Source organism: Leucopleurus acutus (genome assembly GCF_964270905.1).
Source record: "Leucopleurus acutus genome assembly, chromosome: 8".
Classification (NCBI taxonomy): domain Eukaryota; kingdom Metazoa; phylum Chordata; class Mammalia; order Artiodactyla; family Delphinidae; genus Leucopleurus; species Leucopleurus acutus.
The window spans coordinates 19247047-19391225 of NC_139151.1; the positions used below are offsets into that span (position 1 = coordinate 19247047).

Genomic DNA, 144179 nt, shown 5'->3' on the forward strand with positions numbered 1-144179 from the left:
CTGGCAGCCCTAGAGCCTGGGGGAGGAGAGTTTATAGCAGAAGAAGGCAAAGGACAGTGTTTACTTTTTTGTTTGTTTGTTTGGTTGGGTTTTTGTTTTTTTTTTTTTTTTTTTTTTGCGGTACGCGGGCCTCTCACTGCTGTGGCCTCTCCCGTTGCGGAGCACATGCTCCGGACGCACAGGCTCAACGGCCATGGCTCACGGGCCCAGCTGTTCCGCGGCATGTGAGATCTTCCCGGACCCGGGCACGAACCCATGTCCCCCTGCATCGGCAGGTGGACTCTCAACCACTGCGCCACCAGGGAAGCCCCAGTGTTTACTTTTTAAAGAAATAGTTTTGTTTCTAATACACTCTTGTTCTTTGTTATGGCAAGAATCCAATTACTAGCTCTTGGGTGGGGTATTTTATGGGTTCTTCAGAGAGCTCTGTAGAAAACTTCCAGATCATTCCCTGATATGGCTTTTGGACTTCCTGGCTGGCCTCTTCCAGTCCCTGTCAGCTCCTGCTCTAGTCATTCACACCGTCCAGCAGTGCTCTAGGACAGTGTCACAGACTGCCTGCCCCAGCAGCCATCTGGGCTACAGAAAGCTTGCCATCCTTGCCCCAGTAAAAGGCAGAAGGGCGGGTGCTGCCACTCTGCCCCACTCGAGCCAGCCCCCTGCTGCAGGCTGCTCCGGTGGTGGTCAGGCACCCTCCTCTGTGCCTCCATAGCCCAGGAGTGTCTGCAGCTCAGCACAGGTGTGATGGGTGTGTTTCAGATACCCATCTTCCCTGCTGGGAACAGCTCCATCTGTGAGTGGTTCTTCTGAGGTCCATCTCCACCCCACTCCTCACAGGGAAGGGTAGAGACACCACAGTCCTCCCAACTGTTACGAACTCCCGGGAAGCCTCCCTAATGAGTCTGGGTGTTTCTCTCATGTAGGTGTTGGGTGTGAAGGCTGACCACCAGTTTGGTTACTTCTTAGCAGCAGTGGGGTGAGCCCCTGTCTTTAGAATCCAGGGCATGTATCACCCATGGGATTTGGCTTTGAGGCACTATTCAAAATTCTGGGCAACAACAAAACAGTCTGTACACATACTATAAATGTGGCAAGGTAGCAAGAACAACTGGCTTAAAAAAATAAATCCGTCAGTTAGTAGAGTAGAATGTGATCCCAGCTTCTTTCAGTTCCATATCAGAGGCCAGTGACTGCAAACATTTCCCTAACTCTGAGTTTCATGTTACCCTAACCCTCCCTGGCTGCTAAGACACGTCTCCTGTCCAGAAGCCCATAAAACTATTTCTTACTTTCCTCCCATCCCAAAACGTGTCTAACCCTTGGGACTTTTCCCTTAGAGCTAGTCTCAGAGGCTCAGAAGGGTAACAGACGAATGTTTTGATAGGGACCTTCTGGAATGCCTTCTCTGCTAATGATGAAATGTTCAGACCCAAAGGAAGGCCGGTGGAGAAGACAGCACCGAACATATCAAATTCTAACTGCATCATGTTTGGCGAGTCCCCGGGTTATTTTCTTACAGTGCTTTGCACATAATAAAAGCTTTTGCCTTGAAACATCGATTGATTGATGTCCCTTTCTGTTCCTAATACATATGACAACACACCTCTCCATGTGTAACCACAATAAAGAAATGTTTTTGATGTTAATTTGCCACAAATGCATGAGAAAAGGCTGAACTGAAGCTAAGATTTAATTAGTTCTGTTTTTATTTCTCATTATTTTCCCTACAACGCAGGTAGATAAAAACAGTGGCAGTTTTTGGTGAAAAGCATCTTATTCCTCAGACTCTTTCTATAAAAGTAGCTTCTGGCCAGAATGCAGATCACCTTCCCTTCAGGGGATGACATGCTATTGACTGCTTGGGAATCAATCAACAGTCCCTGCCCCACTCCTATCGTTTTAAAAAATGCCTTTGGGGACTTCCTTGGCGGTCCTGTGGGTAAGACTCCGAGCTCCCAATGCAGGGGGCCCGGGTTCGATCCCTGGTCCAGGAACTAGATCCCACACGCATGCTGAAACTAAGTAGTCCACATGCTACAACTAAAAGATCCTGCGTGCTGCAAGTAAGACCTGCCGCAGCCAAAATAATAAGTAAATATTAAAAAAATGCAGACCTTGGGGGGCTTCCCTGGTGGCGCAGTGGTTGAGAGTCCGCCTGCCGATGCAGGGGACACGGGTTCGTGCCCCGGTCCGGGAAGATCCCACATGCCGCGGAGCGGCTGGGCCCGTGAGCCGTGGCCGGTGAGCCTGTGCGTCCGGAGCCTGTGCTCCACAATGGGAGAGGCCACAGCCGTGAGAGGCCCGCGTAATGCAAAAAAAAAAAAAAAAAAATGCAGACCTTTAAAAAATTTTTTTCAATGCCTTTGTGTCCTTTATAAAGGAGAGTTAGGAAAACAGCCTATTTTTTTCTTAATAAATCTTTAGTTTGTGTCCAGTTTCCTTGCAGAGGAAGCCATAATCACATGCTGATGAAAAATGCCATCAGCACCTGCACACGTGGGATTAGGATGAGGGCTGCAGGTCACCAGCAGGACCAGGTGAGCCACCTGGCAACAAAGATCCTGTTTAGACCTCAACAAACGCACGGAGCACAAGATTTTTCTTTTAGGTCTTTGGTTTTTTCTTCTGCTTGGGTGCTCGTTTTTCCTTTGGTCTGGTAGATTGTCTCAGTCACCCATCCCCATGAAGCAACAGGATGGGGTGGGTGACAAAAGCCTGCCATGGCATCCAAGCCTTGGATTCAAGTCTCATCCAGCTAATTACTCACCGTGGGCATGTTGCCTAAATTCTTCATTTGCTCATTAGCAAAACAAATAATATCTGTTCTCCCAATCTCAAAAAAAAAAAAAACCCTCAATATAACAGTAAATAAAACACAAGATATGTGAAAGTGCGTTGTCTTCTCTTAAACCCTACACAACTGTGTGGTAGGGATATGGCCCAGGGACAAGGTGTTAGGAAAGGTGGAGCAGGCTACTGTTTCGGTCAGCTGACCTCCTGTTCCTGGCCTCATGCTTGGCTTCCCTTGGTTCTGAGAACAGAGACAACATGCTCCTTCCTACTTCACCAGCCTTGTCTTTTACTTTTTTCTCTCTCTATCTAGAATTGCTATCCATCCTTTAGCTTGTAGGCAGTTATCATTTCCTTAGGGTACCCGCTCATTTAACTAGGTTAAATTGTTCCTACTGCATGATCTTATAGAACCATGTACCTTTCAGGATTTGTAAAGTTTGTCACAACTACAATTTGCATTGATGTGATTTCCCATTAATATTTGTCTCCCCTAATTGCCTATATGAGGGGCAGGGATACATTTTGTCCTACCGTTTTATTCCTGGTTGCTAGCACAATGCCTAGCACATGGTAGGTGCTCAATAAATATTTGTTCAAAGAGTGAATAAACGGCCAGATGGATGAATAACAAAATGAGTCCTTCTTGTAGATCCTATGGGATCCAAGGATCACTCTTGGATATTTGAGCTTCACCCCTGAATGAAACTTGGCCTAAAGATCCTTGAAACATAATCAAGAAGGGGTAGTTGATAAAATGGGCATTGGAACCAGAGAAGGCCGGAATACAAATTTGATGCAAACTGCTCTTCTATACTCAAAAATTTATTTACCTAAGAGTCATTTGGATTTGTGTATGTCAAGTGGACATATACAAAAGGACATACTGGGAAAGGAACTTTCTGGAGAAACTGACTCCTAGAGGATGCTATTCTGGGTGAGAAGGTAACTGAGTCAGGTGCTGAAGACGACGTTGCACCTGAGCAGACTCGTTTCCTCAGGAAAAAAAAAGAAGGGAACTGGTCTGGGCTGTGCCGGCAAACTTGTTTATTCTTGTGTTGGTGCGTGCGTATTCTGTGGTGGCTACCTCAAAATGCCAGGGCTGTGCCAATGTTATTTAATTGAGAAGGAGAGGCATCTGAGCACAAGCAGTACAGCCTCAAGGCAAAGCACAGTACCAGCGTGTGGAGGGAGGGAGCTCCTCAGTCCTGTGAGCAAAAGGTGCCTCTGAACTTGGAAAAGGGACATATCTGAGGACACTGGGAACCATCACCCTTAGTTGTTCTCCTGTGGGAATTGTCGACGGGTCAGTGGTGACTCTCAACTGATTAAGGCAGTGGGAGGCAGATGGTAGCCAGAGGGTCGGGGGGACACGCAGGGTAGTTTCAGCTGATGAGCAGGTTTATGAGCAAGCGGGAGGCTCCTCCTTGAGGACTTGCAGAAATGCCTGAGGAAGACCTGGCCCAGGCGGTCAGGAAGCAAAGGACCTTGGGTCATTGTTGTGAAAGGGACTTTACTGGTTGCCACAGCCTAGGTAGTTCTGCTGACATTTAGGTTAAGATTTAAGGGATTTATAATGTGATTTTGCATATGGTAAAAGACATTTCCGAGTAGCTGATAATTCTCTCCACGTGTACGCCCACATTGGGCAGTCCTTGGGTACAGCCACAAGGACTGATATATTGTGAAGCTCCCTTTCAAATCATGCACCCGAGACTGAAAATGAACCCAAGGAGGGTCCCTGTCCTGAGGTGATATAATATCACCAATAATTCATTTTCATTTGCAAAGGCATATCTTTAGCTTTTCTGTCTTCATATCCAGTAGACTAGGTTTTCTAGGTTGAACGCTATTTTGTAATATGTTTTCCCTAGTAATAAAATAATCAAGTATATAATTAATGTTATGAGTTTAAAAGTATTTTATGTAAATAAAATCTAAATCAGATAAACATGTCTTTAGAAACTGTGCTTTGATTTTTCATTCTGAAATTAGGATCACCATATCACCAAGATAGTCAAATTCTTGAACAAATGAGACAGTGACCACCACCTCTAAAATGAGGCAAGCAAATATAGAGTGATGGAGGATAAGGAAGAGAGAGGATTCTCCTGACAGTCCTCTGTTCCATAGATTTCTTGGCAAAGCTTGTCCTAGATGAACAGGATCCTAGGTCTTGGCATTAGGTGGAATGAGCGATCGGACTCCTCCGCTGGAGCACAGGATGGTGGGGCTGCTGTAGGGACAGCCATCTGGACAGAGGGCACATCTTCTTTTCCCAGGCAGGCCGAGGAGATAAGGAGTAACCCACCAAGGGCCAGGAAAACACCAGCAGCCCAGCCCAGTTAGAGGGCATCTCCAAACTCCCACCAAGGCACAATCTCAGGGACGCTGTCATCCCAGAAGTCTTGGATTGTGGCGCAGGCCACCCAGGAGACTGGAAAGAGGGGAGTGGCCAAAGCTGATGCCTCCAAAGTCCCTGCCAGGAGGCAAAGCCACCTCTGGAATACCCATCTGATCCTTGAAACTGGAAGCATTGGGCCCCAAAACCAGAGAGCAGAAGTCCCAGTAGTCCCAGCCCACGGGAGGCTACCATGAGGATGCGGGATGCCTGGAGCTCCAGGGGCAGAGACGAGAAGGACTCAAAGGCCTTACACACAGTGGCAACTTCCTCCTGATCTATGCAGACCTCCCAAAGTTCTATGATCCAGGTCTCCATTTCGTTCAGCTCCAGACTGAGAGTTTTCCATTGGGGCAGGACGGTGGTGACACATGAACAGACCCAGCCAAGCAGAGAGAGGAGCAGTCCCCCAAGCTGGGCTTTCCCACGGAAACTCCAGGCCATGGTTGCTCCCACCACAAAGGAAAGGCAGAAAGGAAAGGAGGACAGGCGGCTTGGTGACTGGTCAGCAGGCAGGACTTCTGGGGAGCTGAGTGGAGTCCACTCAGCAACTGAGGCAGGTGCCAGGAACTTGGCAAACTTTGGGTTTAGAGGGTGTACCCAAGATTGGATGTGGGTGTGGATTCTGGGGGAGGGTCCCATGAGAGGCAAAAAAGCCAGACAGTAAGCCATCAATACATATTTGATGAGTGAATTCATACACTTAAATCACTCCCCAGTTCCGAGAAGATGAGAATGATGTTCTGGGAATATACATTGATGTAATCTTTCTGGAGGGTAACATGACTTCATGTTTTACACTTTTAAATATCTGCATACTTTGACCCAGCACCCTACGTCCAAGAACTTACCTTAATTTACTGTGAATATATACCAATATTTATGAAAATATCCACTGAACTAGTGTTAATAATTGTATATTATTATGTACAATTTAGGCAGCTGTTTTAAATTGATGTAGAAGAAATTTTAATGACATGAAAAATGCTTTTGAGGCTTCCCTGGTGGCGCAGTGGTTGAGAGTCCGCCTGCCGATGCAGGGGACACGGGTTCGTGGCCCGGTCCGGGAGGATCCCACATGCCGCGGAGCGGCTGGGCCCGTGAGCCATGGCCGCTGAGCCTGCGCGTCCGGAGCCTGTGCTCCGCAACGGGAGAGGCCACGGCAGTGAAAGGCCCACGTATGGCAAAAAAAAAAAAAAAAAAATGCTTTTGATACGTTGTTAAGTGAGAAAAGCAGTGACCAAACAGTATATAGAGTATATAGAATGCAGTTTCACTTTCACAAAAAAGCGCATGTATCTGTATCTATGTGTGTGTATGTATCATATACCACAAAATGTTAACCATGGTTATTTTACTGGAAGGGTTATGGATAGTTCGTATTTTCTTTTGTTTTTGTCTTGTGCTTGTCTATGTATTTTATACATTTTTACAAATTTATCATTTAGTATTTTTGTAAACAGAAGAAAAAAATTCCCGAATCCAAGGAACCTATCCAGACCCAGAATATACCAGGAGGGAAAGCCCTTCCTCCCCAGTCCCCTGCTGCTGCTGGGACAACAGCTATAAATAGATGGTAGTCACACCAGCTTCCATTCCTATTTGTTGCTGCTGCCAAGAGGCAGGTTCCGACAGGAAAGGCAATAATTTGCATTTACTGAGTGAGGCTAAATACCAGACTTTTGGCTAGATTCTTTTTTTTTTTAACATCTTTATTGGGGTATAATTGCTTTACAATGGTGTGTTAGTTTCTGCTTTATAACAAAGTGAATCAGTTATACATATACATACGTTCCCATATCTCTTCCCTCTTGCGTCTCTCTCCCTCCCACCCTCCCTATCCCACCCCTCTAGGTGGTCACAAAGCACTGAGCTGATCTCCCTGTGCTATGCGGCTGCTTCCCACTAGCTATCTATTTTACATTTGGTAGTGTATATATGTCCATGCCACTCTCTCACTTTGTCACAGCTTATCCTTCCCCCTCCCCATATCCTCAAGTCCATTCTCTAGTAGGTCTATGTCTTTATTTCCATCTTACCCCTAGGTTCTTCATGACCTTTTTTTTTTTCCTTAGATTCCATATATATGTGTTAGCATACCGTATTTGTTTTTCTCTTTCTGACTTACTTCACTCTGTATGACAGACTCTAGGTCTGTCCACCTCACTACAAATAACTCAATTTCGTTTCTTTTTATGGCTGAGTAATATTCCATTGTATATACGTGCCACATCTTCTTTATCCATTCATCTGTTGATGGACACTTAGGTTGCTTCCATGTCCTGGCTATTGTAAATAGAGCTGCAGTGAACATTGTGGTAATGACTCTTTTTGAATTATGGTTTTCTCAGGGTATATGCCCAGTAGTGGGATTGCTGGGTCGTATGGTAATTCTATTTTTAGTTTTTTAAGGAACCTCCATACTGTTCTCCATTTATAAGCAGCTCATGCAGCTCAATAGCAAAAAAACAAACAACCCAATCCAAAAATGGGCAGAAGACCTAAACAGACATTTCTCCAAAGAAGATATACAGATTGCCAACAAACACATGAAAGGATGCTCAACATCATTAATCATTAGGGAAGTGCAAATCAAAACTACAATGAGATATCATCTCACACCGGTCAGAATGGCCATCATCAAAAAATATAGAAACAATACATGCTGGAGAGGGTGTGGAGAAAAGGGAACACTCTTGCACTGTTGGTGGGAATGTAAATTGGCTAGATTCTTTATCCTTATTTAATTTTCACACCACCGCTGTGAGATACATGTTAGGTAACTTGCCAAGGTGCACCAGCTGGCAAGCAACAGATCCAACTCCTGAGCCAGGAGGCTCGGACTGTCACATTTCCTATTCTTGTCTCCAGCACCAGAACAGAGATGCCTCCTGCGCTGCGCCTGCCCACTGGTGACACAGCATGCAGGCATGGGCTCCTCTTTATGGCAAAATATGGAAGAAAATTGGGATTTATTACATTGAAGACATAGATGTTGACCGATGTATTCTCCTGTACATATTTTAACCTACTGATTGCCCTGTGGTACACTACGATGTGAAAAAGGGACATGGGATAGTCAGCAAGGAGGAAGCGTCTGAAAGAGCAGTATCTTGACTTTACCCGAATGACGTCTCAACAACTAAGCGGCCTGAATAGCTTATCAGTCTTGTAGGGGTGGAAGGAGGTGAGCAGAAACTTCTGGAATGCCTTTTTTCTTTCATGTTTTATTATAGAAAATTTCAAACACATACGAAAGTAGAGCAAATGGTATAAAGAAATCTGATGTACTATCACCCAGCTTCAGAAATTATCCACTCATACCAATCTGTTTTCACCCATACCTGCATCCACCACTCCCCCTCCCTCCCTTAATCCTATCTTGAAGCAAATGGGATGCTCTTTTAAATTGTAGGCTCCTTCTGCTGCTTTTATAACAAGCACATGTTCTAATCAAAACGATGGCAAAATATTATGCATCTCTGGAAAGTGTCTGCTTGTACTATATCCATCCAGATTTGTGTCTGTTACTTAGCTTCCTAAATCCAGGCATGCCACATGTGTGTGAGACATGATTGGTCAGGAGGAATCCTTTCAGACATTGTTCCTTATTTCTTCGGCTTCTCTTCAGAGCCCTTTCTTGGTGATTTATGAAAATCTGTGAGTCAGGAGAGATACAAACCACGATAAGCGTGAAATATGAAGGAGGTCAGATTAGTGAGGGAAAACAGAACTCATTCATTTGTTAATTTCTTTTTTAAAATTTTAATTTATTTTTTATTGAAGTATACTTGATTTACAATGTTGTGTTAGTTTCTGGTGTACAGCAAAGTGATTCAGGTTTATATCCTGTGCTATACAGTAGGTCCTTGTTGTTTATCTGTTTTATACACAGTTTGTATCTGCTAAACCCAAACTCCTAATTTTTCCCTCCATAGCTTTCCCCTTTGGTAACCATAAGTTTGTTTTCTATCTCTGTGAGTTTGTTTCTCTCTTGTAAATAAGTTCATTTGTAACATCTTTTTAGATTCCACATATAATTGATATCATATGATATTTGTCTTTCTCTGTCTGACTTACTTCACTCAGTATGATAATCTCTAGGTCCATCCATGTTGCTGCAAAAGGCATTATTTCATTCCTTTTTATGGCTTTTTATCCCACTGTGTGTGTGTGTGTGTGTGTGTGTATATATATATATATATATATATATATATATATATCTCACATCTTCTTTATCCGTTCATCTGTCAGTGGGCATTTAGGTTGCTTCTATGTCTTGACTATTGTAAATAGTGCTGCTGCGAACATTGGCGTGCATATATCTTTTCGTATATTAGTGTTTTCTCCAGATATATGCCTAGGAGTGGGATTGCTGGGTCATATGGTAACTCTAGTTTTAGTTTTTTAAGGAACCTCCATACTGTTCTCCATAGTGGCTGCACCAATTTACATTCCCACCAGTGTAAAGGAGGGTTCCCTTTTCTCCACATCCTCTCCAACATTTGTTATTTGTAGACTTTTTGTTGATGGTCATTCTGACCAGTGTGAGGTGACACCTCATTGTAGTTTTGATTTGCATTTCTCTAATAATTAGCGTTGCTGAACATCTTTTGATGTGCTTTTTGGCCATCTGTATGTCTTCTTTGGAGAAATGTCTTTTTAGGTCTTCTGCCCATTTTTTGATTGGGTTTTTTTTGTTTTTGTTGTTGAGTTGTATGAGCTCTTTGTGTACTTTGGAAATTAAGCCCTTGTTGGTTGCATTGTTTGCAAATACTTCTCTGAGTCTGTAGGTTGTCTTTTCATTTTGTTTACGGTTTACTTTGCTGTGCAAAAACTTGTAAGTTTGATTAGGTCCCATTTGTTTCTTTTTGCTTTTATTTCTGCTGCCTTGGGAGACTGACCTAAGAAAATATTGCTATGATTTATGCCAGAGAATGTTTTGCCTATGTTCTCTTCTGTGAGTTTTATAGCATCATGTCTCATATTTAAGTCTTTAAGCCATTTTGAGTTTATTTTTTGTATGGTATGAGGGAGTGTTCTCACTGCATTGATTTACATGTGGCTGTCCAGCTTTCCCAATACCACTTGCTGAAGAGACTTTTTTTCTCCATTGTATATTCCTGCCTTCTTTGTAAAAGATTAGTTGACCGTATAGGTGAGTGGGATTATTTCTAGGCTCTCTATTCTGTTCCATTGATCCATATGTCTCTTTCTGTGCCAGTACCATGCTGTTTTGATTACTGTAGCTTTGTAGTATTGTCTGAAGTCTGGGAGGGTTGGGCCTCCAGCTTTGTTCTTTTTCCTCAAGATTGCTTTGGCAATTCTGGGCCTTTTGTGGTTCCATATAAACTTTAGCATTATTTGTTCTAGTTCTGTGAAAAATTTTGTGGGTAATTGGATAGTGATCTCATTAAATCTGTAGATTGCTTTGGATAGTATGGCCATTTTAACAATATTAATTCTTCTAATCCAAGAGCTGTTAATTTCTTTTTATTTACTCAAGTGTTCATTCATGCCTGCATGCGTTGTCTGTCTGTGTGTAGCAATCCTACTCCATTCCCTATGCTCTTTTTTCTCCTTCCTAAGTCTGGCTCTCCCCTGTCTCTTCCTGGAAACTTGAGGGATAGTCCTTAGCTTATCCAGTGCTCAGGGAGAGGTGGAGCTTCTGCAGTTGTGTTTGTGGGTATTCATGGCTTAATTTCCTGGAGGAAGATTCCAGAACCTCAACCTGACACCTCCTTCCATTCTTAGTTCAGATTACTTATTACTGTGGAACCTCCCTGATTCAATCAGTGACTGGGTGCTCCTCCCCCAATATTTCCTCTGCCCTTTGTACCTCCTTAGAGGTGGATTAAGCTTCTAGGCCTGTTACTTGCATAGACTCCTTCCAAGGCCTGCACTTAATTTTGTATTTGTTATTTTATATTCTTTTCCTTAAAGAGTCCTCCGCCTCCTGGCAAGTGTATAAAATTTAGGCCCTACCACATCTGGATCAATCCCTCATCTACCTCAAAGATAGTAATGATCATATTTTCCTGAGATTATTTATTCACATATTTTGGATTCCCAGCCTAGCACAGTGTCTGTCATATAATAGTTGCTCAATAAATATGTGATACAAATTTTCAGGAATTTCATTTGCATGTCCTTCTTTCTCACTGGGCATTTATTATTAGTAGCATTTAGAATTCAAAGAGAGGCTGACAGGTCTACCAAACAGAAGTTTGGTTGGTTTTCTAGGGAGAGGCGATTCCCAAGATGTTATGGCTTCCCGTCTCAACCCCCTTTGCTCACGTCACAGGAAGCTGCCCCTGCATCACTAGGATAAGCAGATTGTTCCACAGGCACTTAAAATTGACAGGGACCTTAGTGTCAGCATCTACTTGGGGGTCCACCGTCACAAGGTACCTTTAAAAAATTTTTAAAAAGCATTTTAATCAAGGCAGTACATGTTTATTGTAGAAAAATAGAAAAAAACAGGGAAAAGAAGAGAATAAATACCATAAATTCACCACTAAGAGAGTTAAATTGGTGTACTTCCTTTACCTTTACCTCTATATATGTATCTATATTTATTTTTTAATACTGTACATAGTATATTGTGAAAATCTTTGAGTATGTAACGCATTTATATGCATATATGTATACATACATACATATATCTTATAGTATGTATGTAACACATTTAAATAATGAAACAATTTTTTTTAAGTTTTGATAAAATTGATTTGTAATCGCTGATAGAAAGTGCTAAGTATCATGTTCCAGTCCATACAGTACTAATGTTATTTATACCTAGGTAATATAAATAATATAAACTTATAATATATTTAATAGATGGTATATATGTATATATATATACTATATATAAAAGGAGTGCAATTATGAGCATACTTTTATTTATAATGAGGTGATTCCACTTCCTTGCACAACTGCAGAGGGCACCATTCACATAAACTCTGATGGCCACTGAGGCCCATGAGAATGAATATTTAACGAAAAAAGATCAAGATGGGCTCGTTAGGTCTTCAGGCTAGATAAATTTCACAGGTAAGCGTTTTGAAGCTGAGAAAAATTCAGTTGTGACTGGTTATTAAACAAAAACATTTTTCTTCTAGTGAAAACCCGGCGGGAAAAGGCAAGCTATTTGAAAATGAGCAAGGAGAAAACGCGTCTCCGCACAGTTTGCCAACTACGGGACACCGTGAAAAGGCCACGCTAGGATAGCCGCGGTGCCTACTGGGAGTTGTAGTACGGGCCTCGCTTTTCGTGCGGAGGTCTGGGCCCCGCGAGACTCCGTTTCCCGGCAGGCCGCGCGCCAAGGCCTCCGGCGGGACTGGACCTGCCGCGCTGGCTACAGGAGAGTGACTCTGCCCGGGTTGTTTCTTGTGGTAGCGATGGCCTCGTTCGTGACGGAAGTCCTGGCACACTCGGGGAGGCTGGAAAAGGAGGATCTGTGCACTCGGATCAGCCGCCTGACGCAGCGGGTGGAGGAGATTAAGGTGAAGCCGGGGCAGCTGGCGGCTGGCTATAAAGGGACGGCGGGAGGAGTAGAGCCGTGGCAGCCAGAGTGGATGCCAGCGGTCAGGCGTGGAAGCCGAGTGGGAGGAATGAGGAGTGGGAGGGCTGGGAGGTATGTGGGCCGAGGAGGGCGCTTAGAGGGAAGCCCAAACCGGGGTTGGGGACTGCGGAGGAAAGGAGGCGGGACAGTGGAGAGGAAGAGGCGGTGACTGGGGCAGCTTTGGGAGTGGGGTTAGGCTGGGGAGGGATTGGGGGGTCGAGGGCGAAGGCCGAGGAGACAAGCAGAGCGGGGGAAGTGGGACTGGAGGCACGAGGTTTCTAGGGAGGGAGAATAGGAGCGGGATAGAAATGAGGGCAATCCCGCCCACCCCTCATCGGTGTGTGATTTCCTCCTCTGTCCGATTTGTGGATGAATATAATGGCTTTGGGAGGATTGTGCCGTTCTCCTCCATCCCTGAAATTTTTGTTATTAAAACCTATCGATATTTTATTAAACTCTCTTCTCCACCTCCAGGCCCTTGAGACTACGATGTTATAAAACACGTGAATAGCACTTCTTTGTACCCTGCTGTCTTGAGATTGCTACAAAAACAAAAGGCACAAACCACACGCAGTTCCACTTTGTACTGCTATCTTTACCCTACATTTGTATTTACCCACATCTTTGTTGCTTTCATTTAAAAAGATGTGCACGTATATATGGAATCTAAAAAAAAAATGGGTCTCACAAACTTAGGGGCAGGACAGGAATAGACACAGATGTAGAGAATGGACTTGAGGACGAGGGGAGGGGGAAGGGTTCGCTGGGACAAAGTGAGAGAGTGGCATGGACATATATACACTACCAAACGTAAAATCGATAGCTAGTGGGAAGCAGCCGAATAGCACTGGGAGATCAGCTCAGTGCTTTGTGACCACCTAGAGGGGTGGGATAGGGAGGGTGGGAGGGAGGGAGATGCAAGAGGGAAGAGATATGGGAACATATGTATATATATAACTGAGTCACTTTGTTATTGTAAAGCAATTATACTACAATAAAGATGTTAAAAAAAAATAAAAAGATATGTACCGTGTAGGTCTGGATTTAAGGGAGCCATTTTGGCACTGTACCATAAAGGTACAAAAATGTTTTTATTTTACCAAAATGATTTCCTAAATGTTAAGTATTCATGTCACTGGCATCTCTTCTTTAATATGGCTTTAGGATTTTTCATCACTTTTTTATTTTTATTTTTTTGGTACGCGGGCCTCTCACTGTTGTGGCCTCTCCCGTTGCGGAGCACAGGCTCGGAACGCGCAGGCCCAGCGGCCATGGCTCACGGGCCCAGCCGCTCCGCGGCATGTGGGATCTTCCCGGACCGGGACACGAACCCGTGTCCCCTGCATCGGCAGGCGGACTCTCAACCACTGCGCCACCAGGGAAGCCCCATCACTTTTTATATGATGGAAAGAGGGCAGGCTATTAAGCTACTTTAACATGGCACTCAAGGCTCCTCCCTGTTCTGGACCTAACTTTCCTTTCACTAGTTTATTTTCCCTGACTTGAATCTTCAGACAGTTGAGAATTACTTTTTATACTCCAAACAGGCCCACTTTTTTCCTAGTTCCCAGATTTTACTTATGTTGCCGTTTCTCCATCTTTAACCTATTAGTATTTCTACTCATTTTTCAAGTTCCATCTCAAATATAGTTCCCTGCATGAAAAATATCCCCATTTTCCCTCAGGCAGAGGTGCTCTGTTTCCCAGTGGTGCTCCTGGAGGACATTAACTCTGTTGCTATATTACATTTCTCTATTCTGTATTCTGAATACTTAAGTACATACTGTCTTTCCTACCTAAAAGGAATTTATTTGTGTGCAAGCATAATTTATTCCTGTCTTTCAAAGCATTGACTAATTCAGTGCAAAGTATTCAATAATTTGTTTGCATTAAAGGAGATAATGGAACTCAAATCAGTTTAGGGTTTTAAGGGACTTCCCTGGCGGTCCAGTGGTTGAGACTTCGCCTTCCAATGCAGAGGGTGCGGGTTCAATCCCTGGTTGGGGAGCCAAGATCCCACATGCCTCGCAGCCAAAAAACCAAAATATAAAACAGAAGCAGTATTGTAACAAATTCAATAAAGACTTTAAAAATGGTCCATATCAAAAAAAAATCTTAAAAGAAAATTTAGGGTTTTAAGATTAGGCCTTACAATTTTATAAGCAAGAGAATAGAAATTGATAAATCCATTGAGGTATACAGATTATGGGTTTAATTTATCCATTTACTTTTTTTTCTATTAGGTGTGATTAAAATTAGTGGCTATAGTCTGAGCTGATAATAGTTCAAAATGAGAATTTTTGTCTCTTCGTTTCTCTTTCTCAGTGTTTGTACAACTCTTGGGCACTGTTGGCATTTGGTGATCATTGCCTTCTTGTACCCTAGTCGTGTTATGGGACTCTTAACGGTGGGAGAAATGTGTTTTTTGAGGAAACCCGTTGGCTTGGAGGGAAAGTGAATGGGTGTGGGTAACTGGCAAGAAGGCCCTAACTTGGAAGATACCTAATAGAAGATGAGCTATATATTTTAACAGAGTTCCCTACTCATCTCATTGTAATTTTTCCATCCTATATAATAGGGCGAGGTATGCAGTATGATCAGCAAGAAGTACAGTGAATTCCTGCCTAGCATGCAAAGTGCACAGGACCTGGTTACCCAAGTGGATAAGCTATCTGATGACATTGACCTGCTGAAATCCAGGATAGAGAGTGAGGTAAGAATAGTTTGTTATATAGGGTAGGTTTGTAGGGAGGCAGTTCAACTTCCTGATTTCTAAGACAATTCAGTTTTATACAACTTTTAAAGACCTCGCTTTCCTTTTTGGTAAATGGAAGTTGAATTAGATGATTTTAGGGTAACGTCCGGTTTTAAAGTACAAATATTTTCCAAAACTATACTTTAAACAATTTCTTTTTTATGGTAAAAAAACATTTTAAGCTATAATAATAATGTCTTGCATTTTAATAGCACTTTATAAATTAAAAAATAATCTCAGGATTTTATTGTCTTCATAATAAAACAAAAACAGATGAAGCATAGAAGTGTATAATTTGGCCTTTTCCCTTATCTCCTACTTTAAAATGCTTATCTCTCTTAATGGCCAGCATTCTCTTATATCTGCAGCTGGCCTCAGCATATTAAAGCTTCAGCACAATCTTTTCTTCCGGCCTTCTTCTGGAAAATTGGCTCAGATCGCCAGTCACAACCACTCTACTTCCTGTCATAAAGCCACTTTCCCTGGACATGCAGAAAATCCCTGCCCATCTTGTACTGTGTCACTTTGTGGGGCTAGTGCTTGCTATACTTCTTACGGAAAGTCTGGCAGGTTTTAAGAATGTTCATCACGTTTGCCAGAGCACTGTCATCGCAAAGAAGTAAGCCTGTCTGGAAACAGGAATTTCCATTTTATAATTTAAAAAATATTTTTCACATATATTATCTCACCAGGATTTTTCCCTTGCTGTTTCCTTTTAGGAAAAAAAAGCGGTTGAAAAAAATCAAGCTGATATTAGAGATTTAAATAAAGTAGGTGTCTTGTACCTCAATTTCTAAATTATCAGTCAGTGTGCATTGATATCCAAAATCAGGATGTTGAGGTATTCTCAAGGTCCTAAAGGAAAGACACCAAGTCTCTTCTCTATGTGATAGTTACCAAAGAAGGAAAGAGAACAGATGTATTTTTAAAAATTCTCTATAAAAACTTGAATCACAAGTGGGGAAACCACTAGCTACCTAGAAAATCTATTTAACAGTGAGTTTACCAGTCATTCTGGTTAGAGGTTTGAATAAAAATAAATCCATTACTCTACAACTCTGGCGCAGTTCAAATAATATTTTCAAAGTGTATTGTCAGACAAATGAGTCAACAGTGCAGTCTTAGACTGTGCTGTTAGAAATGAAGTGTCTGGAACCAGAGAGTAATGGGCTCTTTGTACGTTTTGCTGGCCAGATTATGGCTGGTGAAATTTATTCAGTTCTGGTTGTTACATTTTGAAAGTGACTGGTCTCGATGAGAGGGTCCAGGCCTGAACACTGTACCATCTGAAGAACAATGACGAAACTCAGGGTGTTTAGCTTCAATGAAAAACACTTCCAATATTTGCAGCCCAGATTTTCATATGGGAGAAAGATTCAAATTTATGGCTAGAGAAGGGGAATTAGATTCAATAGGTGGACATTATAAAGGTGTTTATTGAGTTTATATATATATTTGTTTATATATATTTGATATATTTATTGAGTATCTGCAAGGTGCCAGATACTGTGGTAGTTGGTGAACTAGACAGTGTTTTATTTCAAAATGTGAATCTTATGCCTGTTATAGATGAATAAAATAGTGTGATATACACTAAAATTGGAATAATCCAGTTAAAGAGAGCAGATATAGCTAAGGATGGCTTTCTGTAGGAAGTAGTGTCCAAACCAGAATCTGAAGTGGCAGGTAATTAAGCAAAAGATGAAGGAGGAATGTTTAGGCAGGCATAGGGGACAGCATGGTAGAGGCATGGAGGTAGTGGAGAGGTGTCACTTTTGGAGAGCTGCAAGTATTCCATATGACAGATATTTAGAGAGTGTGGCGGGAGGAGACATGAGATGAGATTAAAAAGGTAAGCAAGGACTGTGTGTATCAGTTTAAGTAGTAAGGACGTTATCTTCATTGCCCTGTGGAAGCCATGGAAGAGTTTAAGCAGGAGAGTGATGTCAGATTTGAGTTTTAGGAATCCCATTCTGCTTGCAGTCTGAAGAAAGGACTTGAGGGAAAAGAGACTGGGAAATGAGAAGGCACTTAAAGCATTAGGAGGCAGTTAAAGTAATCGGGCAAGAAAGGATGCAACGTGCTCCATCGTCAATGGCAGTGGGGGTGGAGAAAAGTGGACGAATCCTAGGGACTTTGAAAAGATATAGAATCTCTGGGAGTTGTTGTTATGGGGGGTGAAAGACTACGGAGTCAAAGATAACTGGGGAACTAGGTCATTGATGTGTCATTCACTGAAACAGAATCTAGAGGAGGAGTAGGTTTTTGTTGAGTTTAAATATGGGGTGCCTGTGGGGTATACAAATGGAGCTGCACAGTTGGATTGTATGAAGATGGAGGCTAGACTGTTGTAAAGAAAGATGGGGGCCGGGCGGGAACTTGAAATGCAGTGGCTTAAACAAGATACATATTTTTCAATCGTAGTGTCTAGGCTAGCAGGCTGATTCTACAACCCAGGGCCTGGCTACTGTAGTGTAGTCTGTGTCAAGAACTGTGAAGGACAGTTTATTACTCACAGCGGTAGCCAGAGGATGAACGTTTTTGCACAGTGCTGCAAGCCCCAGTTTCTACAGGGCGGTGTGCAGTGGACTGTATGGATGGAAGAGAATTTCTGTGCTTAGGGAACCTGAACCTTTTCTAACGGGTAGTGAGCATGCTGGCTTTTTGCTATGGAGGAAAACGCCATCTCTATTTTTCAAGCTGTTTACTACACAAACATTTTTGAAAAGATAGTCCAGAACAAAAGACAGTCAATTGCTTCACTTGCAAGATAGTGCAGAAATGTGAGAGACTTCTAAAGAATTGTCTTCCAACGGTCTGTAGGCAGCGGAATTGGCAACACCTGGTGGCTTGTTAGACATGGAGGATCTCAGGCCCCATCCCAGACCTACTGAATCAGAATCTGCACTTTAATAAGATTCACCAAGCAATATGTATGTATGTATGTTATAGTTTGAGAAACACTGCTCTAGGATTTTGTTGTTTGCATGGTTGATGTTGGTCTCTCCCCATGTCCAGTTATAGCTGCAGGTTAAGGTCAAATAGAGGGAATAGAGGAGACACATCTCTTTTCTTAAGACTTGGAAATGGTACACATCACTTCTGCTTATATTGCATTGGTGGGATCTTAGACACGTGGTCACACCTGACTGTGCAGGGCACTAGTACATATAGTCTAGCTGCGTAGCCTTGCGCTGTCACTGTGGGAGAGTGGGAGAATGGATTTTAGAGGATAGTTTGCATGTCACGCCATCCATATACATATTTGGATGTTAGGAAAATGGTGTGGACATGAGGTAGCTGCACTTAGAAGTTGAAGCTATGGGAATGGATGAGATCGCCCAGAGAGAGCGTGGAGAGGAGGGCTTTTCAGTACAGGCACAGCTGGTATTTGGGGCCGGATGTTCTTTGCTGTGGGGGCCTATCTGGTACCCTGGAAGGTGTTCAGTACTAACCCTGGCCTCTACTCACTAGGTGCTAGTAGAGCGCCCTCGATCGTGGCACGCCAGATGTCTCTAGACATTGCCAAACGACTCTGGATCAGGGTGGGGTCAAATAAAACGTTTATTTTTTGAGAACTGTTGGTTCAGAGTAATGAGAGGGCCAGGGAGAAAGGAATATCAGTGTGTGTGAAGTGATCAGAGGGGAAATTTCTCTCCCAAAAGAAGATGAAAAGGAATGGCCAAAGAAGCAGGAGGAAAATGAGTAGATATTGGTGTCATAGAACTAAGGGAAGGTAAGTAGCAGTGTACTGATGCAAGGTAATACTGGTGACATAGGCTTTGGATTTAGCAGCAAGGATTTGCTTGGTATTTTGGCACCAACTGCTTTGGAACAGCTTTGGTGGAATGGCGGCGGTAGAAGCCAGATCACGTGAGTTATAGAGTGAATGAGAGGTGAGAAAGTAAAGACAGCGAGTATGGATCACTCTTGCAAGAAGCTTGTTTGTGAGAGGGAGGAGAGAAATCAAGTAGCAACCACCTTAGGGTGGTTGCTAAGGTGGAGGATACTTTTTCATAGAGTTGGGGGAGATTTTAAATCATACTTAAATCTGATGGGAGGAGCCATGCTCTAATAGGTATTCACATAATTGGAATGGAGCATGACTTAGGGAGAAGTAAAAGATAGAGAAGGGAGGAAATAATCGATAGTGCAAAGTCCCTGAAAAGGTGCGACAGAATGGGAGGCGGAGTCTCACTCAATGTAGAGAAATCTTTCTATTAGTTAGAACTATTCAGCTGAAGAATGAATTATCACTTGGCAATGGAGATACCAGTAATCCAGGTGGATGAGTTCTTTGATGAAAGATAACTGCTTAAACTAAGAATACGTGGTGACACAAGGATATTATGTTGATGGGAATGGGTATTCCTGCATAGGATAAGGGTTTGGGCTAAGTGGATCACTTAAAGTCTTTTCCTACTACATTCTGTGATTTTTATTCCAGTCTTAACCAGCATTTAACTTTCATCATGAATTATATTCACCTAATAAAGCTTATTGATTACAGTAAAAGTTTCATTTCTTAAGTATAGTATAGCTTAAAAGTACTTGTCTTTGGTGTGTGACTTAGGTCCGCCGGGATCTTCACGTATCAACTGCTGAATTTACAGACTTGAAGCAACAGTTGGAAAGAGACTCGGTAGTCCTAAGTTTACTTAGACAGCTACATGAGGTCAGTATACTCAAATCAAACTTTAGTGTTTTGGTGGTGAGAAAGTTATTTTTTTTTTCCAATTGTCTAATCATTCAATGGGTATCCCCTATGTGGTATTTTTTCATAGTTTAAAAATAAACAAGCAGACAGACTTGAAATAGTAGGATGTATAAAATAAAATACCTGATAACTATACTTATCTTTTCAGTTTTCTACTGCTATTGAGGAATATAATTGTGCATTGGCAGAGAAGAAGTATGTTACTGCTGCTCAGCATCTAGAAGAGGTATTAAACACTTTCTCTAAAGCATGAGCAATTAGTACTATTCTTTTTTAAAAAAATTAATTAATTTATTTATTGGCTGTATTGGGTCTTTGTTGCTGCGTGCGGGCTTTCTCTAGTTGTGGCGAGTGGGGGCTACTTTTCATTGCAGTGGCTTCCCTCGCTGAGGAGCACGGGCTCTAGGTGCGCGGGTTTCAGTAGTTGTGGCACGCGGGCTCTAGAGCACAGGCTCAGTAGTTGTAGCGCACGGGCTTAGTTGCTCCACTGCATGTGGCATCTTCCCGGACCAGGGCTCGAACCCATGTACCCTGCATTGGCAGGCGGATTCTTAACCACTGTACCACCAGAGAAGTCCAGTACTATTCTTGTTTTAAGTAAATTTTGCGTTGCATGTATTCCTTATCATTATACAAATATATTCTAATTGCCTAGAGTCCAGATGAAATGTTAACAATGATTCCATTTCACTACCAGGCACAGATATGCTTGAAGTTATTAAAATCCAGAAAATGCTTTGATTTAAAAATACTGAAATCTCTCAGCATGGAGCTTACAATACAGAAACAGAACATACTTTATCACCTTGGAGAAGAGTGGCAGAAGCTGATTGTATGGAAGTTCCCACCATCAAAAGGTGCTGCTGACCTCAGGTGGACTGCTTTGCTTAATCTGCCTGAACCAGTTTGGCCTCTGAATATATTCCAAATATTTTATGTTGCGAGAGAGGAAGGTTTCATTTATTAATCTCCCAATTCTGTATTGAGTTCTCATGTTAAGCAGAATGCTTGTTAGGACCAAAATGCTTGTTACTTCCCGTGCATTTCTCTTTCTGTCCCTTTCACTGGGAAGGAGCAGAGAAGAGAGAAGATGATTGGGAGGAGTCCAGGTGGCGCAGCTGTGGTAGAGGAGGTGGTAGCACATTAAGACCACACAGTTTCCACTGCATCGTAGGATGTGCCCATTCCCAAAGCTCTAATCCCAACAGTTTATCTTTTCTAGAAAGCTTAAAGAAGCTGTTCAACCATTCTTTCTCTCTTGCTAAGGAAAGGGATAGGAGTTTGGCCCAGTTTTTTTCAGTCGTTGGAGAAAAATGGTGACAAAATCATGAGATGGGGGATGCTTTGCCAGATGAAGAAATAGGATAACTCTGGCCCTGGCTTTTATTTATACTACTTGGCTCTCAGCCCCTCTGCCCACCTCTGGGTGTGAGCCCTCTTTGATATCTTGTTTACACAAAGTAAAACCTCTGAGGGTATATGGGAAGGACATGCCATTAAACCTGGTATATTTTCCAGCATTTAATCTTGAAATTTAGTCTGTTTCAGGGGAAACCTCACAGTCTCCCCTTGCTCCCTTTCCCATATCCACTATGGCCTTCAAATACATTGTATATGTATGTGTGTACACACACGCATGCGCACGCACACACACATACACACACTCACACACACATACCCCACCCTGTGTGTATTAGGTATTTTCAAGGAAGTCATCTAGAAAATTTTAGATTCTATTTCCAAGCAGACTGTAAAATTAAGAGGAGGTGGCAGGTGTGTTAATTCTTTATTGTAACACACCCTGTTAAACTTGTTTGGCAGGCTGTTCTCTTTACTTCATAAGAGGGAACATAGAATAGGAGGCCTTAATTGAAACTGGGATCTCACTTTTTATTCTTTGCCTTCATTCTGTCATTCAGCACATTCTTTTTTTAAATTGAAGTATGGTTGATTTACAATGTTGTGTTAATTTCTGCTGTACAGCAAAGTGATTCAGTTATAAATATAAATACGTACTTTTTTATATTCTGTTACATTATGGTTTATCACAGGATATTGAATATAGTTCCCTATGCTATACAGTAGGACCTTGTTGTTTATCCATTCTCAACACATATTTAGTACGCAGTTATTGTATGCACATCATCTTACTTTGGCACTCAGTTTGATTCTTTGAACATACCAAAGGAAGTAATTTCCTGTTTTAAAGTGATGCCAAGGACATGCATGTAGTAGTTCATATTTGATTGCATTAGAAGTGTATTGTAGTAAAACCACATATTTAGGACTCTTAGTAGACGGTGGGCTCTCAGGGATAGAAATGGGAACATCTTGTATTGCTGAGACAGCTGATATTTTTTCCCTTTTTCTTAGATACCAGCAACTTGGAATCTTGCCTACAAACAGAACTTCATTTATGCGCTGAACCATCTCAGAAAGAAGAGAAGACCCCCGTGCCACCCATCAGTTGTGTCCTCTTGGCATTTTCTCTTCTTGGGGAGCTACATACCAAGCTTAAGTCATTTGGTAAGGCATAATACTTTGTTTCATTTACATGAAATTTCAGAAGGTCCATTGTTAAAAGAATGACAGAAAAATTATCAGTATTCTCTGAATAATATTGATGATGGATCATAGGGTTTGGCCTCATGATTTATCAAGTGGAATTGTATAAATATTACACTTTTCATTAAGGGCTTAGATCCTTTCCTTTTTTCTTTTCTTTTTTTTAAAGTAGCTGCTGGTATTTATTTTATTTGATTTTTTGAATAATTTAAATAAAAATCTGTAGACAATCTGGGAAACTTCAGTGGGAAAACCTGCAGTGCGTAATGGGTGTTGTGTAATGTCACGGTATATGTATTTTTGTTGTCAGGCTCGAAGATCTTTTTTTTTTTGACGTGATTTATTTTTTATGAGTGTTCATAAAACTTTCAGGTCAGATGCTGCTGAAGTATATCCTTAGGCCTCTGGCATCTTGCCCATCCCTTTTTGCTGTGATAGAAAGCCAACCTAACATCATTATCATTCGTTTTGAATCTGTGATGACTGACTTGGAACATCCATCACCATCTGAAGTTTTTGCCAAGATCAGACTGGTACTGGAAGTGGTCCAGAAACAACTTCTAGGTATGTATCCCCAAGGCAGCGCTTTTATATTTTAGAGAAGTTGATATTTATTTTAACGTGGATAAAAATGTCAGCAACCTGAGTGAATGGCGGATCAGACGTGAGTAAATTATGTCATGGGAACAAAGTAGTTAACCTTTTTATTTCTTACTCTATTTTGCATTCCTTTTCTGCCCTGTGTTGACAAATAGGGTCTTTAGTGGTGCCCTAGAGTCTGTGTTTGTAATATTTAGTTGAATTTTGGGATGCATTTCCCTCATGGGACTTCTAGGAATATCACATTTGGGACTCTTGCTTTAGTTATAGGAGAAGCAGAAATGAACTAAGTGCTGTTTTATATCTTTTGATGGGAAAATCCCCTTCAACCTAGTTGATATAAACAAAATAGGTTTAACATAGGCAATGAATTTCATTCCATCTCAGCCTACTGGTTAGATATTTATATATTCACCCTTGAAATAGTTTCTATGTTGCTTGAATCATTTTTTGGCTGTCACACTACTAAAAGTAAAATTTCTTCTGGTGTTTTGTTATACTACTGTTGGTTTTAGTCTATTTGACTTACCTTCTTTTTGCTTTTCTCAGTTGTCTTATTGAATAGTCAAATTAAGCATTCTTGCTGTGGAGAAAATGAAAAAGAGATGCTGCTATTGTTTGTATGCCTTCCTGGCAGTCAACATAATTTATTTATATATAAATTTATTTTTTTTTAAATCGAAGTACAGTTGATTTACAATGTTTTGCCAATCTCTGCTGTACAGCAAAGTGACTCAGTTATACACATACAGGCATTCTTTATATATAAATAATTTATATGTAGAGCAAGGAATTCTTTCTAGTTTTGACAACAGAGAATAAAAAATTCTAAGACTTGCATAAATTACAAAAATCCAAGGTAGTTTTCTTCTTATTCCTTTACTTAGGGAGATAATACACCCTTATTTTTATTAGATATAAAAAAAGAGTTGTAAGCAAAGTATCCAAGGATTGGAAGGAACTAGAAAGGTGATGCAATACAGATATCTCTGATGCTCGACTCTCCTCTGTAACACTCCCATCAATTAGTCATATAACAAACTTGAGCACCTTTAGTGAGAGGGAACTCACTTCCTCTTGAGGCATTCCATCCCACCTCTGGACAACTCTGAGTACTATGAAGTTTTTGTTTGTTGGTTTTTAAAAAAAAATTGTATCTTCTTTCTTAAATGCTATTGCCCAAATGACCATTTTGGAACTTAAATTTTTAGGGTAGTTGTTTAAAAACTATGTTCAAAATATATGCCCTGTAATATCTGCTTTACTGATGCTGTTTCTAGTATGTGGAGCTATATAGAAATCTAATTCTTATTACACATGATGGACTTTCAGATTCTTTATAGTAGCTGTTATTATGTTGCCTACATCTTATCACCAATATAAAACATCTTTAGTTTTATTTTTTTAATGAAATAGTTTTTTCAGTTCCTCTTATCTTCACTGATCTTCTGTGAATATATTCCATTTCTTCCATAGTCCTTTTATTAAGGTAGGGTGTTCAAAACAGAACAAAGTATTCTAAGTATAGTCCGAACCAATTCAGAATAGTATGGGATTGTTCACACCCTCATTCTCAGTTTCATGCTTCTGTTAGTATAGCTATATAGTATAGCTATTTTTACACAGTTAACTTATTGAGCTTGATGTCAGTGGAAATCCTATGTCATACTCAGTGCAAACTGCTGCTTTCCCATCTTGTACTTGATTTTTTGGCATTAACATTAATCTTTGTTAAATTTTAGTTGATAACATTTTACAATATCCTTTCTACTTCATATCGAATGCATAATTGATAATCATGTTTTCTTACAGTTTAATCTGAGTCAGTGATGGTACTATTACCTAGGATAGGGCTAGATCAGAGGGTGCTCTGGGGAATTCCAGTAGAAACCTCTTTCCAGTTTGACGTTGGTCCATTTAAGTATTCAACCTAGTGTTTTATTTGTAAGTTTTCTTAGTACCTAGGATATTCAGAGCAGAAGACAACTCACTGTTGCTAGGTGCTCTTCTAATCTCTTTACTATCTTTCAGTCAGTATTCCCTTCCTTCATCTTCTTGCCCTAAATAAAACCTGAGGATCATATTTTGTGGCCTTAGTTCTTTTTGGAATCCTCTACTTTCTTTGGATTTTAGTTATTCTGAAACTTCATAAAGATTTTTACCTTTCATCTTATGTTTGTCTTTGGTTTTATGCTCTTTTCATCTTTTAAATATGTATTTTTTTCTCCCAAGTTTTCTGTATTACTAAGCATCATTGTACCAATAGCAAAGGAGCTTTTAAAAGAGGAGAAAAAAAATTCTTTTGGAAATACTTTGGCAAAATATATAAAAAGCCTTAAAATGTTTATATCCTTTAAACCAAGGTTTCAACTTCTAGGAGTCTTCCTTGAAGAAATAATCTTAAATATATAAAACCATTTATGTATAAGGATGTTCATCATAATGTTACTTATAATATTGAAATACTGGAAAGTCATGAAATCTTGAAGAATAGGGAAATGATGAAGTAAAGTATACAGCTGTATAATAGACCACTTTGCATAATTATGTTATACTTTATTGATTTTTTTTAAAGTAATTAATTTTGAAGCTAATTGCTTCTAAAAAGCCAGCAACAAGCATCTATTAAAGGATTAAAAACTTTATTTCCATTAAAATCAGTTTTAAGTCAGGAATGCACATTATTATTAATATTCGTTAACATTGTTTTAGGGGTTATGGCTGATGCAAAGAAGAGAAAATAAGTATGAATATTAAAATAAGGAGAAGAATTTATCTTTACTTGTAAATGATGTAATTGTATACCTAAAAAAACAAAAGGCTACTAAAACTTTAATAATTAGTAAGACATTTACTAAGTTGTCTAGGTACAGTATAAATCTATAGAAATCAGTTTCTCTCCAAGCTAGTAACAATCAGTTATAAATTAAAATATAAAGATATCTTATTTATAATGGCAATAAAATCTGTGAAATTCTTAAAAGATAAATTTAATAAGAATGGGAAGAATACATGTAAGGGAAAGCATAAAACTTATTGAGGGCGTAAAGTAAGGGGAGGCTATCGTGGATTAGAAGACAGTCTCAAAAAATTGTCAGCTCATTCCAAAATAATGTATAAATTTAAAACATTCCCAATCAGATTCTTGTTATATATTTTTCCAACTTGACAAATTAATTACTCTAGAGCTTACATCAAAAAATATATTTATGAGACTTGCTAATAAAGATTTGCAAAACACTAGTTGGAGAATTTTATAATTAAAACTATGTTCTTGACATAAGAAGATCAGTGGAATGAAAAAGCGTCCAGAAGTAGAGCCAAGAATAAATGAGAATTTACCATTTGATCAAAGTCACATTTCAGTTTAGTGAGACAGATAGTTTATTAAATAACGGTGCTAGCAAAATGGCTATATGGAATAAGACAAAGTTAGATTCCTGCTTCGTACTTCATACAGAGATACATTCCAGATAAATTAAATCCCTATATGCAAAAGGTAAAACAATAAAAATGTTAGAAGAAAATTTACAAGAAGACTTAAATATTCTCAGGAAGCTCAGAATGCATAAAGGAAATGATTGATAAATTTGACTACATATAAATGTTAAATTCTGTATGGTAAACAATGCCATAAACAAAGTCAAAAGATAATATTATACTGGGAGAAAATATTTGCAGTACATTGGCAGACAAGGAGCTAATACAAAGAAAAAGAGAACATAATAACAGAAAAAGGGTAAAAAATATGAATAGGCAGTTTATGGAAGAAAAGGTACAAGTTGTTAATAAACATAAAAATATGTATTGCTTAATCTCCCTAATAGTGGAATGGAAATCACACCATCAAAGTAGAACTTTTCACCCCTAGGGTTGACAGAATTCAAAGATTTGTGCAAGATACTTTTGGTAAGAAAATGCAAAGGTAGTCTCCTTCATTGCTTTAGTGAGTTTTTTAGAAAGTAATCTGCAGCTCTATAGTTATGCTAAAATATACATTGCTTTGACCCAGGTGTCCCACTTTTTAATTCCTTACTATGTGATATCAACAGTGTATATGTTTGCATGTATGAGTACTGTATATACTTGCATACTGGAATGTGCATCATTTGAAGAATGGTGCAGCTATTGAAAAGAAATGAAGTGGAGCTAGATATAGTGACCTCAGAGATGGCCACAATCTATTTTTAAGGGATAAAAAAGTTACATGTAAAATCTGTAGCATAAACCCATTTTATAAAAAAGGAAGTAGCCCCTTATATGAATGTTATATTAGTTTGCTAGGGCTTCCATAACAAAATTCCACAGGCTCTGTGGCTTAAATAATAGAAATTTATTCTCTCACAGTTTTGGAGGCTGGAAGTCCAAGATCAAGGTGTTAGTAGATTTGGTTTCTCCTGAGCCCTGTCTCCTTGCCTTGCAGACAGCCTTCTTACTGTCCTCACATGGCATGCTTATCCCTGGTGTCTCTCCTTTTCTTAAAAGGACACTAGTCATAGTGGATTAGGGCTCCACCGTTATGATCTATTTAAAGGCGAGCCCTGTCTCCGAGTACAGTCACACTGGGGACTAGGGCTTCAACATATGAATTGTGGGGGACACAGGTTAGTCTATATCATGTGTCTGTGTGTGTGCATGCATGTGTGCGTATGTGTATTATTAATGTAAGGGAGGAAGAATACAAACCAAACTCTTAACTCTGGTTACTTGGACACGGAGAGAGAGAGAGAAGCTTGTGGGTATGGAGAGGGAAAATTAGGCTTTCTCTTTGTAAACTACCGTGGTGTTGGCTTTGTCACAACAAGCATATTTTGCTTTTGCCATGAATGATTTTCTAGAAAGTATACACTACTAAAATTTACCAAGAAATAGAGACTCTGAACATACAAGTAGTTGTAGAAGAAATTTGAAAGGTTGTTAAAGATTTTCCACTAAAAAGGCCACCATCAGGCACGTATGGCTTGTGGCTACATTCTAGGTACTCTTCAAATTACAGATAATCCCTTTGATAATCAAGCTCTTTTGGTCAATAAGATGGATAAGTGCCCTAATTAATTTTTTAAAAACCAGCATAAATTTGCTACCAAAATGTATGGAATGATTTTACCAAGTCATTTTATCGCTAGCTAAATTTACAAGCTCAGATCCCCTTAAAATCACATTTTGGGTTGGACATTTAATTGTGATTTCAGGTGACTAATTTTGTCAATTCTTCTTTGAGAGGAAACTTGACAAATTCCTAATGTATTTGTTGAAATTTCTCTTAATATTGTCTGCTTTATCATCTTAAAAATGTTTTTGCACAGCAAGAAAAGTTTTGTTTTGCTCTGTTTTAGCAAGCTGCAGCTGCCATTTATTGTAAAATTTGTGGCATATTTTCTTCCAGTCTGTATTTTCCTTTACTGTTCTACCAGTTCTTCTAGCTTCTGCACCTTCACCTGATTCTGCATCAATAGTGTACCTTAGTTTTAAATTTAAAAGTTTGTTTATAATCATTTTCTTAAGCTAGAAAAATGTATCATAGTGAAAATAATAAGCATTTCAATTTTACTACCGTTTTCAGTTTATTATAGGTATCACTGTAACCTGTGCTGTATGTGAAAAATATTCAAATAAATGCATTACAATGTTACACTGGTGCATAGGAAAACAAAGTCATTCCAGTGGAATGAATCTGTTTACACTGACTACATCGAAGGTGTGTTTATAAGAAATACTAGAAGTGATACACATGCCTGATGTGAGCACTACAGTACACATGATAGCTTATATGATGTGATGGTTAAAGTGAGGCATAGTCTTTTCAAAGCAACAAAACTGTGTTTAACAGAAAAGTATTTTATGCTACTTCCTCTTTTTTTTTTTAGTTTAAAATTTTAATTCGAAAAACGTACAGAGGTCCCATGTACTCTTCACCCAGTTTTCCCCAATGTGAGCATCTTGTGTAACCGTAGTATAGTATCAGAACCAGGAAATGGACTTTGTTATGATTCACAGAGCTTATTCAGATTTCTCCAGTTTTACTTGCACTCATTTGTATGTGTGAATAGTTCTGTGCAATTTTATTGCATGTGTAGATTCATGTAACCACCACCACAATCAAGATATAGAACTGTTCTATCACCACAAGGCTCCCTTGTGCTACCCATTATAACCACACACCCTTGCTTCCGTTTTTAAACTTAATTTGAAATTGCTTAAAATTAAAAAAAAATTGAGTTCGTCAGTCACACCAGCCCCATTTCAAGTGCTCAGTAGCAAAATGTGGCTGGTTGCTATCATATCGGACAGTGCAGGCCTAGACTTCAGATATTGTAAGATATCTCAAGGCTCCGAGGTAATATGGTCACTTTCTTTTAAGGTTCTTATATATTGTTTAGTTAATTAATGGTATGTTCTAAATATAATTCCCTCAAAATGTGTTAGAAAAAGCCACCCTAAAATATACCATGGAAGAGACACTGAAGTATTGTGTTTGGTAGGCTAGATATTATGCTATAATGTAAGGTGTTTATTGATATTTTACTTAGGATAAACACTCAGATCCTTTGCAGAGATGAAAGAAATATATTTATTATTGGAGAACTTGGACTTTATTCTAAACTAGTTTCAACGTGGTATGCAGAACTTCTGAGTGCTTCATATAATCAGATCTGTAGATTAGCAGTAGATGATTATAATGTAGGTGGCTTAATACCTTATTGTTATAGAGAACAGGCAGTCATACAGTGCAGATGATTCATTTGAGCAGTGAAAATAAAATAATAATTGTGTCATGCTTTTCCCATGTAGTCTGTTGAGATAGCTATAGAATTATTCGTGCTGTTTTCTTCCCTGTCGTCTTAAAATTAAAGAATTCTAGAAAGCTAGGGAATTTGAGAATATGTCCAGACTGTGAAGAGTTTCTTGTTTAAAACTTTTTCTTTTGAATTCAGATTTGCCTCTTGTTGCTGACGTAGAAAATGAAAAAACATGCAAGATCGTATTGGCTGAGATGCTTGGTGACATGATCTGGGAGGACTTGTCCGAGTGCCTCATTAAAAATTGTTTGGTTTATTCTATCCCAACAAATAGCAGCAAGTTACAGCAGTATGAGGAGGTAAGAGCAGAGGTGTCACAGAGGGTTTGAAGAGACCGTAGGTTCCTGTTGGCGTCACTTGTTTACCTTGGAGATCTTTTGTTCTTTAGTGACATCTTTAAGAAAATTATTCATAAAGTGTGGAGGCACATTCCCTCTGACTTCATGTCTCTTCAGGCTTCCTACCTTTTGATTGGGTGGGGAAGTATGTTTCGTTATTAAGTATGTTTTCTTTAGTAAGATACTTTTGAAGAACAATTGTTTTTCTATTGGTGTCAGCTATAGTAGCTACTATGTGACGCTTTACTTTTTGAGTTCTTTTTAGTGTTTCCTCAAACACTACGGTAAGCACAGTAGTCCCCCTTTATCTCTGGGGCTACGTTCCAGTTCCCCCAGCGAAGGCCTGAACCTGTGGATAGTACTGAACCACATATGTCCTATGTTTTTTCCTATACTAATGGGCAGGTAGTGTATATAGCATGGATATGCTGGACAAAAGGATGATTCCTATCCTGGGCAAGACAGAGCAGGACAGTGCAATATTTCATCATGCTACTCAGAACAGCACACAGTTTAAAACTTAGGAATTGTTTGTTTCTGGAATTTTCCATTTAATATTTTCAGACCATGGTTGACTGTGGGTAACTGAAGCCGAGGATAAGGGGGGACCTACTGTCTATTTATTTAAAAATGTTTGCACCTTTACTAAGCAGAGTCAAAAACTTCTAATGAAGATGCTCTTCATAATGAATTTAAGGCTAGAAAAAATGAATAATATTTTTATACCTAGTAATTGATGGTCTTTTCTAAAACTTAAATGACCAGCTGGTCCTTGTTCTTTCCTATACATTGGATTTTAAATTTTAATATTGGAAAGGAACATATGTATTTGATTCTTTTACTTTTTTTTCTCTTGCGTTTCTTTCTCAGATCATACAGTCCACTGAAGAATTTGAAAATGCCTTAAAGGAGATGAGGTTTCTAAAAGGAAATACTACAGATTTGCTGAAATATGCCCGTAACATCAATTCTCATTTTGCTAACAAGAAGTGTCAGGATGTGATTGTGGCAGCTAGAAACCTAATGACCTCTGAAATCCACAACACTGTGAAGGTATTGGGGGTTACAGGGTGTTACCTTGTATTAGGAAGCAGCTCATTTTTGAGATGATTATGATAGAGTGGAAGAGCACTGACAGTTGCTGAGCTCATTGAGGCGAGTTATTAATCTTCTTAAACATTAGTTTTCTCATCTTTAAAGGGGTCCTAATTCCTACGTCTTTTATAGGGTATTGTGGGGTCCAGATGAGATAATGCACATAAAAGCATTGTATAAATTTAAAAAATCTACATGAATGTAATAGATTACTGTTGTTGAAATCAGAGAGTATATCAACCTATAGAGTTTTCTCAACTTTATCACTTGAATTTTTAGTACACAGTTTCGTGACAGGTATTGTTATATCCAGAGATTATATCCTGTTGTGAAATGTTGACTTTATTGCTTACGCTAATAGAGGTGCTAGTTTTGAAGTTAATAAAAACAAACAAAAAGATGTGATCTTTGTATGGTATAAACAATTACTTGTAAAATCCGTGGACAAATTAATTTGCATTGAGGGTAATTTACTCCTTTGACCTTAAATAATTGTGTGTATTTTTTTTAACATCTTACATATATAAAATAATATTTGACAAATGTAAGGTGTTACTTAGATTAAAAGAAGACATACACTAAAGTAATCCCTTAATAGAAAATTCCTCAGCCATTTATCTGTTATCGCTGAGAGGACTGCGCTCTTCCTCCCTCTGTCCTTTCTGTCATCCCCCATTTTCCTGGGGCTAGGTACCCTGTTATAGTGTCCACTTCAGTAAAATATTAAATTAGCCATTTGAGGTGCACAGATCTTAGCACATTTTGATGTAATCTTGGGTGGTTAAGGGAGCCGAAATGCACTCAGTACCGGGAACTGGGCTGCAGGTGTTTTTCACATGAATATCACTTATGTCACTCTTGTGCACAGAATCCAGTGGCTTCCCGTCTCATTCAGAGAAAGACCCAGTAGCCTTGCAGTGGCCTGCACGGCCTCCTGTGAACTGTCCCCTTGTTGCCTCTCTGACTCCATCTCCTGTTGCATTTCTCTTCAGTCACTCTGCTCATTTGCCAGGCCGACTCGGCTGCAGGACTTTTGAACCTCTTTTTCCCTCTGCTTGGGATATTACCACAGATGTGCTCCCTTTCCTGACCACTCTTTTAAGATTGTGACTTCCCGCTATTTCCTGTACTCTTTCCTTGCTTTATTTTTCTTCATACCACTTATTATCATTAAATAGTCTATATGAATTATTTATTGTTTTTCCCCTCTAGAAAATAAGCTCTGTGAGGGCAGGGTTGGTTTTTCTTTTTCCTGTTTGTTTTGTTCTTTACTGTTTGGTTTACTGTTGTATCTGTAGCATCAAGAAAATACCTGGTGCATACTACTATGTACTTAGTAAATATTTGGTAAATGAATTAATATATATCCCATTAACTCTGTTATAACTCCTTGTTATAAATAGGATTGTTACTGGATCACTTTGTGACTCTGGGCTAAATCTTTTAACCTTGTTGGACCTCATTTTCCTCTTCTGTAATATGACAGAATTGAACTAGATAATCTCTGAACTCCCTATTCAACTAGTTCTGACATTTTATAAGACTGTATTTTCCCCCCAAGTACCCAAATCCTAATGATGTAGCTTCCTCTAGATCAGAGTTTCTCAGCAGTGCCACTGTTGACATTTGCGGCCAGATAATTCTTTGCTCTGGGGACCTGTCCTGTAGGATGTTTAGTAGCATCCCTAATCTCTACCCACTAGATGCCAGTAGCACCTCTCCCAGTTGTGATGTTCGTATTCTCATTTAAATGTCATTAACAGCCCTATGAAGTAGACATTATTATACCATTTTACAGATGGCAAGTCTCATGACTTAAACATTTTTATTAGAATTGGAGCTTCTTCTGTCAGAAATTTTCCATAGAGGTCCAGTATGTGCAGAGCAGAGCTGCTCTTCTTGCAGTAGGAACCTGCTGCTTCCAGCTGCTTAATCTCTCCTTTTATTGGTCCCTGAGGCATCTTCGAGAAGCAAGGTTTGAAAACCATTATTGTAGTGCAGTTTCTTCATATTGCAATGAGAAAATTGAGGTCAAGAGAGGTTAAATGACTTTGTTAAAAGTTAGGGTAGAAAATATCACTGATGTTTCCAAACTAGAAGCCTAGTGTTCTTTCCTTTAGTCTTGACCAAGTCTGGGAATTTTCATTCTGTATGTTAGGGAAGCTTTTTTGGTTTTTGTTTGGAATTTTGTTTTTAAGAGCAGTATAAGCTAGCCTGAATGTGTTGTTTCTTTGAGTAAGCCAACACGTGTTTCTGGTGGGAAATAATTTGTTTAATGACAGTGGAACACAAGTCATACTGGTGTGTGTTAATCTAACAGTCTCATCTGAGAAAGAGGATTTTTGAAGGTCCTTTCATTTACCTAAAATCTTGGGCCAGTTTCACAGCTTTGCTGTTTCCACCAAGAGTGAGAGTGCACAGAAGAACTAGCAGAATGGCACAGTAAAGGGATTGCTTATTTCTTATGACGTGCTTTCACCCAAGATTGAGTAGTCATTAAAGTACTGCCATGTTTACTCAAATCTTTTAATTATTCTGTAGATCCACAGCTTAATCATCATGGAAGCAACTGGTATCTTATTCCTCACTGTATGCTTGCATTTGGATTATTCTGAGGACAGTGTGTTTTCTTTGTTTTTGTATTTGACCCTTAGATTACTCCTGCTTCTAAGATAAGTGTGCCAGATTTACCTAGTCCTGCTGAGGGTGACAAGCTACAAGTACAGAAAGTGTCCACAACTCAGTACAATGAAGTGATGAATTTAGAGCCTGAAAATACGTTGGACCAACATTCCTTTTCTTTGCCCACATGCCGCATCAGTGAATCTGTGAAGAAATTAATGGAACTCGCCTATCAGACTTTACTGGAGGCAACAACTAGCAGTGATCAATGGTACGAGTTCTGAGTCCTCTGGAAATGGCAATGACTTGGTTAAATGTATATCTAAACTAGACATTTATTAAGAAAATTAACTGGAATTCTTTGGGTTTTCTTATCTTATTAGTTAATATTTTTTTCCCTAGAGAAAAGTATAGTACACACGTATGTATTGACAATTAACTTTTATTTACAATAATATACAATCTTACGACAAGGTATGAACAATAAAAGCATTGTATGGATGGACAAATGGGTTTGACATTAAAAATTGTTAATCACTTTTTAACAAAAAGCCCTTTAATTTTTGTTTACTTTTAACTTTATTTGACTTCAGTGATATTACATGAGAAAGTGCTTGTGAAGAACTTAGAATGCTACCTGGGAAATAATTAATACTCAGATGTTTATCAGTATTGGTGGTGGTGGTCTTAGTGATAGTTGTACCATCTGTTTCAGCATGCTCTGGCCCTTTAGGTTAATGTCCATTTTACCTTTTGAAATCTAGGCCCTAATTAATTTACATTTTAAATGTTAATTTTAAAGCAATAATAGTTTTATTGGGTAGCCAAAGGTAGAAGGAAAAGAATGGAATGCACCGAAGTTCTGATTTCTCCCTTTCAAAAAGCTTTCTCCTAATCAATATTGTATTCAAGGTACCCAAACTCAATCCATATACTTGCACATTTGTACTGAATCTCTTTTGGTTTAGTAGGCTCTTCCCATACTCCTAAACTTTGTAAATTGAGGAGAAAATGGTAGCCAGTAGCCCAAATTGATTATAGAGCAGATTTAAAAAAGCCTCTTTAGTTTGGATCTGTGTGTAGTAGTATTTTTACTTTTCATCCTCATAGTAGAAAACAGTTTCAGTTAGGGCTTGACTTAAATGGTGTCTTCCGACGGGCTTCTGGAGTTTCAGTTTTTATCTCCATGTACAAACTAACCCCTTTATTTCATTCTGCTCTAGAAAGAACATGTTCACTAAGATACTTCCTTGACTTGAATGAATCATTATATTCACAAGTCCATCCAGTTTTAAATCTAAGTAGGAAGAAAAATACATGTAAAAGGAATTATGCACTCCTTTGGCAGAATAATATAGGAGTGACTGTTTCATTACATGGCATTCACCTGAAATGTACCAGACCAGAAGTTAGGGATGCAAGGCAATTTTTCCTAAGAGAATACCAAACAATATTTTTGTATACTGAATGTCTATGGACATTCTTCCCACCAAAAAAATAGTTTCAACAGGATAAACAAAAACACAACTACATTACAACAACTCACTTTTCCTATTATCAAACTTCAAACAGCAACACATGAAATAATCTAGTCAGGTATCATAGTAATCAAGTTGTAACAGTGTTTTGGGGTATAGTGATCATGACTAATTTTTAAAAGTTATTTGTGGAATTCCTGTGATGTATTCAAGGTACATAATTTAAAATATTCTTATGTAGAAGTAAGCTACACAAACCTTATATTTGCTCTTCCTAAGTGCTTTTTAATAATGATCTATGGTGTTCTAAGACCACATTTAAAGGGCAAGAAAACTTGATGTTGGATTCTGTCCTAGAAATGTTGATTCATCTCCTTGCATTGGGGTGAGAAGGAGGGAAGGTGGAGGCTGAAAGGCAGGCTGGTTCCGACAGCACCAGTGAGTGCCTTTATTGATACCTTGCCCTTTGCACAGTGTGTCAGTGAGGAGGTGACATTTGCTTGAGGCTTAGCTCCATTTGTCACTGAAGGGGTACTCTGGGTACTGGCAGAACACAAACTGACAAGTGGAAAAGAGGCTTTGGGTTGAATGCTGCTATTCTTAATATTATTAATGGGTCCAGGTTTTTAGACCTGTAGTCTAGTTAGTGAATAACCGCTGAGAATCTATGCCATCTAGAGGAATGGTGTTCTCAGCAGTGACCAAGGCATCTGTTCTCTCCAACTGTAGTTTTTGCTGCTGACTCTCCCTTCAGGTGCACTGAGTTTGAATTTTTTTTCTCATTGCCAATATATCCTTCTGCATTTCTGTTGAAACTGTGTTTTCCTTTTAGTGCTGTTCAACTTTTCTACTCAGTGAGGAATATCTTCCATTTGTTCCATGATGTTGTACCAACATATCACAAGTATGTGCCACTGTGTCTGACTTCTGTGTAATATTGTAGGTCTAAAATGTTTGTGAGTCAGGTTAAAACCAGTAATTTTATATTCCCACCAAAGATAATTGGTTACTAAAATTCACAATAAAATGCAGTAAACATTTACATTACATGTTTAAAGGACATTGGTCATTTATTAATAAATTAATAAGGGTACTATAATCTTGCAGTATAGTAGGTGACACAGATTTAAAGACTCAAAAGGACTTTACCCTGTTACTGATGGTAGGTGTTTGCAGAACTGCCTCACTTTATTTGGTTACAAAACAAAAGGTCATCCGTCACTCCATATTGCTATCCAGTAAACATCCCACATTTTCCCTTGGCATTCATAGCTTTGCAGACTTAATACCACAAGAGATTGCTATTTAACTGTCGATCAGCCGCTCTTAGCAATCTTAAGCTGTATTTACCTAATGTCTTGGTTTTTTAAGGTTTCTCTTAATATTAATCTCAGAAGTTACTCATAACTTTAAGTCTCCAGGAGTTCTCTCTGTTACCCAAATTAAGTGTTTTGGATACCTTTTACAAATGTTTTAAATAAATATGTCAACAAAGCTATTCCTTAGTCAAGGACTCTGGTTTCAAAGAAAAAAATCAGTTTATTGTTTGTAGTATTTTTTAGTTCAGAATTTTGAACAATTGAGATGTTTTTAAGTAGGGCCAGTTATTGTTTTTATTCTAAAAGACAACTTATTTATTGTAAACATTATTTTTATTTGTAGTCTCTTTGCTGTGGCTTAAAACTTTTATTTCACTTTCTACTTAGGTAAAGGAAAAAAAACATCTTCGGGTCAGTTAATAGCCACGTCCTTGGGGATTCAGAGACAGTTGGCTTAGGGGTTTTCATGCTTAGAAACATTTTTCACACTGGTGTGGAGTTAGGTTTGCCTCTTTTTCCGCATTGTATGATCTGGGAACTTTATGCTAGACCAGTGGTTTATAAACTTCAGTGTGTATCAGAATCACCAGGAAACCTTGTTAAACTACAGATTGCTGGGTCCCATGCCTGAGGTGTCTGATCAGTAGGGCTGGGGTAAAGCTTAGAATTTTTAACAGATTTCCAGGTGATGCTGATGTTGCTTGTCAGGGGACCACAGTTTGAGAACCACCGTTTTAGATTAGCGTTCACAGCTTTGGCAGTAGTTTAGACTCTTTTATGGACCTTGAAGAATATATATGCTTAGGCCCTACCCCTAGAGATTTTGATTTATAGGTATGGTTTAAGATTAAACATATCTCTGTTTTTTAAAGCCCTACAATGATTCTGATGTGTAGCCCAAAGTGAGGACAACTGTCTTAAGATTGTTAGTTTCCAATTTTATATATTCTAGCCTGACATTGAATCAGCAAACTAGGAAGTATTAATTGAATGGCTGCTAGTGGATATGTAGCAGAGGTATAAGACAAGATCTCTTCCCAAGCTGGGTAGGTAGACTAATATGTGCAGAAGAATTAGAGCAGTGATTTTCAATCTTTTATGAAAATTTAAAATCACATGGGAAGATTTTAAAACATATAAACGCCCTGGCTTCACTCAGAGGTTGTGATTTAATTTGTTTGGGGGGAAGTCTAAGCGTCTCTATATTAAAATTTCTCAGGTGACCCTAATCTGTAGCCAGCTTTGAAAACTAGTGAATTAGAAAATAGTTGAGTGCTTCATTGTACAAATGAAATGGGGATTTGGAGAAAGGGGAAGCAAACATGCATTTCCACAGACTTATCAGTGTTAGATTTCAAGGGAATTATTATGTACAGCTATGCCAGGTTTCTAGTATAAAGAGTTGACGCAGGTAAACATCTTGATTCCCTTGTTGTTTTTTGTTAATCACTAGGATAGTTTTAAAGGATAAGGTCCCATGCAGGCAGAACCACCTCAGGGACTGAGTGGGCGTGCTGAGGTTATGCCTCGTTATGTACAGCATTTATACAGTAGACAATGATTAACACCTAGAAATACATTAAAAGAGTAACTTTTCATCAACCGCAACTTCAATAACAGGAGATTTCTTTCTTTTCCTACGCTTCCTCCTGACCTAGGGAGAACCTTCAAAAACTGCCCCAGTTGGCTGCCATTCACCTCAACAACTGTATGTATATTGCTCACCACTTGCTGACCCTCGGGCATCAGTTCAGATTGCGTCTTGCCCCCATTCTGTGTGACGGCACTACTACTTTTGTGGATCTTGTACCTGGCTTCAGGAGACTTGGTAACTGATACTTTAAATTTAGGAAGCATATTGATAATGCAGCTTATCAGACTAGTATCTTTGTAATTTATGAATGCAGCAGTTAGAAATTAGGTGGTGGTCCTGAGCTGTATTGGAAAGTGAGAGGGCATTTAATTTGCAGGTGTTCCCAGTTACTTAGTTTTAAAAAGTGAATGCAGTCTTTTGAAAGCATTACTTTTTCATGACGTGATTTCATGGTACATTAGTGTTCCAGACTGCATTTCTGGTGTGCAGTGAATTCACCAAATCAGAGTTATGTCAGTAGAATGACACATACTAAGATGTAGTGTGGCAATTCTGTTAGCATTGTTGGTAAGAGCTCACTAATGACAGTGCTTATTCTTTTGCAAAACCTCAGACTAGCTCCCTTCTCTTCTACCTCCTTTAGCTTTACTTCTGATTATTAAAAATCAAAAGAAATGTGAGGTAAGTTAATAATGATAGCCTAAGAAAAGCAGAGAATCTATATGATTTACTTAGCTTTTCAATTCCTGACTTTCCCCTTAGGTGGTGTAGATATATCAGAAAAATAAGCAGTTACTTCTACTGTACAAGCAGTTTTTCTTATCTGACTCTGGACAAGCTGTTGGAAAAGACTTACTATCCTGAGGGTGGGTTTGGAGGGACCGGCTAATGTATTAGCAGTGATGTTTCTAGTAACCTGAGGGCAACCTTATGATGTTATCTAACAAGCAGTTGTTTTCAAATAGGCAGAATCAGATATTTGGTTCATGCTTGTCTCTCCTCTTCCACCCTGGTTTTGCATTGTGTAATTGAACAACTTTTAGAATTCTTTATTCTCTTTTATTATTATAGGGACAGAGTGTTTTTTGGCCCAAATGCGGGCACAGAAAGGAGAACTTCTGGAAAGATTATCAAGTGCTGGAAACTTTTCAAACATGGACGATGAGGACAATTATTCTGCAGCAAGTAAAGCAGTCCGACAGGTGGGAGGCTGTTGTTCCCTCTGGAATTTGTACTCTTCCTTTAGATGCTCCCCACCTTGTTTTTTAAGCAGCAAAGAGTATGTAACAGGTAGCTCAGTTCATTCCCCAGAACTCCCATTGGAAAATGTGGCTACCTTTTACAGTCTTGTATACGATCTTTCCCTTCCCCTACCCCACCAAGTCAACAGGAAGCTATCTTCCCATCAAGCCACTAGTGATGGGAATAATAAGTCTGTCGTAGCAAGTATTTAACCCATGAACTTAGGTTTGGGAAATTTGAAATACTAGCTTTCATCTTAGAAAAATGCCTCTCTCTCCTAAGTGACTTATCTTTTTACTAGTTTTCCCATCCTCAGAATAAGTCAGTTTTTCATCTAGCAGAGATATCACTAGGGTGAAATATTCAAGAAGCACATGTTCTTGATTACTTTACCTCACCGTTATATAACACTTCTTCTCCCATACACACACACACACACACACACACACACACACACACACACACACAAGCACGCACACAATAAATGTACATCTAGAAAAATGTGAGTTGTAACAATCTCTCTTCCATGTAAATATCTGTATTCTTCTGACAGGTACTGCACCAACTAAAGAGACTTGGAATTGTGTGGCAGGATGTCCTGCCAGTGAACATATATTGCAAGGCTATGGGGACTTTACTCAGTACAACAATTTCTGAGATCATTGGCAGAATCACTGCCCTAGAGGTAAGGGCCATTAGATGCCTCACCGGACTTGAGATGCAGTTCTTGTTCCAGATTGTCACTTTCCTAAGAAAGTGATGTTGAAGTCTCATCTTTAGTCAACACAGATGGTAGAAGAAATTGTTCATGTGTCATGTCTAACTCATTATACTGTTATTTTTTTCACTTTTCTCTTAATTCTGTTTTGCTGGAGACTTGCTAATCTCTATCTTTCATACCTGTATAAGAAAGCAGGGTTATGCTGCTTCTCCATCTAGCATCTGTGTAAATTATGAATGAGGAAGTTGGAAATGGGGCAGTGCTCCCAAAATGTAAAGTGTGAAGTCATATATACTTAACATGTACGTGAACTAAATAATTTAGTAAAGTGAAATGCAGCCTTGTGCAGGTACCACTTTACCAACACACATGTGTGATCCTACAGGGAAGTTGCCTGGACTCTGCCAGCTGATACCTCTAAAGTATAGATTGGCTAAACCCTTGTGATAGCACTCCCTGCTTTGCAGCAAACTGCACCACATTCTGTTGGAGAAATGGATTTTTTCATGCAGGCAAACTAAATTACCGACAATCTGTTGAAACATATTTTGTGTCATTCTAGCTTTAGGAGTATTGTCAGAACTGATGAAATCTAGTGTCTAGTAAGGTGTGCTAAATTGGTTGGAAAACATCTTGCTGTGGCTGACCCCCTGAATAGTATACACCAAAGGTCTGCTTTTTACTTACTGCTAAGCTGGCCCAATTCTGTTCTGTTGTGTTCCCTTTGTGCAAAATCAGGACATCTCTACTGAAGATGGTGATAGATTGTATTCCTTATGCAAAACAGTGATGGATGAAGGACCTCAAGTATTTGCACCTCTGTCTGAAGAAAACAAGAACAAGAAATATCAAGAAGAGGTTCCGGTCTACGTGCCAAAATGGATGCCATTCAAAGAATTGATGATAATGTTACAAGCCAGCCTGCAAGAAATTGGGGATCGGTGGGTAAAATCCTTCTATAGGATTTATATATCTCTTCACAGCTATAAAAGAGTATTAGTGCCATTGAGAGCAGTGCTTCTCTCTCTTTCTTAATATTACTCAGGAAAGTTTCATATTGAGTAGCAGTAGGTGGGGCCTTTGCATGGTCTATCATAGTGTGGATCTCATGACCATTTTCTCATATTTGACAGCGTAAAGACTTCTTGTTTCTATTATTTTGGTCTTGAGCATGTTGTTTTGTCATGCTGTACATGTGATCTTGTACTTCTTGCACTTACAAGGAGTACAACCATCTGACACCGGGATGGAAATTCTTGCCCATTTTAATCAACAGTGGATGCATTTTAAGATTGGCTTTGATATGTTAACAGAGAAATGACTTTTATCTGTAAGAATATTCAGCATCAAACCATTGTTTGATTGACCAGCAGTTTTTCTACAGGGAGTAAAGTAGTTTTAGAGATTCAGCACCACACACGTAGAAAGGATTCATCTTTTCTTAAATATAGTAGATGATGTTTTCTCTCAACACCATCAGTTAATGTTGCTGTGCTCTGTAATTGTATGCTATGTCGTATCGTACTGAGTGTGTGAAGGTCATTAATACTATGCAAAAACTGGATAGATGTGGGCTAGTTATACATCCTTGGACGCTTTTATTATTGTCTTGGTATATTTTTAACAAGCATGCATACCTTGTATAGGGAACTCACTGAATAGGCATTAAGGTCCATATCCATCCCTATAGCTACTTGTCTGTCTACTTTGGCTTGGTTTATTGTAGATGCCCAATTACGTTAGACTAGTTGTCCTAGATGTGTCTGGGTTGTTCCCAGCAAATACTATCCATTCTAAAACAAGGTAAATGAGATTTTTTGCTTGAAAAAAAAAATCACATCAAAATACCTCTAACTACATTTAGTATAAAATTTGATTTATTCATTTGTTATTTACAAGTCCTTAGTGAGTTATGTCTTCAGGTAAGACTCCAGAGGGCAGCAGATAGGAATTTTTCTTTCGGCTGTTAAAGGGCCCTCTTGCAACCCAAGAATGATCGTTAATTCTTCGTTATGAGAAAAATTACAATACTGATATATCTCAGCTTCTTTTCTTCTGCCTAGGAAGATTTTTTTTCCTCCTAGAGATTTCAGTAAATATAAGGATAATAACTGATTGAGAAAAATTTTTTTACCAAGGAAACTATCTCCAGTTGTGTAGTTTAAACATTTAAAAATTATAAAATATACATGTGAAAGAGTACAGTATATATAACATATATTCACAGTTTAAAGAAAGAGTGAAATAAATGTTCATGTACCTATTGCTCAGCTTAAAAATATTACCACTACCTTTGAAGACCCTTATGTACCCTTTTCCAAATCGTCCTCGCCAGAGGGGTAGCCACTATCTTGAATTTTGTGTTATTTATCTCCTTGCTTTTCTTTATAGTTTTACCACATTTGCACATATCCCTAAATGGAGTCTTCTATAACTTGCTTCTTTTGTTCAGAAAATTCTTTTGTGAAGGTATCTGTAGCTGCAGTTCATTTTCACTGCTGCATCATATTCCATTATATAAATATTCCATAGTTTTTTTTAAAAAACTGAGTTATAATTAACATACAATATTATATTAGTTTCAGGTGTACAACATAGTGATTTGATATTTTTATACATTATGAAAAGATCACAGCAGTAAGATCAGTTACCATCCATCACCAAAGTTGTTACAATATTATTGACTGTATTCCTCATGTGTATGTTACATCCCTGCCTGTGACTTATTTATTTTATAGATGCATATTTCATGGTTTATCCTGTTGCTTCACATTTTCACCAGTATTTGGTATTATCAGACTTTAAAATTTTTGCTAGTCTAGTTGCTATGAAATGGTAGCTCGTTGTCATTTTAATTTGTATTTCCCTAAATTCTAATGACATTGAGCATCTTTTTAGTGATCATTTTTCTTCTCTTGTAAAATGCCTGTTTATATTTTTTTTATATTGGGACTCTGTGTTTTTCTTTTTGAAGTATAGTTGATGCACAATATTATTAAGTTACAGGTATACAATATAGTGATTCACAATTTTTAAAGGTTATACTCTCTTTATAGTTATTATTGGCTATATTTCCTGTTGTACAATATAGCCTTGAGGCTTATTTTATACACAATAGTTTGTACCTCTTAGTCCCCTACCTCTAAATTCCCCCTCCCCGCTTCCGTCTCCCCACTGGTAACCACTGGTTTGTTCTCTGTAGCTCTGAGCTATTCATATTTTTTACCCTTTATTCTACGGGGTTGTTTGTGATTTCATATGTATTTTTTATACTTATCCTTTGTCAGTTAAAATGTGTTGCCTGTGGTTCACTTTTTAAAGTAGTTACAGATCCCATTACTCTCTATAACCATGTGAGGGTGTGGTCATAATTGTCAAGTTCAAACGGGCTTAGTGAGTATAGAATGAGGCAGAACAGTTTTATCTTCCTAACTTGGTCTCTTTGTCTGTCTGTGCTGTTACCAAAATGCAGCCAAGAAGGAGAAGATGTCAAAGATACTGACTGGTAGATTCGTAAAGAAGGGGAAGAACACCAGAATTTGTTTTATTTCCATTTTAAACAAATACACTCTTGGGATCAAATACGCAATTTAAAACTCTGGCTTATACTTAATAGGAAATAGAAATTGTGTTTTTCATTTTGCAGGTGGGCAGATGGAAAAGGGCCCTTGGCAGCTGCGTTCTCTTCCAGTGAAGTAAAAGCTTTAATTCGTGCCTTGTTCCAGAACACAGAAAGAAGAGCAGCTGCCCTTGCCAAGATTAAATAGCTCCATCTTCCTGAGAAAGCCGTGTCTTGAGCAGGTGGATTCCTTTCTTGGCGTAATTAGTCTTTAAAGACTTCTTGGAATCACCCGTTGGTTTTGGTGAACTGATATATCATGGAAGTTTGATTTCACCTAAGAACGCCTTACCTCCTGGCCTGTATGAGGCTTTGTTGAAGAACTGGTTGTTAGGATCAGATGTCAAATGAAGCACCTCAATTTGTTGACTTTTTAGCCACCCTCCCTTAATAAGAAACTGTAGGGTGACGTTGTTTCATGTTGCTTCCAGGGCCCTCTGGGAACTGTATCCATTGAAAATATAAGCCCTGGCCTTGGATCAAGGAATCCAGGTCATTCCAAGAGTCAGGATAAAGAATTTGTGAGAGATGGGAGATATATTTTGGAGGGCAAGGGAACCATAAATTGGTCTTGCAGGAATTAAGAAGACTTCCTTCAATATTTCTTTCCAATAAATAATGCTTTTCAGAGTTAAGGGTGAGTGTCTTTAATAACATGGGAACTTTGACAGAAGAGACCATCAAGTTTTCCTATCTTTCATTCTTTTTATCGACATTTATGATCCTCACAGAGGACTCAGTGACTTACCGTCTTTCTTCATGACACTATCTGATAGTTTAACATTTCTTTCAGTATAAAGTTTTGGCACTTTTTGCTATTTCAACTAAATTATATATTTTTTCTGTCTGAGCCACGTGGCTTGCAGGATCTTAGTTCTCCTACCAGGGATTGAACCCGGGCCCTCAGCAGTGAAAGCAAGGAGTCCTAACCACTGAACTGCCAGGGAATTCCCGGACTAAATTCTATTTTATTGGTTGGATTTTTTTTTTTTTTGGTCTTCTCAAATTCCAGTGTTTCTGTACCTTATCAAATGGCAAAGCTTTTAAATTTCAGTGTTCCTTCGGTATGTATGTGCCATGAGGTGCTAACTCTGGGTTCGGTAGCCTAATCTTTTATTTGGTGGATGTGGGTAATCCTTCAGCTCAACTTTCTGTGTTTTTAACTCTTTGCAGCCATTGGAGGTTTATATTCTATTAAAATTATTCTCGGTAGGACTCTGGATTGTCTCTCTTCACCCTGAAATGTGGAATTCCGCTTGTGAAAAGAGGGTAAAGAGTGCGATCGATCTTTGTGTGCCTTGGAGGAGATGCTGTCTGGAGGATGTTTTCAGTACAGTGGGCCTGCTTCCTTCAACCCCTGATCCCTGGCACACATTCTGCCTTCACCTTCTTGTTCTTAGTTTGAGCTCAGCCCCTACATTCTGGTTGCTTAGTTTTTCTTTTACCAATTTAGGGGTCATAGAAGAAAGAATTAGAAAGAAGATTGGTTTCTTTTTATAAGAGAACTCAGCTGTGGTTAGTGACAACCTATCTGTCTATACTCAGCATATCCTACTATGAGAACGCACAGAAAAAAGACTTGCCTGAACCAACTTTAGTTTTTTGAGAACAAAGTCGTTGTCTTTCTTGAGAGGGGGAAGGGACCATTTGTACAGGTGAAGAAAATACCTGTTTTGGAAAATCCACACCACTTCAGCTAGCATTCTTTTTTCAGCAATTGAGGGGATGGGGAACTAAGAACAGAACTGAACTAAATGCCTTGCAGGACTGTTACACACATAGCATATTTCTTTTGTTCATAGAAGCTATTCCTGTTGCTTGACGGGTAGAGCAATTGGGGGGGTGGGATCTCTTGTAACTGGAAAGCACACTCCTCTCTCCTTCCCCCATTAGCACAGAAAACCGCATCATAGTTCTTCTGAGGCCCTGTAGACTCCATCCCTCGGGACTCCTTCCTCTGATGAATAGTTTGTATGTCATGGCACACAGAGTGGGCAGACTCCATCCTCTTCCCTGGCCAAGGCAATTGACAGCTGGTGGTTAAGTGGATATTCGTTCTGGTTAGGGACGAGCCATCTGGCTTAGCAACATGGGAGTTGGGTCTGGCAGCTCTTACAGGGACCTTGAAGGTACCTATTCAGATAGGGAACCTGAGACAGAACGGGAGGGGAGCCTGCTTCCTCTAGAAAGAGCGTGCGGATTATGTGAGTAAGGGAAACTTAAGAGGCTTGACTCATTCAGTGGATCTGTAGGCCAACGGAAAGAAACCTCTTCCCAAATTACACCCAGAACTATACAAATGACTGGGAAATGAAATTCCAGAAAGGGTCCCCAAGATATTAGTAAAAAGGAAAGTTTTTGTTAAAAAGAACCTAAATCCCTTAAGTGACTTGATAGTGGCTGCTGTTACATTGTGGATCCTGAATTGTTGGAGACCCATTCATGGTCAGTTTTGCACTGGATTTCTCTCTGAAATGGGGATCCTCCAGAGGGCATCTTTCCTCAGGCCTGGGAGCAGCACAAGGCATCTAGGCCTAGTCTGTGGAAATGGAAGCAGGGAGCCTGTCCATTTTACCCTGGGCTTACATTCTGGCCTTGATCAGCCCAGGAGGGTCATCCAGGCTCTGCATGCATCTGTATTATAAACGGTGACATATCACTGAACAATCACTTGTGAATAGATCAAACAGTATTTTCTTTGATTAATAACATTGTTAAAAAGGATACGGATAATCCTCTTCCCATGCCTGCAAATGCTCATGCTATCACTTAAGGCAATGACTCCCAGCCTTTTGTGGGGTTTCATTCTGTTGTTTATTTGATTTCCGAAGATTATGTGTATCTTCTGAAAGTTCTGAGAGGTACACACACATCCTCTGGGGGTGTTTTTGTTATCAGAAAACTGGCCCAAAGGAGTAGTTTGCCCAAGCTCCACAGCTAGTTTGTGCCACGGAGAAATGAAGGCATGTATAGGAGTGACTTCTTAGTGAAGGAGGTAGCTGTAAATTCAGGAAGGAATAAGGCTTTTGGAAATTGCCTCCCATATAAAAAGTCTTGGCACAAAGTAGCCTTTTTAAATTGGGTTTTGATGCCCACGTTCTTCCTAATCATGGAACTGATTTTGAACATTGGTTTTGTGATAACTTCCTCCTAAAAATAGGCATTTAGCTAAAGCCTAAAGTTTCCTGAAAGTTACAAAGCCCCAATTTTGAGAAGTTTTTCAATTATACGGTTTAGACAGAAATTTCTCTCCTTGTCATGAGGAGTTTGGTTGAGAAGTTTGTGATGTCACGTGACATAACTGGAGCTAGGCTTAGATGTCTCAAAACCATGTTATGAAATCTCTGCCTCAAGTTTGGGGAGGAGGGCAATGATTCTGAGGAGCTATGTATAAGTTCTGCACTCCTCAGCAATCGGGTGCCCCAGATTTCTTGCGTAGTGCGAGAGAGCGAGGCGGGAGTGGATGGGTCTTAGCTACTCCTGCTGTTGAAGTAGGCACTAGTACCAGGGCCGAAGACACCTTCTCCCTCCCTTGTCTCAGCTTTGTAAGTGGTTCTAAAACTTCCTACGTTTATTCTACTTACATTTACTGGGTGCCAGGCATTGTTCCAGTCACTCAACAACCCCCCCCCCAAAAAAAAAACCCCACAAAAATTATTTTTTCTCTGGTGATTTAAATTCTGGTGCTAAAGACAGATAATAAACATGAAGTAAGTAAATTAGATAGTATGTCTGAAGATTTTAAGTGTATGGAAAAAATAAACATAGGGTGATAAATCTGAACTCCTCTGGAATTCCAGGGCTGGAGGAAAGGGGAGTGAGCTGACATTCTGAATGGGGTGGTCAGAGGACACCTCCTCGAGACAGTGGGTAAGCCATGTGGATGTCTGGGTGCAGACAGCTCTGAGCAGAGAGACCAGCCCTTGCAAAGCCCTAAGGTGGGAGGAGTGTGTCTGGTGAAGGAATAGCAGAGAATGAGGGAGAGAGGAGGAGGAAAGGTGGTGAGAGATATAACAGGAGAGGAGGGGGCAAGATTGTGTAGGCCATTAGAAGGATTTTGGTTTTTTTTTACTCTGAGTCAGATGGGAAACTAGTAGCTTAGAAAAAAAAAAAAAGGAAATGTATAAAAGAAGAGAAAATAGCATGGTGAACCCCTAGGTACCCACCACCCATCTTCAGCAATTGTGATCATACAGCCAGTCTTGTTTCATCTGTGCCCCCCGGTCACCCCCACCCCATTGCTCCTGCAAACACACACTGAATTGTTGAAGCAAATGCCAGACAGCATATCATTTTAAACCCAGGGCTCATTCCTGTGAAAAGTGTGAATGTTGTTTCTTGCGAAGCTTTCTCTTTTTCCATCTCTCTTTCAGCCCCTGTCATCCCCCCTCTCCTCTGCCGGCAGGAGTTGTCCTGTAGCTGCCCGCCTCCCTCCCTTTTTCCCCAACCTCAGTTCCCCACTCAGGCTCAGCCTGTATCCACTCCACTCCCATCCCCTGAACACTGGGTATCAAATAACAAACATCTTAAATGCAGTTGACAGCTGACTCACTACCACTTCCCCTTTGCATCCTCCTTCCCTCTGCTCAGCCACTTGCTCCAGCTAACCCAATCCCATGGTTTCTGGGTGTTCATAAGTTGCCCAGGGGGCTTCCCTGGTGGCGCAGTGGTTGAGAATCTGCCTGCCAATGCAGGGGACACGGGTTCGAGCCCTGGTCTGGGGGGATCCCACATGCCGCAGAGCAACTAGGCCCGTGAGCCACAACTACTGAGCCTGCGCGTCTGGAGCCTGTGCTCCGCAACAAGAGAGGCTGCGATAGTCAGAGGCCCGCGCACCGCGATGAAGAGTGGCCCCCGCTCGCCGCAACTAGAGAAAGCCCTCACACAGAAACGAAGACCCAACACAGCAAAAATAAATAAATTACTAAACTACTACCCCCAACATCTTCTTTAAAAAAAAAAAAAAAAAAAAGTTGCCCAGGAAAGGATTCCTCTTACTGATTATTTCATCAGAAAGGATATCTCCTGCCCCCTTAGAATCAGATTCTCCTGGGTTCCTCCCACAGAGAATCCCAGTAGACATGGCAACCCAGCTCCAGCTATTGGGTGTTGGCTGGAGTCTGGGACTGCCTTGGTTTAAGGCAGAGCAACCGCCTTCCCTAAGGGGTGCCTGGGTGGAGTGGCGTCGGGAGTGGAGCAGCTGCTGGCTGGCTTCTGTCTCCCAACCCCACTCTCTGACTTTAAAAATGCTGCCTCAAAAGAATATTAATTATTTTCATGTGCATGAAAGGCTCCATTTATGCTTGATTACCATGCAGCATGATAAAAATTATGCATAGCATTAAGTATGTCAGGTTAACTTCGTTATAAATTTCACTTAATTTCTGTACTAAGTTCTGTCCCTAAATGCATACTCTAGTTTGTTTGCCATATCCATATCTACATTATTATTATTCAAAACTAAAAAATTAGGACTTCTTGTTCACCCTCTATCAATTTAGTAATCTTTTCTTTTGTAATATTAACGTTAATCGCATTGGTCTGAAGTAGCAGTAGGTCTTTTGCCCCCTTTTGGAAAACCGGGCCACTTGCTCATCTCAAGGACTATGTAACTTGGATTTGTGATTACATCTGAAGTTTCTAAGTCCCATGAGATATAATTCCCCTGAGTGTAGAACTGTGAACTCATTTAAAATCCAGGTTTTCTTTTTCTATCTTTTCACCTATCTTAGCTTTCATTTTCCTCTCAAATGTTTGTTCCAGCCTTTCCGGGTGGAAGATTATTCTCCTTGATAGGAACAGGGAAGCAAAATAGTGTTTGAGTTGTTCAGTTCTCTTTGTGTCATTTTTTTAACATCACATTATCAACTTCGAGTATAGCCAAATCCTTTTTGTTCCTTTTCTTTCACTGACCATCCTCTTTCCCTGTGCCCCTAAATTCCTTGAGATCATGTTTTTCATAAACTTCATCATATTCTGGGCTTTGATCTTCCTGACACTATTTTTTCATGTCCAGGCCATTCTTATATTTTTGCTTATGAAGGGCCTGTTTTTGTTGAACCCATCACTCGTTTTCATTTGCAGCCACACTCCTGTTTTTTTAATTGTGTTGCCATATTTATTATACAGTCAGATTTTCAGTTTTGAAATACACCCCTCCTCTTTCATTCATAGTATGATGTCTTTTTTTTTTTTTTTTTTTTTTTTTTTTGCGGTACACGGGCCTCTCACTGTTGTGCCCTCTCCCGTTGCGGAGCACAGGCTCCGGACGCGCAGGCTCAGTGGCCATGGCTCACGGGTCCAGCCGCTCCGCGGCATGTGGGATCTTCCCGGACCGCGGCACGAACCCGTGTCCCCTGCATCGGCAGGCGGACTCTCAACCACTACGCCACCAAGGAAGCCCGTATAGTATGATGTCTTTTTATTTTTATTTTATTTATTAAGCTCTAGTTGATATACAATATTGTGTTTGTTTCAGGTGTACAGCTTCAGATTCTTTTCCATTATGGGTTATTATAAGATATTTAATTTAGTTCCCTGTGCTATACAGTAAATCCCTGTTGTTTATCTGTTTTACATATAGTGGTGTGTACCTATTAATCCCATACTCCTAATTTAATCCCTCCCCTTCCCTTTTCCTCTTTGGTAACCGTATGTTTGTTTTCTACGTCTGTGAGTTTGTTTCTGTTTTGTAAATAAGTTGATTTGTATTATATTTTTAGATTCCACATATAAGTGCTAGATGATGTCTTTCTTTTAGAGTCTGTGGCCGTGAGATTATTTCTGGCATTTTTTGGTGCTCTTTGAAATATGCTTTCCTAAAGCCAGGGCCTGTGCCTAGGCCAAATCATTTCTTCCTCGCCTGTTGTGAAATTTACAGTCATTCTCTAACTGATGTTTTGGATTAAAAGTTCCCCTCTTTGCTTCTTTGGCTTTCTGAAAAGCGATTATTAGCAAGGCAATTAAAAAACTCATGGGACATTCTGGTTTTTAGCAGAGTGGGACCTCTAGTAGACTTATGGAAAGCTGAAATCCCCTATATCCCTGTGTCAACCCCTTATTTATTAAAAAAAAAATATCAGCCACCTCTTCCATCTGGCTGGGTGGTGCCATGGTGCGTGCATGTGGAGTATTATTTCTAATTTTCTGTTTCTCTTTACTCCAAGTGCCTGGTTGTTTAGCATTCACTTTATTAACCTATGAGAATTGAACTTGAGATTCCCTGAGAACTCAATGAAATCTTTCTGGTTTTGTTTTTTGTTAATTTCTGCCCGCAAATCAGTAAGAAGCAAAGGGTAGCTCATTTAGAGGAGAAGCAGACCTATATGACAACTAACTTTTTTATAAAGTCACGGTCTCATTAAGAAAGTAATGTTATTCTTCCATGAAGCAAAAACAGTAAAAACCTTTTTTGATTTGCACTGAAGTATATTTCCCCTTGGAGTTTGCTTCACAGTATAAGAAAGGGGCTCCTGAGAAGCCCCTAATCTTGTTTCTCTGCTTTTTTGTTTTGCTTTTCCGGGAAAAGAGTAGTAAGAGCTATGGGTGAGTATGTGGGGATGAAAAGGGAAGGGAAGGAAGAGCTCTGATCGTTTGGAGGATCTTTGTGGCAGCCAGCTGGTCGACCGAGACTTGGATAAGAGGAAGGACAGAGGAGGCAGGGTTGGGGGGTGAAGAGCCAGCGTGGGCTGTGGAGTCACACAGACCTGGGATTCATATCCAAGTCCACATTTACTTAGTTCTGTGACATAATTTACGTAAAACACATAGCATAGGGCCTGGCACAGATGAATGATCTGTGTTAACATGTTAACTGTAGTGTTTAGCGCTTCAAGCTCAGTGCACTCAATTTAGAGTTTAATTATGTACGTGGTTCTCTAACTAAATTGCAGCTTTTTGAGGGTAGGAATGGTGTCGAATGCTTTTCTTGGACAGAGTAAACTTAATCAATAATTATGGATTGGTTTGAATTCAGCCCCACACAATGTGTGACAATGTGGCCCAAATGAAGAGAGAAGTGGGGCATCTTTGTGACATGAGCTGGAGTGTCCTTGTAAGGAGCCCATGAGATCTCTAACATTGGAAATGTTTGAGTTTGGTCCCAGGAGAGCTTCTTCCCTTGGCTGTGTGTGGATATTTGTATTTTTGTACATGTATAAAAGCCTGTTTGCTTAGAATTTATACCACCTGGAGATACAGTTCTTGTTATCAGGACTCTTCAGCACTAACTGGTTGGAGCATTTAATCCATTTACATTTAAGGTAATTATCAATATGTATGTTCCTATGACTATTTTCTTAATTGTTTTGGGTTTGTTTTTGTTGGTCCTTTTCTTCTTTTGTGTTTCCCACTTAGAGAAGTTTCTTTAGCATTTGTTGCAGAGCTGGTTTGGTGGTGCTGAATTCTCTTAGCTTTTGCTTGTCTGTACAGCTTTTGATCTGTCCATCAAATCTGAATGAGATCCTTGGCGGGTAGAGTAATCTTGGTCGTAGGTTCTTCCCTTTCATCACTTTAAGTATATCATGCCACTCCCTTCTGACTTGTAGAGTTTCTGCTGAGACATCAGCTGTTAACCTTATGGGAGTTCCCTTGTATGTTATTTGTTGTTTTTCCCTTGCTGCTTTTAATAATTTTTCTTTGTCTTTATTTTTACCAATTTGATTACTATGCGTCTTGGCATGTTTCTCCTTGGGTTTATCCTGTATGGGACTCTCTGTGCTTCCTGTACTTGGGTGGCTATTTTCTTTCCTATGTTAGGGAAGTTTCTGACTATAATCTCTTCAAATATTTTCTCTGGTCCTTTCTCTCTCTCTTCTCCTTCTGGGACCCCTATAATGTGAATGTTGTTGTGTTTAATGTTGTCCCAGAGGTCTCTTAGGCTGTCTACATTTCTTTTCATTCTTTTTTCTTTATTCTGTTCAGCAGCAGTGAATTCCACCATTCTGTCTTCCAGGTCACTTATCCATTCTTCTGCCTCAGTTATTCTGCTATTGATTCCTTCTAGTGTAATTTTCATTTCAGTTATTGTATTGTTCATCTCTGTTTGTTTGTTCTTTAATTCTTCTAGGTCTTTGTTAAACATTTCTTGCATCTTCTCGATCTTTGCCTCCATTCTTTTTCCGAGGTCCTGCATCATCTTCACTATCATTCTGAATTCTTTTTCTGGAAGGTTGCCTATCTCCACTTCATTTAGTTGTTTTTTGGGGGTTTATCTTGTCCCTTCATCTGGTACATAGCCCTCTGCCTTTTCATCTTGTCTATCTTTCTGTGAATGTGGTTTTTATTCCACAGGCTGCAGGATTGTAGTTCTTCTTGTTTCTGCTGTCTGCCCTCTCCAGGATAACTTTTAAATAGAATGGGCAGTTAACCAAAACAGCCAATCTCCCAAGAAATCTGGACAAATAGGGCTTTACTAATATATGACCTTATTGTTACTGGAAGTTGTTTTCTATTTGGTTTTGTTATGATGATTATTATTTTGGGGTGGAGGTGGAAGGGTTTAAGTAACAAGCTTTTTATTTTTTCTAAAACCAGGCAACCGAAAAGGCAAATCAAAATGCATTCTTTTTCTCAAAATCTATTGGCTGTCTGCAGGAGTGAGCTCAAGAGTGAAGTGGTGAGAGGCAGGCCCTGGGGGCTGCTGAATGAACTCTCTCCTCTGGCCCAAGTCTGGCAGGAGAAGAGAAGGAGAGGGACTTCTGAGCATAAATATGAAGTCTCCAGTCAGAGAGAGAGGGAGAAAGAGCAAGTGTGTGATAAATATAGTGGGGCAGAAAAAACAGAGAAGGGAAGCATTCATCATAATGTTCACAGAATCCCATAGAGGGTGTGGTGATATCAGGCTCTGGTCCACTTTGTAGTTATTTTATACAAGTGACTCACATCCATTATCATCTTTGTTGTTAGCTGGTCATGATTTATGCTGGTGGCTGCACCTAGTTGCTGAGGGGCCATGTGTGACCTAGATCTGTAGAGGCCAAAGACTACGTTTTCACATTTAATCCTAAGAACACTCCTTTGAGAAAGATACTACTGTCCTGATTTTACAGATGAGGAATCAAGGCACAGAGAGGTTAAGTGTCATGCCCAAGGACACACAGTGGGTAATACAAAGTCAGGGTTCCAACACGAGTTTGTTTGATTCCAGAGCTGATGTTCTTTTCATTGTTCTCATGCAACTTCCTTCTCACCCAGAGGTCTTTCTGGCTCTCATATGTCCCCAGATATATTAGTTGGTGAGGGCTGCTATAACAAAGCACCAGAAATTTGGTGGCTTAAATAACAGAAATGTATCATCTCATAGTTCTGGAGGCAAGAAATCTAAAATCAAGGTGTTGGCAGAATTGCTACCTTCTGAGGGCTTTGAGGGAAAGATCTGTTCCAGGTCTCTCTCCTTGGCCATCTTCTCTCCATGTCTCTCATATTGTCTTCCCTCTGTCCAAGATTCCCCCACTTTTACGGACACCAGTCATATTGGATCAGGGCCCATCCTAATGACCTTATTTTAACTTGGTTACCTGTATAAAGACACTGTCTCCAAATAAGGTCACGGTCTGAGGCACTGGGGTTAGGATTTCAACATTTGAAGTATTTTTATTTGTGGGGGGGGGTGTACAATTCAACCCATAACATCAGATAAATCACCTACAGGTCACACTATAGCTGCTGCATTTTAGATGCTTTGTTTACAGTGAGGTGACTTTTCCTATCACTCTTTATTGTCTGTGACCATTCTATTTAATCTGTTAACCAACAGCCATGAACATCGTCACCTTCCAAGTGGGCCTGCTCACTGGAGTGAGCTTGAGGTCAATAAAGCATTCAGTGGGCTCTAATTTAATTAGCCAAGCTAGTGGGACAGCTGCTTCATAACTCTGGCTCATGAACTGGCAGAGAACAGAGATGAGACTGGCAGAGCTCGTTGTTGATCCCAGGCATCCCTGATGCAGCTCCAAGCCCTAAGAACTTCGCTCCTGTTCTGGCAGGAAAAGAGAGGGAAGATGAACTGGCATTTGGAATTTCCTACCCTGGATGTATCTTTTAAAAGTATACGGGAACCACAGTCAAAGTCAAGGCCCTGCATTTTCATCTGCCTCTTTCCTCATCTTGCCACATAGCAAGTCCGTTCTCTTCCATAATTTAAAAGGTTTCTGAAAATCCCCTTCAACTGGATTTGTCAGCTGCTTCCACCCTGCCTGTCCAAGCTGGCCAAGTTCTTCAAGCCTCTTCCTGTCTCCCCCACCTAAACCCCAGCCCTAGACCTGCCTCTTACTCCAAGGGCACTGATGTTGTCAGTCTCTCTGTGGTCTTTCCAGGTCTGTGGGAGGCAGCCCTGGAGAGGGGGGAGAGAGCTCTGGATCTAAAGTCATAAGATTCTGGCTTACCTGTTGCCCCCGTCACTTGGCCCACCAGCGTGACCTTGAAATGGTCAGAATGGCCATAATCAAAAAAATCTACGAACAATAAATGCTGGAGAGGGTTTGGAGAAAAGGGAACCTTCTTGCACTGTTGGTGGGAATGTAAATTGATGCAGATACTATAGAGAACAGTATGGAGTTTCCTTAAAAAACTGAAAATAGAATTACCATATGACCCAGCAATCCCACTACTGGGCATATACCCTGAGAAAATCATAATTCAAAAAGAGTCATGTACCACAATGTTCACTGCAGCACTATTTACAATAGCCAGGACATGGAAGCAACCTAAGTATCCATCGACAGATGAATGTCTAAAGAAGATGTGTCACATATATACAATGGAATATTACTCAGCCATAAAAAGGAACGAAATTGGGTCATTTGTAGAGACGTGGATGGACCTAGAGACTGTCATACAGAGTGAAGTAAGTCAGAAAAAGAAAAACAAATATCGTATATTAACGCATATATGAGGAATCTAGAAAAATGGTATAGATGATCTTATTAGCAAAGCAGAAATAGAGACACAGACATAGAGAACAAAGATATGGATACCAAGGGGGAAAGTAGGGGAGATGAATTGGGAGATTGGGATTGACATATATACATTATTGACACTATGTATAAAATAGATAACTAATGAGAACATACTGTATAGTGCAAGGAACTCTACTCGATGCTCTGTGGTGACCCAAACGGGAAGGAAAACCAAAGAAGGGGGGGATATATGTATACAGATAGCTGATTCACTTTGCTGTATAGTAGAAACTAACACAACGTTGTAAATCAACTATACTCCAATAAAAATTACTTAAAAATATAACAACAAAAAAAATGGAGATAGAAGTCCCTTCTTAGCTTACCTCCCAGTGTGGTCATGTAAACAAAATAAACTTCAAAGGAGCTGTCTCCACACACGATGATGTAAAAACAAAGAAAAATCTGATTTTGCAGATGTACAATATGACATATTACTGGGGCCATTTTGTTGACTCTGTTCTGCATGTGCGTGTCTGCGTTGGACTGTGAATTCCAAGAGAGCAGAGAACTTTACTCAGCGCCCCACCCCCATTGCATGCAGTCAGCCATTGATGGGCTTTGGATAATTGATGAAAGCCAGTCTTGGAGAAGAAAAGACCAGTGGGTGCCAAAGTGGGTATCAAAGAAAGTTGCACATGGAGAGAGTGACTTATTTTCTCTGCACGAGATTTTACAGTCATGTCAGTCATTAAACATTGATTTAAAGTGTTAGTTATTGCTGACCTGGAGCAGATGTTTAGGAAAGTACTTTTAATCAACCACATAATTGATATTTTTTGCTACTCCTTTGTGTCTTAATTAAAGCAGATGAAAAATGCCCTTTGTGTCCAAGAGTGACAGCACTGACTCACCATGTGGGGAATTCTTCTCACAGTCCATATTCAGCTGAGCATTTCGGTTTAGTTTAGGTCTTCAGATATAAATTTGAACAGCTCCCAAAGTAAATGGCTTTTTTTTTTAATGGCTTTTAAACAAAGTGAAAAAGAAGTCTTTGCTAAACAAAATGAGCAATTTGGGTGTGTCACTTTTATTTATAGTGTGTAAATTACAAACTTGGTATTTTATTTCTGAGCTTGAGAAATCGTTCAGAAACAATGGATGGTTCTTTGTAGACTTCGAAATCATTTCCTAGAATATGGGTTGGGTCATTTTTTTTTTGTCTGAAGATTTGAACAAGGGTGGCTTTGTTTCTCTTCCCTCCTAGGAATGCAGGATCCCACATGGGGAGAGAGAGCTGCTTTCCTGTCCTTCCCACTCTTCAGGGCTGCCTTAGTGGCTGATGAGGGAGAGTGCAGAGCAGGGACAGAATGGGACTGTGATGACCTTTTTGTTACTGGGCCTGGTGCTAGGAATAACTATATTTATACAAAAAAGAAGCCATTAATTTTGGATTTGGGGGATGAGAGGAGAAGCTTTGTGATAGGTTAGCAGTTGAGCTTATCTTAAAGCACCAGCAGTTTTCCAATTATGAAAACATGAGGGAAGCACAGCCTACGCAGAGACATGGGGGTGGGAGTGGAGGTCTGCTTAAGGAGTATTCTAGGATTTTGATTGTAGTTGGAATATAGGATCCAGGGAAGGAAGGATGCAATGAAACATGAGGCCCGAAAGATTAGTTCGAGATTAGATCATGAAGTGCATTGAATAGTTAGCCTAAAGAATTTGAATTTGATCCTGCAGGCAATGGGGAGTCAGTGAAGGCTTATGCAAGGAGCAGAGTGGTCTGGTCTGACCTTTGTTTAGGAAGGAAACCTGGTAGCCACTTGGAGGATGGATTGTGAGGGGGAAAGAAGGGAGGCAGGGAGATTGCTTAGGAGGCGAGGGATCATAGGAGTCTGAACTAAGGCAGTCGGGTAGAACCTTCCTGGCTGGGCAGGACGGTGGAGGGGAGGAAATAAAATTGGCAGCTACACATGTTGATTGGTTGATTGCCGCAACAAGTCTTTACTGAGTACTTACCATGTGCTAGACACGTGTGCAGCTGTGAGGACAACGATGAAGAGGACAGGGTCCCTGATGTTGAGGACTTGCCACTGAGTAACCCTCACATGTCACGTGCACGTGGTGCATGGGCTGCTAGAGGGGCGATCCAGGGTGGGGACTGTCTGGGGTGTTGGGAAGGTAGAGGGACATCTGACTTGGGTCTTAAAGGATGGTGGCAAGCTGATCATGTCCCTGGGCTGCTTTTTAAAAATGATTGCCATTGCTCTGGGGATAAGGACCGATCTTTACCTTGGCTCTAAAGGCTCTGCCTAATCTGGCCTACCCACCGCTCCAGCCTCTGCTCATCTCTTCTCTTCACTCACCCACTCTGGCTTCTTTCAGTCCCTTGAGGGCACCTCACTCTCTCCTGCCACAGGGATTTTGCCTGTTGCCTTTGCTTGGAGCCCTCTCGCCACCCCCAGATCCCAGCCCAATCGCCCCTTCCTTGGAGAAGTCTTTGCTGAGTCTTCAGACTCAGTCATACGTCTGTTACATGCTCTCATTAGCACCTTGTACCTCTCATAGCACTTCTTCAGAGCTGTAACTGTGCACTTTCTGTGGTCCTTTGATTCATGTGGGTCTCCTCCCACTAACTGGCAAACTCCAACCAGGCAGGGATCGTGTCTGGTTTTGCTCAGCATTGCATCTTTGGTGTTTGCACAGTGCCTGGCACATAGTACATTCTCAATAAATATACATTGGCTGACTGATGGACTAAAATAATTAATTAGTAAAAGGGGGAAGGGTATTTCAGGAATAGGGGACAGCATGAACACAGGTGCTGTGGTTTAGTCTAAGAAGGACTAGTGATTGGCTTAAGGGGAGGAAAAAGATGAGGCTAGAAAAGCATGTTGGGTAAACTTGGAAAGAACCCTCAGTGCCATGCTAAGGACACCCTGGGTGCAAGTTAGGTGCTCCCACCACACGCTGTTCTTCCGCATCAGAGACTGCACTCTAATTGTTGGCTTGACGGAGCTAGACTATAAATTCCTTGAGGGCAGGGGCTCTGCCTGACTCATTCATTAATGTAACTCCAGAATCTAGAACAGTGCCTGGCACTTGGTAGGACCAACAAACACTTGCTGAATTAATGAATGAGTAAATGAATGAATGCTTTTATCATGGGAGCTTGGGGAGCCATGGAAGGTTTTTCATCTATTTAGACTTGCTCTAGGAGATGTTACTTTGGCAGCACGGTAGAAAAAAGAAGGGTCCATTTTCATTTAGTTTATCCTTCCATACTGATACTTGAGCATCTGGATTGGCTGAAAAGAAGTAAAGGTACAGACTGATTAGAATGGAATAGACTGGAGGCAGGAGATCAACTGGGTGGCTGTTACAGTCATTCTGGGGAAGATCCTGGTGGCTGGTCATGCAGGGGGCTGTGGGTCTGGGAGAGGGGTAGATTTGAGAGATGACCAGTTTGAATGACTGATGGAAGGTGAGGAGTTGGGAGCAGGCAAAGATGAGCCCAAGATATTCCAGATTTCTACTTGCCAAGAAAAATTCAAACTTCTTGCCAGTGGGGTCTTGCTGGAGAGGGAAGGGGGCAGTGAGGGGAGAAGACTGAGTATGTGTCACCTCCAGGCCCTTTAGGACCCTTCTGAGGGGCTGCCCTCCACACTTCCTTGGGCATCCCCATTCTAGACTTCAGTCAGAATAACAAGACAGAAGAGAGTGCTCAGAGACAGTATGCTAATGAGTAAGCAGCTGATTACCATATGAGACCACAGAGATTTCTTTTCCTTCTAAATACACTTTTATCCATTTCTTTGTATCCAAAGCAAGCAATATGGCAACAGACACTTGGGGTTTCTTCACTGCTTATCGATATGCAGTAATGGTCTGGTATAAGGTAACTGGATCTAGCATTTTCCCAATTTTCACTCATTAAAGCTTCCCTCTTATTAGACTTAGGAGTCATTCATTTCTTCATTGAGAAGACCACTCTCCAGAGGGCTGGATGGAAAGGGTATGTGCCTGGGCCTCATTAGGCTGTGGGATGGCATTAGAAGGTCTGTGGCTTGAACTAACCTCAGTGGGATGACCCAAACTGAACTTGAAGGAGGTGGGGGCTGTTTGAGGGGATCCAGGGGTACCGTGCATACATGCTACAGATAGACTGGATGAAGATGGGGGATGTATTGTTGGTAGACAAAGCCAAAGAAGGGAGTAGGATGGCACTGAGGGGGATGTACAGAGTGTTCCAGAATCTCTAGACTGCATCTTACATCATGCATGCTTTCCACCTGGAGCACTAACATTTCCCTCTCCAGAAGATAAAGAGAGAGTGATTACGGAGGCTGTTTAAGCAAGTCTGAAAACCGTATGGGAGGCAGTCAGAGAAGATCACGGGCAGGCTTAAATCCACAAACAAGGATTGAAGCTGTCATTCACCGGCAGACACGAAGGGGAGATCATGATCACGATGGAACTCCATAGGCACTGGCTGGAGCTGTGGTCCACAGGCGGAATTTCTTCTCTCTAAGCCTGCCTGCTTAGTGAAAAAGTGGCTTGTGGGGCATGTATGGGAGTGGGGAAGACCCTGGATCAGGTGTCAGGAGACTTGGGCTTGGATGGCCTCCAATATGCTGTGGCTTGTTCACCTTTCAGAGCATCAGTTTTCTCCTCTGATAGGAGAGATGGTAGATTCAGTGGTCTCTTTAAAAGAACTTTATAGAGTCATTTTCACAATTTGATTCTTCCAATCCAAGAACATGGTATATCTCTCCATCTGTTTGTATCATCTTTAATTTCTTTCATCAGTGTCATAATTTTCTGCATACAGGTCTTTTGTCTCCTTAGGTAGGTTTATTCCTAGATATTTTATTCTTTTTGTTGCAATGGTAAATGGGAGTGTTTTCTTAATTTCACTTTCAGATTTTTCATCATTAGTGCCTAGGAATGCCAGAGATTTCTGTGCATTAATTTTGTATCCTGCTACTTTACCAGATTCATTGATTAGCTCTAGTAGTTTTCTGGTAGCATCTTTAGGATTCTCTATGTAGAGTATCATGTCATCTGCAAACAGTTACAGCTTTACTTCTTCTTTTCCTATTTGGATTCCTTTTATTTCTTTTTCTTCTCTGATTGCTGTGGCTAAAACTTCCAAAACTATGTTGAATAATAGTGGTGAGAGTGGGCAATGCAACCCCTATCAAACTACCACTGGCATTTTTCACAGAACTAGAACAAAAAATTTCACAATTTGTATGGAAACACAAAAGACCCCAAATAGCCAAAGCAATCTTGAGAACGAAAAATAGAGCTGGAGGAATCAGGCTCCCCGACTTCAGACTATACTACAAAGCTACAGTAATCAAGACAGTATGGTACTGGCACAAAAACAGAAAGATAGATCAATGGAACAGGATAGAAAGCCCAGAGATAAACCCATACACATAGGGTCACCTTATCTTTGATAAAGGAGGCAAGAATATACAGTGGAGAAAAGACAGCCTCTTCAATAAGTGGTGATGGGAAAACTGGACAACTACATGTAAAAATATGAAATTAGAACACTCCCTAACACCATACACAAAAATAAACTCAAAATAGATTAAAGACCTAAATGTAAGGCCAAACACTATAAAACTCGTAGAGGAAAACATAGGAAGAACACTCTATGACATTAATCACAGCAAAATCCTTTTTGACCCACCTCCTAGAGAAATGGAAATAAAAACAAAAATAAACAAATGGGACCTACTGAAACTTAAAAGCTTTTGCACAGCAAAGGAAACCATACACAAGACCAAAAGACAACCCTCAGAATGGGAGAAAATATTTTCAAATGAAGCAACTGAGAAAGGATTAAGCTCCAAGATTTACAAGCAGCTCATGCAGCTCAATAACAAAGAAACAGACAACCCAATCCAAAAATGGGCAGAAGACCTAAATAGACATTTCTCCAAAGAAGATATACAGATTGGCAAGAAACACATGAAAGAATGCTCAGCATCATTAATCATTAGAGAAATGCAGATCAAAACTACAATGAGGTATCACCTCACACCAATCAGAATGGCCATCATCAAAAAATCTAGAAACAATAAATGCGGTTGAGCGTGTGGAGAAAAGGGAACCCTCTTGCACTGTTGGTGGGAATGTAAATTGATACAGCCACTATGGAGAACAGTATGGAGGTTCCTTAAAAACCTAAAAATAGAACTACCATACGACCCAGCAATCCCACTACTGGGCATATACCTTGAGAAAACCATAATTCAAAAAGAGTCATGTACCAAAATGTTCATTGCAGCTCTATTTACAATAGCCAGGACATGGAAGCAACCTAAGTGTCCATCGACAGATGAATGGATAAAGATGTGGCACATATATATAATGGAATATTACTCAGCCATAAAAAGAAACGAAATTGAGATATTTGTAATGAGGTGGATGGACCTAGAGTCTGTCATACAGAGTGAAGTAAGTCAGAAAGAGAAAAACAAATACCGTATACTAACACATATATATGGAATCTAAGAAAAAAAAAAAGGTCATGAAGAACCTAGGGGTAAGATGGGAATAAAGACACAGAACTACTAGAGAAGGGACTTGAGGATATGGGGAGGGGAAAGGATAAGCTGTGACAAAGTAAAAGAGTGGCATGGACATATATACACTACCAAACGTAAAATAGATAGCTAGTGGGAAGCAGCCGCATAGCACAGGGAGATCAGCTCCGTGCTTTGTGACCACCTAGAAGGGTGGGATAGGGAGGGTGGGAGGGAGGGAGATACAAGAGGGAAGAGATATGGGAACATATGTATACGTATAACTGATTCACTTTGTTATAAAGCAGAAACTAACACACCATTGTAAAGCAATTATACTCCAATAAAGATGTTAAAGAAAAAGAGAATTTTATAGGTCTGAGAATTCTGTATAACTTGCACTTGGGTCTTTCCATTTGGGTGGAGGAGAAAGATCACAGTGTTATCTGTCTGGAGGTGTCAGAGCACAGCTGAAGGGCAGTTGCAAATGGCCCTTGTTGTTTTTGAGAGTAGTGGCTGAAGAAGGAGAAAAAGCAAGGGTCTCAAGGCTCAGGAGTCGAGGCTCATCCGTAGAGGCAGTACTGGGGAGTCAGGGAGTATCAGTGGGGAGGAGGCCAGGGAGCAGGGACAGGACTAATGTGAGACTGCATCTGAATTACCAGGGGAAGAACACAGAGGGGTTCTGCTTCAGCTGGTTTCCGATAAGGCACACTAGGGCACATGATTTAAGACGGCATCACTCTTAAGGTAATCAAGGGCTGACAGTCCATTTGCTAGTGAGGGCCTCCTTAAATTTCGAACCCTAGGCTCCTGCTACCTCACTCTAGAGGTGGATATTCTGTCCAAACCAGGGAAATGGCCAGGGCAACCCAGAATGGCTCATCTTGGATGGAAGGAGTATCAGAGAGATAAAGAAGAGAGACTTCTTGGACAGCCAGGCAGAGACAACAGCCAGGAAGAGGCTAACCTCAGTTTAATATAGAATCACTCTTTTAAAAAATGTCTTATTAAGGTATAATTGTCCAATAAAATTGTAAGATATTTAAAGTGTACCTATGATTTGCTATCTGTATCTTCCATCTAGTTCATTAATACATCTATCACCTCATATATTTACCTTTTCATTTTTGGTGAGAACATTTAATTTCTATTGTCTCAGCCAATTTCAGTTATATATTACATTGTTATAAGCTATAGTCATCCATGATATAACTTACATTAATTATAAGAGGAATAAGATGCTCAGACCTTATTCATCGTATAACAGAAATTTTGTACACTTTTACTAAACTCTCCCTATTTCTCCCACCCCCAGACTGGAATCACTTTTCTACTCTGTTTCTGTGAGTTTGACTTTTTATTTAGATCCCACATGTAAGCGATACCATGCAGTGTTTGTCTTTCTCTGTCTGGCTTATGTCGCTTAGCGTAATGCCCTCAAGGTCCATTCCTGTTTTTGCAAATGTCAGGATTTCCTTCTTTCTCATGGCTGAGTAATATTCCATTGTATATATAGACCACATCTTCAGTATCCATTCATCCATTGATGGACACAGGTTTCTCCACATCTTGGTTACTGTGACTAATGCTGCAATGAACATGGGAGTGCAGACATGTCTTCCATATCCTGTTTTCATTTCCTTTGGGTATATAACCAAAAGCAGGACTGCTGGATCATACGGTAGTTCTATTTTCAATTTTTTGAGAAACCTCCATACCGTTTTCCATAGTGGCTGCACCAATTTGCATTTCTGCCAACAGTGCACAAGTGTTTCATTTTCTCCACATCCTCGCCAACACTTGTTATCTCTTGTCTTTTTGATGCCTGCCATTCTAACAGGTGTGAGGTAATATCTTATTGTGGTTTTGATTTGTAGTTCCCTGATGATTAGTGATGTGGAACACATTTTCATGTACCTGTTGGCCATCTATATGTCTTCTTTGGAAAAATGCCTATTCAGATCCTCTTCCCACTTTAAAATTGGATTTTTTTTTTCTTGGCCATTGAGTTGTATGAGTTCTTGTATATTTTGCACATTAACCTCCTATTAAATATATGATTTTCAAATTTTTCTCCCATTCTACATGTTGCCTTTTCATTTTATTGATGGTTTCTTTTGCTGTGCAGAGCCTTTTAATTTTCTGTAGTCCCACTTGTTTATTTTTGTTGCCTTTACTTTTGGTGTCAAATCCAAAAAATCATTGCCAAGACCAGTGTCAAGGAGCTCACTCCCTGTGTTTTCTTCTAGGAGTTTTACAGTATCATGTCTTAAATATAAGTCTATAATAAATTTTGAGTTGATTTTCCTGTATGGTATAAGATAAAGGTCTGGTTTCATTCTTTTACATGTAGCTGTTCAATTTTCCCAACACTATTTATTGAAGAGACTACCCTTCCTCATTTTATATTCTTGCCTCCTTTATCACAAATGAATCAACCATGGGTTTATTGCTGGGCTCTCTATTCCGTTCCACTGATCTATGTGTCTGTTTTTATGCCAGTGCTATACTATTTTGATTACTATAGCTTTGTAATATAGTTTGAAATCCAGTTTCGTTCTTCTTTCTGAAGATTGCTTTGATTATTTGAGAGTGTTTTGTAGTTCTGTACAAATTTTAGGATTGTTTGCTCTATTTCTGTGAAAAATACCATTGGAATTTTGATAGGGATTGTGTTGACTCTGTAGATTGCTTTGGGTAGTATGGACATTTTAACAATGTTAATTCTTCCTATCCATGAGCACAAAATATCTTTCCATTTATTTGTGTCTTCTACAATTTCTTGTATCAATGTCTTATGGTTTTCAGTGTACAGGTCTTTCACCTCCTTGGTTAAATTTATTCCTAGGCATTTTATTCTTTTTGATGCAATTGTAAATGGGATCATTTTCCTAATTTCTCCTTCTGATAGCTATTAGTCTATGGAAACACAACAGATTTTTGTTTATTGATTTTGTATCCTGAAACTTTACTGAATTCATTTATTTTAACAGCTTTTTGATGGAATCTTTAGAGCTTTCTAGATATAATATCATGTCATCTTCAAATAATGACAGTTTTTACTTCTTCCTTTCCAAGTTGGATGCCTTTAATTATTTTTTTGCTTGCCCAGTTTAACTTGACTTGACTTCCAATATTATGTTGAATAAAATTGGCAATAGTGGGCATCCTTGCCTTGTTCCTTATCTTCAAGGAAAAGTTTATAGCTTTACACCATTGAGTATGATGTTAGCTGTGGTCTGTCATTTTTCTCTGATTAACTCTTCCCATATTGTTATAAGCCTTTGGTTAATTTCCAGAGTTCTAAAAAAGTTAATTCTGACAAATTTTTTGCAGTTTTCTCGTTGCTATGGAGGAGACAATTTGGGGGGGACTTTGCCCATTTTCACTGACATCTCTGCACTATATTTGAAATGCCCTTCTATGTGATTGCCTTCTCATTTCTCAAAACTGAGCTCAAATGTCTCCTCCATTGTGAAGGCTTCTCTGGGTCCTCTGAGCAAAGGAGTCAGCTATTCCTTTATTCTCCTATACCTCTGTGTTCAAGCTTCTGTTATTTCACTTTTTACAGAACAAAAAACAAAAAACAACAGTTCTTTATATCTGTTCCTGTCTCTCCTCCCAGCCTGCAAGCTCCTAGCCTGTGACTTATTCATTCCCCATGCCCAGGCTAGTTCATGACACACCGTAAGTATACAGATTTGTAGGCTGAAGAGTATTGTCCTAGGAGACCTCAGCACTTAGCCAAGAGCTTCTCAGCTCCAGCCACCATGTTCTCCTCCTGCTTCTATGACTCATAGCTGACCTCTGTCCCTTCATTGTGAGTGAGGTTCAACAGTAATCATTAATAATAATAGCAGCTAATATTTACTGAATAGAGTCTGTGCTAGATACTAGCTATAAAGCTAAGAATTTTATATTCAATAGCTCATTTAATTCTAGCATAAACCCTATGAGGTAGGTAATATTATCATAACTTTACAGGTAAGGCTGAGTAAGGGAAGTGGCAGAACTGGGGTTGGATGAAGGCCTGACTCTAAAGCCCCTGTTCTTAACTGTCTCATCTGAGTGATCTATGAGAGGCATTTGGAGGAAGGAGAGCCACATCAGTCTTTCCCTTCCTTGGGACCTCTTCTTCCTCCTTGACTAAAGAGATATGGCTCCCAGGTGTGTTCAGCCCATCCCGGGCTCAGCTGGGCCACCTTGTGCTTTGAAGCAACATAGCACTGAGGTCTCCTATAGGAAATGGTCCCCAGGGCAGTGGGGTGGAGAGGCCCCATTTCCCTGGCATTGGAGTGAGCGGTGCAGCCCTGAGGAGACAGGTCACAGAGATCCCTCATCAACATCCCAGTTTCAACATGGTGATAGCCCCAGACTGCTGGAAAAGCCAACCCACACAGAACTGGGTTATCGTCCAGAGGACTCAAACATTTGAACAAATGCTAATATCAGTCTCTTGAATACAGCCCTGTCAGCAGGAAGTGGGGGGATTGTGCCAGCATGCATGGGGCACACTTTTTGGCACAAGGGATCTTGTTGCTAAGCAACAGTAGCTGGCTTCCCCTCCCCCTCCTAACCTTTTTCTCGGCTTCTAAGCTTCCAGTTAGCTGATGGGAGGGGCTGGGGCTGCCCAGCCCAGGCTAGCCCTTGACTCCCTTTCCTGCAACAAGGGATCTATTCACGGTTTCTGAGCAGAGTTCATTGTCTCTCTGGTGTGTGTGTGTGTGTGTGTGTGTGGAGGACGGTGAAGGGAGAAGCCATGTGTGAGCTAGGGAGCCCTCATCTTCTATCCAAGCTGGCCGGGCTATTTAACCAACGCTGATCCCAGAACAGGAGCAGAACGTTACCTAGCAGACCTTGAGGTTTTGCATTGGCGCCACGGACCCACATGGTAAGGCCATACCCTGCTCTGCCCTCTCTTTCTTTCTACTCCCACCCCTGACCCCACCCTTGGAATTCTAGGCTCTTGGAAGGAGTCTCCTCTGGCAGCTCTGGTGCAGAGGAGAGGGGGCTCTAGAGGGGACCCGTGTGGTCGACCTCCTGGTTTGATTTGCCCCGGGTGTGGCTTTTATTTCCCACTCTTGTCCCCCATATGCCTAGCCAGGTACTTTGCCTGTAGGCAGCACTTAGCAAATCATTATTACATGAACTCCTCCTCAAAAAAAGCACGAAGAAGTCCTGTACCATTAAAGACCATTTTTGCAGGCTACCACATGGCCTTGGACAGGTGAGTGTTGAGGTGGGGCAGCTCCCAAGGTGAGGCCAGTTTGTTCAGAGGCTGAACTTCACGCCAGGCTCCGTTGATACTGAGACAGGAAGAAAGGCTGAGCACGCTCTGGAATTCTCTCTAGACCAGGCTGTGTTGACAGGGGAAGGTGGTCTGCAGGGGAGACGGGACTTACTTCAACTTTAAGGGACTCTTTCTACTTTACTGGATTATAAGTTCATTAAAGAAAGGACCCATAGTTTATATGTATTTCTTATTAATACATTATTTATTATACTTAATATTTGTGTTGTACTTTATCAAACCCTTTCAGCCACATAATCTGTTTTCTTCCTCCCTCCCTCCCTCCCTCCCCTCCTTGCTTCCTTCCTTCCTTTTATTCAGTGTGCATTAACTGAATTCCCACTTTGTTCTAGGCCTTGAGCTAGACTCTGGGATGCCTAGACCAGAGAGGAAGGAGAGAGAGAGAGAAGTAAATGAGCATAATAGAGGGTCACAATAGGTGCTACCTGGGTTGAAGGAAGCTTCCTGGAAAAATGACGCTTAAGCCGAATCTTGCAAGGTCATAGGAGTCAGTCTGCGGGGAAGGGGACAGCAGGTGCCATGCCTCCGTGGTGTGAGTGTGTGAGGACGCTGAGGACGGGCATGTGTGTTAGTATCACCCTGAGTTACGCCGTGGAGGAGTTAGTGCTGCCAGGTGAGGATGGAGAGGCGAGGAGGGGCGAGATCACAGAGGATGCTGTGAGCTATGCAAGGGAGATTTGGATTTACCCTGAAGGCTACAAAGATCATTAGATACTCTAAAGACGGTGTTAACTTGCTAATGTTTGCATTTTAGAAAGATTTCTCTGGCATGGAGAAGGAATGGAGACAAAGCTAGATGGGGGAGACTACTCAATGGGCAGCAGGGGTTATCAGTCTTTTTTCATAAAGGAGAAAGTTGAAATTTGGAGGGCTGATGAGTTACCAAGTTCATATAGTAGGCTGTATGTAGACTTAGCTTTGAACTGCTGGTCCAGTGTTTTTGCCGAGATCTTACTTTCCATTACTCTTCTTCATGGCACATGAATTTTAGGCAAATGTCTGACCTACCCCACTCTATGCTTTCTTACTCCCATTCCTTTGCCTCCTCAACACCTTTTTCCTGGAACACCCAATGACCATATATGTCAGTTCAAACCCTATTCATCTATGAGGGCATGTCTCAGAGGCTGCCTCTTCCAGGAAGCCTTTCTTGATCTCCCCAACAAGAAGTAAGCTCTCCTTTGGAATTCCAATGTTAGTTAAACTGAACTTCTCTTCTGTCACTGAACCTGTGCTGCTTTGTTTAATGACTTATCTTCAGGACTCACAGGTAGGTTCTTTGAGGTGGTGGTTGTGGAGGTCCATGTTAATTTACCTTGAACTTACAGTATCCCCCACCGTGCACTGTCCACTTGGGCTGAATACTATTTACTGGGTGAATGAATGCATGGTTCGTAGGGGAGGGGCAGTTTTTCCTCCAAGATAGGAGGGAATGAGGAAGGATGGGATCTTAGGATCTGAGGAGGGATGTTCAGGGATTCAGTGGATGTCTTCCATGCCACCATGTCACCACTTCCAAGGGGGTGGTGAAGAGTGCGGGCGCTGGAGTTGGCCCGATCTGGGCTCAGGTCTCTGCTCTGACACTTACTGGCTGTGTGAGAGAAAGGTGGGTGGGGCTAGGGGCTCCAGGAGAGCAGGGAGGCCCGAGGGGCATCTATGGGAACACACGTCGAGTCCCCAAGATGAAAAATTGCTCACAAGTGGCAACGAGGGCCCGGCTGGAGTTAGAGAGTGGGGACTTCTTGTGGTCGGTGGTGATTTCTCTCCTTGGTGAGTGACTGACAGCTATTTCCCCAGAGCCTGATGCTGGATGGCCAAGCCCCCATGGAGGCTCAGTATGCAGAGGAGAGTCCAGGATCCTGGATCTTCAGAGCAGAGCCAGGAGACCCACTGCGGAGGCCCGAGGCCCAGCAGCAACCCAGTAGGCCAGACTGGGCCATCGGGGAATGACGGGGTGGGGGCAGTGAAGGGACAATCTTCCTACATCCTGCAGATTCTTTTCCCCCAGATCTTCCCAGGTCCGCCTTAAATGACTGATAGTGAGAGGCTGTCTCACTATTTATCCCAGACCTGCTTTTGCTGTTTCCCACTTGGGGGCTTGAGTGGGCTCCGAGGCGCCAGTGATCAGACCTCTGCCCCCTACCCACCCCAGGATGATGGGGCAGGGGGAGGCGGGCAGGTGCAGTGGGGCAAACTACCGCTGCGAGTCGGTGGCTGCCTGGTCCCGGGGTGGTGCGTCGGGGTGAGGTGCGGCTGGCAGGCGGAGGCAGGGTCCCCAGATGCCCTCCTCCCCCACAGTCTCTTGGGCAGGGCGCTGGTGCACAGGGCGGTGCGGCTGGGCGGCGTTCGGAGCCCTGGCGTTGCTGGCTGGTGCAAGCATTGGCTCCTGGCTTCTAGGTCAGTGCTGGGACCTTCCGTGGCAGGGGAGGGGCAACGAACAGGATCTGGGGGATGCTGGGAGAGTGGAGCAGATGCTGAGCAGGTGTTCAAGGCAGGTGGGATGAGCGTCTTTTCCATCTAGTCTGAGTACACAGCACGTAGAAACGGGGTGAAGGGCCAGCAGGAGGGACTCGGGCTCTCCGTAAAGAACATTTCAGTCCTACAGTGAGAAATGTGCTCGAGTGGATGATCCAGGGAGGCCCTTGTCAAACTTCTCCAAGAGATCTTTCCCAGTCAGAGGGAGAGACAGAGACAGAGACAGAGACATTGAGAGCGCAATGGCTCTCTTCTGCACGCTGCGGGGGGCCTGCCTCGGGCAGGGTGGTGAGGAGCCCCCCCGAGGCTGCCTTTGCCTCCCTCTGCTGCAGGTCCCTTGCTCTGCTCCTTGGCCCCCTCCTAGGGGAGTCCCTTCCTTCCCCCAGCCTCTCCTTGTCTTTGTCCTCTGAAGCGCTGTATCTGTGGCCGGCTGCCCCTCAGCCTGTTCCCGGGACCCTGCAGGATGAGGATATGAGCTTAAACTGCTCGGAGGCCAGCGGTGAGGAAGCCCTGCTCCCCTCGCTTCCCAGAGCAGGTGGGCTGCGCCCCAAGGTCGCAAGACTCCCACCTGGGCCCCGGACCCCTGCACAGCTGTGGGATCCTCCCTTCTGGCTGGGGGCAAGAGGACCAAACTGAAGGGCCACGAGTTTGCTGCCACCCACCTGTGTTTCCCGTACTGTGAGGGTGGAGCCACGGCCCAGCCTTGTAGAGCTGATCTCTGATTTAGGGCTTTCAGCACTCCTGGGGGACGGTCTTGGTCTCTAGTGGGGGCATGGCCAAGAGCCCAGGCTGCCAGGAGAGATGGCGACTCGCCCTTTGGGCAGCGTGAGGCTGCAGTGTGGGGAAGAGAAGCCAGGTGTGTGTGGGGGGCCAGCGCGGGGCCGGCAAGGGTCTGGGTCCAGGGCAAAGAACACACAGAGGGCTGGGAACGTCTCGCCACATTGTCTCCGCATCCCGCACCCAAACCTTGTCCCCTCGCCTCCAGGTAAGAGTTGAGGGTCAGCAGATACGGTGCTGCTAAGGCTGCGGGTAGAATCAGTTACAGAGGTTAGCTGGGGTCAGCTTGGAGCCTGCTTTCGCTAGCTGTGTGCGCCTTTGGTTCCATTACTGCTTTGAGCTTCCGTTTCCTTCTCCATGAAGTGGAGATGAAAATAGTTACCGCATGAAGTTGGAAGCATAATAAGAGCATAAAATAAAAGGGCTTAGCACAGAGCGTGGAAAAAGCAGATGCTCAACGAACAGGAACCATCACTAGTATTGTCATGAGATTTGAAATCAGAAGACCTGGATCCATGACTTGCAGATCCTGTGACCTAGGATGGGTCGCTTAACCTCCGTGCCTTACTTCCCTCTGCAGAATGTGGAGGATGGGAATTCTCACCCCACAGGGTTGCTGTGACACTTAGTGATGGAGCACGTTTAAAAGCACTTGGTTAAAACACAAACCTAAAAGGCTGCGCAAAGAGGGGTTATTTTGCTCTCGGAACCGGCTGGCTCCCTGGGGAACAGGGAGCTTGATATGGGGTGACCCAGATGCTATCGTGAAGGCCTCTTTAGGTCCCATGGTGGCCAGGTCTGGCTCGCCCCGCCCATGCCGCCCCTCCATCCCGCAGCAGGTGGGATGTGGCTTTCATGCTGTGGTTTCAGTGTCTTTCAGAATAAACACCGAGGACTTCTTGCTGGAAGTGCAGGTGAGGGCCCGGCCAGACTGGCTCCTGGTCTGCCATGAGGGCTGGAGTTCTGCCCTGGGGGTACGGATCTGCCGGAGCCTTGGGCATCTCAGGTAGCTGGGGCCAGAAGTGGGGCCTGGGGAGGGTGGAGAGCTGGTGGGTGGGGGAGGAGCATTGAAGACCTCTATCTGTCTGTCACCATCAAAGTACTCAGGAGGTCATTTTGGTCATCTCCTGGCCTCTGGGCATGATGGTGCCCCAGTCTGTTTCTCTCCTTTGAACATCCTTGATTTTTAACAAATATAAATCCCAGAAGAGGTCATTGTCAAAGTCTTGTTCAGTCACTACACTGGTATAGTATCACATTCCGGTTATACTTAACCCCCATCTCTCGCGCTGATCGTCAGTTTAAAGCTGATTTCCTCCCGTTTTATTCCCTTCTCCTGCCAAGACTCACAGACCACAAGGCAGTGAACCTGTCTGACATCAGGCTCAACAGCTCCAGGCAGTTTGCTCAGCTCTCTCCTAGACTGGGAGGCTTCCCGGAGGAGGTGTGGCAGCCCAGGTAGGGCTTCTCAGGGGGCTGAGTGATGCCCCTCACTTCCTGGTGAACAATGCAGCAAAAGTATTCCTATCATGAGAGCCTGGTGGCGAGGACACTGGAGGTATAAGACAGGACAACAAAGAGGGATATTTCCCAATTAGAAACTGCTGACTCAGCTCACAGGAGCCCCGCCCACCAAAGTTTCACATACATCATCTTATTTGGCCCTCACCAGAACGGCAGGATTGGGTGTTATTGTCAGAGGATTTGAAATGGTACTCCTATTCCCATTTTACAGGTGGGGAAACTGAGACTCAATGAAGTAAAGGGCCTTGTGCAAGGTCACAGAACTGATAAGCAGCTAAACCAAGTCTTGAAACAAGGTTCCTGTCTCCAAACTAGTCCCTCTGCCCCCTGCCACACTTTATGTGGATAATTCTGCTATCTCAGGAGAGAGACGGTTAACTGTCTGGAACCTGGAGACCCTCCAGAGAAGAGAGGGCTCTGGGATGGCCCCTTCCCCAAATCCTGGGGGTGGGTGCAAGCTGAGCGGGTTTTCCCCCTGCCTGGGTGGCCTCCAGCTTTCCAGCAGCCTCCTCCTGTCCCTGCTCTAAAGCCTTCTCACCCCTTCACCACTGTTCCCGCCTGAATCTCAGAACCCTCCTGTCCAGCTCCTGTCCCCTGTGGGCCGATCAGGGGAACGTGGGGTCCCTGTCTTAGATACCTTGATGGACAAAGGGAAGTAGGAGTGGGACTGACTCTGCCAGGAGAGCCGGGGGGCCGTGGATTTGGGAAACTAGTAGAATCCAGGCATTAGGATGCTGGGGGCAAGAGAGAAGTCAAGAAAGAGGGCTTTGCTCCAAAAGGAGTTGATGTTTTTTCCTTTTTAACAGTGTGTTTTTAAATTGTATTTATTTATATTAGGCCACACTATGTGGCTTGTGGGATCTTAGCTCCCCAACCAGGGGCTGAACCTGGGCCCGCAGCAGTGAAAGCGTCTAGTCCTAACCCCTGGACCGCCAGGGAACTCCCAGGAGTTACCACGCTAAGTAAAAGGAGGGGAAAGAGGAGAGCAGGCATATGAGTACACAGGGCCGGGCGAAGAGCTTGGGAGAGAGTGGAGTCATCTGAGGCCGCAGCACAGGGCGAAGAACTGAGTCCATTCACTCACTCTCTTACCCACTCATCCGCTGAGTACACATTACTCACGGGCCTTAGTGGGAACAGCCAGATTTTCACATTCACGAACGCTCCATTTGTAACTTTGGGTCCTGCCCAGATCCAACTGGAGGACTACGAAGTCCTGTGTGCCGGGGACGACTGGGCAGAGCACAGCTGCTGTCCCAGAGACTTGCTACAAGCAGGGGCCTGGGGGCTTGGGTGGGGTCAGGAAGCAGGTGGCTGTGGCTACAGAGAGGCCCCCACTGCTTCCCCCAACAACAACCCCCTCCCCCAGGCCCTCGGGTGGGTGTGCAGCCTGGGGTGGGCCCCACCCAGCTTCCTGCTGGCACTGCCTCTGTTTTGCAGGGACAGCTGTACTTCTGGTCAAATGGTTTCCCTCAGATGCTCTGGTGAGTCCTGTCCTGGGTCCGGGAAGGAGGCGGTGGGAGGAGGGCATCTCTCCCGTGCCCTCAGGGTGGGCCATCCCCACTGGGAAGCTCAGCTGGGTCTGGGGTAGGGGTCCTTGCCCACCTGCCTGCAGGGCCCCGTCTTGCAGACAGAGTTCTGCCCAAACAGAGCCCCGTCTACACCTCTGTCCCATTCGCCACCAGCCACCAGTGACCTCCTTGCCTCACTCCCCGCCCTGGCCTCCGACGTTCCCTGGCCTCTGGGGAAAGGGGAAACAGCAGCTTCTGGAGACTAAGGATGGTGGGGAAGAGGGGCCAAGTGAGAGACAGTTTGCAGAGTGCCTTTCACCCGCCTTCCCGGTCGTCTAGCCATCTCTTCATCTGTCCTTCCACGCGTCTGTCTACATGCCACCATTTGACCCCTCCTATGGGACAGGCGTCTTCTTAGATCCTGGGGCTCCATAGATGGTGCAGGCCTCACCCCTGCTCTCAGCGAGCGCACCGCCTGGTGGGGCAGGCGGATGTGTAAGCAACCTTTCCAGCTTCCCGCCCCATGCTTAGGGCCAGGAATGATAAACGGGAGCCGTCCACGCTGCACCACAGGCCTCGACAGTCAGCACAGTGCTGACACCCACCCCGCGTTCTTTCCATCTCACCCGTGCTTGTCTGTTTGCAGAATGTGGGACCAGGCCCCTGGCTTCCCAGATAGTGGGCGGGCAGGCGGTGGCTCCCGGGCGCTGGCCCTGGCAGGCCAGCGTGGCCCTGGGTGCCCGGCACACATGCGGGGGCTCCGTGCTGGCCCCGCACTGGGTGGTGACCGCGGCGCACTGTGTGCACAGGCAAGGCTGGGGGCTGCCGTGGGGAGGGTTCCCCCTAGCATTTTCTCTCTGGCCGTGGGTGTGTCCTGTATACAATGTCCAACTGTCCACCTCCCATGTCTGCTGAGAGTGGGCCCGGGCGGTGTTTGTGACATTCTCCCTGTTCAGTGCCAAGAACAGCTCTGCCTAAATAGCCGTCATCATACAAATGTTGGTTCTTTAGTTTTGTTCGGTCTTTACATTTTTAAAATGCTTTCGCACTCACAGCCCTCCATGCTTCTTGACGTTTATCACCACTGTAATTAAATCAATTTCCATGTAATTATTTGTTTAATGTCTTTCTTCCCCTTTACACTGGAAGCTCCATGGGGGCAGGGAAGAGTCTTGTTTACCACTGAATCCCTTTGTTGATTCTTCCCTTGCCTTGTCCCCGTGGCCTGGAATGTAGTAGGTGCTTAATAAATGCTGGTTGGAAGGAATGAATGAGCTCTTCGGCCCTCTTCTCTTGATGGCGGGCAAGGCAGGTGATGTAATCCTCATCTTATAGTGAGGAAACCGAGGCTGGGAGAGCCGAAGTGCCTCCCCAGCCATCACACTTAGGAAGTGGGGAGACAGCACTGAGGAAAGCTTTGCTGACTGGGCTTAGAGCTATGATAATCACACAAGGCCCTTCCACGTTTGCTGTAAAACTTGAAGGGGGTTATGCCGGAGAGTGCAGGGGTGGTGGCCAATGATCATAGTGTCTCACTTCTCTCTCCATCAGTGCCTGAGCATTTATTAAGCACCTACTGCATGCCCAGTGTCTTGCCAGCTGCTGGGGGATTCTAAGAGGCCTGGGTTCTGGGAGCTTGCAGCCTGGTGATGGGGCCCCCACTAACAGCCGTGCTTGTTGGCTCCCTCCCCCCACCAACTCATTTATGTCAACGTCTCCGGCCCCTTCCTCCCCCAGGCTCAGCTCAGCTCCCTTGTGCAGTTTCAGGCTGTCCCGCCGGTCCAGCTGGCGGGTCCACGCGGGGCTGGTCAGCCACAGCACGGTCAGGCCGCACCAGGGGGCTGTGGTGGAGCGGATCATCGCCCACCCTCTGTACAGTGCCCAGAGTCACGACTACGACGTGGCCCTCCTGCAGCTCCGGACCCCGCTCCACTTCTCAGGTGAGGCTGTGGTGAGAGGGGTGGCACAGGGAGTGCGAGAGCCCCGTGGGTTCCTAAGACCCCCTTGTGCTGTGAAGCCAACGTTCACTTCATTTGGTGACCGTCGTGGACTCTGGCATCACCTGGACCTGGGGTGGCGCCAACTCTTCTACTCACTCTTTTGGGGACAAAAGTTCTGGCCCTTTTCCCATCTGGGCTGCAGGTGGGATTTGCCTCGAGGTCCCAAGAAGAGCTTCTCAGTGGCTCCATCTCCCAACAGGCTGCTGGTGCCAGGTCCCAGCTGGGCTATAGTGAATAATAGTTGACTATGTATTGACAGTTAATAGGATAACAGTTAATAACTAGCACCATGTTACGGTTAATAAGATTTACCTTACCAAATATTCTTTCACCCCATCCTCAGAACAAACCTGATGGGGAGCTGAGGCTGGTGTATGTAGATAAGGATGTTGACCTTTAGAGAGCGAATTGACTCTCTTCAAGTTCACGAGGCAAACAATTCCCGGGGCAGAGCGTCTCCTCCACAGCATCTGCCCTTGAAGGGCAGCTCTTCCACACGCACGTGCCAAGTGCACTCACCTACAGACACACATGCTCACACATACACACACACACGTGTGCATGCCCTCACATGCTCACACACTCATGCAAGGCTCACATAAGTATGCACACCTACTCCTGTGCACACCTACTCTCACACCACACACACACACACACACACACACACTCAGCACTCCTCCCTCCCATTGCTACCTGGAGCCTTGGGTTTCCCCAGCAACAGTGGCTGCTCTATGCCGTTCACAAATTCTACCGTATATGGGTGCTCTCTGCACCGTTGTTCAACAGTTAATGCTTCTAAATTGACATGAATATATTTAAAGGGAAATGTTAGGTTACTACCTAATTGGAGAATCCACATGACTTATATTAAATAGATAATAACCACAAAAATGCACAGAGTGAAAACAAAACAGTGCTCAGGTCCCAGCTAGGCGCTGTGCTCTGCGGAACTGCCGCGTCAGGCCGCTCTCTCTGTGCTTGGAAGGAGTGGGCAGGCGTGAAGAGAGGCACAGAGTAGCACCAGACAGACGCTTTCTCCTTGGTGCAGAAGAGGGGCTGAAAGAGAACCGAAGAGGAAATACTTTCTCCCAGCGAAGTGGCGTTTATCTAACGGCAGGCCTACGCATTACGTAAAATCAGGTTCAGGCACTGCCCACAGGACAGGTCGCACACTTTTGGAAACCATGTCCCAAGAGGGTCCACGCACCCTGGGGAAAATCCAAAATGGGTCCTCATTAGGAGAAGTTAGGTACAAACACCCAGAAGGAGTTTCCATCCCCCCTCAGCCCTAGGTGGGGATGCACCGTGTGTATACCGCCCGGCCTAGGGCACCAGGCACACTGCAGTTTCCACACTGTCCTCTGCGTGAATGGTGGCTCCCAGTGGGGGCAGTACCTGACCCGCACAGCTGTACGGGAGGCCGGAGCCAGGACTGTTTGAGAAGGGGGTGTGGAGGACACGCCCGCCCTGGTCCTTCCCAGGCTCGCGGGCAGGGAGGCCGAGCCGGAGTGGGACCCGGGACCACTGCCTCTCCACAGACACCGTGGGCGCTGTGTGCCTGCCGGCTGAAGAGCAGGATTTTCCAAGGGGCTCGCAGTGCTGGGTGTCTGGCTGGGGCCACACTGACCCCAGCCACAGTGAGTCAGCTCCCAGGGCCCGGGGTGCACAGGGGTGTGGGTGTCGGGGAGGCACCCTTTCCCAAGGTGAGGCACCTCCTCCTTCCCTGGCCACAGGGCAGCACCAGCCCCCTTCTCCTCTGGCATCACCCTTGACCAGACCCAGGGGCCCCAGTCTCCCCTGCCTGGGTCTTTCTGGGAGAACAACCTGGTGTTTTCCCCTAAACCCAGGCCCCTTCCTCCCCCTCCCCTTCTCCCAGGAGGGCCACGGCCTCAGCATCAGGGTGTATGTGTGGGGTCTACTCCTCTTTGCTCCCAGCCCCCAAGTCTGACGGACCCCTGCCTCCTCGCCCAGAGTCCACAGCTCCCATCCTGGGCTCCCCTCTTTGGGCCTCCGCACCTCCGGGGCCTCTAAGGCCCTCTTGCTGCCCTGCTTTCCCGGGCCTTGCTCTGCGCCCCTCCATCTCCGCATCTGCCTCCCGCAGCCCACAGGTCGGAAACGCTCCGGGACACGGTGGTGCCCCTGCTCAGCACCCAGCTCTGCAACAGCTCTTGCGTGTACAGCGGGGCCCTCACGCCCCGCATGCTGTGTGCCGGCTACCTGGACCAGAGGGCCGACGCGTGCCAGGTGCGGGCGGGCGGGGGCCCGGTGTGGGGTGGGCGGGGCCTGCGGCCGGGCGCCCGGCTGACATCGTCTCCGCGAGCGGGGCGCCCAGGCAAGTGGGCAGCGCGCTGCGGGTTGAAGGGGGGCGCGAGGCAAGACGGGATCGTCCTGGAAGCAGGACCGCCTGTGTTCCCAGACCTGGGGTCGGCGGTTGGGGAGTGGTCTGCCGCCACTCCACCAGGAATGACTAACTGCCTGTTACTCTGTGTCCCGGTGCCTGGATGCCGCAGGGGGACAGCGGGGGTCCCCTGGTGTGCCTGGACAAGGGCACGTGGCGCCTGGTGGGGGTGGTCAGCTGGGGCCGTGGCTGCGCAGAGCCCAACCACCCTGGCGTCTACGCCAAGGTTGCCGAATTTCTGGACTGGATCCAGGACACGGCGCAGGTGAGTCGGGGGGCAGGTGGGGCAGACCTGTTTGTGAAGGACCAGTAACCCTCGGAAACTGTGACCCTCATCCCTCGGGCCTGGGCCCTGCTGGGAGCTGGGGAATATTCCCAGACTGGGAGAAGGAAGAAGTGATGCTTATAACGTTGAATCCATTCTATCAATTTAAGCATTCACTAAGGAAGAGTTAACCTGAATTTGTAGCCCAGATCTTCCATTTCCTGTGTGGCCTGTGGCAAATTCCTAGCTTTGGTAAACCTCACGGTCCTGGTAGTAACCATCGTGGCTACTGTATATGCCGTCATATGTGACGATGACATGAGTTAAGGCCTGCCCAGCGCCAGGCTTAGAGTGAGTGATCCAGGTGTTATTATGGACTTACTCATGACCATTACTCATCCCTGGTCGTGCCTGCTCTCCCTGCCCTAGGGAGAGAGCTCAGCATTTAGCAGTTTGAGTTCAGCAACTGATTCATTCTGTGTGATCCTGGGCCGGCCACTCCACTTCATCCATTCAGGGGAAGAACCAAGTGACAGAATGTGTATAAAAGCACGTGATCTGTATAAAGTACTTTACAAATGCAGGGTGTGATCGTGGGAAGCATCCTTCTGCAAGGTTGGGCTCAGGGCAGGTGGTAGATAATAAACTGTAGAGTTTACAGGTGACCTAGGCATCCACCTTCTCATTCAAACCTTACAAAAAACCTAGAGAAGCAGATATTTTAGCCCCATGGGATAGAAGTGGAAATGAAGGTTCTGAGTGGTTAAGTGATTTATTAAAATGCTAGTTACTCGGCTAAGCGAGGGTGGAGCCGCTCTGTAGATCAGCTCCTTTCTCTTTCAGCCCAGGACTCCCTCCCCTGGTCCTGTTGTTTCCTCGGTCTCATTGCATAACAGCCTCATGTTTCCTGGGGTCTTTGGCAGGTCCACTAGATGGAGGAGAAGCAGCAGCCCCGGATGCAGAGGGTGTGGATCTCTTATCACTGCACAAGAGACAGTCACCACCCACCGGCCAGCCTCCAGGCCACAGGGCCTCTCCCCTCCAGCCCTGGTTTCCAGCCCCTCTATCTCACCAGAGAGCCTCAATGACAGGAGAGAAGCTGGGGTTGGGTTGGGAAGGTCGGGGAGCCGGGAGGTGGGGAGGGAGCAGCTGGAGAGGAAGAGGGTGCTGGCGGCAGTCGGGAGCCTGCCCTTCTGCCCCCCCCCCCGCCCCCGCCCCACCCCAGCCCCTGTGCGCATCTTTTGTGAGGATGCTCAGGGATGCCCTGGGCCTGCCTTCTCCCTGTGCTCTCAGGTGGGGGATGTGCCTCCCTACAGACCCAGGCTGGGAAGCTCCTGGGCAGATGGGGTCAAGGCTGGACCAGCCCAGGTGAAGCCCATGGAGTCAGGATCTACCCCACTCTTCTGTAGATCTCACCTACTTCCTGCTCTCACTTGGCTCTGACTGGCCCTGCTGGGGCGGGGGGCGGGGACACTGTAAGAACACTCTGCTTGGTGTTGGAACAGGGTGTAGGTTTTAAATGACAGTTCTGTGAACTGGTCCAGGTCTTCTGGTATTAAAGTGAAATGATGTATGGCCTTGGTCCAGTCCTCCCCCCACCCCCCTTCTCTCTCTTTCTCTCACACCCACATTAAGGGGTAGTAGAATTACAATTTAGGACCTCCCATACATGTTTCTTAAAGCTCTGGAACTGACTCCTTCTCATATAATTCTGTACATTTGTTAAATCTACATGTCATGATTGACAACAGAAAGCCCCAGCCTTCCAGGTGCTCTGATGCTGCAAGTCTGAGTGCCACTGAGTCAGTGCTCCCTCCGGGAGGGTCTGGCTTCCCCACGAGACCCATCTCTCCTCAGCTCTTGTTTCAGGACTGGGCCTTCTGGCTCGGGAGATGTCTTTCTGAGTTTCTGCCCAGTTAGCATTTTCCTGGTTAAGCTTCTCCCCCACTCTCTCCTCTCTAGCGATTAAAATGCAATTGGTATCTTATTTCTAAAAACTGCAATGAATTTTTTATGGTGCTTACCCAAGGAAATGCAATTAGCGTTTAGCAATAACACAACTTTTTCGGGAGTTTATCAGCATTTTTTTGAGGGGTAGTACAAATGAATATTCATTCCTGGAGGGTCTGCTTCCTTTGCAAAGAAGTGCATTAGAAAAAAAAAAGGGCCACAATTTACTGTCGTTTAAAAACAGCTGGGGAAGTGGCTGCTGGGAGTCTGCTGCCCAACTGCAGAAGCAACGTGGGTGAGGCCCTGGCAGGTGGTGGGTAGTCTGACCCTGTGTTCTGAGAGCCCCGACCTCCAGCCTCCATCCCGAGATCAGCATTTACTACCCGACTCTGGTGGGTCCCCACTTCAAGAGGCGGTTTCAGGGCTGCCGATCTCCCTGGGCAGGGAAGAGTTACCAGCAAATCCATCAGCGATGATCTTTTTTGTGTTTCTGTTTTTGCCCATAGGCGTTTGCTTATTTAAAGGAGGCTTTTTATTTACCACAGTCATTATGATCTGTTAATAACCAGTAACACTTGGATACTATTTTACGGTTTATCAATCCTGCTCACACGTGGTATCCCATTTAGATCTCACACCATCTATGTAGTGAAGATATTATTATCGTGCCCATTTCACAGGTGAGAAAATTCATTCAGAAAGCTGAAGTGACTTCCCCAGGACCAGCCCGCTGATAAGCGCCAAAGCCAGGATGGGAACTTCGAGTCTTTTCACGCCAAATCCACATCATTGTTTTGCACACGGATGAACGAGACGGTCCAATATTGCACAGAAGTATAGAATGGGAAGGTTGGTTTAGTCACCTGCCTACAGTAAGGCATTGCCATCCCTCTTTTTTATAGGTGAGGTAACCAAAACCTGGGAAGAGGCTCCTGCCAGAGACCCTTCCTGGGCAACGTTCTTACAGATTTCCAGTTCTGCATGGTCTGACTTAAAATGTTACAAATGAGTATTTTCCACAGGAGGACGATAAAGACAATCCTAATTAGAGAATTTGCTAATAACGATTCCCTGTTTTCCTATAGAAGGTCCTGGTATCTTTCACCAGGCTACGAGTCAGATCTACAGACTCAGAGGCTCTCACCTGCCCTTCCTGTATTGGCAGCTGCCAATCCAGCCCTTAGGAAAGTGAGGAAAAGTGGGTGCCCTGGGCCGGCTGCTGGAGGGCAGGGCTGGAGATGGGAGCAAAGAAGGGTGACAAGATTCAGGTCCGGAAGGATTTTAATGAGGACCAGCTGGGTGCCCAGCTGTGTGACGCTCTGCAGGGAATTCAGAGGCAGAGAAGCGGCTGCCTTATTGGAGCCATGAGACGTATTTGCAATAAATTATTAGCGGCCAGCCAGGCACAAGGCTGAGTGGTGCGGCAGTAATTGCTAAGGGAGCTCCAAGGGCCTCTTGTTGACTAAGTCAGGGCATTTCTGTGTGCAGGAAACCTGTCTCTCTCCCCAGGGATTCAGCATCCCACCTGCCTGGGCAGAGCTTGCCAGCCTCCTGAGACTTCCCAGGAAGGTGGCTCCTGGCTGCCAGGCCCAGGGTAGAGCCCTTCTCTCATCTACTCCTTCTCTGTGCTTTGGGGGTCTGGAGGGTACAGCGGGGTGCAGGCTCTCTCTCCTTGTTAGACTTTCCGTGGAGTCCTGCTTCTCCTAGGAGAGTTGCTGTGAACGAGGGGGCAGCCCTGTCATTCCTCGGAAACATTTCTCAGGCTGTTTCCTGCATTTTATTTTTGGAAGTGTTGGGTTCACCCACAATAGGACGAAACTGGAAATGCTGTAAATGCTAGACGGTGGTACAGTAGCTGTCAGGAGATGGTTTTCCTGAGTCTCCCCACTGTTTTTCTCTCTTCTTCCTTCTCTGCCCTCTCTTGGCCATGTACTTAGGACCCTCCTGGTTGCTCAAGAGAACCCACCTACACCTGCTCCCACTCTTGCGCCTCCCTCGTCATCCTGGGTCTGGATCCCTCCCCACCTCCCTACTAGACACACCAGAATGTATCTTTGTGTTTGCGTCACTGGGGCTCTGCTTCCTGCTAAACTCATTGGAGCCCAGTACGCATAATGGCCCTTTAAACCGTGTCTTAAATACCTCCACCTCCAGGAAGGCTCCTTATCGTAGGTAGGGAGCAGCTTCCTACTGAGAGGTGAAGCTGGTCTTTCTTACCCATTCTGAGGCCAGGAAAGGGAGAGGCAGAGCCTGCAGGCACCCTCTGCAGATTTCCTGTGCCCCGGAGCCCCAGGGCCGAGCAGTGCAGGGAAATCTGCTGGTGGGTTTTCTCCTGGGCTTGGTGCTGGGCTGGACCACGCTGGGGACTCAACAGAATGGAGAGAGGAGTCCTGGCTCCAGAAGGCGTGATCTGTCACTAATGTGACAGGAAGGCGGGGGCTTTCACAGGCCTGGGCTTGTCTTCTGTGCAATCTCCTTTCCAAGGAATCTCTGGCTGTGGCATCTGATGGTGGACAGTCCCTTCTGGGTCTTTAACCACTGGAGAGTGTGCTGCCCTAAGCTAGTGACTCAGCCTTCTTGGAGTTTGGTCTCCCATCTATCAAATAAGGGGTCTGGGTGAGGGCGTCTCCGTGGGATCTGCCTTATCAGGCCGCCTTTAACACAAACCTCTGCTGCCTCTGGAGACATCTATCTGCAACCCCCAACATCCAGTCGGGACACCCATGGAGAAGAGCTTTTTCCCTGGGACAGATCTAAAGGAACAAGCTTGCTCTGCTGTGTCAGGCCCTCTCCAGGACAGCGCTCTGACTGCCCTCTGGGTCCTGGGAGGATGAGGCACCAGGCAGAAGATTTTAAAGCCATCTTTCCCCATGTCCCATGTACACTGGTGAAGGGTTCAAGGTCAGGTTTTCTCAGGGGCTCCCCAGCTCACTTCCCAACACCCCAGGCTTTGGGTGGGGCCCCATGAGTGCCAGCTCCCTAGAGACAGTGAGGGAATTTCCTCCCTGCCCTGAAGTCCGCAGACACTTTTCTTCTGCCTACTTTCCCTTGACAGCTCCTGAGCTGCCCACAGGACCCCCTGCTCTCCAGCCTTTCCTCCTGCACGTGGCCCAGTAGTGAAGAAAGTTTTCCGCCCGCAGAACCATTACCAGGCAGCTTGGGTCCAAGCTGTCCTCTGTCCCGAGCCATGTGTCAGGCTCACAGAGGGTGGAGCCTTTCCCATGGCCCCTCAGTTAGGGGAACCCCACCTTCCCAGATTGCCCAGGACTGTCCCAGTTGTAACACCAAAAGTCCCGTGTCCCCAGAAACCCTGCAGTCCTGGGCAAACAAGACAGTGGGTCATGCTAAGTCCATCGCCTCTCTTCGTATAAAAGGCAAAATCCAGCTCCCCTTGGCCTGCTCCAGTCCCCCTTTGGTCTGATTGAGCTTAAAAGCAGCTTTCCCTGGTGGCCCAGAGTTGCAGGAGGAGAGGCTCCCAGGAATTCTCAAGATCTGGACTCTTTTTCAGAGATGCTGCCTTGGTCCAGAGGCTGTTGGAGCGAGAGTCCCTCCTTCCACAGGGGCCGCAGCTGACCTGGCTGCCCATCCTTCCCCTCGGTGGCTCCTCAGACGGCACCCAGGGCAGCCGCAACTCATCTTGCCATATGTTTTGAGCAAGCTTCTCCTGGGAGCCAGGAATACCGACTGCCCGGTTTCCCCAGGTCTCACTGATTTCCACTCCCCAGAGCGTGGTACAGGGCTCAGCATGTGACAGGCGCTCGCTGAGCTCCCTCAGGAGGAGGGGATGGCAGCGGGGGGCGGGGGGAGCTGCCACCCGCATCAGAGCTGGGTCGTTCTCTTCTCCTGGCCTCTGCCTCCTGGAGGGGATCAGAGAGGAGCAAAGAAGAGGCTGCCAGACTGCTAGAGTCCGTGGGGATTTGATGGGGTTTGTTTTTCCTCGGCACTGTCTGCAGACGCGAGGGCATGAATAAAAGAGTGAGGAAGATTTACTGTTCCCACAGCTTGGCAGTAACCCTGTATTTGTACAGCGGATCCGGGGGAGGAGAGGCGGGAGCAGGTGGGGATGCTGTGGGGCTCGGAGAAAGTCAGACCCTTGTCAGTCTTTTTGCAAAGGCTGTGGGGTGCAAGTGAAGGTGAGGCTGGGAGGGGTCTTCTTAGGCCAACTCTCCAACTACCAGGGGCCAGAGTGCCCCTCCCCCCACTCGCCAGCCTTCCCCCTGCAGGAACCAATAGCAGGCAGCTTGGGTCCTTGAATCTCTAACCCCAGGGGCACATACGTGCTGGGCCTGACAGGCAGTGCTGCCAGTGGGGACCCCGAAAGAAAGGGCCCCAGGCTGGGCTCGGCTGTCACTCGTGGCCCTGGTAATGGACACAGTCAGCAAATGACTTTTGTCACAGCCTAGCCTGGCCTGGGGCTGGGATCCAGAACCTTTTAGCTGAAAGTAGCTGTGGACAGGATCCAGTGTCGCCTCTGCACGTGTCCAAGGCTACCTTGGACCCACCTCTCTCTTGATGACATCGTACTTCTCTTGGGGCCACCAAAAATGGGCCACTTTTTGTACAAAGTCAGTTTTAATGGGTCTGGTGGTGGGAGAGAGAAGAGAGGAAGGTCTGAGAGATGGGGGGTGGCCCCTGGGAGGGGATGTCATCCGTACTGTGTGTGTATGGATGCCTGTGTGCCTGTGCGTTTCTGTGTCTGTGTGTGTCTGGGTATACATCTGTGTATTTGTATGTGTCTGTGTGTGTGTCTGGGTGTATGTTTGTGTGAGTGCCTGTGTATTTGTGTGTGTGTGTGTGTGTGTGTGTGTGTTTTGTGGGAAACTTGAGGGGCCTGAGGGGAGAGGAGGGAGGAGGAGAAATGTGAGGAGTCTAGGGAAGGCTCTGCAGAATTTGTCCCCTAACCCTCAAGACTCTGGCCAGTTTCCACATACAGGGCCCCTACCACCTTTACTGCCCCCTCCATGGTCAATGTCAGGGGAGTTCTCATGCAGACTACGATGGTTTTTTCTCACCAAAAACATCCTCATCCTTCAGGGTGACCATGCTAACCCCACACCCCTCAACATGCTAACCTGGCAGACCTAGTCATAAATTACCAGAAAGAATCAACCACAGTGGTCATACACCAGAAATACAGACTTGTAGTAGCGTGTGTGTGACTGCATGTGTGTGTGGGGGGGGGAGGGAGGGGTGCAGTCATTTCCCCACAGGGGCTTCTGAATCTTTTTTTTTTAAAATAAATTCATTTATTTTATTTGTTTATTTTTGGCTGCATTGGGTCTTTGTTGCTACGCGCGGGCTTTCTCTAGTTGAGGTGAGTGGGGGCTACTCTTCGTTGCAGTGCACGGGCTTCTCATTGCGGTGGCCTCTCTTGCTGCGGAGCATGGACTCTAGGCACGCGGGCTCAGTAGTTGTGGCTCGCGGGCTTAGCTGCTCCGCGGCATGTGGGATCTTCCCAGACCAGGGATCGAACCCGTGTCCCCTGCATGGCAGGCGGATTCTTAACCACTGCGCCACCAGGGAAATCCAAGGGGCTTCTGAATCTTGTCACCCTCTCCAGACTGCTTCCCTCGGGCCCACTTTACCATTTGTGTGTGTAGAAGGCCAAACACCATATAGCTAAATAGTTAAAAGTGACATCAAACTAAAAAATTGTTAAATTAAAAATGTTCTCTCCTAGAAATTCCCTGGCGGTGCAGTGGTTAGGACTCCATGCTGTCACTGCCGAGGGCCCAGGTTCAACCCCTGGTCGGGAAACTAAGATCCCACAAGCCATGGGATACGGCCAAAAAAAAAAAAAAAGGAAAGAAAGTTCTCTCCTCTTGCCATGACAAATATACTTTCTTAAGGATGTGAAAGGCCAGATGTGAATTTAGAATCCTTGAGTCTTTGGATTCTGTCCCAGAGCATGGTGGCGTCGGGAGAGCTGGTCCTACCCAGGGTCTTGTAGGAGCCACGTGAGGCACTAATCCTGCTTTGAGGGGGGCGCCCACCAGTGGGGTCTGCCCTCAGGGACAGTGGACAGTGCAGTCTCAGGGCCACTTGGATCCCAGGGTCTAGAAGGGGGCACATGGACTCTGGGTGGGCATATTAGCTCAGCCCTGTGAGCTTCTCCCCTCAGGGAGAGTCTGGTCAAAAAGGGCCAGGACAGGATGAGGCAAGTGAGGCATGGCTCTCAGCATCCCATAGGGCCAGCTGGCTCCTACCTCACCCTGGTCTTGGCCCTACAGGACAGTCCTATAAAGTAAGCATCCCAGAGCAGGGAGGGCTTCTCTTGTCTGGTCTCCATGGGAGTTGAAATTTATTTTGGTCCATCAAGTGAGACAGAGGTAAGATGCCAGAAGGAGATGGTCTCTTCTGAGCACCCTCTCTCCTCTGAAGAACTGACCATATTTCAGGGAGCCCCACTTCCATCAGCCCTGCCCCCATGATGGTCCCTGGGCTCATGCCCAGTGGGAAAATGCCCAGAGTGATTCTTTATGATTCCCATTCACGAGGTCTCTCAGAAATTAATTCAGATAGGTGGGCGGAGTCAAGATGGCTACTAGGACGCGGAATTCGCGTCTCCTCACAACTAGGGCATCTACCAGGCACCAGTGGGGGACCACGCACACCTAAGGGTATGGGAGGAACCCCCAGTGACCAGGTAGAACGTGGGGCATGGGGGGAATGAAGGGGGGAGAAGTGGAGGTGGGCCGGGACTGGCGCCCCTGAGGGGCGGCTGGGGGAGGGGAAGGGATCCCACGCCCGAAGGGGGAAATTGGGGAACCCCTGGGAGGGCAGAGGATCAAAAGGGAGCGTGGCCAGGTTTCCCCTGCCCACTTGGGCCTCTAGGAGAACCTGCTGAGGTTCTGGGTCTGATCCTCTGCCCACCGAGGCCCCCTCCAGCCATGTGGGTCCTGAGGGAGGGGGAGGGAGGGGAGGGGGAGCAAAAGTAAAGGCAGGACCTCTGGGACCGGCACCCCTGAAGGGCGGCTGGGGGAGGGGAGGAGTTCCTACACCCAGCGGGACCCACCCATGGTTAGGGGTCCAGCGGCAACAGGGGGGAGGGGCGCGAAGGAACGGAAGGGAATGCTGCCAGTGCTTTCCCCGTCCACTTAGGCATCAGGAAGCCTGTTGGGCTCCCGGGCCTGATCCTCTGTCCTCGGAGCCTCCCTCCTGTCGTGCAGAGCCCAAGCCCCGCCCCTACACCCCCACCCGGGGCCCCACCTCTACACTCGGACACCCCTTCTGAGACCCCCTCCAACGCGCTGGGCATAAACCCCCCACACACACCCTCACCCAGGGCCCTACCTCCAAATTCCAGAACGCCACACTCCAGACGCCCTCCTTTCCACGAGCCGCCTCTCCCCTTCCCCTGCAGGTCCTAATCAGAGACACCGCCACACGCTTGAATGTCACCCCCCACCCACCTAGGTCCCGCCGGACCCTAAATCCCACCCTTGCCTAAGTTGCACCCCCCGCCTAAACTCCGCCCCCATCGCCAAGGGTTTTTGATTTTTGTCTTTTCCTCTTTTAGACTGGGGTTCTGTTTTACCTTGTTGACTCATTGTTGTGGATTCTTTTATATTTTTATTTTTCCTAATAAATCTTTTATTTTATTCTTTATACTTTATTATTGTTCTCTCCTTTTGGCTTGTTCTCCCCCCTCCCCTTTTTTCTTTTTTCTGTTGTGGTTTTTTTTTACCTTGTCTCAGTTGTTTCAATTATAGTTTTATTTTTCCTAATATCTTTTTTATCTTTCTAATTTTATTTTGTTTTTTATTCTTTGATATTGTACTCCTCCTTTTTTTCTTCCTTTTCTTTATTTTACTTTTACCGTGCCACGAAGCTTGCTGGATCTTGGTTCCCAGGCTGGAGGTCCAGCCAAGCTCCTGTGGTGGGAGCTCTGAGTCCAAACCACTGGACTGACAGAGAACCTCAGACCCCAGGGAATGTCAGTTGGAGTGAGGCCTCCCAGAGGTCCTCATCTCAGCACCAAGACCCAGCTGTATCCACCTGCCTGCAAACTCCAGTGCTGGACGCCTCAGGCCAAACAGCCAGTAAGACAGCACCACCCACCAAAAAAAAAAAAAAAAAAAATGAAACGACAAAAAAATATGTTACAGATGAAGGAGCAAGGTAAGACGAAATATGTAACAGATGAAGGAGCAATGAAGACGAAATAGGCAACCTACCTGAAAAAGAATTCAGAGTAATGATAGTAAAGATGATCCAAAATCTCGGAAACAGAATGGAGAAAATACAAGAAACATTTAACAAGGATCTAGAAGAACTAAAGAGCAAACAAACAGTGATGAACAACCCAATTACTGAAATTAAAAATACTCTAGAAGGAATCAATAACAGAAAGAGTCAGAAGAACGGATAAGTGAGCTGGAAGATAAAATGGTGGAAATAACTGCCAGGGAGCAGAATAAAGAAAAAAGAATGAAAAGAATGGAGGACAGTCTCAGAGACCTCTGGGACAACATTAAAAGCATCACCATTTGAATTAGAGGGGTCTCAGAAGGAGGAGAGAAAAAGAAAGAGTTTAAGAAAGTATTTGAAGAGATTATAGTCAAAAACTTCCCTAACATGGGAAAGGAAATAGTTAATCAAGTCCAGGAAACACAGAGTCCCATACAGGATAAATGCAAAGAGAAACATGCTGAGACACATATTAATGAAACTATCAAGAATTAAATACAGAGAAAAAATATTAAAAGCAACGAGGCAAAAGCAACAAATAACATACAATGGAATCCCCATAAGGTTAACAGCTGATCTTTCAGCAGAAACTCTGCAAGCCAGAAGGGAGTGGCAGGTCATATTTAAAGTGATGAAGGGGAAAACCTACAGCCAAGATTATTCTACCCAGCAAGGGTCTCATTCAGATTCGACAGAGAAATTAAAACCTTTACAGATAAGCAAGTGTTAAGAGAATTCAGCACAACCAAACCAGCTTTACAACAAATGCTAAAGGAACTTCTCTAGGCAGGAAACACAAGACAAGGAAGAGACCTACAGAAACAAACACAAAACCATTAAGAAAATGGAAATAGGAACATACATATCGATAATTACCTTAAATGTAAAAGGATTAAATGCTCCAACCAAAAGACATAGATTGGCTGAATGGATACAAAAACAAGACCCGTATATATGCTTTCTACAAGAAGCCCACTTCAGACCTAGGGACACATACAGACTGAAAGTGAGGGGATAGAAAAAGATATTTCATGCAAATGGAAATCAAAAGAAAGCTGGAGCAGCAATTCTCATATCAGACAAAATAGACTGTAAAATAAAGACTATTACAAGAGACAAAGAAGGACACTACATAATGATCAAGGGATCAATCCAAGAAGAAGATATAACAATTGTAAATATTTATGCACCCAACATAGGAACACCTCAATACATAAGGCAAATGCTAACAGCCATAAAAGGGGAAATCAACAGTAACACAATCATAGTAGGGGACTTTAACACCCCACTTTCACCAATGGACAGATCATCCAAAATGAAAATAAATAAGGAAACACATGCTTTAAATGATACATTAAACAAGATTGACTTAACTGATATTTATAGGACATCCCATCCAAAAACAACAGAATACACTTTCTTCTCAAGTGCCCATGGAACATTCTCCAGGATAGATCATATCTTGTGTCACAAATCAAGCCTCAGTAAATTTAAGAAAACTGAAATTGTATCAAGTATCTTCTCCGACCACAATGCTATAAGACTAGATATCAATTACAGGAAAAAAAAACTGTAAAAAATACAAACACATGGAGGTTAAACAATATGCTATTAAATAACCAAAGATCACTGAAGAAATCAAAGAGGAAATCAAAAAATACCTAGAAGCAAATGACAATGAAAACACGATGACCCAAAACCTATGGGATGCGGCAAAAGCAGTTCTAGGAGGGAAGTGTATAGCAATACAATCCTATCTCAAGAAACAAGAAAAATCTCAAATAAACAACTTACCCTTAAACCTAAAGCAATTAGAGAAAGAAGAACCAAAAAAACCCCAAAGTTAGCAGAAGGAAAGAAATCATAAAGATCAGATCAGAAATAAATGAAAAAGAAATGAAGGAAGCAAGAGCAAAGATCAATAAAATGAAAACCTGGTTCTTTGAGAAGATAAACAAAATTGATAAACCATTAGCCAGACTCATCAAGAAAAAATGGGAGAAGACTCAAATTAATAAAATTAGAAATGAAAAAGGAGAATAACAACTGACACTGCAGAAATACAAAGGATCATGAGATATTACTACAAAAAACTATATGCCAATAAAATGGAAAACGTGGAAGAAATGGACAAATGCTTAGATGAGCACAACCTTCTGAGACTGAAGCAGGAAGAAATAGAAAATATAAACAGACCAATCACAAGCACTGAAATTGAAACTGTGATTAAAAATCTTCCAACAAACAAAAGCCCAGGACCAGATGGCTTCACAGGTGAATTCTATCAAACATTTAGAGAAGAGTTAACACCTATCCTTCTCAAACTCTTCCAAAATATAGCAGATGGAGGAACACTCCCAACCTCATTCTATGAGGCCACCATTACCCTGATACCAAAATCAGACAAAGAGGTCACACAAAAAGAAAACTATAAGCCAATATCTCTGATGAACATAGATGCAAAAATCCTCAACAAAATACTAGCAAACAGAATCCAACAGCACATTAAAAGGACCATACACCACGATCAAGTGGGGTTTATCCCGGGAATGCAAGGATTCTTCAATATATACACAAATCAGTCAATGTGATACACCATATTAACAAATATGATAATCTCAAGAGATGCAGAAAAAGCTTTTGACAAAATTCAACACCCATTTATGATAAAAACTCTCCAGTAAGTAGGCTTAGAGGGAACCTACCTCAACATAATAAAAGCCATATATGACAAACCCACAGTGAACATTGTTCTCAATGGTGAAAAACTGAAACCATTTCCTCTAAGATCCAGAACAAGACAAGGTTCTCCACTCTCGCCACTGTTATTCAACATAGTTTTGGAAGTTTTAGCCACAGCAGTCAGAGAAGAAAAAGAAATAAAAGGAATCCAAATTGGAAAAGAAGAAATAAAACTGTCACTGTTTGCAGATGACATGATACTATACATAGAGAATCCTAAAGATCCTAACAGAAAACTACTAGAGCTAATCAATGAATTTGGTAAAGTTGCAGGATACAAAATTAATGCACAGAAATCTCTTGCATTTCTATACACTAATGATGCAATATCTGAAAGAGAAATTAAGGAAACACTCCCATTTACCATTGCAACAAAAAGAATAAAATACCTAGGAATAAACCTACCTAGGGAGACAAAAGACCTGTATGCAGAAAACTATAAGACACTGATGAAAGAAATTAAAGATGATACAAACAGATGGAGAGAGATACCATGTTCTTGGATTGGAAGAATCAAAATTGTGAAAATGACTCTACTACCCAATGCAATCTACAGATTCAATGCAATCTGTATCAAACTACCAATGGCATTTTTCACAAAATGAAAAATTTCAAATTTGTATGGAAACACAAAAGACCCCGAATAGCTAAACCAATCTTGAGAAAGAAAAACAGAGCTAGAGGATTCAGGGTCCCTGAGTTCAGACTATACTACAAAGCTACAGTAATCAAGACAGTATGATACTGGCACAAAAACAGAAATATAGATCAATGGAACAGGATAGAAAGCCCAGAGATAAACCCACACACATATGGTCACCTTATCTTTGATAAAGGAGGCAAGAGTATAGAATGGAGAAAGGACAGCCTCTTCAATAAGTGGTGCTGGGAAAACTGGATGGCTACATGTAAAAGAATGAAATTAGAACACTTCCTAATGCCATACACAAAATTAACTGAAAATGGATTAAAGACCTCAATGTAAGGCCAGACACTATAAAGCTCTTAGAGGAAAATATAGGCAGAACACTCTATGACATAAATCACAGTAAGATCCTTTTTGACCCACCTCCTAGAGAAATGGAAATAAAACAAAAATAAACAAATGGGACCTACTGAAACTTAAAAGCTTTTGCACAGCAAAGGAAACCATACACAAGACCAAAAGACAACCCTCAGAATGGGAGAAAATATTTTCAAATGAAGCAACTGAGAAAGGATTAATCTCCAAAATATACAAGCAGCTCATGCAGCTCAATATCAAAAAAACAAACAACCCAATCCAAAAATGGGTAGAAGACCTAAATAGACATTTCTCCAAAGAAGATACACAGATTGCCAACAAACACATGAAAAGATGCTCAACATCACTAATCATTAGAGATTTACAAATCAAAACTACAATGAGGTAGCACCTCACACCAGACAGAATGGCCATCATCAAAAAATCTACAAACAATAAGTGCTGGAGAGGGTGTGGAGAAAAAGGAACCTTCTTGCACTGTTGGTGGGAATGTAAATTGATACAGCCACTATGAAGAACAGTATGGAGTTTCCTTAAAAAACTAAAAATAGAACTACCATTTGACTCAGAAACCCCACTACTGAGCATATACCCTGAGAAAACCACAATGCAAAAAGAGTCATGTACCACAATGTTCATTGCAGCACTATTTACAGTAGCCAGGACATGGAAGCAACCTAAGTATCCATCAACAGTTGAATGGATAAAGAAGATGTGGCACATGTATACAATGGAATATTACTCAGCCGTAAAAAGAAATGAAATTGAGATATTTGTAGTGAGGTGAATGGACCTAGAGACTGTCATACAGAGTGAAGTAAGTCAGAAAGAGAAAAACAAATACTGTATGCTAATACATATATATGGAATCTAAAATTAAAAAAATGGTTCTGGTGAACTTGGCGGCAGAGCAGAAATAATGACACAGACATAGAGAATGGTCTTGAGGACACGGGGAGGGGGAAGGGTAAGCTGGGATGAAGTGAGAGAGGGACATAGACATATATACACTACCAAAAGTAAAACAGATAGCTAGTGGGAAGCAGCTGCATAGCACAGGGAGATCAGCTCAGTGCTTTATGACCATCTAGAGGGGTGGGATAGGGAAGGTGGGAGGGAGATGCAAGAGGGAGGAGATATGTGGATATATGTATGCATATAGCTGATTCACTTTGTTATACATCAGAAACTAACACAACACTGTTAAGCAATTATACTCCAATAAAGATGTTTAAAAAAAAAGAAATTAATTCAGATAAACATGGAGAAAAAATGCTAGTGTAGAAATATATTGTACCTCCAAAGCCTGTCACAGAATTCAATAAAAACTAAGGAGAGTCAAAGCTAATTAGGAAAAAGGATGTATAGGTTTGTGTATAATAGATGTATATTGTATCTTCCCCCACCCCCGCCCCATCCCCACTTCCCTGCTCCCAATGCATGTGTTGAAGTCCTGACCCTCAATGTGACTGTATTTGGAGTAGGGCCTTTAGGGAGGTAATTTAGGTTCAGTGAGGTCTTAAGGGTGCAGCCCTAATCCCATAGGAATGCTGTCCTTATAAGAAGAGGAACAGATGCCAGAGGTATCTCTCCTTCCTCATTCACACGGAGAAGAGGCCATGTAAGGACACGGTGAGAAGGTGGCCATCTGGCAGCGGGGAGGGTAGTTCTCACCAGAAACCCATTGTGATGGCACCTTGATCTTGGACTTCCAGGCTCCAGAACTGTGAGAAATAGATTTGTTCTTTAAGCCACCCAGTCTGTGGTTTTCTGTTACAGCACCCCTAGCATTTTAATAGAAAACGAAACCACTGTAAAATACACTCATAAAACAGTAGAATCAACACAAGAGCAGCCCAGGGTGTTCCAGTCTCATATGGAGCCTGTGGCTCAGTTATTCTTTTTACCACGTGTGGGACGCATTTAGAGGAGGCTGGGTGGGAGGAGAGAAGAGTGCTGGCCCCAGAGCCCTGAAGTCTGGGTCCTAATCTGTCTTCTATCGCTTGTTAACCGAGCCCAGCTGTCACTGGACTTTGCTGAGTTTCTATTTTCTCCTCTATGTAATGGGACTAATAATATATGTCCTGTGCAACTCACAGAGCAGATGGGAATACCAGTAAAATTAAGTAATGAGAAGGCTTTTCAGATTGCATAGAGCTAGGCAAATGTGAAAGGTTATTGTTTCCAACCTGTAAGGGCAAATCTGCCAGATGTCATATCTATTCAGTCAAACCCCATTTATTGAATGTCTTCTTGGTACCACGACCCCTCTAAGGCTTCAGCACCCAGAACTGAATAAAATAGCACTACCTTCGAAGGGTTTATGATCTAGTTGGAGACAGACACTAAGAATGGGTTCTATTTATTATTTGCTAAACAGCACAAATATGGAATATTTTGAAAGAGTTTGCTACAAATACTTTACTACCATTTACAGATAGATGCTTGCTGCCAAGAAAGAATTGATGTGGTAAATGTATAAATTTCCCACCTACTCTATTAGCATGTAAGGTTTTAAGAAAGCCAATGGAGGCAACAATGTTTTGATCATAATTGCAGAAGTGTGGTTTCCATATCAACGTATTTGTGAGAATGAAAAGCCCAAGACAAAATGCTGACTCAAATTCGCAATATGGCTAGCCTTGATTGAATCATGTTTTTTAATAGAAAAGATGAACTCCCTTCCCTTCCCGAAGCGCCCCTCCCCCAGGACTGCCAGTGCCTGGCCAAAGTGTTCGTGCTCCTGTACACGTACACACAAACACAATGGTGGGTAAACGGGGGCCCTCAGAGGGGTCAGATCAGGCTCTTCTTGGAATCCTGGGTCCAAACCTTGGCCCATCACTTTATGTCCTTGGGTCTTGGTTTCCTCATCTATATAATAGGAGTAATACTACCTCATAAGGTTTATTGTCTTGAGACTGAAATGATATCAAAGGTATTATTATCTTGAAAGAGTAACAGAGTAGTCGTTCGGGTAGTCCAGAACATAGCTCATTCCGGAAGGGCTTTTCCCATGCTTGTAGGAGGTGGGCCAGCAAGGCATGAGAGGCTGCCTTTAGTTCTGTGCCTGCCTTGTCAGTACCGTCACCGTGGAGGACCCAGTCCTGCCAGATCTCCCCTGCTGGCCTTGGACCATCCCTTCCTCTCTCCTACCTTTCCTCCCTTCTCACCTCTTCCCTTTCCTCTTCCCTCCCTCCTCCCTGCCTCTCTTTCCTTCACTGTTACTGAATACCTGTTGTGTGCGGATGTAAAGATAAATATCTCACTATTTCAGCAGAAGCTCACAGTCACGTGGGAACTTGGACCAACCATTTCAGCACAGGGCCAGGAATAAGGTGCTGCAGGAGCACGGATAAGGCATGGAGCTGGGTAAGGAGATTCCACTTGAGTTGGACCTTGACTGATGAGTGTCAACTGTGTTGGGGCAGGGGTGGGGCAGATGTGGCTGCGAGGGGAAGAAAGAACGAGGGTGTTCTGGGTCAAGGGAACAGCGTGAAATACCTGACATTTCTGGGAAATGCCAAGTAGTTCTGTGCAAGTGGTCCTACGATTATGGACCGGGAGCAGGTCTGATGCCAGTGAACAACATGTGGGCATGAACCAAGGAGTCCTCACGTTATTGTATGGGAGATGGGGAGGAGTCACTGAAAGCGTTCAAGGCGGAGAGAGTCACAGTCAGATCTTATGCGAACCTGTGCGTGTATAATGGAGAGGCTCCTCTGGGAGAGGCACGCGTGTGGGCGCAGGCACCCATCATAACCGATAGAGTCAGATTTCTAACTTATTTTAAAAATAAAATCTTTGTTTAGAACCCTTAAATAGATGAGACAGAAACAATGTTTTGTTAGTATACTTTTAGCTTACAGTTCCAAACTGGTGATACCTACTTAGTATGAAACCAATGTGAGCAATAATGTCGTTTGGACGAGCATAGGAATTTGAAGTCAGGGGCCGTGCATCAAATTGCAGAGTTATATCAGTTTCTGGACCCAGTTCACGTCCAGGTTTTGGTTTGGTTGCAAAGCACCAGGAAATCTTGACTTATACAGCTAAGTAATTGCTAATAGCGATGGGTTTTTCATGGCTGGACTTTTAGTCTCAGGACACTCTTTAATCAAAAGGGGAAAACTTCATTCAGAAGCCTGCATAAAAATGTGTTAATTTCGTATTCTAAGTTAATGTGCTAAGGGTCTCCAATGTACCCAAAATGGTAAAACATGTTTTCGTTATGATTTAGTTTGTTGAAATATCTTAACTTTGGCTACCATAACAAAAATACTATAGACTAGCTGACTTAAACGACATAAATTTATTTTCTCACAGTTCTGGATGGAAAGTCCCAAGACTGAGGTCTAGAAGGGTTTGGTTTCTCGTGAGTCCTCTCTTCCTGGCTTGTAGACAGTGCGCTTCTCACTATGTCCTCACCTAATGGAGAGAGAGTGAGTTCTGGTTTCTCTTCCTATAAGGACACCAATTCTATCATGGGGGCCCTACCCTTGTTACCTCATCTGAACCTAATTACCTCCCAAATGCCCCACCCCCAACTACCATCACATTGGAGGTTAGGGCTTCAACATGTGAATTTTGGGGGAACACAAACATTTAGTCCAGAACAGTCGTATAGCACCAAGAAATCCTGATTTTCACACTTAAGCAGTTGTAAATAGCAGTAGGTTTTTCACAGCTTGACTTTTAGTCTCAGGACAGTCTCTAATTAAGGGAAAACTTAACTCAGAGGTCTGTGTAGCAATGAGATATTTTGGCACCCTAAGTAAATGGGCTGGTGTTCTCCATGTACCCAGCTTGGGCATATCACATTTTCATTGTGCTTTAGATGGTTTTAATATATTTTAAATGAAATTTAAATCAAATATTTGAGAAATCCCGAGCCACATATGGAAATTGAAGATACACGAGATTATTCCTACCCTGAGATTAAAGGGTATTATGTGGCTTGTGTGTGTTGGTCATTCCCTGGGGGACAGAAGTTGGCCCTCACCATGGCCGAAGTTGGACAGTTAGAGTTGCACTAATACCTACTTCTTCGTTGTGGGTGTTGAGAGGCACTTCTCTCAAAACTGGCAGGATGTATGTGTGTGCGTGTGTGTGTGTGTGTGTGTGTGTGTGTGTGTGTGTGTGTGGTGGCTACACAGGGTTAGTCTTTCCCATGAACAGTATGTGGCATTTGTGTAATCTTGGTACCTGTCTGATCTATGATCTTCGGGCTTTAGGAGAATCCCAGCAAACTGTCAGGCTATTGAGAGACCTCACATCCATCTGGAAAATTCTACCTGCATACACTTATGGCGATTCCATGGACTACAAAAGCCCACCAACAAGAAGCTGGTAACAGCTCCATTTACTGAGTACCTACTATATCCTGGGCACTGTTTTATGCACTTTGTATGTACCAACCTATGGGATGATTGCTCTTATTATCTCCATTTTACAGATGATGATATTGAGGTACGAGGAGGTTAAGCATCTTCTTGCCCAAAGTCACACAGCTAGTAAGTGGCAGAGCTGGGATTTGAACTCACCGTCTGGCTCTAGAGCCTGTATGCCTAATCACCATGCTCCCTGGTGCCTGTTGAAGATAAGAATTCACATTAGACCTCTGAGGTCAAATATCTTATCACTGGGAATGAACATTGCATTTGTTCATAATTGTTCCCAATAATGCCCTCAGTGCTAGTCATAGAAGGTAGGTCCTTATGATGATATTCAGGATGGGGTTTCAGCAGTAACTGTGCCACATGCAATACAGTTGGGGAGGGCGACTTACATATGTGTGAGCTTTTTGGAAATGTGCTCTTCGGAGCTGTGCTTGAGCCCTCCCTGGTCTGGATTCATGATACTATCATGAAGTATCAGGTATCATGAAGTCAGTAAACTGTCCTAGTGTGTCTATGAGCCAGGAAGCCTCTGTTTCTCTTTTAATTGCAGGATCCAAGATACCAAGAGGGTGGGACAGACCTGGTGCAGAAAGCTGGTGGGATCCTGAGGCTGTGGGTGTGATGTGGTCCTGGCTCCTGAATCCACCTCAGACCTACTATTTTTCTGGCCTTGGTCCTTCCAAGTAAAGAGAAAGAGCCCATTAAGCTTCCACCGAAGGTAGGGGGTTGAAAAGCGTAAGAGGAGACTGGAATGAAAGGGAATAGGAAAAGCAGCTGAATTGATAGGAAACAGCAGAGTGTGTGTGTGGGGGGGGCAGCCATTGCAAACCCAGTCTATTAAGGGAAGGTCCCAAGAGGCCAGGCGGGCTGTTCTCGAGAACAAACACTAAGCAGACAGACTGAGTAAATGAAGTCAGTCAGAGCCGCACAGGTTGACAGGACCAGCACCCTCTAGAATCAGGTCATGGGGTGGCAGCTGACCCATCTGTCAAGGTTTCCAAGCAGTCTCCACACCTTGAAGTTGGAAAGAGTTTATTTCAGGACTAACAAAGGAATCTCCTGCTGGGAGCAATTTTATGGGGCTTGTTATCTCTGGTGTTCACGCCAGAGGGGGAGAACAGCATCAAGGAAGGATTTAATGAGTTCTTGGGGAGCGGGAGGGAAAGGGCTATTAAGGGGAGTCAGCGAGGTGCAGGGAAGCTGCCTGTGTTCATGGGATCCTCCCGGTGAAGCTCAGCAGCCCGCCCCTCCCCTGGCCCCCTGGTGCCATTGCGCACCCAAGTGGACACAAGTCACTGATGCCTAGTGACCCTCGAGGGCTTCTCAGCTTCCGGCGTGCGGTACCCATTCCTGGGCTTAGTCTGAGCATCGTGCTCAGAGATTGCATACCGCTGACGCATAGCCCAGAGACCTCAAGGGGTCAGCTTCCCAGGTCATGCCAAGCTCAGCCTTCTGCAAGAGCAAGAAACTGGTTCCAACCTAACCATGGCTCTGAGAATGAGTGTGTGGCTCCTTTTCTTGTGGCCAAACCACTGCCCCTGGCTCAGAACAGGTAGGGAACCAGTGCTTTTGGGGACACCTCATTTGTATCAGGTACTTGAGCCAGGCATGTTAACTATGCTGGTTCACTGAATCTTTACAAAAACCCTGCCGGGGGCAGCCTGTTCTTTTTTGTGTAAATGGGGAAACCAAGGCTCATAGAGGCTAAGTAACACACCCCAGATCACACAACTGGTGAGGGTTAGAGACAGCGTTCAACTACACATTTTTGGGGGGTTCCCAAAGCCCCAAATGCAATGTGTTCTTTGCATTACGCCTGCCTACTGAGGAGAAGGCAAGAAGCTCACCTCTTTTCCTGAACCCCGGGAGCAGGTGGTACAGTGCCTCCCAGCAGGGCCAGGGCCAGAATGTTCCCCTCAGGACTCAGATGCTGTCAGTCCTTGCCCTGACCTTGGACAAGTTATTTGACTGCTTTGAGCCTCAGTTTCCAACATGGGTAACATGGGTAAAATATACTCCTTTCCCCTTTGCCAGGCTGTGAATATCAGAGAAAAGCAAATGTGCAGAAGCCCTTTGTCACCGTCAGGGACATGTTTACACATGGAGCTTTTTGGTGACAGAATTATCAGTATTAAACTGCCCAGTGCATTCACTCCCCTCTTCCAGAACATGCATCCCTGGGGATCTCGGGGAGAACGTTGATCCCCAAAATGGGCTTGAAAGATGCGATGAAGATCTCACTATTCGGCTAAGAGAAAAGTCGTTTATAATTCCTTTCAGGGTCTGGTCTGGTCCTGGTGGGGGAGAGTGGGGAAAAATCCATCCAAGAGGCAAAACTTTCTTTTGTGCCAGCACAAGAAAGAAAGTAATTTTTGGATTCAGGGCCTGGGCAGCCTGCCGAGTCCAGGGAACAACGGAAGGTGCCTGGGCTCAAGGCGAGGGCAGGCCCCGGGATGAGGACCGCAGCTCTAGCCAGAATCCTAGACATTGGATAGGGGAGGGAGGATGGTGTTGGTAATTATGCAGAAGGAGATGATGGGTCCATGTGGACCCCTGGGAAGGCCCTGTGGGGCTCCACTCAGTGGGGCTTGGCTCAGGGCTGCAGTGAAGGAGGCCATGGGCTTTGGAGCCCTCCTGAATCCCCAGATGTTCCATTTATTTCCTAGTGGTGGGGTCCCACTGAAACTGCCTCTCTCTTTTTTAAAAAAAAAATTATTTAATTTATTTATTTATTTATTTTTGGCTGCATTGGGTCTTTGTTGCTGCACGTGGGCTTTCTCTAGTTGCGGCAAGTGGGGGCTACCCTTCATTGCGGTGCGTGGACTTCTCACTGCGGTGGCTTCTCTTGTTGAGGAGCATGGGCTCTAGGTGCACGGGCTTCAGTAGTTGTGGCTCGCGGGCTCTAGAGCGCAGGCCCAGTAGTTGTGGCGCACGGGCTTAGTTGCTCCGCGGCACGTGGGATCTTCCCGGACCAGGGCTCGAACCCGTGTCCCCTGCATTGGCAGGTGGATTCTTAACCACTGTGTCACCAGGGAAGCCCTGCCCCTCTCTTAAAACTCTTTGTGCTCTAAAGAGCCTTCATCCCTCCCAGAACACCCCTTTCCTGCCACCTGTCCCTCAGCCTATTCTTTCTGGCCTGTTGGGGACAGAACACAATCCAATTCCCGCCCTTGGTCCTCCAGACCCATTACAGTTTTTCCTGTGCTGCTTTTCTTCATCTTCTGCAAGCATCCACTGAACAGCTGCTCTGTGCCAGGCACACAGAACAGGGATAAATAAACTGACACTTGTATTAATCATACCTTTTCATTTTCTGATGCTTTGACCTCTGGGCCTCGCTGACCCTGGGGGGGTTGCCCTTCCCAGGGCTGGCCGGTTCCTAGAGAGTGTAAAGAACACCCCTGTAAGTGCCCCTTTCACATGCAACCCAGCTACTCCAGAGCCCACGCCCCAAACAGCTCCATTACTGGGCTCTTACACCCTGGACCACTAACCACCCAGGTCTGGGCACCAGACAACAAAGGGCGGTCCCTACACACAGCCCAGCCAATGGAATCATCCTCCGTCCTCCATCCTCCAGTGTCCAAGCCAGAAACCTGGGGTTATCCTGACTCTTCCCTCCCTTCCTCCTCCAATCATCAGAGTCCTCCGAATCCCTCCTTGATGGTCCTTGAGCTGGAGCCTTCTTCTTTCTCACAGCTCCTTAGCTCGGGCTCTCTTCATCTCCCCTTACGCTTTTGGCTTCAGCCCCCTCACTGGTCTCCCTGATTTACGTGGCCCTCACTCTACACCACCACCAGATTGATTTTCCTAAAACCTACATTGGATTGAGCCATTCCTCTGTCTCAAGTCTGTCCATAGCTCTCTCCAGTGTCCTCAGGGTAATGTCAGAACTCCTGAACCAAGTACACAGACTCCTGCAAAATCTGGTCCTCCTACATCTCTGGTGCTGTTTCCCTCACTCCGTCTCTTGAACTTCACCTGCTGCCCTTTGTGTGCTCTCAGAGTTGCCTCCCCACACCTGCCCTGACGGTGTCACACTCTCCTCCCTTTGCCAGGCCACCTCCTACCGATCCTTCAAACTCGTCAATGATTACTTCCTCCGTGAAGCTTTTCCTGACACCTACTTCTCCCTCGCCCGGGACACCTTCATCTTTGGTGTCCTGGCACCTCTGCTCACACGATTCTGACACTGCATGGGCGTCACGGTGGTCGCCTCTGAGGGGAGGTTGTTGGCCTCCCCTCCCATCCTGAGTGCTCTCTGAAGGCAAGGACTTTGCCTTGGTGGACTCTGTCTTCCCAGCTAGCTGTGGAAAGGACCAAGTTGGTTCTTGGTAAGTGTTTGTTGGATGAGCATGGAAGGTCTGGAGGACATGTAGGGAAGGGACCAGGGCTGTGCCTTGCACTGGTGTCTTCGTTTCATTGCCTTCAGCTGAGAGCTGAGTGTGTCCAGTCAGCTTCCTAGGAAATGGAGACCCTTGCCTGTGCTCCTACGATGGCGATGTGGGTTTTCACCATTAAGTGCCTGCTGGAAATGACCTTTCTCTATGCCTAAGGGCACATCTCATGTTCTGACATGAAGCCATTCTCCAACTGGGGAGAGAGGGAGGAAGGAAAGCCCAAGAGAGGAGTGAGAGGAGAAGGTGCCCACTCTTGGGGCCAGTCCCCTGGCTGACCTGTTAGAGACTAGTAAGCTGCAGGTGCCCTTCCTTTAGAGGGATTGCCCTTTAGAGACTTGTGGGGAATCAAATGGCTTGGGACGGCTTTGGATCGGAGTAAAGAGTACTCTGAGCCTTGCACCTAAGGTGCCTCTCCTGAGGCCCGGGAGAGTTGCTAAGGGGATGAGGAAGTCCCCAATGGATGGTATTACCTACTAAACAGAAACTCTGAGATGCTGGAGTCACACTGGAACCCTGTGAGCTGTGACACACTGGGTTGTCTGGTCTGCAATCCCCCTGTGGGCAGCAGACCAGGATAGACAGATAGGACAGGAAGAAGGACAGGGTCTGTTCAAAAAGTTGCATGTGTGTGTGTTGGAAGGAAATGGGGAAGTAGGAGGAGAGAAGCAGGGAGGGGCAGCAACCCTGTCCACGTGAAGCCAGACTCGGGGGGATGGGGGTGGTGGGGCTGTACACACACTCTTGCTCCTTGGGGGACTCGTCACTCCCCAGACATTGTCACCTGTGATGACCCCCTGGCAGGGGTGAGGCGTGATGCTGACAGGGCAGTAGAGTGGTGGTTGAAAGCAGGGCCGCTGAGGTCACACTGACCTGGAATCTCAGCTCCGACACTCGCTGTGAACTTGGGCAGACTACTTATCCTTCCTGAATCCCATATGTAACAATGGGGATAATACCTCCATTAAAGACTCGTTGTGAGAATAAACTAAAATGATGTATGCCAAGAATTCAGCACATTGCAGGCACATCCACACTCAGGGTCTGTCCCCACTGCTCGGATCGTTCTTCCCCCAGATGGCCACAGGGTCCCCTCCTCAGGTCTTTGCCGTTCTAAAAAGAGCAAACCCTCTCTAGCCCTGGGGATACCTGATTCCTTTTTCTGCTTTATTTTTACCCATAGTACTTATCACCATCTAACATAGTATATATTTTCATAGGCTCCATGAAGGTAGGAGTTTTTGTCTGTTTTATTTGCTGCTGTATTGCCAATGTCCGGCACATGTAATAGACATTTATGGAATGATTGCCTCATAAAGGATATCATTAAACTGTAATTACAGTAAGTCCCTTATATGCAAAGGAGTTCTGTTCCGAGAGTGAATTCATAAGTCCAATTTGTTTGTTAAGTCCAGCAAAGTTAGCCTAGTTACCCAAATAACACACTATATAGTACTGTCCTGTAATAGGTTTATAGTACTTTCTACACAAATAATACATAAAAAACAAACACAAAAAATAAAGAAAACATTTTTAATCTTACAGTATAGTACCTTGAAAAGTACAGTAGTACAGTACAACAGCTGGCATCCAGGGGCTGGCATCGAGTGAAGAGGCAAGAAGAGTTACTGACTGCAGGAGGGAGGAGGGGTGGGAGATGGTAGAACTGAAGGATCGTCAGCAATAGGAGATGGAGGGCAAGCTGCAATTTCACTCACCTCTGATGTTGATGCAACGCACGTTCGCATCTTTGAAAGTTCGCAACTTGAAGGTTTGTGTGTAGGGGACTTCCTGTATATATATTAATTACTGGACATTTTTGCTATGTCATGGCCTGCAGAATAACCAGGTCTCATGGACCGCCTTGCCAAAGATCTAGGTCCCAAAGTCAAAGGGGATCTTCCTTCTCTTAAGCACCAGAGTCGAGGGAAGGAAGATGGAATTCATACAGAAACTTTAATCATCAGTGGTTCTCTACCCTGGTTGCATGTTAGAATCAACTTGGCAATTACCTTAAAAATACCAATGCTGGACCTGATGCCGAAAACTTGGCTTCTGCGCACTAGTGCCGAATCAAATCTCAGAGACAGAGTTTTGGGTGAAGTAGAAAATAACAGCTTTATTTCTTTGCCTGGCAAAGGCGGACATAGTGGGCTCCTGCCCCCAAAAACTGTATGTCCCAACCCAAGGGGATTTGATGAGGAGTTTTATACAATGGTTCAAGGGTGGGGTTGCTGATAAGGATCAGAGTGTGTGCAGGGTCTGCACGCCTTTAATCTGGTCTCAGGTGTCTCCTAATCTTGATGAGCTCCTCTGGTTCCTTTAATCTGGCCTCAGGTGGTTTCCTGGCTGCTCCTCCCTTGTCTCTGCATCCCCTCCCTTCCCTGATTAGCAATTGTTCGAATCTGCCCTTTGGAACTCAGGGAAGGTCATGGAGGCTGGAGTCTGTTCCCTACAAAAAACAGGGAACAGAAAGGCTTCCATGCCCAGGAGCCCCACAGGGTCCTGCTCGGTTTCAGGCCTGCTTCCAGAAATTCTGATTTAATTGCTCTGGGATGGGGTTCAGATTTAAAATTTATTGGTAAGCTTCCCTATTGATTCTGATGTTGGTGGTCAATAAACTACATGATCAAAGCTGCTGAAGGCTGGATAGTGAGCTGCTCTTGCACAGAGGCTGACCATTGAGGTTGGAAGAGGGGTGGAACCATCTCAGGATAGGCCAAGGCTGCGGGAGGGTTGAGCATTCCAGCTCCTGATTAAGGGGAAAAGAGACATAGCCTGGGGGAGGAGGACTTGCGTCCTGCATCTATAATCTTGAGTTTATGTTGAAATCAGCAGAGTACACCTGCAATCAGGTGGAATGCTAAGGTGGGAACTTACAATAAAGTGACGATGAGCCTGGATCCCTCTACTCACTGAGGTGGCCTGAGGTCACTGCCCTTACCCCACGCAATGCTTCCTTCTCTGTCTCCTTCCTCCACATTTCCACACTTAGCCAGTGATAGAGATGCACAGACTCCTGTGACCTGGAGTGAGGCTTCTTCAGTCCCAGTCACACTCCAGTGGGCTCCACAGAGGGCGAATGTTATCACCTTCCCAAGCTCTGTGCATGTGTATCTCCTTCATTCTGCCTGGACTTCTGTCCATTAGATCCAAGCAGAAGCCTGCACGTACAGACCCATGGTTCTTTAGCATGCACCAGAATCACCTGGAGGGATTATTAAAATGCAGACTGCTGGACACGCCCCCCCAACCCCTCCTCCCTGCCAGGGTTTCTGATTTTGTAGGATTAGGGTGGGCCTTGAGAATTTGCGTTTCTAATGAGTTCCCAGGTGGCACTGGTGCTGCTGGTCTGGGCAGCACACTTTGAGAATTTCTGCTTTAAAAAACAAGGTCCTTTCAGTCTGGATTTTCTGGATGTTAACCCCATATAGGGTGTCAATAAAAAATTAATCAGGGAACTTCCCTGGTGGTGCAGTGGTTAAGAATCTGCCTGCCAATACAGGGGACATGGGTACGATCCCTGGTCTGGGAAGATCCCACATGCCGCAGAGCAACTAAGGCTGTGTGCCACAACTATTGAGCCCACGTGCCACAACTACTGAAGCCCATGCGCCTAGAGCCCATGCTCTGCAGCAAGAGAAGCCACCGCAAAGGAGAAGGCCACACACCAGAACAAAGAGTAGCCCCACTTTCTGCGACTAAAGAAAGCCTGCGTGCAGTAACGATAACCCAAGGCAGCCAAAAGCAAAAATAAAGAAAGAAAGAAAAATTAATCAGTCTATCAAGAAAGAGATGGAAAATTTTATTTGAGCCTAATTGAAGATTACAACCCAGGAAAAGCATCTCAGAAAGCTCTGAGAACTATTCCATCCATTAGAAGTCAAAGCACAGTTATGTAGGTTTTTTGAGACAAAGGTCTCTCTCTCTCTCTCTCTCTCTCTCTCTATATATATATATATATATATATATATTTTAACAACTTTATTGGAGTATAATTGCTTTACAATGGTGTGTTAATTTCTGCTTTATAACAAAGTGAATCAGCTATACATATACATATGTCCCCATATCTTCTCCCTCTTGCATCTCCCTCCCACCCTCCCTATCCCACCCTTCTAGGTGGTCACAAAGCACCGAGCTGATTTCCCTGTGCTTCGTGGCTGCTTCCCACTAGCTATCTATTTTACATTTGGTAGTGTGTTTATGTCCATGCCTCTCTCTCACTTCGTCCCAGCTTACCCTTCCTCCTCCCCATGTCCTCAAGTCCATTCTCTATGTCTGTGTCTTTAAAGGTCTGTATATTAAATGATGTATTATTGACAGTTTACACAATTCAGACCTGCAAATACAAAGTGGTGGGTCATCATGACCCCTTACAAAAGCAAGAAGGAATGTTTTCTTTTAAGGAGTCGTCTTGTTGGTACTGGGAGAATGTTGCTCTTTATGATTCAGCAGGTATTTCTGCCAATGGGAGAGGTTTGGTCGATGCATAATGCAGATGCACAGTGCACAGCAGAAGGGAGAGAGGAGACCAAAGGGCTGAGAAAATTTTTTTATGTTTAAATTTTTCTTGTCTTGCCATAAAATGTGAATTTTATTTCACAAGGGAGAGTCAAACCCTGACACACTCCTGGAAACCCAGGATATAAAGCTGTGCACCTTGTCCTCTCTTCACAGAAACTACATGAGAAAACTCTTGTTAGCCTCCATCAGCATCTCCTCTAAGCACTGCAAAATACAATCCTTTCCTTTCTACTTTTTTTCTTCTGCTTCTCAGCCCTTTCCTCTTTTCTGGCCCTCATTTTTCATCTTTTAAAACATTCTAAGCTATTCTATCACTCGGCTGTTTCGTTGCACATGCTGAACTCTGTGCCTGGAATTCCCTTTCTTTTTCTCCTGGCTGATTTATTTACCTCTTTGGGTTTGAAGGAACAGGCAGTCACTCAAATTACTTTATTTTACAGGGATTTTATTTTAAAGACCCCGACGAGAGGCTGAACAGGTTTCAAAAGGAGCAAAAACAGTTGGGTGGTTCTGATTTCAGACTGGCTGAAGTGACAGCAGCAGCAGAAAGTTGTGTGTCTTTCTTCTAATGTTTGGCCACTAAGTGACTCTGTGACTCTCTGTACTGTACTCCTTGCTCTACTCTCTACCAAGTAACTTATGCTTCCCCAATAGTCTATTTTTTCATCCTCTCTATAGCTTCTGCTTCCTTTCCCTCATGTTATTCATAGTTTGTGCTTCCTCATAACTTTGGCTTGCCATGGCTCAAGTTATACCTCACTGATGTTCTTTCAGATTAGGGTGGATGGATTTATAAAGGCTGTTTCAATGGATTTATAATTTGTATGACAGTAAAAGTACAGGAAGTGGTCAAGGAATAGAGCTATATTGGAGCAGTTTTTGTAATCTATTGAAATTTAGTTAGTATTTATCCAACATAGATTGTTTTAAGTTAGGATGTTAATTGTAATCACCAAGGCAAGCACTAGGAAAATAACTCAAAAAACAGAATAAAAGAAACAAAGGAATTAAAGTGGCCTACTAGGAAATATCTTTTTAGTGCAAAGAAGACAGTAATGGAGGAATAGAGGAATAGAAAACAAACAACAAAATGCAGATGTAAACCCTACCTTAGCAGTAATTACATTAAGTGTAAATGGACTAGACACTACAATCAAAAGGCAGAGATTGGCAAAATGACAAAGACAGAGAATAGCAAGAGAAAAGGATGCCCACTCTTGCCACTTTTATTCAACATAGTATTGGAATCCCTAGCCAGAGCAATTAGGCAAGAAAAATAAATAAATGGAATCCAAATCAGAGAGGACAAAGTAAAACTGTCACTATTTGCAGATGACATGATATTATATATATTGTAGAAAACCCTAAAGACTCCATCAAAAAAGTGTTAGAACTAATAAATGAATTCAGTAAAGTTGCATGATACAAAATCAATACACAAAAATCTGTTGCATTTCTATACAATAACAAACTATCAGAAAGAGAAATTTAAAAAGTAATTCCATTTACAACTTCATCAAAAATAATGAAATACCTAAGAATAGTTTAATGAAGGAGGTGAAACTCCTGTATATTGCACAGGAAAGGAAACAACCAACAAAATGAAAAGGCAACCTACTAGACAGGAGAAAATATTTTCAAATCTTATATCTGATAAGGGACTAGTGTCCAAACAAAACAAAACCAAAAAAAAAAAAAAAAACCTTCTACATCTCAGTAGCAAAACTCAAACACTCCAATTAAAAAATATGTAGAAAATCTGAATTGACATTTTTCAAAGAAGTCATATACATGAGCAAGTACATGAAAAGACACTCAATATCACTAATTATCAAGGAAATGCAAATCAAAACCACAATGAGATATCATCTCACTTCTGTTAGAATGGCTATTATCAGAAAGACAAGAAATAACGAGTATTGGCAAGGATGTGGAGAAAAGGGAATGCTTATGCACTGTTGGTGTAACCACAATGGGAAACAGTATGGAGGTTCCTCAAAAAATTAAAAATAGAAGTACCATATAATCCAACAATTTCACTTCTGGGTATTTATTTGAAGAAAACAAAAACACTAACTTGAAAAGATATATACACCCCTGTGTTCATTGCAGCATTATTTACAATAGCCAAGATGGAAACAACCTAAGTGTCCATCGATTGATGAATGGATACAGAAATTATAACATATAGATATGGATCTATATATAAAATTCAGATATCGGTTATAAAAAAAGAGTGAAATCTTGCCATTTGCAACAACATGGGTGGACCTTGAGGGCATTATGCTAAGTGAAATAAGTCAGACAGAGGAAGACCAATAGGTGGAATGTAAAAGGATGGAAAAAGACATTCTATGCAAAAAGAAATCAAAATAGAGCTGGAGTGACTATATTAATATCAGATAAAATAGACTTTAAGACAAAAATATTTATTAGACAAAGAAAGAAACTTTATACTGAAAAGGTTCAATTCCTCAGGGAGACATAACAATTATAAACATATATGTACCTAAAAAGAGACCTCTAAAATACACGAAGTAAAAACTGGCAGAATTGAAGGGAAAATAGACAATTCAACAATAAGTGTTGGAGACTTCAATACCCACTTTCAATAATGTATAGAACAGCTCAACAGAAAATCAATAAGGAAAAAGTGAAAACACTATAAATGAACTAGACCTAACAGACATCTATAGAACCCTCCACCAATTATAGACTATACTTTCTTCACAAGTTCATGTGAAACATTCTCCAGGATAGACCATATATTAGTCCACAAAACAAGTTGTAAAAAAAATAGATAATAATAAGTTTTGGTGAGGATGTAGAAAAACTGGAACTCTCATAAATTGCTGGTGGGAATGTAAAATGGTGCAACCACTTTGGAAAACAGTTTGACAGTTTCTCAAAAGGCTAAAATATAGAGTCAACATATGACCCAGCAATTCCACTCACAGGTACATAAAATATATGTCCACATAAGCACCTATACATGAATATTCATAGCAGCATGATTTGTAGTAGCCAAAAAGCAGAAATAATCCAAATGTCCAACAAATGATGAATGGGTAAATAAAATGTGATATAAACACACAATGGAATATTATTTGTTAAAAAAAAAGAATGAGGTACTGATACATCTTATACGATGGGTGAACCATGAAAACATTGTGCTAAGTGAAAGAACCCAGAAACGAAAAACTGCATATTGTGTAATTTCATTTATATGAAATGTCCAGAATAGGCAAATTTACAGAGGCAGAAAGGAGATGAATGTTTGCCAGGGTTTGGGAGTGAAAGGATGGGGACAAGATTTCTTTGCGGTGATAAAAAGTCATATAATTAGATAGTTCTCATGGTTGCACATCTTTGTGAATACACTAAAAATGACTGAATTGTGTACTCTAAAAGGATGAATTTTAATGTCATATGAATTATATTTTAATAAAGCTATTGTAAAAATGTATTATAAAATTCATGGGCCCATATGAGGTATAGTAATTTATCAGTGAATATTTAGAATAATGGGAAAAGGAGAGGTACTTATGAATTTGTTTATTGTCCAGTCTGGGCACGTGAAGAGTCTTCATAATCAACTCTTCCTCTTCAGGCCCAGGAGCCATCTCTTTGTGTTCTATATTGTAAAATTTGCAGCTCCTGGCTAATTTTATATCTCCTACTGAGAAAAAGGAAACTTTGATATTTTTATGCACAATTCCATGGGACTTGTTTTCATTGAAACAATGTAATCGTCTTGCCTCTGGAACTCCCTAATACCATGTAGTTAAAGTTGGTTTGCATCATTACTCATGACCTTGCATCATCTGTCATACCACCTGTGAGTACTGGCTTCTAATGACTCTCTCAAAGATTGTTACTGTGCTTTGTTGATGATGACCACAAATGCAAGTCTTACCCAGAGTCTTCAAGAGATTGTGAACAATACTTTGTATTACGTACGTTAAATTCATCCTTTGAAATTTTATACCATAAACTTTAAACAGCACATTTTACAAACATACCTTCTTTTGACTTTGCTTGGCACTTTAGAATATGATTTCTTTCAATATTGACTTCACTCCTATTCCATACAATGCCACCTGCAGGGAGGATAGATGAGGGACCCGTGAGTGGAAGAGGAAGGGCAGTCCTTTGTCTGGGATGGCTTAAGACCAACCTGGAGAAATATCCATCAGAATCAAGAGAGGACATCGCTAGGAAAAGCCTATTGGCAATATGGAGCAGTGATCCCTAAAACCTTTGGAGGAGATGGGTCAGCCACCCCCAGAGGACTGCCTGATATGAAGCATGGAATCTGTGGGAGTGGGGTGGGGTGGGGTGGTCTGCTACTGGTAGGGGAGCTTGGGTGCCCCATTGCCCTTGGGTATTGTAGACTGAAGGCAGCACCATGGATGGAATACAGATGGGTGAGAGCTGTTGCATACACCCCCAGCCCCCTTCAGGCCCAAGGACTGGTGGTGGATTTTTGGTGCTGTAGAGTTCTGAGCTCATCTTGTGTCTGACATGAGTGAGAGTCACCCAAAGAAATATGACGGTATCATTCTGTCCACCTAATTTTGTACAATCCCATGAAATAAATACCACATTGGCCAGTAGAAGCAATGCTTTTACCAGGCTGCCCTCCTGGAGCCTGGGCCTGCCTAGGAAACCTGGGACAACCACATTGGTGCAAGACCTCTAGCTTTCAGGATATCTGGTCAATCTCACATATAGGAGGCTCTAGAGCACCCTGAAGGAAAGAAACAGGGAGCAGAGCCTGTGAAAACCCTAGTCCAGGCTTGGGGTGCCCCAGCTGGATGATATTGCTAGCCCCCAAAGGTCTCAAGCATCAGAGAGGAAGCCTGAGGTGTGGGGCCTGGGATAGGGGCCCTGCTGGCTCTGATATAAGGGTGCTGCTGTTCTCAAGTTCACTTCTCACTATCAACTACCTTATTGGCCCAGTATTTCTTGGTTTAAAAATTCCAGAGAGGGAATCTGGTTGTCCTAGGTAATTATTTTTGCTCTGGGCTGGTGGTACTCAAAGCATGGCCTATGGAGCCCCTGGGGTCTGAGACATTTTCAGGGGTTTAAAACCATTTTCATGATAATACTAGTTTCATTTGCCTTTTCCATAGTGGTTGTACTTGCAGTGATGGCACAAAAACATCGTGGATAAAACTGCTGGCACCTTGGCACAGATCAAGACAATGCCACCAAACCATTCTAGTAGTCGTATTTTTCGCCACCATGCACTCGCAGGAAAAAGAAAAAGCTAGTTTCACTAAAGTATGTCTTTGATGAAGCAGGAAAGAGTATTAATTTGGTTATATCTCGACCCTTGAGAACATGTCTTTTTTAAGTCTGTGTGAAGGACGCATATAGTGCTTCTCTTACACACTGAAGTCCAGTGGTCATCTCCAGGAAAAGCACTGTGTGACTGAGTTCCAAGCTGAACTCACCACTTTTTTCATAGAACATCATTTTACTTGTGAGATTTATGGACAGAAAAACTATGGTTATTCAGATTTGATATTTTGTAGATATTTTCTTGAAAGTAGATGAAGCAAGCCTGCCACTTCAAGAAAATAACTGGTGGTATTGACAATGATGACGTTTGAAGTTTCGAGGAAACATTAGGGTTTTGGAAAACTTGTATCACCATGAACTGGATAGCTTCCCAATACTTAAAGACTTTTCTGATGGGTGGTGATATTGATGAATGTGACTTTTTGGATATAGCTTAATAAAGTATGTCATTTGAAAAAATCTACATAAGTCAATAAACCAGTATTTTCCAAATGACCAAGACAGGATGTTACACAACCATGCCCGGGTAAAAAGATCCAGTTAAAGTACTGGAGAGACCAATAGATTTGAATGTAACAGAGTGTGAAAAGTTCACTGATGCGGTTTCAGGTTCTACAACACAACAAACCTTTGAGTCGAGTTTCGATGACGTATTAAAGAAGGCTGTCCACAATAATATGAAAAGGCTATTAACATACGCCCCTCTTTTCCAGCTGCATATCTATGTGAGGCTGGATTTTCTTTGTATGTATCAACCAAAACAAAATATCACAACAGGTTGCGTGTAGGAGCAAATATGAGAATCTGTCTCCTAGTAAACCAGACTTAGGGAGATTTGCAGAAATGTAAAACAGAGCCATTTTTTTTATTTTGGGAAATTTAGTTGTCTTTCATAAAGATATGTTATTTATGTTAGGATATGATGAGTTTATTTTTACATTCGAGTTAATTAATGAATAAACATTTTCAGAATTAGAAAATTTGGTAAATATTAATAGATATAAGCCCGATAAATGAAAGTTCTCTGTGGTCTTTAATAATTTTTAATCATGTAAAAGTATTCCGAGACCGAAAATCTGAGCATCGCTACTCCATGCCATGCTGGAGAGCCAGGGGCGTGGTGGCCCTCTGTCAGGTGCCCATGATCATGCAATGTTAATGGTGTCGGGTAAGACAGGTCATGACTGCTCATTCAGCAGGTCATAGCTGGGCAGCTGGCCCTTAGAGCTGTAGGTGTAGTAGGCACCATGACCAAATAGCCAGCCTACTGACCAACCTCAGTTCATCCGCCGTCTCCGGGAAGCTGGAGCTCTCTTGGGCTAACTTGGCCATTCCCTAGCACCTTGTCAAAGCTCAAAGCCTTGATGCCTTAGATGTTCAATTAGAACATGCACGTGCCTTTACCATAAGAGTGTGAGTCCCCTGCAGACAGCGACCTGCTCTTATTTGTGCCCCCAAGTTAGGAATAAAGGGGTGAAGGAACACACATGACCCCTTCCTTCATGGAGCTCACAGTCTGGTGAGGAAATATGAAACAGAGTGCTGCACACGTAATTACACAATTACGAGCTGTGAAGGAAAAGTACAGGGTACCAGGAGGGAATAGAATGGAGGAACCGAATTTAGATTAGGGTGGTCAGGGAAGGCCTGCTCCAATGACATGCATTCTAAGCTAAGACTTGAAGGGTTAGGTTTAAGGTTAGGGTTAGATCTAGGGTCAGCCAGGCAAGGAAAGAGCCCTGGCACGCCTGGGCCAGTGTCCTCTTCTAGGCACGAGGGACAGCGTATGCCAAAAGACTAGGAATGTTTGAGGACCATGATGGATGAGGAGGGATGAGAGGGCACTGCAACCTGGGACAAGGTCTGAGGTGGTGATGGGCCAGAACATGAAGGGTCTTATAGGCCTTGTAAGGGATTGGGATCTTTTTTCTTTTTCTCAATTTAAGTGGAAAGTTTGAAGCAAAGCAGGGGATGATGTGAGGAGATATGGTTTTGGATTGCTCATTCTAGCTACTGGGGGGAGAAGAGGCTGAAAGGAGACAAATGTGGGAGCTGAGAGAATAACTGGGGTTCCACTTGGGAGATGATAGTGGCCTGGGCTAGGGTCATGGCAGTGGAGGAGAGAAGTAGAGAAATGAGATATATATATATATTTTTCCTTTTTTATTGAAGTATATTTGCTGTACAATATTATATGTTATAGGTATACAATATAGTGATTCACATTTTTAAAAGGTTATACTCTATTTATAGTTATAAAATATTGGCTGTATTCCTTGTGTTGTACAATATAGCTTGTAGCTTATTTATACCCAGTAGTTTGTATCTCTTACTCCCCTATCCTTGTATTGCCCTTCCCCCCTTCTCTTTCACCACTGGTAACCACTAGTTTGTTCTCTATATCTGTGAAGTGTGCTGCTTTTTTCTTATATTCACTAGCTTGTTGTATTTTTTAGTTCCACATATAAATGATATCATATAGTATTTGTCTTTCTCTGACTTAATTTCACTTAGAATAATGTCCTCCAAATCTATCCATGTTGCTGGAAATGGCAAAATTTCATTCTTTTTATGGATGAATAGTATTCCATTATATACATACCACATCTTCTTTATCCATTCATCTGTTGATGGACACTTAGTTTGCTTCCATATTTTGGCTATTGGTAATAACACTGCTATGAACATTGGGGTGCATGTATCTTTTTGAATTAGTGTTTTTGGTTTTGTTGGAGAGATAAATTTTGGAGATAGAATATTCTAGGCTTGGTGAAAGAATGGAGGGAGGGGGATGTAGAAGGAAGGGTGGCAAAGATGTATCCTGGATTTCTAACCTGAGCACCTGGAGAATGGGAATGTCATTCTTAAGATGGGAAGACTGTGAGAAGAACAGATCGGAGGGGAAGATCATACGTTCTGATTTGGACTTGCCAGGGGTGAGGTGTTTTCTTCACAGGAAACAACCTTCGTAGAGGGACTGGAAGTCAGACTCTGGGAGTCCAAATAGGTAAGGCTGAAATGTTCCTGGTGTGGGGTGGGCACTCCCTGAGTAAACACTCGTGGTCTGTGCTCTTTGCGGGACTACGTGGGCTGCTTCCTCATGTGCACTGAGTTTCTCTAGAAGTTTATTTGTATCATCCAGCAACTCCAGAGCTCCTGTGGGGAAAGCTTGGGAGGGGTTGGCAATAGGGGGTGGGCTCAACTCCCTCCCCCTAGGCTGACTACACTCCTCTTGGAGGTTCTAGGCATCCCGGAAGGACCCAAAGGGGAGAAGGGAGCTTGAATAGACCCACTTCACCTAAACATAACAATGCTAAAGATAAATGGCTCAGCACCCCAAGCTCTGCTTAGGAATAAGCTAGATACCCCCAATCTTCTGTAGCATATCAGATACAGTGTTTTTCAGAAATTCCAACCAAAGCCTGAGTATTATTGCACAAACACCCCAAGACAAAATGCAAGGAAAGACAAATAAGTCTGAAGCTCTGGCAGAATGGCTGAGACAAATAGAGCAAGAGAGAGAGCTGGCAAAACATCCAAGTAAAGCCAGTTTTCTTCTGAGACTCAGGGATCGTTCCAAAGGTAGTAATTAAACATCTGGAGGAGCAGAGAATTTGTCCTGGGCTAAGGCTGTGATGGAAGTTTCCAGCTGATAAAGGTGCTCTTGTTTAATCCTTTTCTACGTGTTCCTGTCACTAGGTGAGGTGGTGCATAGCTTAAGCCAGTGGCCAAAACCCCCAAGCCCACACGGCCACAAAGAGGAGGCAATGATATGTGGGTGGAGTGGGTTGAGTTTGGAGTGTGGCATGGAGCAGAGATGCTGGTCCATGGGCACTGTGAAGTCCCTACTGGAAATCTTTCAAGTGGAAATCGGTCTTATTTGCCTCTATATACTCAGCATAATGCTGGCTGGCACAGGCAGCTAGTACTTGGTAAATATTTGTGGCATTATACTGTGAACTGCTTTATGGGAATAATGTAGAGGGGATGAAACATCCCAGGCTGGGAGGAGGAAGAGTCTTCATGGAGCCAGCAGCAGAGGAGGCTGGAATTTCCCAAGGACTTGTTGTGGCAGGAGAGGCAATTAGAGGAATAAAAGGCAGGGAGGAGGACGGACAGAATGGGAGGGTAAGGACTGACAAAGGAGAGCAGAGAGAGAGAGATGAAAGATTGTTGATGAAGATCAAAATGCAGGGGTAGAGGGAGGTCGTAGCAGGCCTCCTGCAAGCCTGAAGAAGTAGAAATAGCAGTTCCCAGGCCTAGGCTCCATTGCCTACCAAGTCCTTGGATGGAGGCCTCAGAAGCTAGAGTGGAGACTGCATGCTAAGTGCGCAATTTTGCCCCAGGGCCACTCAGCAAACCGTGGTTCTATAGCCCTTTCTCAGCAAATATTCCTAAATACCACTGATGTCATACCATTTATCAACTCAATGGCTCCCCAGTGCTTGCAGCTTTAAGTCTCACCTTTATTCATTGTCTCCTATCCATTTACTAATGAATTAATTAAAAAATATTTATTGAGTGCATCCTATATGCCAGGCACATGCTGGGTACAAGGGTCAAAATAGTGCAGTCATTCTCAAAGTGTTGTCCCTGGACCAGCCTCACCAGCATCTTCTGGTGTATTAGTTATCTATAGCTGCCTAACAAATCACTCCAAGACTTAGTGGCCTGAAACAGCAATAACCATTTTGTTGTCCCTCATAGTTTCTGTAGGTTCTGATTTAGAATCTCTCATGAAGTAGCAGTCAAAATATTGGCTGAGGCTGCAGTCATCTGAAGGCTGGACCAGGACTGGAAGATCTGCTTCCAAGGTGGCTCATTCCCATGGCTGGTAAGTTGGTGTTGGTTGTTGGTTGGAGACTTCAGTTTCAACCCATGTGGACCTCTCTGCAAAGCTACTTGAGTGTCCTCACCTCATGGAGGCTGACGTCCCCCAAGTGAACAATCCAGGAGAGTAAGTGGCAAGCTGCAATTTCTTCTGTAACCTGATCTTGGAAGTCACACACCATCACTTCCACAATATGTTATTGGTCACGCAAGTCAACTCTATTCGATGTGGGAGGAAACCCACACGGGGTTTACCAGGAAGCAAGAATCACAGTGGTCATTTGTGAGTCTGGGAACTTGTTAGAAATGCAAATTCTCAGGTCTAACCCAAGACCTACGGAATCAGACACCCCAGGAATGGCGCTCTATAACTGGTGTTTTAATAAGTCCTCCCAGTGATTCTGAGGTACACTAGCATCCAGGAAACATTGCAGTGATGGATGAAACAGTCTCCATTCTCGAGTTGCTCATCACCCAGACTAAATTATTAAACAATCATGAAACAGTGCCGTAGTAAGCACAGGGGAGAAGTCTGGGGAGGTTTTCCTAGCCCTGCATTTAAGGTCTGACTTAGCCTGAACTCCTCTGACCCTTCCTCTTGTTCCTTATCATTCCTCTTCTACTTTGGCCCTCTGCTGTCATCTGCCCTCTTTCCTGTCCCCATTCCCCCACATGGTGCTTATTCCCTCTCTGTGTGGATGTGACAGCATCTGGTATGGTGCCTGACACATGGTAATTGCTTAATAAATGTAACCTTGCTTCCATTCCCTTGTTCTGGATTTCACATTCGGAGGGCCCATGTCCTGCATCCTCCTTCTAACCAAATTCTAACATTTTTTTCAAAGCCTAATGCAAGGTTCCATTTCCATGAAGCTTTGCAGAGTTCTCCGTCTATTCTAGTTTCTCCCTTCCCTGAATCTCTGAGCACTTAGAGTCTGACTCATACAGCCTAGCCCTTGATTCCACTGATGCATTTTGTCCTGTATTTTTCCCGTAAGATTCTCCATTTGGGACCATCTTTGCAGCTCTCATCACTGTCTGAAATTGCCTTATGTATTATTCTGTTTTCTTGTTGCTTCCTGTCATCACCACCTATGCCTCAGCCCTTACCTTTACCAATAGGCTTAAATCACTGCCCCTCCCACCCAGGGCCCCTGGGAGAGAACAGCCTCCATGTCAAACACCTTTAAATTGGCTTGTCTTTGTTAATGGGCTGCTAGAATGTGCAAGGCCCCAAGGTAGGACCTGTACTGCAGGAGAGAGTTCCCTTTTAAATGCTATTACCTGTGGGGCATTCACAGCTGAGGGCAGTCACCTCCTGTGCCTGAAAGAGCACAGGGCAAAAGACCTGCTGGATTCTTGGCTCTTCCGGCGACCGGCTGCATCATCCTGGGCAAGCCCTCCTCACTGATTTGAACTTGGGTTTTCTCATCTGTGACATGATGCCCATAGCCACCCACATCCGAAGCGCCATAAATACATAAGGAAAGAATGGATGTGAAAGAATGAACCTATAAAATAGCCAAGGAAATGAGGGCTAATGCTTAAGAGTTATCAGTTATTTATTAACCATATATGAAATGTTCACTACACATTAGGACCTGTAGCAGGCCCTGGATATAGCATGGTGAAAGAGCTCCCTTAGCACTGGAAACTTTGGAACGGTTATCAGGATAAACAAGGCAGAGGTAGATTACTCTTTTTAAAAAAAAATATGTATTTTAAATTATTTATTTATTTATTGTGTAATTTGGAATGTAGCTATTTTTTTAATTGAAGTATAGTTGATTTACAATGTCGTGTTAGTTTCAGGTATGCAGCACAGTGATTCAGATATATATATATATATATATATATTCTTCAGAGTCTTTTCCCTTATAAATTACTACAAAATATTCAGCAGTTCCCTGTGCTATACAGTAGGTCCTTGCTGGTTATCTATTTTATATATAGTAGTGTATATATGTTAATCCCAACCTCCTAATATATCCATCCTCGTTCCTGCCTACCCCTTTGGTAACCAGAAGTTTGTTCTCTATGTATGTGGGTCTATTTCTGTTTTGTAAGTAAGTTCATTTGTATCTTTTTTTTTTTAGATTCCACATATAAGTGATATTTATCTTTCTCTGACTTACTTCATTTAGTATGATAACCTCTAGGTCCATCCATGTTGCTGCAAATGGCATTATTTCATTCTTTTTTATGGCTGAGTAATATTCCATTGTATATATGTACCACATCTTCTTTATTCATTCTTCTGTTGATGGACATTTAGGTTGTTTCCATGCCTTGGCTATTGTCAATAGTGCTGCAATGAACATTGGGGTGCATGTATCTTTTTGCATTAGAGTTTTCTCTGAATATATGCCCAGGAGTGGGATTGCAGGATAGCTCTTTGAACAAGCTGGTGGAGGCTGTGTGTGAGGGCAGGAGGAGGGAATAGGACCCTGAGGGCCTGGCAGGGACCATTGGAAATGCTGCCATTCCACAGGCAGCTCCCTAAGACCTTCACCTTCCTTTCTTCCTGCCCCCAAGGACCCCAGGGCAGTCCTTGGTTTTGCTGTAGCACATTGCTGTAGCACATTGCTGCACATTGCTGCCCTGTGTTTTCCCAGTGGGCTGGGGCCAGGAAGGGAGGGTAGATGGGGTCTCTGTGGATTCCTCTGAGTTGGGTTTCATCTGGAAGAGGTCCTTTGGAGATCCTGGACCCACAGGCCATTATCTGTCCCCCAGGGTTATCTGTCAGTCTCCATCCTCTTTTTTTTTTTTTTTTAATGTGGCAGCTGAACTGTGACTCACGTACATATTTCCCAGATTGTTTTCAGTACTAAAAGAAGGTGTCAGTTCTAATTGTCTTGAGGATTAATTCCCCTGTATGGTTGGCTTAATTGCAGACATAAACATGCTTACCCAAACCAGTATGGAGAGGGGTAGGTGTGGGGTAAAGAATACGCCCCCGTGGTTGGCTTTTAATAAGGAACTGTGTTTGGCCCTGTCTCGCTAAAGTGATGCTCTTGGGGTCCCTCCGGTCTGTTTGGGAAGGAAGGCAGTCATCTGCTTACCTCTGATGAATTCATGTTCAGAGAAGACGACAGCCAGCTATAGTGGGAAGATCATCAAAGTGGAGTCAGGAGACTCCTGTGGTCCCAGCACTGTCACTAAGTAGCCAGTGGCCTTGCTCAAATCACAGAACCTCCTTGGACCTTGTGTTCTCATCTGTCATGTGAGTGGGAAGGATGAGGGTGACCCGTAAAGTCCCTTACTGCTCTTAGTCTGGGATTGTAGGAGGAGCCTCCCAGCTCATTTCATGCCTTATGATTTTATGACTTCTGCCTGCCTTTCCTCAGTACCTCTCTCTTTCCTCCTCACAAGGTGGCATTTCTGTGCACATCGGCATTCTCCCACAAAGGATTCCGTATTGCACACAAGACCAGAGATGAATGCTGTAATATGAATACCTGGCAGCCTACATGTAATGCTTTATGTCCTCTTTCCTTACGAAAAATTAAAAGGAAACATCATAAAGGCAAGCTCTGGGGACTGTCCAATCGTAAATTTGGATGTTTGTCATTTCCAAGCTTAAGTTGCCACCTCTCCAACCCAAAGCCCCTGTATAAGGTAACAGTCTCCAATATCAGTTATTGTTGAAATGCTTTATCCCTGGACATCAAGGAACTTACCTCCATTTGTCAAAAAGCTACTGAGCCTCTACCATGTGCAAGATCATGGATGCTGTAGGCAACAGAAAGCAGAGAACGTTCTCTTTTGGGGGGACGTAATTTTATATGAAGTGTATTTTATGCACTGATGGTCCAAGGGGATAGTCATATGTTTTGAACATCTCAAGGTTTCAGCGCTTTGCCTTCATAATATTAGCAATGACTAATTTTCTTAGTTAATGCAAAACGATGTGCTAGCCACCATACTAAGCACGATGTAGGTATTCTCTCATGTAGTCTTTACAACCATCCCATTCTAGAGATGTGGAAACTGAGGCCCAGAGACTTCAAGTAACTGGCCAAAGTCATATAACCAGTAAGGACAGAATAGGGACTCCAACCAGGTCAGCCTGCCTCGAAAACCCACGATGTTTCTCATCTGAATGGCCTGCTTTGTGTAAAGTTGACAATCCACAAATATTGGTTGGATAATTGAGCAAGAGAAGAGTGAGGGCTTGGAAGGATAAATAAGTGGGAAGCTTTGCAGTGCAGCCCGAGTGGCTTGGAGGTGGGGCGGGGGTGGGAGAGCATTGCATGCTGGGAGTGGGGGTGGGGAGTGGGAGAGCGTTCCCTGCTGCCCCCTCTACCTCAGCGAATGGGGCCCAGGCCCTGGAGCTGGTGACTGTCCTCTGGTTCCATTTTAGTTCTCGTCTGCTCTTGCCCCAGGAAGGACTCCACCCCTACTCCCAACACATATTAATATCACCCATATTTACCTTTTTATTTGAGAGCAGCCTTTGCTTTGAGTCCCTCAGGTCAATTCTTTTCATACTATCCTCACTTCCACCTCTACCCAGGCCTACTTTCAGCTAAGCTATTATGTAATGTAGCCCATTTCCCGGCCTGAGATCCCGAGATATCCCGGGATATGTTCTCAGAGTTGCTTCTTTATCTCCTTTCCAGATGCCCAGGGTGGAGACCAACAAGAGGAGCAGGGAGCAGCCTGATTTATTGCCCTCGGGCCCTTCTCGGCCCCCTCGTCCACACCCAGAGGCTTTGCAAGCTGAGAGACACCCAGGGGCCGGGAGCCACCGGCCAGCGCCGGCCCTTCCACTGGGCCCTCCACATTCGTGCCATCGGTGCCTGAAGATTCGATGAGCAGCGAATGCCTCTGAGGGCCGGCCAGGAAATCTGAACTCACCACGGACCATCAGCAAAAGGAGGGCCGGCCTTGGCCTCTTCTGCCCTCGCTCACCCCTTGGGCTTTCTTTGTGTTCCTATCAGGAGCCCGGTCCCTTAGGACCCCTCAGCCTCCCTGCAGTCTCAGCCCTGACTCAGGAGAGGCTGAAGGACTCACTCCCACTAGAACACAGAGGCTGCCCCGAGATGGGACGAGGGAGGGGAGGGATGGAGTGGCTAAGCTGCTCCAAAGGATGATGCTGCAGAGTGGGGAGAACCGGGGCGCCTCTCAGAGGGTGAGCGGGCTTCCTGGGGCCCTGGAATTACAAGCTGCCCAGGCAAGCTGGCCCTCAATGCCAACTGAGGGAGAGAAGGGCAAGAGGGAATAGATCTATTGAGAGCTTGCTACTGGGAGCCTAGGCTGTGACAGGGTCTTTCCACGTGGTCTAACCTTTGTTACAATGATCTTCTGGGTTGGGTTTGATGACTCCCAACTTATAGATGAGGAAACTGAGGCTCAGAGAGGCTAAGTAACTCAGCCATATTTTCACAGCAAGTGGTGGAGCTAAAACTTGAACCCAGGTGTACCTGATGTTTCCTTAGGAGGCGATGTTCCACACGCAGCCCTTTTCGTTCAAGTGTGGCGTGGATCCCTTTGCTTTCCTCCTGCTTCCTGGCTGCCTCCCTGCAGCTGGCTTGGACTGGAGCTTCTAGGGTTGGAGCTTTACCCTGTGCATGTGTGCATGTGTGTGTGTACGTGCATGTGTGCACACGTGTGTGTGCGTGCACGTGCGTGTCTGTACGTACGCGTGTGTGCATGCGTGTGTGTGCCTACATGTGTGTGTGCACGTGTGTGTACGTGCGTGTCTGTGTGTATGTTCGTGTCTGTGTGTGTACGTGCGCGTGTGTGTTTACGTGCCTGTGTGTTCTCACATACAGCCTGCATGGATGGTGTGGGAAGTACAGAGAGGAGGAGGAGGGCTTATCACTCTCAGATTTGCAGACTCTGACCGAATGTGGTGTCTGTGGTGTCTGCAGAGATGCCTTCTCTCCCCACCCCAGGCTCCTGTTGCTGTCCACCCTCTCTTCTTCTCCTCAAGTTCAGACTGCCAGGACCGCTGTCCCAGGGCTGCCCCAGGGCTTTGGTGTTGTGTGGCAGGCTCTAGTCTCGTTCCCCAAGTGGGCAGTAATTGCCAACGACACACATGTGGAGTAGTATCAAAACCAACTTTATTTTACTTAATTCCCCCTTCTTCTACGTGCTAAAAAGCTTTAGGGGGAAAAAAGACTCTTCTAGAAAATTACACACTGCATCTCTTTTTCTGCTTCTCCTAGGAAGTTATTTAAGACGGAAATTAGAGCCCATAATTGCACATTTAATTACCCACCAAATGAATGGCATATTTAATGGAAATGGCAAAATCCTCCAACATGTGTAAGATTTCTAGTTCATGCATCTCTAGACGTGTTGCAAAATAATTCATTAATAGAGACGCGAGTTGCTGGGGCTTTCTCAGGTGAAAAGTAGGGCCGGGGAATAGGGCTGAGGATGTGTGAGCTGATTAGCCAACATCCCTGCCCCCTGGGATGAAGAAAATACAGAATTTGCTCCTAATGTGCTGGGAGGTGGAGGCTCCTCTTCACCGGGGGTGGGGCAGGGAAGCCAACACTGGGGTCAGGGGCCTGGGCAGGCTGCTCTTCGGCTGAGTGAGGAGAAGCAGGGGTGGCTAGCCCATCTCCAGCCCCCTGCCCAGCCCCAGATTCCCAGAGCACCCATACTGCAGCCCAGGCAACCTGCAGAAGCAGCTGCGGGGCCGGGGGACCTTGAGAAATGGCAGGCACGAGGGGCGTTTCTGAGGTAGTTACTGGGTGGCTGGCACTATGACCTCTCACCCCTACCGATGCTCCAGCTGTGTCCTCTCTGGCTTTGGCTCTAGGCTACTGTTATATTTTAGGGATGTTTGTTCATTCACTCAACCAGGCAGCGTTCATGGAACATCTGCTATTCGTGGAAAATCTGTTTGCTCATTCAACCACGCAAACAAGCAAACTTCTTATTAAATACTATTATTCATTCCTCATTCACTCATTTGTTTTAAGCAAAGAATGAACCAGCCAACATATATTGGATACCTATTGATTCACTTACTCACTTTCACTGTACTTTTTAGGTACAGTCAGCAACACTGTACCTACTGTTTGACCACCCATCCATCTACCCAACCATCAACCAACCAAACAACCGTTGATTGAATATTAAATGCGTATTCATTCATACAACCCATAAACATTATGAGCACATACTATATACTATGCATTGTGTAGACACTAGGGAAACAAAGATCAAGCCATAGGTCCTGCCTTCAAGGAGCTTAGAGTCAAGTAATAATATTAATAACTGACATTTATTCAGCATTTAATATATATGCCCAGCACTGTGCTGAATGCTGTACATATATTAACTCATTGCTATGCTAGGTACCATGAAGAAACAGGGATAGAGAATTTAAATAAATTTCTCGGGAATTCCCTGGTGGTCCAGTGTTTAGGATTCCAGGCTTCCACTGAAGGGGGCCCGGGTTCGATCCCTGGTCGCAAGCCACGCAGCGCAGCCAAAAAATAACAAAGCGTTAGAAGATTTTAAACAAAAATTTCTCAATGTTACACAGCTTTTGAATGATAGAGTTTCAGAGTTTGAACCGTGCTCCTAACCGTTACCTTGGCTCCGTGGGTGGGGTGTATGTTGGGGGGTAAGATATACATTGCACATCCTGTGGAGGAGGAAGAGAAGATGAGTTGGCTCTGCCTGGAGGAAATAGAGGAGTTGGCATTTGTTCTGGATCTTAAAGAAGGCATGGGACTCTGTGAGCTAGGGAAAGGAAGGACAGACATCTTGAGCAGGCCAGTGTTGGGAACTGGGGGATGCAAACACATAAAGACATGGTTTCTACCCTCCAGGAGCTTTCAGTCTAACAGCGAAAGTGATACACGGATACAGATAACTTCAGCACATGATCGGTGGGGATGGATTAAGATGCAATGGGCTGGAAAACAAGTGATGCCATTTCAGGCTCCAGTATGTGAGCAGTGAGGGAAGAAGAGTCTGGAAAGACAGAGTAGATTGTACAGGGACTTGAATGGCCACGTAGGGAGAGTAGGCTTTATTTAGCAGGCAGTGGGGAGCCACTGGAAGTTTTTGAGAGGGTAGAGTGCTAATTATGCTGTTTGTCCCCTAATTTGTACGAGGAGATGGATTCCCCAAAACTGCATCACCCAGCTCCCTTGCTGGCCAGCTTCTGGTTAGGCTCAGTCAATGGGGCACTGGTCGCTGAGCCAGGCGTGGGAAGAGAGAGAGGTCAAGAAACATCTCTTCTGCTCTGTCCTGCTGGTCCAGCTGTGTCCCTCCGGAAATCTGTATTTTTAGCATTCACCCTAGGTAATTCTAATATTCCAGTAAGTCTGGGAATCATTGATCTATACTGTTTACAGATCACTTTCTCATTTAATCTTGTAACTGAAAACAATATTCTTATCCATATTTTACAGCTGAGTAAACTGAGGCTCAAAAGGGTTGTGATGTGCCCAGTGTCACCAAATTTTAAGTAGAATAGATGGGATTAAAACCTACGTTTCTGATTCCATTTTCATTTGTGGGAGAACCAGAACCAAGTTAGAAGACCTCTGCAAAGACTGAGTCATCATGTCATTTTCTCGAACCTGTTTCCTCTAATCTTTGCATTGCCAAATATCGCCCATGTATTCTCTAATGCCCATCTTCACTAGCATCTGTTCCACACAGTCCTCCATGGTTCCCCAGCTAATCATAATCTCATAATCCTGTGGCAAAACCCGGTTTGTATATACACATCTTCTCTCTTTGGTTTTCTCTAAACTTTAAGACGCAGTATGGAACAGTGGCTAGTGCATGGTTTCTGGAATCTGTGATCTCTTGGACTCAATAATCTCATTCACCCCCTCACTCAAACCTTGTGTCTCATCATCAGCTAGATGATGAGTGGTTCCATTTACGAAGCACCAGGACATCATTCTCTGACCACACCCCCCCATCCCTCCAGGTTTATAACTCACCATTTACAGATTCCTTGTTAGTAATTGCCCAATAAATTGCTATTTTCTTATTAGGGTGGTGAGGAGGAAGAAGAGCCGGCCAAATAGAGATAATTCCTGGGGAGAGGAAAGAGCCCTGAGGGTAGAGGTTATTATGTCTTATCTCAGGCTGAGGCCAGGAAGGACCATTATTGCAAACTATTACATTCCAGGTACTTAGTGATAGAATCCAATTTAATCTTCACAACAAAATCCTACGAATTTGTATGTTTGTTTTTATTTTGTTGAAATCAACTAAAGTTCAGAGAGGTAAAATTTCTCAACTCATGGTGGCAAAGTCAAGACTTGAACTCCCATCTCTGTGACTTGGGAGCCCAGGCTCCATCTGCCATGCCCGTGACCTCTGACCCAGGAGTGCTGTGATGAAGAGCCCGAGGCAGAGGGACCACTGCAGGACAACAGGGTCTCGGGACACAAGCTATGCCTGAGGATCTCAGTTCCATTTTCCAGGTGGCTGGAGACTCTCTCTGCTCCTGCCCCACCGCTGCTTTCTCCCAGGGGGCCCTGGGCAATGACTCAGCTGGGAGCTGTCCAGCCCCAAGCTCCAGACCTAGTGGGAGAGACTTCAAAGGTAGATAATGGCTTTCAAAATGTAATATGAACTTAATGCACTGCTGTACTGTTACTAATGTAAGCCCCATTGTGTGTGTCTCTGGGACAGCCAATTACAGAAACTTACAAAAGAGAATGGCTAAGCTGAGGCAACTGTTACTTTTCTGAACAAAGGGGATGGGGTTTCAGCCATCGGGCCAGGGGCTGGCCTCTGTGACCTCAGTAACTATAGCTGAGATTCCAGGCTTCCAAGAAAATGTCAGGAAGAAGTTCCCCTTTATCCCCTCTGGAGAGGCACAGAGACCTGTGCTGAAGGTCCCTCTGTTGCCATGCCGCCCCAAGCCCCCAGCCCATCATGGTGGAACAAGGTTGGTAACATCTGCATGGGGATTTTTGTGTACACGTGGGCTGAATTCTTCACGTTAATAAAAAGGCATCTCAGAAGAAAGGAAAAAGGACTCGTAATAAATATTCTTCAGGCTAAGTGATCAGAGGTAGTCATATTGCTGGCATCTGGGGACACTGAGTCAAGTCACAATTCAACCCTCATCTGACTGGTAGACAAAGAAAATGCTTAAAATATACTCAGATAGGGACTACACTTACCTCCCTTCCAATTTCTGACATGAATCTCCCCTCCCCTTCCCTCCCACACCAAAGCTGTCACTGAGGGGTTCCACTGGGATCCCTGCCGGGAGCCAACCTCCCTCCTCCTCTCTGTCACTCAAGGCACACTTCAACGCTTCTGCTCCAGAGGCAGCGTTCAAGGTTCTGGAGGAACCTTTCCCTGGAGGAAAGTGTGTGACCCACATCCCAGGGAAATGTTTGCCTCGTCACATCTGGGCTGCAGCCCCGTGCTCCTCTGAGATTTCTGAGGGCCACAAACTGAATCTCAAAGCAGCTTGTTTGGAATACTCATTTTGAAATATGATGGTGGGACCAAATCAATCTGTGCATCCAATGTTGAGAAATTCTCTCTTTGAGTATGTCAGCTTGGAGAGGTCCTTCCTCTGGGACTTGGGGGTCAAGGGCCTTTAGTGCTGTTGTATGACGTGGGGCCTTTGGGGTGTGTGTCTGTGTGAAGTGACTAGAACAGGTGAGAAGTGTTGGGTGCACAAGGAGAGTCTCTCTGTGTCCCCAGGATGGGCACACAGAGTGAAGAGAGCAATGGGTTTTGGGTTTATCCTCTGCTTTGCCAGCCCTGGCCTTCTGGGACTTGGGAATCAGCAGTAGAACAAAACCCTACAGCCCTGGTGGAGTCCATGTTGCAGTTTTGCTCGAGACCCGGCTGTGATACCCAAGACCTTCCCACCCATCACCACTCCATCAGTCCATCAATTTGTCCATCTTTCCATCCATCCAGCTTTATACTTTTTCCAAATTAGTCAAAGACATCGTTTTCAGGAGAGTCCAAACGTTGATGAAGGTTATGAGGCTCTTCATCCTGGCCCCTGTCTCCCCTCCAGCCCTGTCTCTCCTGATGCTCTGCTTCATGGTCTACCCCCTGTTGAACTGGCCACACTCTCACCTCCCATCTCTGGCACACCTTGCTCCCCCTGCCTCATATTCTACCCTTCAGCTTGAGCTCAGATGTCACTTCTTCCAGGAAGCCTTTCCTCACATCGGCTCCATTGCCCACATCTGGGTAAGTGTCCCTCCTCATCTGTGCTGCCCCATGAGGACACTTGTACCCTATAGGTGAGGCCATGAGTGTGAGCTCAGGTTGGACAGGTCTGTTCATGGTCTGTGTCTCTGGGTTTTAGTCCAGAGGCAGGAAGCTGGTAGCCTTGGCCAAGGCTGGTTCTTTGCTTCCACCTGGAGCCATCCAGGTGTCTGAAATCTCAGAGTGGTCCTGATCAGTGGGTCTCCCTAGAAGAGGCAGCTTCTAGCCATGAAGAAAACCTCAGATATTGATCTGTGGTTGGTCCTGGGTATCACAGGGGTCAGGGAGTTAGGGGTGGGGGTGGGGATGTGATTATTAATTTTATGTATCAACTTGACTGGGCCAAGGGATACCCAGAGAGCTGGTAAAACGTTATTTCTGGGTGTGTCTGTGAGGATGCCAACAGAAGAGGTTAGCTTTTGAATTTGGTAGATTGAGTAAAGAAGATCATCCTCACTGATGTGAGTGGGCATCATCCAATCCACTGAGGACCTGAACAGAACAACAAGACAGTGGAAAGGTGAATTCACTCTTTGCTTGAACTGAGGCATCCACCTTCTCCTGCCCTCGGACATTAGTGCTGCTTGCCCTCAGGCTTTGAGACTCAGAGCGGGACTTACACTATCAACCCCCTAATTCACTGGCCTTCAGATCTGGACTGAATTACACCATTAGCTTTCCTAGTTCTTCAGTTTGCAGATGGCAGACTGTGGGACTTCTCAGCCTCCATAATTGATTTCAATCTCTCTCTCTCTCTCTCTCTCTCTATCTATCTATCTCCTACTGGTTCTGTTTCTCTGGAGAACCCTGACTAATGCAGAAGGGATATATATTCATCCTTTTGTGCATGTCTTAAGTCTGGTGTCAAGGTCAGTCCACCCCTCTCTGAGCTCTCCATTGAGGCAGGGTGGGGAGAGTTATCACACAGCCTCAACAGATGCTGGGGAGATGAAGGGGAAGAGCGTGAAAGTAGGAAATCCCAAGGAAGTATTCTGGGTAGGATTTTGGTGGGTGAGGCAGGCAATCTCATTGCCTGATGGCTTGTCTTTGTTGGTAAATGTACCCTCCCATTACATGTTTCCTGGGCCTTGGAGCTTATCTTCTCTGTCCAGGTGGAATTTCAAAGCCTGTTAGAGAAGAGAATCCTGGGACAGAAGCAGAAACATGTCACCAGTTTTTATGGAAGTCATCCCTGGAATTTTAATTACCTTATCTTCACACTATTATATATTTACATATCCTAATGACGAGATTACACATTTCAATTAGTATGTAATTATGAGTTCTATTACTTAAAGAAAAATACTTGGGGATAATTACACAATTATGAAATACAATTAGAAAATGACATATAATTAAATTTAGAAAAGCTTTTGAAACACTCCTCCTACCCTCCTACCCTGCCCTCCTTTACAAGGATTTCTCGTATTTATTTTCTCTCCTCTCTGGAGCATTTTTTCAGGCCCTTCCTTGCTACTCCATTTGCTGGGAGTGCAGAAATGGAGGGAGTAGGATGGGACCTGGCAATTCCAGGGGCTGTGAATGTTGCAGGCAGGCTGGGCTTGACTGCAGCGAGAAGCAGATAGATTATGGGAGGTCATCTCTTACATGGCTATAGCGGTTAACCATTGTGGAAACACTTTCACTCTCCCAGTTCATTCAATCCCCAGCACCATCTTGTTGCAGGAAAGAAAGTGAGGTGCGAGAGGATGGTCATATCCCAGGTCTCAGGTGAGTCCCTGGGACGGGCCGCCAAGTGTGGGGTCTTGGCTTCATGCAGGAAAGAATTCAAGGGTGAGCCATAGTAAAGTGAAAGAAGGTTTATTCAGGGAGATACAGTCTGTGGACAGAGTGTGGGCCATCTCAGAAGGCAAGAGTCCCCAGGGTATGGGTTTGTTAGTTTTTATAGGGATGTGTAATTTCATAGGCTAATGAGTGGGAGGATTATTCTGACTATTTTGGGGAAGGGGCAGGGTCTTCCAGGAATTGGGCCACCACCCACTTTTTGGCTTTTTATGGTCGGCCTTGGAACTGTCATGGCGCCTGTGGGTGTGTTATTTAGCGTATGCTAATGTATTACAATGAGCATATAATGAGGCTCAAGGTCTAGTGGAAGTCAACTCGTCCGCCATCTTGGACCTAGTTGGTTGTAACCAGTTTATGTCGTGTCCTCAATGGCTGTCATTCTTTTAAAGGTTGTGCCCTGCCCCCTTCTTATCTCAATCTGATGAAGCAAGAAAGTGGGTTAAGTGTTCTTGCTCCCCTTTTGGAACTCTTTCCTTTGATCTCGATGTCTCCACGCTCCTGGATTTTGTATTTCGTTCTCTGATTTCCCTTCTCAGTCTTCTTCATTGCTAATTTACTACTTGGCTCTCAGATTAAATTGTACTGCTCTCCAGAGCTTCAGCCTCTCTCCTTTCTTCTCTGCCATTTCAAACGGGATGTAGGGAGCAGGTAGGGTAAGGTTGGGTGGTAGCCAAGAAGGCAGCCAGATGGTGCTAGGAAGCCTCTGTGGAAGAGACTGGCCACTGTTTATACCCCCAGTTTCCCTTTCCCTGGGGCCCATACTTAAGATATCTTTCCCAGAATTCCCTGCTGTTATTGTGGCATGGTAACTGTGGGCAGAAGTAAGGTACCTACTTCCAGGCTTGGACCATAAAACTTCCCTCTCAATCCTCTACTTCCTCTTCCATCATTGGCTGGCTGGCTGTTGATGCCCAGGATTGCCTTCAAAGTCACTTTGAAGAAGGCAAGGACCCCAGCATCTCTACAGCACAGCACTCATATCACTCTCCTTTTGCTACTATGTAGTGTTTGAGCAAGGAAAACTTTAGTTGTGTTAAATCGTTGAAATTTCTAGGCTTATCTGCTATAACACCTTGTAAACGAACACAGCCTTACTAATATGAAATACAACTTGAACCCTAATATTTGGATTTGCAGTACTTTTCTTTTCTTTTCTGGTAGGTCTAAGTAGGAAGCCATCTTAATTCAGAAGTTGGTAAACGATAAAGCGCCATGTAAGTGTGAGTTATTACACCTACACGTGTGTCCGAGGAGCCTTATTTAACATCTATTTTTGCCTAAAATGAGGCTCTTCTTAAAGCTGCTCATCCCCCAGAAGTCCCAAATTGCACAAGAAAATGCTATTGCCCTGATAGGGTCAAAGGTCTTTGGTTGCTTCTTGATTCCTCTTGGCACGTGAGGCATAGATCATTTCTAGTTAAGTGGACCGTTTGCCTACATGTGAAGAGTTTTAGCCTCTTCTTTGCTCCCCACTGTATGCACCTCCAAACTTTTCCACCTCTCCTTCAAGCTAAATGATCCCAAACCCCCAATTCCAGATTCTTGCCATGAGAGCGGGCAGTCCCAGTGGGGGCTGAGATGTGCTGGAGGTCACCCAGAAGTCCCTAAGCAGGGCCTGAGCTGGAGCTGGCTCCTCAGGATATCTCAGCCCCAGGGTAGAAACTACTCCGGGCACAGAGGCAGGACTTTGCCTTTCATGGTCAGCAGAGCAGGCAGCAGACAGGCCCTGTAGGAAAGTCATCAACTGCATTGACAGTAGCTCAGGCCACTTGCTCCCCAGGGATGCCTAGAGTAGCCCAGGCAGCCTCACTGTGGCCATGTGCTGACTGAGGGCAGGAGAGGTGGACTGGCCTCTTGGGATTGGGGGGATGGTGATGGAGCAGTACGGAGAGGGGGTCTTGTCATCTTTTATAAACATAGACTCAACCTTAGCTGATGGGGTTCAGTTTCACACAGGATCAGCCTGGGGGCGGCTGCAGGAAGGAGCCCGGTCTGTGTGCAGTGTCGTCCCTTCTCTCCAGGGAAGGCTGGGGGGTCTGGCCTTTCCCTGGAATTGGAGGAGGTGAAGGCATTCCCTTCACGGGTAGATTTTAGGGAATCTTGGGCTTTTAGCTGGCTTCCTGTAATGACACTCAGAGAATATTAAAGAACCCCTCCTATCTTCCATCTCCTACCTTTGTTGTTTTTAATTTTAATTTTTTATCAATTGCCATGATACCAATGCTGTGCATCCAGGATAACAAAGGGCCCAAGATCAAGGTGCTGCTTCTAAGAGAAATGACCTAAATTGCAGATCTGATCATATCATTTATTCCTCAGCTCTGTCTTCTTTTGCTTGCCCCATTCAGACTCTCCAGATCCCTTTAGGAGCAGGTCCAGACTCCACAATGCACCTATAACCCCCCAACCAGCTGCTGTCTCCTTCTCCAGACTCATCTTTCACCAACCCGCCTCCTCCTTCCTTCTGTTCCAGCTAACCTGAGCTTCGTTCAATGTCACAGAATATGGCAACTCTCTTGTCGCCCCCAGGCCTCAGGGCGAGCTGTCTGGAGCACCCACTATTCCTGCTTCCCCCGACCAGCTCCTTCTTCTCCTTCAGCTCTCAGTTTAGACCTGACTTCCTCCACAACCTCCTCCTGCCATGGGCCTTAGGTCTTTCTCCTCTGTGCACACTCAACACGTCAACCCGTGTGTCTCCGAGATAACGTAGCAAATGTTTTATGATCACATAGAACAGTATTTCCCCATTAAAACAGTCTAACAGGGACTGCTGTAACCCCTGACACGTCTTAGGTGCTGAAAGAAAGAAAGAATGAATGAATCAATCAACGAATGCGTGCAAAGCTGTCCGGCTTTTGAAAGACCCAAGAGGTGGTGTCGACTTCCATGCTTCCTGGTGCCGTAGTTTGTAGGTTTCACCTCCCTTGCTCTGCCATTGGCCTACCATCTCTCTTCATACAGAGCCATTGTGCCACTGGAGGGAACGTCAGCCTCTTGAGGGGCTCTTGGAAGCTCTGAAATGGAGTGTTTTTTGTTTGGCCTCTTAGTATTTGTGGAAGCAAGGCACCCCTTGGGAGGGCATTGTTTCTAGGCTTCAGAATAATGGCTTGCAGAGACTCCCCAGGGTGGACTTAGAACAGAACAACATCCTGGGTTTTTCCCCCCATTTTATATTTTTCTGCTTCCTACGAGTTGATGAAATCTTTTGAATTCTGCTGCAAGCTGCTGGGGGGAGAGTGGTCCTGTCTCTTCCCCAGGGTTACCCTGCTGGCTGAGCTTCTGAGCAGGGAGGGGGTGGGCTGGGCGGAGGCTCAGGGCTGGCTGTGCAGCTCTCAGCCCTGCCTCTGCAGTGGGGTGAAACAGCTGTTCCCCTGAGGGTGGCCGGAAAAGGAAACACCGTTGACATTCTGGTGAAGACTAAGGTAACTGGCCCCTGAGGAAATTTCAAAGCTAGCCCAGGAGGGAAGTAGGGAATGTAGTCACACAGGATGACACTTATTTGAAACACTTGATCCTCCCAAATTCGCAGTGCTGGCCTTGCCCCTGGACTTGTTCTTCAATTTGTCAAACTTGCTACATTTTGGTTCCAGGTCCCTGCAGGCAGCAGGCTTACCCCGTGCTTGATTTTGAACTGAAGAGTCAGTCTGGTGTTTGAGCTTCATGTCTGGTGGAGAAAATATTGAACATGTACCGGTTTGTCTGCTTTTTAATCAAATTTAGTATGGATTTTATTATGGCATGACGTGATCTGAGTGCACACAACCAGTGCCTACGAACGCAAAACATAAGCTACAGGACAAATGGTTGTCAATCTGCTCTCCATCTCTGTCTTTTTGGTTTAATGTGATGGGATTAAATAACAATTTCCTGTGTGATCCCAGGAATGCCTGTATCTGAGATGAGTTTGGGAAATAGTCTTAAAGAATCAAGAAGAAAGAATGACTTCTATTTAGTGATATATTGTTTTATCTCATTTTATAGAGGAGGAAACTGAAGACCAGAAAGGTTAAGTAAATTGCCCGAGATCACACAGCTCGCGAGGGCAGAGCTAGGATTCAGAAGCAGATCCGCTCTATCCTATGTACTGTGCTCTTTCCTGAATACCACAGTTGTCTCTGGAAGATCCTCTCAGGTTGGCCTGGGTGTTTCTTTGTTTTACACACATACTGCTCATCTTTCTGTCTCTACACCTGTGGAAACACAGTTTGCCAACCAAGAAGGACCTTTCTGCTATTCTAGCCTTTGTGAACATAGATCTCACCATCGTCACCTTCCTTCCTCTTCCAACATCCCCTCCCAACACCCTGTCAGGCTTCTGTCCTTCTCCTGACACCCAGGTGTAAGACTTTAGTATTTTTCCTCCTTTACCTCTATCCAGTTATCACTTTTCGTCTGTATTTTTCCCAATACATTTCTTTCCTCTGTTTTTCTCCAATTCCACTGCTATTTTTCCAGGTCTTCATAATCTCTGAATCCTTGTAAATCTCTGAAACTGGGCTTACTGACACTGTCAGTTTCTTCCCCATGTCACCTACTGTGAGATTCTAGACAATGTATGTCATGGTCTCTGCCCGCCCCCCCAACCCCCCCACCCCCCCACCCCCCCCACCCCTGACACAGCACTCCTAAAACGCTTGTAAATTCCTAAGTAATAAGATCAACAGAAGCATCTTTTGTTCTAATGAGAAGACTCTGAATGGGCTTCTTGATGGTTCCTGGATGCGGGCTGGTCACCGGAAAGACCAAGCAGTGATTAGAAGCCTGGAATTTTCAGCCCTGTGCTGCCCCCCACCCCACTTTTCTGGAGAGGGGAGAGGGGCTGGAAATGGAGATAATAATTGATCATGCCTATGTGAGGAAGCCTCCATAAAATCCCAATAGTATGGGGTTCAGAAAACTTCCAGGTTCCCACATGCTGGGAAAGTGACTCACCCTAATTCCATGGGGTCAGAAGCTTCTGCACTGAGGACACTCCCAGACCTCACCCGCTGTATCTCTTCATCTGTATCCTTTATCAGATGCTTTAATAAACCGCTGAACATAAGTGTTTCTCTGAGTTCTGCGAGTCGCTCTAGCAAGTTAATCGAACCTGAGGAGGGGCTCCTGGGTATCTCTGATTTATAACAGATCTGTCAGAAGCACAGGTGATAACCTGGACTTGTGACTGGCACGGGAAGTGGGCAGAAAGGACAGTTCTGTGAGACTGGGTCCTCAACCATGGGGCCTGATGCTATCTCCAGGTAGATAGTATCAGAGTTGAGTTAAACCATAGGACCACCCAGCTGGTGTCACAGAGAATTGCTTGGTGGGGGGAAATCCCCCCACATCTGTTGTCATTAAATTGTAAGTGTGGAAGTAGTGTGGGAGTAAAAGAGAAACACAGAGGAGAACTGAGTCTTCCTCTATTCAGGAGGAAAGGACTGAAGCTTTTCCAATACATCTACCCTGTACTTAATAAGGACTTTATCCTCCAAAAATAATTTTGCTGTCACTCCAGGCTCTAAAACCCTACCAAGCCCAAATTTCTTATGCCACGCCCTCCCAAAGGGAGCCTCAGTGAGTCCACAGGTTCCTTAAAAAATAACAAATGATAACAAACCCATTTGTGTCTAAAAACTACTGCACAAACAAACAGCTAAGCTATTTGGACATTCCATTCAATATTTGGACTCACACTTTAACAGACTGTCTTCAACATAATGTCAGTGTTGATAAAAATCAGAGTGAATTTGGACATAAACACTTCTCTTATAACACACTTTAATGTTTATTCAGTTTCTTTTCTTAGAAACCAATTTCTATGTAATTCTGATTTTTGTAATGTTCACTACCCAGCTTTCACAAGTGTCGTTTATATGCACTCTTTGCTATTTCAAGAAAAGGTTGATTTTCACTTTATATTCCTCTTTTTTTTGTTGTTGTTGTGGTACGCGGGCCTCTCACTGTTGTGGCCTCTCCTGTTGCAGAGCACAGGCTCCGGACGTGCAGGCTTAGTGGCCATGGCTCACGGGCCAAGCCGCTCCGCGGCATGTGGGATCTTCCCGGACTGGGGCACGAACCTGTGTCCCCTGCATCGGCAGGCGGACTCCCAACCACTGCGCCACCAGGGAAGCCCTATATTCCTCTTGAGATAAGATTTCCAACCTAGTACAATCGTACTGAGTTAAGTATATAAAATAAGGGCATTAATTCTAACAACAAATCTATAATCAGCATTTATATTTAAAAAAATCTTTAGCTGTTTCAGGAAGTGTCTGAATACTGAATATATCACCACCCCTCCCACAAACACTTGCAAATAATTACTTATTGGATTACTGTGACAATTCTCTAGCCTCAGATAAAATTTTCGTCTCTATTGTAATGCAGAACTTTAATTCACCAGTTGTGAAACTAGTTTACACACATAGAATCATGACTTTAAATATTTTCTGGCAGAAGGCCATTCTGTTCATGGAGTGACCCTGAGTAATATAATATACAAGCAATGACGTTCCCTCACTCTTGTCTCAAATGCTCAGAGAATCTCACCTTTTCTGGCTGCTTGGGCTGGATGCTAGCTTGGACTGTAAGTTAGTCAGAGCTATCTAGCCACTGAAACTAGTACTAGCCCCTGTAACTACAGTCCTCCGATCTCAGAGGCTTGGCAGCATAAAAGTCTCTGTCGATGGGGTTGGGTTATGCTACTGTGCATCTCCCCTCCAGGTGGTGACTCAGGGACCCAGCGAAGCTCCTTCTATTTTGTGGTTCTGCCAGCCTTTCAGGTGGCACATTTGGTGTGGTGCTTGCTGGGTGCTGGGTCTGGAAGTGGCACACATCACTTTCTCCTATATCCTGCTGGCCAGAACTCTGTCACCTGACTGATCTACAGCAAGGGGTCTGGGACATGACAAGGAACACACAAATTGGGTGAGGCCTGCGTCTTCAAAAACTGGGCAAACAAGTTCACCTCTGGGGTGGGTTGGGAGGGTTGGACATCATAGAATCATGAAGTCATGGGAGCTAAGGTGGGAATATTTCACTTTCTAAGTCTTAATTAGAAGATTGAATTCCCTGAAAGCTCAAAGAGAAGGTCAAAAACCTGAAATTTTTGTCTAGTTGGCAGCCCATCGGTCCAGATGAGGTCTACCTAAAGGTTTTTGACAAAGTTTTAAAAAACTTTTAATTAAGTAATACAAAACTCATGAACAGGAAAAATAAGGTGCAATGTTTATGCTAAGAGGCTTAGATCAATAATTTTAAAATTTATTTATTTAAAATTTAATATAATCAATTATGCCATTTTGAGCTCTTCATGTTTCAATCCGCTGAAGCTCTCCTTCTCTAAATTTAACGTGCATGAGAATTACCTGGATATCTTGTTAAAGTGTAGATTCTGACTTAGTAGGGCCTGAGGTTCTACATTTTTAACAAGCTTTTAGGTCATGCCCATGTTGCTGGTCTGAGGAAAACAGTAGCAAGTCACCAAAGTGGAAAAGGGAACAGGGCATTATAAAAGCTCATTGACAAAAAAACAAACAAACAAACAAAAAAACTGTTATGAATGTTCTTGACTCTCTTTTGAGTCATATTGCATTTTAGTACATATGTGCATGCTAACAGAGACACAGCATAGCATCATGTATAAAATAAGTGCTCTGGAATTAGTAAGACTTGGGCATAAATCCTGGCACTGCCGTGTATTGGCTCTGAAAGCTTGAGTCACTGAACCCTCTGTGTCTCGGGCTCCTCCACGAAGAACGATGAACAATATCGGGTCAAATGATTGCTGTGAGATTTAAATGAAAGTCTCTGGCACAGAATTCACAATGAACAAGTGAGGTTATTATTCTCAGCTCACCTTTGATGGCAACGAAACAATAATATGCCTAGCATGCAGAAAATGTTCTGATATGGCCCTAGATTTAAAAAATCACACCCATCATGTCCCTGACCAGAGTGTTGCTTGGTCCTTCTGGTCTTGGGTAACTGAGTCAACCTCTCCCATCCCCAGTTACAGGATTCTGTTTTGAGTTCTAGGACAGAGTTCGATTGAAGCATCCAGAACCTCTCGGCTTTGCCTCTTTCAGCCTGAGTCGCAATCTTTCGTATACTGTACTTGACTGATGGCTGTGTCTCTGAACACAGTCCTAGAGTCCTGTTTCTGGGAACACATGGAACAAGTTTATGGCTTTTTATGCAAGACTCCATAGGCTCACCCCTTGGGTTTTGTAACCCACTTGTCCAATTAAAAATTTCATTTTCGATTTTTTAAGTAACATGAAATTATATGTTCCTTACTAAACCCCTCCCAAAAGAACATTACTGAAAAGGCTAACGTCTCTTTCAAACCCAGTTCCTCTTACCTCACTCCTCACCCCTAAAGCAATCAGCGTTATGAGTTTGACCTCTCTCTCCTCAATTTTTAAAATTCCAGTTTTGTTGGGATACAATTGACATACAGCGTTGTGTAAGTTTCAGGTGTACAGCATGAGGATTTGACTCACATCCATCATGAGATGATTATCACAGTAGTTTAGTGAAGGTTCATCATCTCATACAGATACAAAATTGAAGAAATAGGAAATTTTTTGTGTGATGAGAACTCTTAGGATTTATTCTCTTAACTTTCATATATAACATACAGCAGGGTTAATTATATTTATCATGCTGTATATTACATCACTGGTACTTCTTTATTTTTTAACTGGAAGTTTATAGGAACTTTTGACTTCCTTCGTCCAATTCCCCCTCCTCTTTACCCCCACCTCTGGTAACCACAAACATGACCTCTTTTCCTGTGAGCTTGTTTGTATGTTTGTTTGTTCTTGAGTATAACTGAGCTACAACACTATGTTAGTTCCTGTTACACAACACAGTGATTTTTTTCTACATATCTCAAAATGATCATCACAGTAATTCTAGTTACAATAGGTCACCATACAAAGATATTACTGAATTATTGACTATACTCCCAACGTTGTACATTTCATACCTGTGACTCATTTATTTTGCAAGTGGAAATTTGTACCTGTTAATCTCCCTCACCTATTTCTTTCCTCTCCCCACTCCTCTCTCTTACGGCAGCCATCAGTTTGTTCTTTGTATCTATAACTGTTTCTGTTTTGTTATATTTGTTCATGAGTTTTATTGTTTAGATTCCACATAAAAGTGCAATTATAAAGTATTTGTCTTTCTCTGTCTGACTTACTTCACTTAGCATTATGCCCTCTAGGTCCATCCATGTTGCTGCAAATGGCAGAATTTCATTCTTTTTTATGGCTGAGTAAAATTCCATTATATATATATATCACATCTTCTTTATCCATTCATCTATTGATGGTCACTTGAGTTGCTTCCATATCTTGGCTATTATAAATAATACTGCAATGAACATGGGATTGCAGATACCTCTTCGATATCCTGTTTGCATTTCCTTTGGATATCTATCCAGAAGTGGGATGGCTGGATCACACAGTAGTTCTATTTTTAATTTTTTGAGGAATCTCCGTACTGTTTTCCATAGTGACTGCACCAATTTACATTCCCATCAACAGTTTATGAAGGTTCTCTTCTCCATATCCTTGACAACATTTGCTATTTGTTATATTTTTGTTAATAGCCGCTCTTAGAGGTGTGAGGTGATATCTCATTGTGGTTTTGATTTGCATTCCCTGGATGATTAGTGATGTTGAGCACCTTTTCATGTGCCTGTTGGCCATCTGTATGCCTTCTTTGGAAAAATATCTATTTAGGTCTCTTGCCCATTCTTTGATCAGTTTGTTTGTATTTTTGATATTGACTTGTAAGGGCTGTTTATATATTTTGAATACTAACCCCTTATCTGGCATATCATTTGCAAATATCTTCTCCCATTAAGTAGGCTGTCTTTTTGTTTTGTTGATGGTGTGATCCCCTTTGGGTTGATCCTGTATGGGACTCTCCGTGCTTCCTGAACGTAGATGTCTGTTTCCTTTCCCAGGTTAGGAAAGTTTTCAGCTGTTATGTCTTCAAATATGTTCTCTGCCCCTTTCTCTCTCTCTTCTTCTGGGATCCTATATTGCAAATATTAGTATGCTTGATGTTGTTCCAGAGGTCTCTTAAACTGTTCTCAAGTCTTTTTATATTTTTTTCTTTTTTCTGTTCAGCTTCAGTGATTCCCACTACTCTGTCTTCCAGCTCACTGATACATTCCTGTGTATCATCGAATCTACCGTTGTTTCCTTCTGGTGTATTTTTAAAATTTCAGTTATTGTATTCTTCAGCTCTGCTTAGTTCTTCTTTATATCTTCTAACAATTTGTTAAACTTATCTCTGTGTTCATCCTATCTATCTTATATTCTCTCAAGTTCTTTTAGCATCTTTACAAATGTTATCTTGAACTCTTTATTGGGTAGGTTGCCTATCTGCACTTCACTTAGTTTTTCTTTTTTTTAACATCTTCATTGGAGTATAATTGCTTTACAATTGTGTGTTAGCTCCTGCTTTATAACAAAGTGAATCAGCTATACACATACATATATCCCCATTTCTCTTCCCTCTTGGGTCTCCCTCCCTCCCACCCTCCCTATCTCACCCTTCCAGGTGGTCACAAAGCACCGAGCTGATCTCCCTGTGCTATGCGGCTGCTTCCCACTAGCTATCGATTTTACATTTGGTAGTGTATATATGTCCATGCCACTCTCTCACTTTGTCCCAGCTTACCCTTCCCCCTCCCAGTGTCCTCAAGTCCATTCTCCAGTAGGTCAGTGTCTTTATTCCTGTCCTGCCCCTTGGTTCTTCACATTTTTTTTTATATCCCATATATATGTGTTAGCATACAGTATTTTGTTTTTCTCTTTCTGACTTACTTCACTCTGTATGACAGACTCTTAGTCCATCCACCTCACTACAAATAACTCAATTTCTTTTCTTTTGATGGCTAAGTAATATTCCATTGTATATATGTGCCACATCTTCTTTATCCATTCATCTGTCGATGGACACTTAGGTTGCTTCCATGTCCTCACTACTGTAAATAGAGCTGCAATGAACATTGTGGTACATGACTCTTTTTGAATTATGGCTTTCTCAGGGTATATGCCCAGTACTGGGATTGCTGGGTCGTATGGTAGTTATATTTTTAGGTTTTTAAGGAACCTCCATACTGTTCTCCATAGTGGCTGTATCAATTTACATTCCCACCAACAGTGCAAGAGGGTTCCCTTTTCTCCACATCCTCTCCAGCATTTATTGTTTGTAGATTTTTTGATGATGGCCATTCTGATTGGTGTGAGGTGAAACCTCATTGTAGTTTTGATCTGCATTTCTCTAATGATTAATGATGCTGAGCATTCTTTCATGTGTTTGTTGGCAATCTGTATATCTCCTTTGGAGAAGTGTTTTTTAGGTCTTCTGCCCATTTTTTGATCCGGTTGTTTGTGTTTTTGATATTGAGCTGCATGAGCTGCTTGTAAATTTTGGAGATTAATCCTTTGTCAGTTGCTTCATTTGCAAATATTTTCTCCCATTCTGAGGGTTTCTCCCATTCTTTTCATCTTGTTTATGGTTTCGTTTGCTGTGCAAAAGCTTTTAAGTTTCATTAGGTCCCATTTGTTTATTTTTGTTTTTATTTCCATTTCTCTAGGAGGTGGGTCAAACAGGATCTTGCTGTGATTTATGTCATAGAGTGTTCTGCCTATGTTTTCCTCTAAGAGTTTGATAGTGTCTGACCTTACATTTAGGTCTATAATCCATTTTGAGTTTATTTTTGTGTATGGTGTTAGGGAGGGTTCTAATTTCATTCTTTTATATGTAGCTGTCCTGTTTGCCCAGTACCACTTATTGAAGAGGCTGTCTTTTCTCCATTGTATATTCTTGCCTCCTTTATCAAAAATAAGGTGACCATATGTACGTGGGTTTACCTCTGAGCTTTCTATCGTGTTCCATTGATCTATATTTCTGTTTTTGTACCAGTACTATGTTATCTTGATTACTGTTACTTTGTAGTATAGTCTGAAGTCAGGGAATCTGATTACTCCAGCTCCATTTTTTTCCCTCAAGACTGCTTTGGCTATTCGGGGTCTTTTGTGTTTCCATACAAATTGTGCAATTTTTTGTTATAGTCTGTGAAAAATGCCATTGGTAGTTTGATAGGGATTGCATTGAATCTGTAGATTGCATTGGGTAGTAGCATTATTTTCACAATGTTGATTCTTCCAATCCAAGAACATGATATATCTCTCCATCTTTTTGTATCATCTTTAATTTCTTTCATCAGTGTCTTATAGTTTTCTGCATACAGATCTTTTGTCTCCTTAGGTAGGTTTATTCCTAGGTAGTTTATTCTTTTTGTTGCAGTGGTAAATGGGAGTGTTTCCTTAATTTCTCTTTCAGATATTGTATCATTAGTGTATAGGAATGCAAGAGACTTCTGTGCATTAATTTTGTATCCTGCTAATCTACCAAATTCATTGATTAGCTCTAGTAGTTTTCTGCATCTATTGCAATGATCATATGGTTTTTCTTCTTCAATTTGTTAATATGTTTTGTCACATTGATTGATTTGCATATATAGAAGAATCCTTGCATTCCTGGGATAAACCCCACTTGATCATGGTGTATGATCCTTTTAATGTGCTGTCGGATTCTGTTTGCTAGTATTTTGTTGAGGATTTTTGCACCTATGTTCATGAGTGATATTAGCCTGTACTTTTCTTTCTTCATGGCATCTTTGCCTGGTTTTGGTATCAGAGTGGTGGTGGCCTCATAGAATGAGTTTGGGAGTTTTCCTTCCTCTGCTATATTTTGGAAGAGTTTGAGAAGGATAGGTGTTAGCTCTTCTCTAAATGTTTGATAGAATTCACCTTGAAGTCATCTGGTCCTGGGCTTTTGTTTGTTGGAAGATTTTTGATCACAGTTTCAATTTCAGTCCTTGTGATTTGTTTGTTTATATTTTCTATTTCTTCCTCTTTCAGTCTCGGAAGGTTGTGTTTTTCTAAGAATTTGTCCATTTCTTCCACGCCGTCCATTTTATTGGCATATAGTTGTTTGTAGTAATATCTCATGATCCTTTGTATTTCTGCAGTGTCAGTTGTTAGTTATCCTTTTTCATTTCTAATTCTATTGATTTGAGTCTCTCCCTTTTTTTCTTGATGCATCTGGCTAATGACTTATCAATTTTGTTTGTCTTCTCAAAGAATCAGCTTTTAGTTTTATTGATCTTTGCTATTGTTTCCTTCATTTCTTTTTCATTTATTTCTGATCTGATCTTTATGATTTCTTTCCTTGTGCTAACTTTGGTTTTTTTTGTTCTTCTTTCTCTAATTGCTTTAGGTGTAAAGTTAGGTTGTTTATTTGAGATGTTTCTTGTTTCTTGAGGTAGGATTGTATTGCTATAAACTTCCCTCTTAGAACCACTTTTGCTGCTTCCCATAGGTTTTGGGTCATCGTGTTTTCATTGTCATTTGTTTCTAGGTATTTTTTGATTACCTCTGATTTCTTCAACGATCTCTTGGTTATTTAGTAGTGTATAGTTTAGCCTTCATGTGTTTGTATTTTTTACAGATTTTTTCATGTAATTGACATCTGGTCTCATAGCTTTGTGGTCGGAAACGATATTTGTTTTTGGATGGAATGTCCTATAATATCAATTAAGTTCATCTTGTTTAATGTACAATGTATCATTTAAAGCTTGTGTTTCCTTATTTATTTTCATTTTGGATGATCTGTCCATTGGTGAAAGTGGGGTGTTAAATCTCCTTGCTATGACTGTGTTACTGTCAATTTCCCCTTTATGGTTGTTAGCATTTGCCTTATGTATTGAGGTGCTCCTATGTTGGGTGCATAAATATTTACAATTGTTATATCTTCTTCTTGGATTGATCCCTTGATCATTATGTAGTGTCCTTCTTTGTCTCTTGTAATAGTCTTTATTTTAAAGTCT

General features: G+C 43.5%; 3 protein-coding genes across 3 annotated transcripts; 2 read left to right on the top strand and 1 right to left on the bottom strand.

Moving 5' to 3' along the window:
• Nucleotides 1-4943: 4943 nt before the first annotated feature.
• On the bottom strand, nt 4944-5635 carry CLDN25 (claudin 25; the record flags this gene model as incomplete). Its single annotated transcript, XM_082844413.1, is given in 3 exon segments — nt 4944-5135; nt 5139-5314; nt 5317-5635. Coding segments are annotated over 3 exon segments (687 nt in total).
• A 6907-nt stretch (nt 5636-12542) lies between these two features.
• On the top strand, nt 12543-44850 carry ZW10 (zw10 kinetochore protein). The gene is made up of 16 exons (XM_082845686.1): nt 12543-12696; nt 15334-15468; nt 20084-20185; nt 20376-20453; nt 20925-21084; nt 22601-22753; nt 23165-23356; nt 30328-30491; nt 31401-31583; nt 34280-34518; nt 36558-36629; nt 38703-38872; nt 39710-39840; nt 40434-40565; nt 41340-41542; nt 44248-44850. Exons 1-16 carry the CDS (start codon nt 12592-12594, stop codon nt 44366-44368), a joined length of 2340 nt encoding a protein of 779 aa, XP_082701812.1. The 5' UTR covers nt 12543-12591; the 3' UTR covers nt 44369-44850.
• A 1459-nt stretch (nt 44851-46309) lies between these two features.
• Nucleotides 46310-79855, top strand: TMPRSS5 (transmembrane serine protease 5; the record flags this gene model as incomplete). Its single annotated transcript, XM_082844055.1, is given in 15 exon segments — nt 46310-46349; nt 66288-66340; nt 66344-66349; nt 69771-69894; nt 70272-70370; nt 70861-70983; nt 72096-72231; nt 72570-72683; nt 74190-74233; nt 74907-75069; nt 76022-76200; nt 77799-77897; nt 78362-78504; nt 78771-78923; nt 79820-79855. Coding segments are annotated over 15 exon segments (1512 nt in total).
• Between the last annotated feature and the right edge of the window lie 64324 nt (nt 79856-144179).

Excerpts from the sequence above, each read along its gene's own strand:
- ZW10 (XM_082845686.1), top strand. The coding sequence starts at position 12,592 with ATGGCCTCGTTCGTGACGGAAGTCCTGGCACACTCGGGGAGGCTGGAA. Across the intron at positions 20,186-20,375 it reads TACTTAGACAGCTACATGAG|TTTTCTACTGCTATTGAGGA; the intron begins GTCAGTATACTC and ends TTATCTTTTCAG. Across the intron at positions 20,454-20,924 it reads CTGCTCAGCATCTAGAAGAG|GCACAGATATGCTTGAAGTT; the intron begins GTATTAAACACT and ends TTTCACTACCAG.